General features: G+C 37.9%; 2 protein-coding genes and 1 long non-coding RNA gene across 3 annotated transcripts; 1 reads left to right on the top strand and 2 right to left on the bottom strand.

The window, feature by feature from the left end:
- The first annotated feature begins 63,307 nt into the window (after window positions 1-63,307).
- On the top strand, window positions 63,308-83,788 carry POU1F1 (POU class 1 homeobox 1). The gene is made up of 6 exons (XM_051819177.3): window positions 63,308-63,562; window positions 66,734-66,805; window positions 76,320-76,544; window positions 78,906-79,070; window positions 79,776-79,836; window positions 80,940-83,788. The coding sequence occupies exons 1-6, from the start codon at window positions 63,421-63,423 to the stop codon at window positions 81,148-81,150; spliced, it is 876 nt and encodes a 291-aa protein (XP_051675137.1). The 5' UTR covers window positions 63,308-63,420; the 3' UTR covers window positions 81,151-83,788.
- Window positions 80,104-81,032, bottom strand: LOC149126961 (uncharacterized). Its single transcript, XR_016232383.1, has 2 exons — window positions 80,935-81,032; window positions 80,104-80,317 (listed from the first exon to the last, which is right to left on the bottom strand). It is a non-coding gene; the product is annotated as an uncharacterized LOC149126961 (long non-coding RNA).
- An 833-nt stretch (window positions 83,789-84,621) lies between the features above and the next one.
- Window positions 84,622-117,479, bottom strand: CHMP2B (charged multivesicular body protein 2B). Its single transcript, XM_008267100.5, has 6 exons — window positions 117,247-117,479; window positions 99,896-99,987; window positions 95,868-96,062; window positions 91,573-91,675; window positions 86,509-86,615; window positions 84,622-86,315 (listed from the first exon to the last, which is right to left on the bottom strand). The coding sequence occupies exons 1-6, from the start codon at window positions 117,278-117,280 to the stop codon at window positions 86,205-86,207; spliced, it is 642 nt and encodes a 213-aa protein (XP_008265322.1). The 5' UTR covers window positions 117,281-117,479; the 3' UTR covers window positions 84,622-86,204.
- Window positions 117,480-144,179: the final 26,700 nt, after the last annotated feature.

The raw sequence follows: 144,179 nt of genomic DNA, 5'->3' as shown, positions 1-144,179 counted from the left end.
CTCTTGGAAACAGTACCATCTCTTCCTTTGTGGTTAGACCCTAATGGGAAGGTGGCATCAATGTTCTAACATAAGTACTCCACTGTGTTATCTCAGCATCCTTAAATGGTCATTCCTTTATCACACAGGTATGTCATTAATTACTTGCCTTGCTTTATCATTTTTGTAAAAAATTGAAGGAATCCCTCTTCTTCCTACTAAACACTGACTGGCATAACTAAACAATACATACTGCTAGATTTGAGTCCACATTTTTTTCATGGTATTCAAATTATTTGAGTCTAAATTCATCATCTCCTTTCCCAGTATATTAAAAAACTCGTCCCTTTCCCTTTCAATGAGAAAAATTCCTCCACACGTCCTTTATAAGCATAGTTTACCTCCTCTTCTTTTCTTAATTACTAATTTCTTCAGCTTAACTTTTTAATTAATTATATTGTTCATGACCACAGTAGATTCTAACAGAACCTTCTTTGAAAAAGCCCTCCATTGACTCTAAATTCCTATCCAGGAATTGCTCTATGTGCTCTATTTTCTTTCTTAGTAAATCTAACCAAAATGTTATCAAAACTTACTCTGTTTACTTCTTTACCTTCTAGATTATTTCACAATAACTGTTAAAGCTGTCGTCAAGTTGGATCAACCTTTCTGAAACCCAGTGGGCTCTTTTCTGTCCCCATTTCAATTGTCTGAATAGTGGTCGTTGATAGATAGCCTGTGTCTCCTCCCTGAAAACTCTAGACTGTCTTAGACTCTAAGAGTCCACACTCTTTTGAGTTTCTTACTTGTTTGTTTACTTGCTTATTTCAATTTCTCTGTCTCTGTTGCTGGATCTGTCTCCTCCATTTAACCTCAAAGTTCAGGGTTTTTTATTTCAGAGATCTTGTTTGCACAACCATTGCACTAGGTCTAAAATGATAATGGATCTTCAGGAACTATGTTCATGATACTTATTATGGTCAAGGAGTTCATAAGTGGTTTAAAATGTTTAAAGATGTTTTTATGACATATTGTCATTGTGTCTGACTTGTATCTCAGGAGACAACACAGAGAAGCTGAATAATTTCCCCAAGTCCAGCAAAGTATGCAGCCAGAATTTAAAAGGTAATGTTTGGCTTCAGAATCTGTGTTTTTAATCACAGTGATGCACTTCTTTCCAGCTGTCCCATGGCCCACACCTGCAAAGTACATTTTAACTCTTGTCATTGCTAAGGAGCAAAACCACGCTGAGGTCTTTAGGAAGGAAGAAAGAAGACATAACTTCTAGGGAGACAGAATGACAATCAGAATATCCCTAATTAATGGGATGATGCTACAGAGTGCAAAGAAAAGTTGGGGATTGTTATTAAAATGTCTGGATCCAGCCATTTGACAAATGTAGGCTTCACAATAGAAAAACCAACCACTAACTCCTCCAGCAAGCTAGCTAAGTATTATAGTTAGGCAGGAATCAAATAGAGCATCTCTTTTAATTATTAAAAGAACTTGGCATAAATATGCTACGTGGCAATATCCCTATTTTATAGCCTCATCTTATAAGAGCCACAGGGATGAAAGGACACATGCATACTGTTAAACTAATCTGAAAGGAGGGTGGGACCAAGACCTCTGTTGTCTGGCTCGTGCTTAAATGATCTTCCCATTACATCTTCTAGACTTTCCTCTGATTCCTCATTGGAATTTTGGAATAAGCCAAGAAATAAAGCTGTGTGTTTTAGAACAACTAAATATATATGAAAAAGCAATGACAAGTATCAAGCAATAAAGGAATTTATATCTGTGATCATTCTATTAGGGAGGTGAGAGGTTAACCTCAGTATCCTTAGAGTTTGAGAGATACTCTTTGATAAAATTTTCAGAGATATTCTATATTCATGCATGGTCGATTGGAATATTTTAAACTAGGATACTGGTGAGCACTACCAAAGATATTTCTACAATTATAAAAATGTGTGTGGGGCCAATTCATTTACATATGCTTTAATTTGTCATAAGAGAGAGTTGCAACAGAGACCTTAAAGTGGAACTATTAGATGTGCTAGAACCCAAGTTAAAAATCAAGTTTTGAGCAAGAATCTAAGGATATATTTGGACATAGGGTGCATTTTGAAACCAGATAAATTTTAGCAACATATATTGCCAAAGTTCAGCTTTTATATTGACATATATTGTAGAAGTTAAAAAATAAGGCTTATAATAATATCGTTTTGTGTGTAAATAGGTACAAAAATTGATTAGACTTGAGTTATACATGCATAGATTGTCATTTAATTAATGATCTTTATTATTATTATCATTATCATATTTCTTGGAAAATAACAAGGGAATTGCTGGTGCTTGACAAGAATAATTTATCAAAAAATTGTTATGCAACAGAGTTTTCAGAATTAATAACCTATGGTATTTAAAAGTGTAATGGAAAGCATATTTCAAATATTACATAATTCTCACAATTGGGTTTGAGAAGCACCCTGCAATCAATCATATTAATATGTACAGTGTATGAGAAAGGAAGACTTTAAATACTCCAGTATCAGATAAAGTCAAGCTTCATCAAAAAATAAGTTCAGGTCAGATCAGGTTTTTGGTTTAATGAGCTTTGAAATTTCAAAGGTGTATGTAAGACTATGTGTACTGAGAATTATTATGACTAACAGTGACATCTAGTGACTAACACATTGATCTGCACATACAAAAAATATTTGATAATATCTGTAATGCTGTTGACATTTAAATTTCATCAAGCAATTAATCAAGTATTTTGTGTCTGGAAATACAAATATATATAAGAAATTCATCCTACAAAGAAGAATTATTATCCTACAAAGATGAGAGTATTATCAGCTCAATATCAGTGTGATGTGATAAGGCAGAGGAAAGGCCCTTGGCTGAATATTTGCTTCACCAAGACATTTTCGAAAGGAAGACATCTGAATAGAATTTTGAAAGTGACATGGGTGAAGAAAAGAAATAAGATTGTTTCTGTGAAGGAAATGCCTAGAGGAGAGCAATAACAGAAATCCAAACTGATAGACATAATGAGTTAAGATGGCTCTAAATATGCCAAGCCAAGGGAAATGATTCATGATTCACAAAAAGTCATCCTGAATGTCAAAGACAAAGCATATTTGTTTATTTCTAATAGTTAGTTCTCTGTCTGACTTAATTTTATGGCCCATTTTCATGAATCAGTATAGATAATAAAATTAAATTCATACATCAAGTTCCATATATATAAAATAATCCCATATTTTTCAGAATAGAAAACTACCATTTATAAGCAATAAAATAATAATAGAATATTATTTTAATAATTATTTTCAACTAATAATAAAATATTTAATATATGACAAAGTTGTAGGATATAAAATCATTGCACAGTGGCTAGCATTGTGATACAGTAGGTTAAGCTTCCACCTGTGACACAAGAATCTCAAATGGATGCCAATTCAAGTTCTGGCTGTTCCGCTTCTGATCCTTCTCACTGATAATACACTTAGGAAATCAGTAGAACATGGCTCAAAATGGAGTTAAAGGCTTCAGACTTCAGAGAGAGATTTTCTCTGGCAAGCACGCACACACAAGAGCACGCACACATGCACTTGCTCTCCCTCTGGCTCCCTCCCTTTCTCTCTGGAACTCTGCTAAAAAATAAATAAGTCTTTTTATAAAACCAACAAACAGAAGTCAATAGCATTCTTATACACCAGCAATGCTCTGAGAAAGAATTTATAACAACAGCTACAAAAGAATTTAAATACTTTGAGATAAATTTAATCAAAGATGTGAAAGGCAATGAAAATTATAAAACATTAATGAAAGAAATAGAAGAAGACATAGAAAATGGAAAACATCTTCCATCTTCATGGACTGTAGGAATTAGTATCATCAAAGTGTCCATGAAACCCAAAGCAATTTACAGATTCACTGCAACCCCAATCCAAATACAAATGATATTCTTCAGAGATTTAAAAGAAAAAATCCAAAAATTCATATGGAAACACAGAAACCCTGAACAGCCAAAGTAATCATAAGCAATAAAAACAAAGCCAGAGGAATCACAATACCAGATTTCAAGACATACTACAGGGATGTTATAATAAAAATAAATCCTGGTACTTGCACAAAAATAGGAAGTAGACCCAGGAAACAGAATAAAAAACCCAGAAATTAATCCACACAGCTGAAACTAGCTAATCTTTGACAAATGAGTTAAAAATCACTCGTTGGAAAAAGGACAGTCTCTTCAACAAATGGTGTTGGGAAAATTGTATTTCCACATGCAGAAATTTGAAACAAGACCCCTACTTTATAACTCATACAAAAATCAACTCACAATAGATCATCTAAACCTAAGGCCACAAATCATCAAATTGCCAGAAGAAATTATAGGGGAAGCACTGCAGGACATTAGCCTAAAAACAATTACTGAATAAGACCGCAGAAGCACAGACAATAAAGGAAAAAATAGACACATGGGATTACATCAAGCCAAGAAGCTTCTGCTCAGCAAAGACAACTAACAAGGTGAAGAGGCAACCAACAGAATGGGAGAAACTATTTCCAAACTATGCATATGGTAAAGGATTGATATGCAGGTTGTATAAAGACCTCAAGTAATTCAACAACAACAAAACAAACAATTCAGTAAAGAAACAGACAAAGGGCATGAAACGGAATTTTTCAAAGGATGAAATACAAATTGCCAACAAACGTGAAAAAATGTTCAATATTACTAGTCATCAGGGAAATACAAATAAAACCCACAATGCGGTGCCCAGACTTGTGATGTAGTAGGTTAAGCCTCTGCCTACAACGCCAGCATCCTATAGGGCTCCGGTTCATGTCCTGGCTGCTCCTCTTCAGATCTAGCTCTCTGTTGATGGCCCTGAAAAGCAGTGAAGTATCGCCCAAGTGCTTGGGCCCCAGTACCTGCAGAAGTGACCCAGAAGAAACTCCTGGCTTTGGATTGGCCCATTTGCAGCAATTGCAGCCATTTGGGGAGTGAACCAGGGGATGGAAAACTTTTCTTCCAGTCCCTCCATCTCTCTGTCTGTAACCCTGCCTCAAATAAGTAAATAAAATCTTTAAAAAAATGCAGTTTTACTTCACACTAGTTATAATAGCTGTCATTCAAAAATCAAAAAATAACCAGTGCTGGAGAGGATATGGAGAAAAAATGCTCTAATATACAGTTTGTGGGAGTGTAAACTGGTACAACCATTATGGAAGACAGTATGGCACTTCTTTAGTAACTAAAAATAGAACTACTACACAGCTCAGCTATCCCACTCCTGGGAATATATCTAAAGGAAATGAAATCAGCATATGAGTTACCTACATGCCTATGTTTATAGCAGCTCAATTCACAATAGCTAAGATATGGATTTACACTAGATATCTATCAACTAATCACTAGTTGAAGAAAATATGGTATATACATGATATTAACTATAAAAATGAGTGAAATCCTAAAATTTGCAACAAAATGGATGAGACTAGACATCATTATGCTAAGAGAAATAAACCAGACCCCAAAAGAAAAATATCACATTTTATCTTATTTGTTTTAGTTAATATAGAGAGGCCAAACACTGTGTGTATGTCATATCTTTGGTATATAGTTATAAAGGTTGCCTCACTAAATCATACCATGTAAATGGTAATATACTTTTATCTCACAGATTAAAAAAAGAAATGGAAAATGAAGGGAATAGTGAGGACTCTTGGGGGACTAGTAATTTTTGGTCCTAATTTAGTTTGGATATGAGCATATTAAGATGATAAAAACTCGTTGATCTATACATTTATGTGCACTTCTTGGCATATATACTGTATTTTAGTAAAATGTTAAAAATAATAAAAAAAGGTTGTTGACAAAATTGGCAAATATAAAAAGAAAAATATGATAATCTATTTCTGGCCTGACTACAAATCTCACATGTGCTTCTCACAAAGGGTGAAAACAATGAAAATGAAAAGATTTTTTAAATAAATCTTACACAAAAATTACAAATACATTAACTGATTTTGCTCATGTTGATTACTGAGAAGAATTAGCATAAAGATATTCTAGAGAAAGAAGAGAAAGTAAAGAAGTGAGAAGACTGGGAAGGAAGGAAGCAAAGGGAGGGGTAGCAAGACATCAAACTGAAAATGACAAAAATTTAGTGAAAATGCAGGGGTACATCTCAAATATATTTTACTCTTACTTCTGTCATATTCAAGTTTAAATATATACTCTTTGAATAATGACTTCTATTTTGCTACCACGCTTTCTCCATTTTCTGCCAGCTAAAATTCTTGTGATGCATCAAGAACTATTTTAAGAAAAGACAGCTTTCAAACTGGTGTCCCTTCCATATTCCTCTTCCACTTAAATCACTTCTCAAAATTATTGTAATCTGTTATTTAGACTTTAAGGGCTTGGGAATGAGCCTTCAGGAGTATCCACAGTAAAGGAAGAAAGATGGATGGAGAAGCCAGGGTACTGGCCTCCACACACACTAAAGGAAGCCAAAGATTAATAAGTGATCCAGGAAACGAAACATGCTGTAAGTATGTGGCACCAGGCATGTCATGCACCTTGGATAAGGAAACGTCACTAAGTTCTACAGAATGGTGAAGATTGGAACAGACCTGAAGTGAGATGGGACATGTCCTTTAACCCTCACTATATTTCTTTGGTAGAGGTCTTCTTACCTTTCCATATCCTACTCTAGTAATATATTTATAGATATGTCCCAAGGAGACTGAAATTTTCATGAAAAAGTCCACCTGTGGTTTACCTTTTTTCCTAGGTGAATGGCATAGGACAACAGTATGTATTTCATTATTTGAATTTATATTAACTTCTAATGACTTTTATTGCTTTGTCCAGACACACACTCACACCTTGCCTCATTAGCTGACTCTTAGTCCTCAGATATCTGAATAGGGTTGGTCAAGATAAAGCTAATACACAGGACTCTGCAGCACAACTCAGAAGCTTCAGCAACCTAGCTCAGATCTCCCTTCCCTTCCTTGTTTTGTTATTCCCTATCCTGATGTTTTTGCAACCCATCACTGAGGCTGTGTGGCTCATTGTACGTACAGTAGAATGTCAAAGACTATTTTAGTCAGATCTGTCACTATTCATTTTAGATCAAGATGTAGGTACTGGACCCAGCAGTGAAGACACAGCTTGTGTCATTTGAATTTCACATCAGAGCACCTGGATTCAAACCCTGGCTTGGCTCCCAACTCCAGCATGCTGCTAATGTGTACCCCGAGAGGTAGCAGTGATGCTTCAAGTATTTGTGTCTCTTCTGTCCATGTGGGAGACCTAGATTGAATTCCCAGCTCATGATTCACTTTGACTTGGCAGACATTTGAAGAGTAAACCAGTGGATGGAAGATATCTATCAATCTATCTATCTATCCATTTATTTCTATTTGTATCTCTTTCTCCATCTTCAAAATAAATGAAAGTTTTTAATGATAATTATTTTTAACATGATTGAATTTGTGAAACTCAAAACCACTAGCTTAGCGAATAACTTACGACCTTATCTATGCTTCTTTTTAATTTTCATCCATCTTTAACAGGTTGTAATACTAAGTTGACTCTTCCAAATATGAGATAATTCTCTATAATAAGTTCAGTTGGGAAAAGTGTATATATAAGTTAGCTAAAAACCTGATGAAGAAAGTAAAATATTCTAAATATATTTTATTAATTGTTGAAGAAATAGAGCATAGTTTTTCAAAGCCACGAGTTAAACAGAAGAAAGAACAAAGCAAGGATATTAAAGTCTGAGAGGCCAGCAAGGGAGTCACATTACAATTTGAAGTAAATGTTTCTTTTCCAGTTCCTTGGGTTTGCAATTTCTATGGAGCAATAGAGACTTCATGGATCACCACAGATCTGTTCCTTCTTAAATGTTCTACAACAACAAATATCAAGTATCTTCCCTATAGATGCCAAGGTTTTCTTTTTTTGCCTTCACAAATGAGCTTCAGTGGAGGTACTGATTAATAAAAGTTGAATTCTCTGAGATTTTGACTTCGTTTTTTGATCCTCTTGATGAAAAGTGGGGAATGACTCATTCCCCGGTCAGCTTCTCTTGCATCAATAATATTCAGCAACACGTTGTTCTCTTGCCTCTTGGGCCATGGGCTCCTGATGCCTTTTCACTTCCTCTGCTTTCCTTTCTGCCAGGTTTCTGTATAACAATAGCTTGCCACTTGACTCTATGTTCTCTGCCAAGTAGCAATCATATATCTTGCACCTCCTCTTCTCATTTTGTGTGGATTGTTCCCTTTTTCCCACAATTTTAGCCACTTTATATTGATTTGCATTGACTTTTCTATTTGTTTTTTTTTACAGGTATTATCGTTTGTTTTTATGCATGCGAGATTATAACCAAGCTTACCTTTCATCAGTTTTGTGAGATGCTACTCAGTGATTCAACAAATCTTCTGTGACATCCTTAATATGGTTTTTATAATTCAAGACATCTTCTCCTATCTTCAAAATGTGTTTTTTTCTGGGATTTCATTTTAGACCCTTTGAATTTGGTTTTCACACCTTTTGTCACTGCTTAATGTTTTTAATTTGCATCTGAGTCTTAATCAATGTTGGGTCTGGCATTGTGGCATGGCAAGTTAAACAGCCTCTTGGGACACCTGCACCCCATATCAAAATGCCTGGTTTGTGTCTCAGCTACTTAGCATGGTCCAGCTTCCTGCTAATGGGCCTAGGAGGTAGTATACTCTGTTACCTATGTAGGAGAAATGGATAGACTCCTGGCTCCTGGCTGTTGCAGATGTTTGGGGAGTGAGCTACCGGATGGAAGATCTCTCTCTCTCTCTCTCTCTCTCTCCCCCCCCATCTGCCTTTCAAATAAATAAATATTTTTTAAAAAAATAGTTATTAGAGGGCCAATACTGTGGTACAATGGGTTAAGTCACAGCTTGTGACACAGATATCGCATATCAGAGCATCAGTTCAGGTCCCAGCAGCTCTGATTCTGATACAGCTTCCTGCTAATGTTCCTGGGACTGCGGCAAAGGGTGCCTCAATTTAGCCCCTGTCACCCATGTCGGAGACTCCAATGGAAATCCCAATTTTTGGCTTCAGCCTGGCCCAGCCTTGCCTGCGATGGGCCTTTGAGGAGTGAATCAGCAAACGAAGATCTATTTCCCACTCTCTCTGTCACTCAGCCTTTCAAATAAATAAGTAAATCTTTATATAAAATCAATATTAAAAACTGTATACATTCAATAATCATGCCTGAATTTTTGTCTTTTTCTGCCAGTTTTTTACATCATAAAGTACGTACTCATGTAAAAAAAAAAACCATAGTCTTCTTTTCTCCAATGGAAGATATGTTGGTTATGTTTGTTTCATGATATCATAAAAAGTTGTCAAGAATTACTCAATCAGTGGAAACCAGATGGTTTATCTGCTGGTAAATATATAACACAAACCCAAATTTTTTAGATTATGAAAGTAAAAAATTTATTAAAATAAATATTTACCCATGCCACTAACTTTCATGAAAATCTTGTAAGGAAATAAATGTCCTTCCTTTTATCTCTCCAGTTCCACCTTCCAAAATAACATCTGATGAGGCTACATCCTTCTATACTTTCTGTTCTACTTATACAGATATAGCAATATAGTTATCAGTATGTATATTTATTTCTATACATATATATGCATCTGTACACAAATATGTATATATTTCCTGTTACTTATCAATGTGTAATGTTTTATCATTTAAAATTAGTGTATTTCATGTCATATAATTCCTTAAAAAGACATAAAGCATTGATGGCAACTGATAATTACTTCCAGTTTTTGCTGATACAACTAATACTGAAGTGAAATCAATATATATACATACATATATTTCCTATGCCTCTGTATGTGCATATATGTCCATATATATTCATTTTCTATTATTTATGTAGTATAGATAATTACAAAAAGACTTGTGCCATGACTTACATATATTTTTCTGCTTTATATATTTATTTCCAGTATGTGCTGATTTTAAAAATAAATTAGTGCAACTTTGTTATGTTTTTACCTTCCAGTTCAGTTTCTCATTCTCTAAGCTCTTCAAATCACAAAAAGAATTCTCAAGACTGGCGCTGTGGTACAGCATTTTAAACCACTGCCTGCAATGCTGGCAACACATATGGGCTCCTGTTCGAGTCCTGGATGTTCTACTTCTGGTCCAGCTCACTGCTGAAGTGCCTGGGAAAGCAGTGGAAGATGGCCCAAGTGCTTGGGCCCTGCACCTGCGTGGGAGACCTGGAGGAAGCTCTTGGGTCCTGGCTGTTGCAGTCAGTTGGGGAGTGAACTAGCAGGTAGAAGCAAGCTGGCTCTCTCTCTCTCTCTCTCTCTAACTCTGCCCTTCAATTAAATGAATTAAAAAATCTGAAAAAAATAAGAATTCCATGCAACAAAGTCCCCATGTTAACTTGTATTAACTACTGTCTTCTTGAAATAATTTTAATATCATGCTGTATATGATTGATTTTTAAGCAATTGGCTTGACACAAAGCCTGAATATTAAAATCTATTTGGCTCCTTCTCACCTTCTATTATTGTTAACATATTGTCATCAACGAAGGCCACAGGTAGCCTCACCCTGTAAGTTGCTATGCTCTCCTTTTTTCATGTTTTTCCTCCAGTTTTACTCTCTGGTTATATATTCACTCAAGAATGAATTGCCAGTCAGTCAAGGATGACACGAACAGGCCTGTTTGTTTCATTTCTTTCACTTTTCCACACAAAGACTATAGTCACCCTTGGCAGCCTGTCTTCATATTGGATCAACCATTTAGTCAAGAAGTCATTTGTAAAATGAGAGTCATAATTAAACATTTCGTTTTACCTGCAATGGCTTTCATTACACTGGGCGTTTGGCCAAATCACCTCGTGACCTTGGGCTTTGGCAGTAATAGGAAGATAATGTGTGGAACAGGATCAGAATGCAGCTAGTCCTCAGCACCCTTGAAAATTCAGACATAAACCTCTCAAATGAAGCGTAATATTCTGTTAAAAAAGATAACCATTCAAAACTGAACACAATTCAGGTCATATGTTATGTATGTTAAATATTGTTACACACTTTTTACTTCTTTTTATTATATAAATGTGATTTCTCCAAAAATTTCTACCATCTTTGATTTTTAATCTTATAAACAAAAAATGTTTTTAATGGATCCAGTTCAATAAAACGTTAGTCCCAGTGCTTTTTAAAATAAAATCTATATGTGTTTTTATTTTTAACTAGCTTGACTCACAAGAAGTTGCAAAAACAGTACAGAGAGTCCATGTACCATTCACTTAGCTTCCCTTTATAAAACGTCTTTTACAAAGACAAATTCTCCCTGTGATAACATGTTACATAACCGTAGTACATTATCAAAATGAGAAAATTGAATTTCATGTTTCTTTTCCTCTCTCTCCCTCCTTTTAGAGTAGTCCTGTGAGTTGCTGTAATGTGTGGAGATTTGTGTAACAGGACAGTCATCATCACAAAGACTCCCTTTTGTTACCTATCATAGTCACAACCTAACTTCTGTCTGTCACTGATCTGTTCATCACTATACTTTTGTCAGTTCAAGACATTATATAAGTGAAATTACATAATATGCAATATTTTTAAAATTGAAATATAATTCAAATACCTATGTTTAAACTATCTAAAGTGTACAAGTCGATGTCTTTTCAGTATGTTCACAAAGTTGCTTGAGAGAAATGTGAATTCATTTTCCAGGTTCTCATTTTTTGAACAGATTTATTTATTCATCTGAAAGACAGTTGTAGAGAAAAAGAGAGGGAGAGAGAATGAATCTTCCATCCACTGGCTTACTCCCCAAATGGCCACAGCAGCCAGGGCTGGGCCAGGTTGAAGCCAGAAGCCTCGAACTTCATCCAGATCTCCCACATGAGTGGCAGGGACCACTTGGGCCATCTCTGCTGCTCTCCCAGGCACATTGGCAGAGAGCTGCATCAGGAGTAGAACAGCAGGGACCAAAACTGGTATTCATATGGGATGCCAGCATTGCAGGCGATGGCTTAACCCACTGCACCACAATGCCAACACCTAAGTTCACATTTTCGTTCTCTGAGTTACGATTTTTTTTTCTTTTTGTACATGCACCATTTTGCCTAACACTGATAGATGGCAGCACCTCCTTTGGCAAGAATATACATAAGGTTTTTCAATTTTCCTCAAATGTGATTATTTTGCCACCCAACATTTACCACTTGGAGTACATTACTATCACTTTACTCAAAAGCACAAAAAATTTGAACTTCAGATTTTTACCTAAACATTAACTGTCTTAAAATAATGGTGGGAGCTATCAACTCAAGGCCAAATTGAGAATCAAGTTTATTTTGAGAAAGATAAAACAAAATGCATAACAAATAGCCATTCCTCTAATTTTATAAGCTTTGTATGTATATAATTTCAAGTTATATTCCAAGATTTTATAAGCTTTGTATTAACATAATTGCAAAGTTATATTTCAAGACTATTCATTTGTAATTCTCTGAAAACGACTTTCAAAAATGGCAAATGTAAACAGTCATGTAAGAAGACATGTCTGCCTCGTCTTCCAAAATGTCTTTATTTCTGTCTGATCCAACACATGCTGTTTGATCTTGCTGTATCACAAATTTTTGACTTTTCTAATGTTCACATTCTATAATTTTATAACAGAATCCATTGAAGAGGTTCAGTTCAGACTTTAAAGCCCGTAAAAATGAGTGTTCTTCTAAAGAAGTAGGAATCTCCCTTTTTATAAAAAAGTTTTTATTTATTTATTTGAGAGGCCAAGAAAGAGAGGGAGACAAAGCTCCCATCTGCTGTTTAATTCAAACCAAGTCTCCCTTGTGGATGACAGTTAAGACAGCCCCACTGTTTCCCTGTGCCTGCATTAGCAGAGGCTGGAGTCACAGGAGCGGAGCTGGGTATCAGATCCATGCACCCTGATGTGACACAGTTTCCTTTATTGCTAGGCCAAATACTCATTTCCAGATGCTTTCCTTAATCAGTCAGACATTGAATTAAAATTCACCCATTGCACTTTCTTTTTTCTTGGTCTACCAGGAAACTCAAAATCAAATTTATCCTAGTTTCATGGAAATTTTTATTGTCTTTCAATTGTTTTAATTTTTTATTTTATGACAATAATTTTCTCTACAGTTATATTTTACTCTAAGCCACTTCTAATCTTCTGGAACTTAGATGTATTGTAAATATGAAGGGTCTTCAAAAGTTCGTAGAAAATGGGTATGTTTAGGGGCCGGCGCCATGGCTCACTTGGTTAATCCTCCACCTGAGGCACTGGCATCCCATATGGGCACTGCGTTCTAGTCCCGGTTGCTCCTCTTCCAGTCCAGCTATATGTTCTGGCTTAGGGGTGAACCAACGGAAGGAAGACCTTTCTCTCTGTCTCTCTCTCTCTCACTGTCTAATTCTATTTGTCAAAGAAAGAAAGAAAGAAAGAAAGAAAGAAAGAAAAACATTTTTTTAAAAAAAGAAATAAAATGGGTATATTTAAAAAGCTGCACAGATTACAATTTACTTTTTGGCAATAAAATACACTTATCTCTTATTCCATTTCTCCATAAGCTTGTTTTTTTTTTTTTTTAAAGATTTATTTTATTTATTTGAAAGACAGAGTTACAGAGAGAGGCAGAGACAGAGAGAGAGGTCTTCCATCTGCTGGTTCACTCCCCAGATGGCCACCAAAGCCAGGAGCCAGGAGCTTCTTCCAGGTCTCCCACGTAGGTGCAGGGCCCAAGGGCTTGGGTCATCTTCTACTGCTTTCCCAGGCCACAGCAGAGAGCTGGATCGGAAGAGGAGCAGCCAGGACTAGAATCGGCACCCATATGGGATGCTGGCGCTTCAGGCCAGGGCTTTAACCTGCTGTGCCACAGCGCCGGCCCCTCTCCATAAACTTGTTTAAGTACTGTTGTATGTATAAAAAAGTTTTACTTTGATCACCAAACTGTAATTTATTTGGTTTTTAAATTTTTTCTTGCATATTTACTTACATTTTTAAAAATGAAAATTGTTTTGTTTGATTATAAAAGTTCTGTATCTTTAGTATTAGGAGTCTGGTTAATGAAAAGAATACTCAAAGAAAATTAAGGTTATTCATCATCCTTTTTGTGAACTGTTTGGTTGTGAGAAATATAAACCTACTCGAACAAACTAAAGCCAGAAGTGGTACTGACAGAACAGATACAGACATTTCCCTAAAATCTGCAGCAGGAAAAGGCAGATGAAACTTAGGTGTCAGCATTATTTCATATTTCTATACATCTGTTCTTGCTGTTTAGTATGCTATAAACATACACAGTAGAAAATGACTGATCCAGTCCTAGTTTCTCTGTGGATTTCTGTTACAAATTCCTGAGGATAGTGGATTTATTGGCTTAACCTGGGTCAGAGACCTACACATCTTATATCTAAGGCCATCCTCTTCAATAACAGCTGTGACTAATGAGCAGTTTTCAAAGAACAGGATATGAGGAAGCAGAGGGAAATGTGTGAATTACTATCCAAAGATGATTTCAACCTCCATCTCTTACTAATAGATTGCTAGTTATATTGTAAACTTCTTTTGACATTTTTAGGATGATTTTTACAAATGCACGTGGTGCTTGCAATCTGAACCCTATAATTTCCACTTAAATCTAACACCCACATTTTCTTTTCTTATCATTAAAAACATCTCAAAAACACAGTTTAAACAACATAGTTTTATTTTTTTCTCCACATTATTAACAAGAGCCTTTATTAACAGATTTCTTTCAGTGATTATTTTCAGACTATTGGCTTAGGTACATAATTAAATTTTTTTCCACTGAAATATCAACATTTTCTCCTTTATCACTAATTCATTCAAACTGAAAAGAACAATCATTGTAAGTGAAAATTACTGAAATGAGATTCATACATTTTGACTTATTTGTAAGTTTAATATTTCCATCAGTTCTCTTAATCTGTATGTTAATCATGTCATCAAAGGTAAGCATTTTACTAGCTGTTTCTTTGAATAAATAAAGATAAAATTACTGTCCTGCCTTTCTTGCACTGTTAACAGTATCAAATTAACTTAATTTTAATGAATAACTCTTCAGAAGTCTGAAGTATTATCCATCAGTAAAAATAATTTTTACAGTATCAATTCCTCACTAGTCAAAATGACTAAAATTCTCAATGGTATTACAAATTCAACCAAACAACTCAACCAAATTATTAGAAAACCAACCAAATAACTTTTTTGGATACAATTTGAATTTCTGAGAGCACATTGGTTTTTATTTTGCATCACATTGAGAATGTCAAAGACAACATAAGGACACACTTGTTTCATTTGGTTCCCTATCCCCATCTCCACGGTCCTCTCATGGCACACTCAGCCATCTGTACATCCCCTCAGGAAAATATTTGGCCACATTTTTATCAAATTTCCTTTCTGAACTCACTCAGAGAGACTGGGACAGAAAGACAATTGCTCCACAGTCTTTCGGAGCCCAAGCCATGTAGATTTCTATTGATGCATAACAAATTATCACAAATATGATGGCTTAAAGCAACATGAATTTATTATAGTTCCATACATCATATCCCACAATGGGTTTTCTGCTTAGAGTCTCACAAAATTGAAATCAAAGTGTTCATTTACTGAACTCTCTTCTGGAAGCCAGAGAAGAATCAGCCTCTGAGCTCATTCAGGCTGTTGGTAGAATTGAGTTTCATGCAGCTGTAGCACTGTGGTTTTAATCCCTGGGTGTCTGTGAGCTGAGAGATCTCATTCAGCTACATAGGCTCATTTTTGGCGTGCTCCATTATGAAAACCAAGACAGGCAAGTTGAATCTTCTTTGGATAACTTCAAATTCCTCTTTTGCTGTCTAAAAAGGTACAAAACTGTTTTCCAGAGGATACATGTGTTTGATTGGATCTACTTTCAGGAATTGAGCCACACAATATAGCATAATCATATATATACAGTAATCATATATATCATATATCATACTCAGCTTCCAGAGATTATTAGGACATTGGAATCTTGACTGCCATTGTTAGAGTTCTGCCAATCAAAAATTGCTACTCAATCGTCCCTGAACCTTTTATCAGCAACTGCTTTATTTCTTAGTGATTTGAAGTATATAATAATAACAGAATAGGTTTAATTTCAGAATTATTCACTCCATTATACATTTCTTTTGCTTTTTGATGTATTTTATATCTTGAATAAACATATAAGCATACGTTCCTAGTACAATATATACAAAAGAAATTCCGTTTCCAGGTATTTATATTTTCTAAGTTATGTTGTATATGCTTACATATATATACTAGATAATTTTAAATTTATTTTTGATCTTACAAGATAATAACTACATTGTTTGGAATTGTATTGAATTATTATTGTATTGTGGCAAGCTTTATATCCAATCTGGGGGCATAATAAAAGTAAATACTTATGTAATTATAGGAAACTTTTTAACATTTTTCATATTTTATTCTTAAAAATATGTAGTGGATACTGTATTCATAAATTAGAAGAACACTTTGTCCCCAGAAAGCTAGAAATTATCATGTAAGTTCTGTTTTTGGTTCAAAGGCATCAAGTTTCTATACTCGGCTCCCCACCCAGGAGACAGCTGCTGAGACATCAGCCCACGCCAGCGAAGAGTACTTTGTTGCCCTATGTCAGCAGGAAATAGCTCTAAAGACAGATCATTGTCCCTCTACCCCTCCTGGACTTTTTGAGCTAATGTAGTCCCATGCAACTGCTGCTTTATAAAAAACAAAAGGGGAGAATGTTAGTAAAATGGTGCAGTCTTATCTATGGTAAGATCTACACCCTGACCCTATCCTAGGCTCTAGTCCCCACCGCCATTGCTGGAAACCAGGTGGCCACATGGCCTAACCACCCATGTCAGCCCAACCCCCATCCTAATGGGATTCGCTGCTCCTACTTCCCTGCCCACCCCCCACCCTGGCAAAGTTTTAAAAGGACCTATTCCTAAACATGTGGCTCTCTTTCTTTCCATCTCCTGATCTCTGTCTCTTTCTCTCTCTCTGTTTCTTGAGCTCTTTCTTATACTCTCCTTCTCCCTCTTTTCCTTCTTAGCCCCTTCCCTCCGGTCTGTTAGGGTTCCCCCAATAAACCCTTTCCCTTACTCCGGTAAAAAAAAAAAAGAAAGAAAAAAAAGCATCAAGTTTCTTTAACATTAAAAATAATAACAGAATTATTTTATAGAAGGCAAATTTTGAAAGTGATGCTACATTTGGCTGGCGGCGTGGCTCAATGGGCTAATTCTCCACCTGTGGCGCCAGCACACGGGGTTCTAGTCCCGGTCGAGGCACCGGATTCTGTCCTGGTTGCCCCTCTTCCAGGCCAGCTCTCTGTTGTGGCCTGGGAGTGCAGTGGAAGATGGCCCAAGTCCTAGGGCCCTGCACCCGCATGGGAGACCAGGAGAAGCACCTAGCTCCTGGCTTCGGATCAGCATGGTGCGCTGGCCGCAGCGTGCCGGCCGCGGCGGCCATTGGAGGGTGAACCAAAGGAAAGGAAGACCTTTCTCTCTGTCTCTCTCTCTCACTGTCCACTCTGCCTGTCAAAAAAAAAAAAAAAAAAAAAAAGAAAGAAAATGATACTACATTTCATCATGGAAAATGTGAGAATTCTTTTTAAATGCTAATATAATTTTAACTAGAATCTTCTACACTCATCTCTAAGATCTTCTATAATTAAGCCACAAGATTTAAAACATATAGATAGTATTTAGGGATAGTTAAATCCAATAATAGAACATAAAACAGAATTTAGAAATAAATAAAGGCCTAACACAGTTTGGTAAACCACAAAGAAGTCCTTTTAATCAGTAGGTAAAATTTCTATTATTTAATAAACAACTTTCTAAACCCAGGAGTCATTTGAAATATTTAATGAGTCAAGTTGTATCCCTACTGCATACCTTGCATCCTAGGAAATTATAAATTAACTCATTCATTTATTTATTCAATGCATTTTTAAGTACTTCCTCCTTGAACAGAAGCTATTCTAGATACTCAGCATATAGCAGCAAGAATATAAAGCTAAAACCATAAAATAGCATAAAACATTTTAGATCTTGTTGCTGTGGATTCGTTCTGAGAGGGGGAGCACGGGGCAGGCCAGAGGAATGGAGTCACGACACAGACACCCAGAGTTGGGTGAAAGCGGGCTAGAGGCAAGCAGCTCGCAGACTTGTTTATTTCAGTTGGTACAGCAGCTTATATAGCTGAGGCAGCCAATCCAGTCAAGGGGAAGTTTATGCCCTAACAAATCACTGCCTGTTGCCAGGCAGGCTCCTTTGCCAGGTGGGTTCCAAAGCCATTCCTGAGTAATTGATGCTCGTTTGCCAGCAGCCATCCTGGCATGGCCTTCTCATTCCACCACATTATCTTACACTTCAAGATGAAAGAAACAACTTTCTCAAGCCAACAAGAATCCAAAAGCAGAGGCAAACATTGTGGCACAACAGGTTTAGCTAGGCTTGGGATGCTCACATCCAATATAAGAGTGCCTGACATCAAGTCCTGCTTCCCATCCTCATCCAGCTTCCTTCTAATGCACACCCTGGGAGGCAGCAGATGGTGGCTCATGTACCTGAGTCCTTGTTACCCATATCAAGATGCAAATGGAGTTCTGGCTCTCGGTTTGGCCTGGCCCAGAATTGGCTGTTACTGGCATTCGAAGAGTGAACCAGCAGATGGAAGATCTCTCTATCTCTCTCTTTCTATGTCTCTCTGCCTTTCAAATAAATAAAAGTAAATAAAGAAACCTTAAAAGAAATCTAAAAGCAAAAATTAAAAAAGTAAATAAATATGCATTTGTACAAATGTTTATAATTGCTACTAAAATATGAAACCACAAGGATATCAGAAACATAAATTAAACAATAGAATAATAAAAAGCATACCAGCATTTATGACAAAGTAGACATTCCCTGAACAGAAAAAGAGAATGTGTGAGTGAATATGAACACTAACAACAACAACAAAAATAAACTTCACAAAAACACATTGAAGATCATTTTTGTTCCTATTTAAATTAATGCAAATTTTAAAGATGTTATGATATTTCTCATGTGTCATATTGGCAAAGATAAAAAATGTATTGATTCGCTCTCTTGCTGCTATAACAAAGTGCCACAAGCTGAGTTGCTCAGGATCACACACATTTATCATTTTACTCATCTGGAAAGAAGTTTGAAAGGGTTTCGTGGGGCTACAGTCACAGTGCTTGCAGGCGTGTGTTCCTTCTGAAGTCTCCAGGAGAGAACTTCCTTGCTTGCTTTCTCAGCTGCTTTAGGCTACTGCAGTGCCCAGGCAGAAACCACATCAGTCCAGAATCTGCTTTGCTCGTCTCACTTCCTTGTCTGCCTCTTTCACATTTGAAAACCCTTGTGATTACACTGAACTCACCTAGATAACCCAGGAAAATCTCTCATCGCAAGATCCTTCCATTGATCACACCTGCAAAATGACTTCTGCAATGTAAGGTAACAAATTCACAGATTCTGAGGTTTAGGACATGGGCATCTTTGGGGCGCCATTATGCCTGTTACACTAACCCCCAGAAGTGGCAAGGTTGTGAGGAAACAGATGAAACTGATGCAGTTTCTTCCTTCCTTCTTTCTTTCCTTCCTTCCTTCCTTTCTTTTTTTTTTTTTTTTTTAATCAAAGTTACAGAGAGAGAGAGATTTTCCATCTGCAAGCTCACTCCCCAAATGCCCACAGTGGTGGGCCTGGGCTAGACTAAAGCCAGGGGCCAGGAGCTTCATTAGGACCTCCCACACAGGTATAGGGATCAAGCACTTGAGCCATCCTCTGCTGCTTTACCATGCATGTTAACAGGTTGCTGGATTGGAAGTGGAGCAGCCAGGACAGGAATTGGCACCCATATGGAAGCTGGTGCTGCAGACTACAGCTTAGTTTGCTGTGCCACAGTGCTGGCCCAGTATAATTTTTAATAGGTCTATTTCACAGCTTTCACAATAATTTCTCACATACTGCTTTACCCAGTGGTAACCTCCTAGTGGTAAATCATACATTTATACTTTAGAAAGTATTCAAAATAAAAGTATAAGGAAGTTTAGTGTAGCACTGTCTGTGATAGCAAAAACTTGAAATAAATAAATATTCATTAATCAAGGATGCAATCAATAAGCTATGATGCACCCATAAAATAGTTTTTAAATGATTACAGAGAGACAGAGGTGGAGAAAGAGAGACAGAGAGAAATCGATCTTCCATTCCCCAAATTGCTGCAACAGCCAGGTCTGCATCAGGCTGAAGCCAGAAGCCGGAGCTTCATCCAGGTCTCCCATGTGGGTGATAGGGTCCCAAACACTTGGGCCATCTTGTGCTACTTTTCCCAGGCCGTGAGAAGAAAACTGGATAGGAAGCAGAGCAGCCGGACTCCAATCAACTCTCAAATTGGATGCCAGCATCACATATGGTGGCTTTACGTACTACACCACAACACTAGCTAATATTCGGTTCTAATATAGAAAATATTTAAGAAAGAGACACAATTTCATATTTTATTTTTTAAAGCTTTTATTTAATGAATGCAAATTTCATAGGTACAACTTTAGGAATATAGCGGTTCTTCCCCCCATACCCACCTTCCCACCGCCACTCCTGTCTTATCTCCTATTCCCTCTCCCATCCCATTTTTCACTAAAATTCATTTTTAATTAACTTCATATATGGAAGACCAACTCGATACTAAGTAAAGATTTCAACAGTTTGCATGCCACCCCCGTACACACACACAACGTATGAAGTACTGTTTGCGAAAAAGTTTTGCAGTTAATTCTCATAGTACAACTCATTAAAGACAGAGGTCCTACATGGGAAGTAAGTGCACAGTGACTTCTCATTAATTTAACAACTAACACTCTTATTTATGACATCAGTGATCACCTGAGGCACTTTCCTTGAGATGCCAGGGCTATGGAAGCCTTTTGTGACCACAAACTCTCTCAGTATTTAGACAAGGCCATAAGCAAAGTGGAAGTTCTTTCCTCCATTCAGAGAAAAGTACATCCTTCTTTGATGGCCCCTTCTTTCCACTGGGGTCTCATGCATAGAGATCATTAACATAGAATATTTTTTGCCACAGTATCTTGGCTTTCCATGCCTGAAATGCTCTCATGGGCTTTTTAGACAGATCCAAATGCCTGAAGGGCTGATTCTGCAGTCAGAGTATTACTTAAAGTGACACAATTTCATATTTTAAGAAAGACGCAGGGGCTGGCGCAGCAGGTTAAAGCCCTGTCCTAAAGCGTCAGCATCCCATATGGGTGCCAGTTCTAGTTCCGGTTGCTCTGCTGTGGCTTGAGATAGCAGTATAAGATGGCCCAAGTCCTTGGGCCCCTGCACCTGCATGGAAGACCTGGAGGAAGCTCCTGGCTTCTGGCTTCGGGTTGGCACAGCTCCAGCCATTGCAGCCATCTGGAGAGTGAACCAGTGGATGGAAGACCTCTCTCTTTGTCTCTACCTCTCTCTGTAACTCTTTCAAATAATAAAATAAATCTTTTTTAAAAAAAGAAAGATACAAAAATACTTGTGTTGTGAATGGTAACTGGATTACTTTGGTTCCTTTTTGCCAATGGAGTAACGAGTTATACTTCAGAGAGATGAAAGAAAGGACAATGAAGCAAAAGATTATTGAAATACATTCCAAGGAAGACTGGGCTAGTAGAAAGCACATGGGCACCAAGAACTTTCCCAGGCAGGAATGGGCCAGTTAGGAGAAAACATGCCGGCCTTTCTTCCTAGTTTGGGACTTCTATCCTTAAGGTAAGGTTATTTGGCTGGGATGCTCATGATTGACATTTGTGATTAACCTCTGGGAGTTGCGTAACTGTGGAGTCTCTGTGCATGTGTGTATAAATCACACTTTTCTAGTTGGGCTTGAAGGCTGAATGCCACACACAGTCTGCCCAACACAGGAAGTTGGGCAGCATTCTGGGGGCCTGTAACACTTGGTTCGTTAGTGAAACCAGCAGGGGATTAGGCTCAGGGCTGGTAGAGTTGCAGAGAGACAGACAGAGACAGAGAGAGAGAGGTTTTCCATCTGTCGGTTCACTCCCCAAATGGCCGTAACGGCAAGAGCTGGGCTGATCCAAATCAGGAGACAGGTGCTTCTTCAGGTTCTCCCACATGTGTGCAGGGACCCAAGCACTTTGGGCATCTTCCACTACTTTCCCAGGATTGGAACTATAGCAGCCGGAACTCGAAGCAGCGTCCATATAGGATGCTGGAGCTGCAGCCAGAGTGCTGGTCCCCTGTAAAATTATTTAGATTGTTTTGCGGTTTCACAACAAATTCTTAAAGAGGTAAACCTTAGGTAACAGTTATTTAAAAAAAAATATCACAGAAGCATCAAATAAAAAGCAAACCTTCTGGTAGTAACATAATTTCATTGACTGAATTGCATTCTCCAGGTATTTAAAATGCTTTCTGTTTTTGTGAATAGTAATAACGTGCAGGGGTTGAGATATTGTAATTAACTCTTCTCATTTACACCCAGCTTAATTCCTCATCTACTTCCACAAACCCCAAGAGCCTACTTAGGAATTTTCCTCTTGGCTCAGAATGTAAGACTTATCCCAATGTTAAGAAAAAGGCACAGTTTCTCATTCTCCCCAGGAAAGGTGAGATTTTAAGGCGTAGCTTCTGTGAAGCTGGATTAAACTCCTCCGAGAAACTCAGGCTCGTGATGGTGAGTTTGTGCTTTTACCTGTGAGTACAACAGTTAGCTGCTTGCTGTCCCTTAGAGTCAACCATTTGACAGAGAGTAATTTTTTTTCTCTTTTTCCTCAATTTCCTGTTGAGTCCGAGAAAAAATACATTTACACATGAGTGTGGGCTTTCCCACATTGTAAAATACCTGTTATGAGTGGGCAGTGGGCCAAAGTGTTAGGGAGGGGAGAGAGAGAGCATCTATGTAGCACCTCCAGGGATGTTCCGTAGTGAAAGAGATAGCTCTTCTTGGTTGTCTGCTTTTTTCATGAGATGCGGGGGAGGGGGGGTCCTCTACGTGTGTGAAGCCACATGGGAACTTTATGATACCTCCACAAGTTCCACAGGTAGCTTAATAGCCATGCTTTCATGATATGCCTCCTTAGGTCCCAGATGGAGCAGGTGCACCTTGGGAAAGGAGGTGTTTTGATCAGTGAGTAGAGGGATAGCATTACATTAAGCAGCTTGCAGAAATTCCAGTTCACTCAAATCTAAAGTGGCTATCTAGTTAGACCACATAACTTCCCTGTGATATGCTATTTGAAGAGATACATCAGATTCCATACGTCCATGATGCATAGCTTGTGTAGCCAAGTGCTGAGAGACTCCCATTAACATTGCGAGATTTCTCCTCCTCCCCACACCACACGCTCTCAATCTCCCACACTCCTCATCCACTGCAATGCAATCTTCAATCCCTTCTCTGTTTTCTTCTTTCCTTAGCAACTATTATTTTCAAACATAACATATTATGTGCTATTTATTTCACTTGTAATATATTATTTCATCCCCAGTCTATAAAATCAAAGCCCTGTTAAAATTTTTGACAAATTTATTCATTGATGAACATGTTTCAACTAGTATTTGGACTAGTTTAAGTTATTTACATTCAGAAAATATTTTGAATTAGATAAAATGTGACACTAAATATAATCATGCACAAAACAGAAACTGAAATCAAGTGGCCAAAGGGCTTAACTTTTTTTTCCAGAAAATATTAGAAGTCAATGCTGTCAGAGGATTGTAATTAAAATATTCTATATTAATGCATGCTAGTGCTTGAATTTAAAGCATAAATCAGTTTGTATTTCATTAACCTTGTAGAGGCACTAATTGCAAATTTCTTTTAGTTTAAGTAGCATTCCTTATTATAAGTCAAAGGTCAATATGTCTACTTCTTGACTATTTAAGGTTAAAAAGATCTAATAGATAACTGACAGCAGTAAGGAAGCAATATTGCAAATTTTGTGATACTTGAAGTCTTGTTTTGACTTATTCAGAAATCATCATTTTTATCCAATTGATTTAATAATACTTAAGATCAATTACACTTTCTTTGACAGATGTATTCCCCTGTTTTAGTTTCCATGGCTGTTTCATGCACTGGCTACATAACAAAAATAGAGGTAACAATGATCCTGAGTTCACATCTAACACTAAAAAAGCAGTCAAATAAAGTATTTAAACATGAAGAAGAGATTCTGATTTTTCTCCTGGTTTTGAGCTAGCAGTCCAAATCAAGGAGCCATTGGGATGGTTTTGGTGAGATCTCTCTTCCAGCTTGATGATGGCAGTCATCTGTTATTGACACCACCCAGTCTGTGGTATTTTGTTCTATCAGACAGAGCAGACTTACACAAAGCTAAGGCAGGATGTATTAATGACAGTACATACTATTCAATGAACATCTATTATTTGCTGATGTGTGCATTGCTTTGCGTATAGACTCCTTAATTCTCAAAACCCTCTGCATTGTAAATTTTATTCTCAATGTGAGAAAATACAGAAACAGAAAGATTTAATATTTTAATCAAATCACATCACTCATAAATAATAGAACTTCAAACTGATTTCTATATACCCATAGAGGTTCTAGAACTGACTTATCTAAAATCTTAAGAGCTGTTCCCAAAAGAGCATTCTTGAAATATATCTTGGTTGGAACATTCACAACACAGAAATTGACAAACACTAAAAACTAGGATGTTTTTGTTTACAGAAAGCTGGTTGTTAAACATACGCTGGCAATACATTTTCCCTTCCAAAAATGAAAAGAAAATACTTGAAATAACAGGTTAAAATTATATTATAGAAAGTTTTTTTCAGGGGCAAACGCTGTGGCCCAGGAGGTTAACACCCTGGCCTGAAGCGCCAGCATTCCATATGGGTGCCAGTTCAAGACCCAGCTGCTCCACTTCCTGTCCAGCTCTCTGCTATGGCCCAGGAAAGTAGTAGAAGATGGCCCAAGTCCTTGGGCCCCTGTACCCACATGGGAGACCAGGAAGAAGCTCCTGGCTCCTGGCTTCAGATCTTTGGATCAGCACAGCTCCGGCCATTGCGGCCATCTGGGGAATGAACCATCGGATGGAAAACCTCTCTCTCTCTCTCTCTCCCCCTACCTCTCCTCTTCCTGTGTAACTCTTTCAAATAAATAAATAAATCTTTAAAAAAGAAAGTTTTTTTCAGGATTTTATTTATTTTATTTGAGAGCTGGAGTTAGAGAGAAGGAGAGAGAACAGAGAAAGGTCTTCCATCTGCTGGTTCACTCCCTAGATGGTCACAAGAGTCAGAGCTGGACCGATCAGAAGCCAGGAGCCAGGATCTCCTTCTGGGTCTCCCACATGGTTGCAAGGACCCAAGCACTTGGGCCATCTGGTTCCCCAGGCCATTAGCAGAGAACTGGATCAGAAGAGGAGCAGCAGGGACACGAACTGGTGCCCATATGGGATGCCAGCAGCATAGGTTAAGCTTAGCTTACTATGCCACAGTGCCAATCCCACTATAGCAAATTAAAATGTTGCTTAAACATTAGTTTCCTTGCAAAATATTATAGAATTGTACAGAAGATTATAGCAAAAAAAGTATTTTTCTCATTATTAAATAAGAAAAATGAGTAATGACTCATAGTCTCAGCCAAAACAAATGAACAAGCAATAGCAACAAAAAGTCACGCCATTGTAGACTTTTCCTATTTTAACGGCTTTTTATAAACTTTGTTACTCAAATTGAGTTATTGCCTTTGTATTGCATTCTGGAGAAATGTTATGAGCACAAATGGCTGGCAAAGCAACAAATAGTACTATAGGGACATCAGATATTCCTAAAACATTGTCACACTGGATGTTAAATGCAAATTTTATGAATGTTCAAGGCAGTTGAATGATCCAAGAATTGATGGAGAAAACAGATGGCAATAACTGCATATTAGAGATTTCTATACATTGTATTATAAACAGTCTTGTAAAATATGCTACAGTCTGGGCAGATATGAACAATGAATTAATGGTAGCTGAAGGAAACTATGGATCTTGGCTGAATCTCAAGACTTTCAGGAGGAACTGGCATAGTAGTGCAGTAGGTTAAGTCTCATATTCCTTATCTGAATGCAGGTTAGAATCCGGATGACCCTAGTTCTGATCCAGCATCCAACTACTGCATCCTGGGAGGCAGCAGAAGACGGCTCAAGTGCTTGGGTTCCTGACACCCACATGGGAGACCCAGATGGCATTCTCATTCTGGTTTCTGGCTTAGGCCTGGCTGAGCCCTGGATGTTGGGGCATTTAGGGCGTATACCAGTGAATGAAAGATTCTCTCTCTCTCTCTCTCTCTCTCTCTCTCCCCCACCGTGTGTGCGTGTGTCTTTCAAGTAGTTGATAGTAAAGAAATATTTTTTAAAAACGTTTCTGAGGATTTGATGAGAATAAAACGTCAACAGGCTTCTACCCATCTCAAAGAGACCTACACTCTACAGACAAGGTATTTTGAGAATCACAACCACTTTGAATGAACATCATCTTCCTATAATGTAATGTTATGTGATTTAAAAAGTCTATATACGATCATAAGTTGCATTGAATTTGATTTTCTCCTCAGGGAAACAAGCTGAATTTAGTTCAATGTTGCTTTATTGTGTGATTAATTATCCTGGTGTGTCTACATTATCTGCATGGCGCTTCATTGAAACATATACCCAAATAAAATAATGACATTCATATAAATACAAAGATATTCCATTCTCATATGTTAATAGTGTAAATTATATTAGTCACTTATTTTGGTTATGTTTCATAGACAAAAATAAATTATAATTGTTATACTAATAGAGAAATCTCATACAGAAATAACTGTCCTATAATACTTCAACAATAATTATCTTAAAATAATATTTTATGAAAATATTTGTATAATTTTAAATCTCATAATTCATAAAACCCATTTGAATATTTAGAATGTTATATAACCAATAATTATATCTTATAAAAAAACATAAACAGCATATATACAATTGAACAGAAATCAGATTTATCTCAAAATATTTCTATGAAACACTGAACAACAACAGAAGATGAGGCAATATGCAACAAACTTAGGGGTAAAAAATGAATGCCAAATCAGATGAACCGATTTCAAAAAGTTCACTAAAAGATGAAATAGGGAAAAAATGCCTTTTTTGGTGAAATTTTCAAATCCATGCATGGTTTTTCATGATGTGCATTATTCCATGAACTTTTTGAAGACCCACTATATAGTATCTAGCCATGACACTGCATGATGCAAAGATAGAGATCATTTCAATGATTAAGTGCAAAAGAGGTCATAAAAATAGTGAGAAATAGGGGCCAGCACTGTGGTGTAGCGGGTTAAAGCCCTGGCCTGCTGTGCTGGCATCCCATATGGACACCGGTTCTAGTCTCGGCTGCTTCTCTTCCGATCTCTGCTGAGGCCTGAGATAGCAGTGGAAGATGGCCCAAATCCTTGGGCCCCTGCACCCATGTGGGAGACCCAGAGGAGGCTTCTGGCTCTGTAACTCTGTCTTTCAAATAAAGAAACTAAATCTTTAAAAAAAATACTGAGAAATAGATAAAATAAAAATTAAGGATCTATTATCCAGGTTGTTGTTATCAAGAAGGATGGCCTTTGTTCATTAAACTTAATAAACAAGCAGATTCAAACAAACTCATTGTAAATTTATAGGCAAAGTTGAAATTTTTAAAAAAGATAAAATGGAATTAAAATTAAATCCTAGGTTAAACTTATGAAATTATATAAAGATATGGGAGTATTGGAGATACTATTATTCTAAAAAGTAACACAGAAAAACTATATTCCTGATATTTCTTAATCACCAAAAATGATTGTCTTGGGGCCGGCGCTGTGGCTTAGTGGGTAAAGCCACCGCCTGCAGTGCTGGCATCCCATATAGGTACTGGTTCGAGTACCAGCTACTCCACTTACTATCCAGCTCTCTGCTATGTCCTGGGAAAGCAGTAGAAGTTGGACCAAGTGCTTGGGTCCCTGCACCCATGTGGGAGACCTAGAAGAAACTCCTGACTCTGGCTTCGAATCGGCCCAGCTCCAGCCATTGCAGCCATCTGGGGAGTGAAGCAGTGGATGGAATATCTCTCTCTCTCTCTTTCTCTCTCTCTGCCTCTGCCTCGTTGTAACTCTGCCTTTCATATAAATAAATTTTTAAAAATTGTTTTATATTTACATAAGAAATGAGAACATAAAATTTTAAAGCTTTTTAATGAATAATTGAGAAATTTTGACAGCAGAAAATGGCTCCTACAATTTATAATTCAAAATAATCTTATATACAGAAAATAAGGTGCATAAAAATATTTTTTAAAAGATTTGATTGGGGCCAGCAATGTGGCATAGTGGGTAAATCCACTGGCTGCAGTGCCAGCAACACTTATGGGCTCCAGTTCAAGTCCCAGCTGCTCCTCTTCCAATCCAGCTCTCTGCTATGGCCTGGGAAAGTAGTAGAGAGGAAGATCCAAGTTCTTGGGCCCCTGCACCCATGTAGGAGACCGAGAAGAAGCTCCTGGCTCCTGGCTCCTGGCTCCAGATCAGTGCATCTCCAGCTATTGCGGCCATCTGGAGAGTGAACCAGCGGATGGAAGAACTCTCTCTGTTTCTCTCTCTCTTTCTCTGCTTCTGCCTCTCTGTAACTCTGCATTTCAAATACATACATAAGTCATTTAAAAAATTTATTTATTTGAAAGGTAGAGTTACACACAGAGAGGTCTTCCATCCACTAGTTCACTCCACAACTGGTCCCAATGGCCTGAGCTAGGCCAATCTGAAGCCAGGAGTCAAAAGCCAGGAGCCAGGATGTTCTTGCAGATCTCCCATATGGGTGCAGGGGCCCAAGCACTTGGACCATCTTCCACTGTTTTCCCAGGCCATTACCAGAGTGTTGGATCAGAAGAGGAGAAACAAGGACACGAACTAGAGTCCATATAGGATGCCAGTGCCGCAGGCGGAGGCTTGGCCTACTGTGCCAATCCCACATAAGATTATTTTTAATAGTAGAAACTCGGAATCAACCTAAATGGCCATCAACGGAAGACTGGATAAAGAAATTATGGGATATGTACTCTATAGAATACTATACAGAAGTAAAAAAAAATGAAATCCAGTCATTGGCAACAAAATGGAGGAATCTGGAAAACACGTTGAGTGAAATAAGCCAGTCCCAAAGGGACAAATATCATATGATCTCCCTGATCTGTGACAACTAACTGAGCGCCTAAAAGGAAACCTGTAGAAGTGAAATGGACACTATGAGAAACAATGACTTGATCAGCCCTTGTCCTGACTGTCGAGGAACAATTTACTATTTTATTCCTTTTAGTATTTTTTGTTCTACTTAATACCATTGATTGAACTCTTTAATTAACACACAATTATTCTTAGGCATTTAAATTTAACTGAAAAGTGATCCCTGTTAAATATAAGAGTATGAATAAGAGAGGGAGGAGATGTATAGTTTGACACATGCTCAATTGGACTTACCCCTAAAGGTAGCGCCTGGCTCCTGGCTTCTGATCAGCGCAGCGCGCCAGCTACAGCGGCCATATGGGGAGGCGAACCAATGGAAGGAAGACCTTTCTCTCTGTCTCTCTCTCTCACTGTCTAACTCTGCCTGTCAAAAAAAAAAATTGTTTTTAATGATTACTTTGTATTTGAGAAGTCTTCCTTCAAAAAGTATAGCATATTGAAGAGTTCAACCAATGGTATAGAGTAGAACAAAAAAATACTAAAAGGAATAAAGTACTAAGTTGTCCCTCGACAGTCAGGACAAGAGCTGATCAAGTCATTGTTTCTCATAGTGTCCATTTCACTTCAACTCTTCAATTAACACACAATTATTCTTAGGTGTTTAAATTTAACTGAAAAGTGATCACTGTTAAATATAAGAGTGGGAATAAGAGAGGGAAGAGATCTACAGTTCCGCACATGCTCAATCGGACTTACCCCTAATGGGAGAGTTAGAAACGTGCCAGGGGATTCCAATTCAATGCCATCAAGGTGGCATGTACCAATGCCATCTCACTAGCCAAAGTGATCAGTTTCAGTTCATAATTGATCATAATGATAGGATTAAGTGTCAAAGGGATCACATAAACAAGACTAGAGTCTGCTACTACTACCGATAGAGTTAAAAAGGAGAGAACCCTCCAACATGGGAAGGCACTCTGGCCTCAGAATCAGCCCTTAATGTATTCAGATCTGGCTAAAAAGGCTAAAAGGCCCATGAGAGTATCTCAGGCATGGAAAGCAGAGACACTGTGGAAAAAAAAATGACCTAAATGAAAGATCTTTGAGTGAGATCCGAGAGGAAAGAATGGGCCATCAAAGAAGGAGGTTCCTCTCTTTGAAGGGAGAAGAGAACTTCCACTTTGACTGTGGAAACAAATTTTTAACTCCATGGAAACAGTAACATAAATGTATTAACCCATAATATAGTTTAACAAGTAGCCATTAAAATAATGATTAGAAATAATTCATAATACTGTGTGGAAATGCTTATACATTTGAATGAGTAGTCCACATATAAGTAATCTGCATGTGTGAAGACATACATTCACATTGCACATAAAATACATACAAATTTACTAAACTCTGTAAAATGTATGTTGAAATAAATAGACCAAAACTGTTTCTATTTGTATAATGGTGTGGATTTCTACATAATGTTTCTTTAGCAGATGTATGCACATGCACACACACACAAAATCATATGGAGCTGATTCTTGTAATTCATGATAATTATGTTCTGTAAAATTGCCTCAAACCCTGAATTAGTAAATGCAGCTATTTCTTCTCAAATACAAGATCGGGTTCCTACAATTCCTCATCACAATATTTTCATCAACCAATTAATACATAACTCTGTTTATGTGTTTCTGCTTAAAGATACTTTATTTAAGATGTACTTCTTACAACTGCTATGTGCAGTATTTCTGTATATTATAAGTCTAGCTATATAGGTTTAATGCTTTCTTGAGTCTATTTGATGATAAATTTCTTCAGCTTTCACCCTCACAATGTCTCTTATTTTTTTAATTGACTGTGAATTCACAAATTTACTATAGGTAATTACTACAGCATTTTTTGGAGCAGCCTGCACAAGTCAAGGAATTTCCTTTTCCTGTATATGATGTATATTGGATTCATTAACAATGAGTTCAAAGCTAAGACATACCTATAAGTCATGCCTGATCAAAACTTATCTAGCACATGTATTTTCTTTCTCCTGCATAAAATACAACACATTCCTTCTGGGCTTAGGAACTTTGGGAAGAACTTTGACCCTATAGTCAGGAGTGATCTGTAGCAAAAACTCACCAGAAGACTGTGGGGGGAGGAGTGGGACTCAGTTGACTGTAAATAGTGTGATTCTTTACAATATGAAATAAAGCAAGAAGGCAAAGTTTCACCTTGACTGACCTAAGGAAAATTGGCAGCTACCACAAACAGGTTTTTCTCTCCAAAAAGACCAATATCCCTACAATGCCACTCATACCTTATAGATTATATCTGTTACAAGAACTTGTTAATTCAACATCATTTTTTTTTTTTTGACAGGCAGAGTGGATAGTGTGAGAGAGAGAGAGACAAAGAGAAAAGTCTTCCTTTTTGCTGTTGGTTCACCCTCCAATGGCCACCGCGGCCAGCGCACCGCGCTGATCCGAAGGCAGGAGCCAGGTGCTTCTCCTGGTCTCCCATGGGGTGCAGGACCCAAGGACTTGGGCCATCCTCCACTGCACTCCTGGGCCATAGCAGAGAGCTGGCCTGGAAGAGGGGCAACCAGGACAGAATCCGGTGCCCCAACCAGGACTAGAACCTGTGTGCCGGCGCCACAAGGCGGAGGATCAGCCTATTGAGCCACGGTGCGGGCCTCAACATCATTTCTAATGAGTATAAATTTCAAATAGTGAAAAGAGATTATGGAACATAAGAATGTTGTGAAATTTTATGTGGCATAAACAGAAAGATCCAGAGTTGGCACGGAAAGATCTTTAGGATATAAAATACCAGGTGTTATTATTTTCAGTACGTGGAGAAGCTAGAACAGCATCACTACACATTGGAATCACCAGAGTTACCTGCTAAGCCCACCCTTCCCCCAAAATACTTATGATTTAATTAGTTTAGAAAGAGATCCATACATCTGAGTTTAAATGTTCCTTTAGTCATTCTGTGTAAGAGTAAACTAATTATACTTTCTATGTAATAAGTGTGCTTTACCTTGAGCCGGCGCCGTGGCTCAATAGGCTAATCCTCCACCTTGCGGCGCCGGCACACCGGGTTCTAGTCCCGGTTGGGGCGCCGGATTCTGTCCCGGTTGCCCCTCTTCCAGGCCAGCTCTCTGCTATGGCCAGGGAGTGCAGTGGAGGATGGCCCAGGTGCTTGGGCCCTGCACCCCATGGGAGACCAGGAAAAGCACCTGGATCCTGGCTCCTGCCATCGGATCAGTGCGGTGCGCCGGCTGCAGCGGCAGCCATTGGAGGGTGAACCAACGGCAAAGGAAGACCTTTCTCTCTCTGTCTCTCTCTCTCACTGTCTACTCTGCCTGTCAAAAATAAAAAAAAAAAAAAAAAAAAAAATAAGTGTGCTTTACCATCAAAGTTCCCATGTATACTAATATGAGTTTGAGTATAATGTTTTATTTAGTGTTAAACCTGGCATTTTAAAAAAATTCAAGTCTTGGGACTTTACACTGACAAAGGAAGATGTGTTACATGAAGGATCTCAATGCTTCTTTCTTTAGCTTTAAAAAAAATCAGCCAATTAGACTAGCAATTTAAGTTATGAAAAGAGCAATTATGTTCAAAGGCTGGTATAATAATTTTCAAATCAGTGGTGAAAAAACTAGAAACAAGGATAAATCAATAATCCATAACAGGCAAAAAAGGAGAAAAGCAGAAATAGCAGTATTTTCAAATACAGGAAGATGATAGAGATGATCCCAAATATGACCTTAATAACCATAAAAAACGACAATTAAAAGATGAAATCAGATTTGGGCATCTGGTCAAGAGTTTAGGACACTCACATCCCATATCAAACTATCTGGGCTCAAGTTCTGGTTCATTCTCAATTCCAATTTCCTGATAATGCACAACCTGAGAGGCAGCAGTGATGGCTCAAGTGGTTGAGACACTGCCACATGTACAGGAGACCTGGATTGAATTCCCAGTTGCTGTCTTCAGCCCCGTTTAGTCTCAGTATTCTGGACATTTAGGGAAGAAATCAGTGAGGGCTCTCTGTGTATCTGTCTCTGTCTCTATGCCTTTCAAAAATAAAAAAATTAAAAAAAAAATAAAAAAAAAAAAACCTACATGAAAGATCTCCGTGAGTGAGATCCCAGTGAAAAGAACAGGTCATCAAAGAAGGAGGTACCTTTCTCTGAAGGGAGGAGAGAACTTCCACTTTGACCATGGCCTTGTCTAAATATGATCAGAGTCGGTGAACTCAGGGGGTTTCCATAGCCTTGACAACTCATGACAAGAGCCTAGGGTGATTACTCATGCCATAAACAAGAGTGTCAATTTGTTAAGTCAATAACGGGAGTCACTGTGCACTTACTCCTCATGTAGGTCTTTGTCCTTAGTGTGCTGTACATTGAGATTTAATGCTAGAACTAGTACTCAAACAGTATTTTTCACTTTATGTTTCTGTGTGCGAGCAAACTGTTGAAATCTTTACTTAATGTATGCTAAACTGATCTTCTGTCTATAAAGAGAATCGAAAATGAATCTTGATGTGAATGGAAGGGGAGAGGGAGTGGGAAAGGGGAGGGTTGCGGGTGGGAGGGACGGTATGGGGGGGGAGCCATTGTAATCCATAAGCTGTACTTTGGAAATTTATATTCATTAAATAAAAGTTAAAAAAACTAGAAAAATGATTAAGTCAGAGTGACTTAAAGAATGCTACAATTATATATCAATTACTAGAGATACACCAGAAATGCAAGCCAGGGAAAATTTTAGTCATTCTCTCCTTCTTTCACTTATTCAAGAATTTGTAATTGAATTCCTACAATGAACTGGGCAATATCTTACATTCTAACAGTGTAGACATAAGCTAAAACCTTGTCTTCTTCTAGTTTCTGTTCTTGGTATGTGCGAATGAGGTCATCGAGACCAACAGACAAAACAGAAGAACAAAATTTGTAGCATCTTAGGAGGGATAAGTGCTGTGCAAAAAATAAAGATATCTAAAAATGTGGAGACAGTCCAATGTCGAATAGAATGATGAGGGCAACATGACTGAGAAACTGAAATTTGAGTAATGACTGAACAGCCGGTTTCAGCAGCCTGGATCTCCAGAGAAAGGGCATTGCAGACAGAAATTGTCCCTCCTGGGAACTTGTCTGGATGTTTAAGGGCTAATGAGGAAACCTGAGTGGGTTAAAGAGAGGTAGAGGAGGTGAGGGCAAGAAGGTCATGGGCAGGTTAGGAAGAATTAGAAATTTGAAGGACTTCAACTTTAGAAATTAAAAGTCACTGAAGGGTTATGAATAGTGGATGGGCCTGGTTGTCAGTTTTCAGTAGTTGCAGGTAAGAATGAGTGAAGGAAGGATTTTGACTTCAATCTGTTCATGGCCTTGGCTACGGATTCAGTGAAGTAATGATCAAGGAAGCAGGGAGTGAATTTGAAGAGGATTGGAGAGGAGGAATTAGAGTGAGTTTACCCAATGCTTAGTTCTATTGTAAAGGAAAGGGGGAAAATAGGCTAATAGCAGAAGGTTAAGAAATGTAAAGACTTTTTTTTCTCATCAATTCTCATGTTAATGTGACATTAATACAAGACAACTGACTCAGTGCAGTTCAGAGATAAAATTCTAAGAGTACAATGATATTTTCCTTCCTTACTCACTCTATCCTTCCCAATTTCTTGTGATGCCTTAAGATTTGTTTTGATTGTTTAAAATTGTTTTGGCTAATTGGGGCCTTTTATGATTCCACATGAATTTTAAAATTATATTTTCTAGATCTTTGAAGAATGTCCTTGGCATCAAATCTGTAAATTGCTTTGGGTAGTATAGACATTTTGATAGTATTAATTTTTCCAATCCACAAACATGAAAGAATTTTCCATTTTTAATGTCTTCTTCTATTTCTTTCATTAATGTTTTGTAGTTTTCATTGAGATCTTTCATATCCATAGTTAGATTAATTCCAAGATACTTAAATTTTTTGTAGTTATTGTGAATGAGACTGCTTTTATACTTCTCATTCAGAACATTGTTGGTGTATAGGAATACTATTAATTTTTGTGAGTCCATTTCTTATTCTCCAACTTTGCCAAATTCTATTATGCCTTTCAATAATCTCTTAGTGGTGTCTTTTGGTTCCTCTATATGCAGCTTCATGTCATCTGCAAGCAGGGATAATTTGGCTTCCTCTTTTCACATTTGTATCTCTGATTTTTCTTACCTAATGGCTCTGACTTGACCTTCCTGTACTATTTTAAATAATAACAGTGAGACTGGGTTTCTTTGTCTGGTTCCAGATCTTAGTGGAAATGCTTCCAACTTTCCCCCATTCAATATGATGATGGCTTTGAGTATGTCATCTATTTCATTGACCATGTTGAGGTGTTTCCAATTTTTTAAGGTTTAGATAAGTAAACATTTGCTTTCTGATTAGGAAAATATCTGGCACAGAAATATTTCTGATGACTTGGAGAGGACAAATTGTTTGTCAGTACAGGTTAGATGTACTATAAGGTTAATGAGGCTTAAGCTCCAGGAACTCTTACTTTCACAGTGCTCTTTAGACAGAGTGATATTGTCATATGCTTTCTTTAAACTTTCAAAGGCCAGGTATTTAAAACTTTAAGTTATCTTTTCTGAGAGGTGGAGAGACAGACAGATAGATGGAGACAGAGACCAAAAAAAACAGATTTCCCAACTGCTGGTTCATTTTCCAAATTCCTGCAACAGTCAGAGATGAGACAGGTCAGGAACTCAATCTGGGTCACATGGGTGTCCCCCAACATGGGTGGCAGGGACCCAACCATTTGCACCACTGCATGGTATTTGGAACATATAATTATAAGTTGAACATTCCATCAATTTCAGCTTCCCATCATCCAGAGTCCCCTCATGTTAGTTGATGTCAGAATGGCCACAGGCATTTTGGGGATTATACTAAAAGAAAATGCTGTTGGGCATATATTTGATTTTGGCTTAGAAAGGTATGTATTACTTCTACATGATCTGGTATAGAATGGCATCAAGAAACTCTGTCTCCTTTTCTAGCACAGTGTTGACTCACCTGGTATCCTGCATGAATGTCCAGGATCAGGAGCCACAATTTAATACACAAGTAACCTACAATGCCTAGAACCAAATTGTTTTAGCAGCGGGTGAGTAAGTTTACAATATGTGGAATCAGAAACTAGAGTTTGAAGAAATTCTTCAGATTATCATATGTGCAATATCAGAAGTTGAAAGTATGCTTTTCACTGATAATTAGTCACAGCAGTACTTCCCTGTCTGGGATATACAAGATAGTGAAGTATGTAAAATTATAATCATAGTATATAATGAAATAATTGTTCATTTATTAACTCAGTAGAAATTATTTCTGACATTGCAAAGCCAAATTGCTCCAGCATTTTCTAACCATCAAAAATCAATACAGTCAGACCTCTGTATCCATGATTTTTCACATCCATGGATTCAACCAACCAGGAATAAAATACATTCACAAGAAAAACTATGGCTGTGTTGAGCATATACAGACTATTTTTCTTGTCATTATTCCCTGAACAATACAATGACACTTTTTACAGAGCGTTTACATTGTATTGAATATTATAAATAGTCAACAGATAATTTAAAAATATACAGGAGGGTACAAGTATTTGGCCTAGTGGTTAAGATGCTCATGTCCCATGTCAAAGTATGAGGGTTTAATGCCCTGCTCCAGCTGCTGATTCCAGCAAGGCCAATGTGCACTGTAAGAGGGAGCAGTGAGGGCTTAAGGAATTGGATTCCCACCACCCACCTGGGAAATGTGAATTGTGTTCCTGGCTCCCAGCTTTGGCTTTGGCCCTGCCCTAGCTGTTGCAGGCAACTGGGGAATAAATCATTAGGTAAGTGCTCTCTTTCTCCATATTTTAATAGATAAATAAGCAAAACAATTTTAAATACATAGGAGGTTATTTCAGTTACTGGAATTGTAGAGGGTATAGCACACAGACAAATATGTAGGGAAGTGGGTAGAAGAGGTGGTAGAGAGCTCCTAATAGTTCCCTGATCACTTATGGTTTTTTCAATTTCTGTAATAGTTAACCAAGAATGCAATAAAAAGGAGATGTTGGAAGTTTTATGAGTGAGGAAATGGCATGAAATCATTGTCAAACAGAAAGAGAGAATGAATAGATGGGGAAGTAGTTGATTCTTGAGCATCATTTACAACCCATTTGAAGCTATTTGAAGCTGGCAGTAATAAATGTGAAGTGGAACCACTCAGCCTAATCCTGTAATTTCTTTCTGTGACTGAGGATACACAGGACAGGTGGAAGACAGGCTTTATTTGTGCGATTTCATCAAACTGTGAGAGAAAGGTTGGATGACTGCAGTATACAAAAGACTAATCAGAACACTTGATGAGAACGTTCAATTGGTTAAGAAGGGAAGTGAGAACACAAAAACTCACATAGCAATCAAAAGTGCTCACCTTGATGGATTATAGGTCCTTGTGAAGTTGGAATAAGAATAAATTTGTGTTAACAAACATCTAATAGGCTTTTGTTTTAGATGGAGATTTTTCAGATGGAGATAAAGGAGATGGTACCATTATTAGTGATTAGATGGGCTAATATATGCCTTTGATAGCTGAGGTCTTATAGAGGGAAAAGCAAGGAACTGAGTGGCCAATATCCTGGTGTCAGTTTTCAAGTGGATGCATTAATAATAATTTTGGCATGAGTAATAGAGTAAAATGCAGTAATCAACCACAAGTCCATATAGTTAGAAAATGGGCATAACAAATTTTTCTATTTATGATGGCAACAAGAGGCAGAATAGATGGTGGAGTCAATGAAATTATTATCAAAGCTACAGAGATTTAGAGAGGTAGTAGATAATAGCCTTAAAGCTGAAATCAGGAATGAAGGGAAAGCCTTCCTACCATTTAGCCTGATGGTACTTGAGCTAAGGAAAACTTCTCCATTATGGACGAAGGATTGTTCCCATGAGAACAACGAAAAGTGAAAGTGAAAGCCACCAAAAGGAAGTAAAACTGGGTAGCAGAGAAAAATTAAACAAATCACTGATACTACACATATTAACTCAGCCAAACCCCACTAAGGCAAATAAACAATGATGTTTAAACTTTCTGACGATATATTCCTCTATTTCTATTACGATTTGTTCCACACAGTATTTGAAATTAGGGCCAAGTTGCATAATTCTCATCTCCTGTCACCAAGAGGACCTACTTGGAAATTTCAAAAAAGTTGCAGTTACCCTTGACTTGAGGAGGATGGAAGATTTTTGTTTCCTGGGTATTCATAATTTAATTCACAGCCAATCACTGGGTTCAAGAGTGGTGACCAATTTTATAAGGCAAACTTGAATGGCTTTTCCTCCTTCTCTGTCTCTTGTTGATGCTTCCTAGAGGTATTTTCAAATAAACTACTTGTCTGCAAGCTTTTTTTCTGCTTTTTGAGCAAACCAAGTTGAACATGTGATTGTAATATTTGTGGCCAGTTTCTACATGCGTGTGTGTGTGTATGTGTGTGTGAGGGCAGACACAAATGGGTCTTATACTAGGTCTTATATTAGTTCTTATTGTGATAGTTTATGCTTTATTTGTGTGAGTTAATGGACTTCAAACACTCTTTTAAGAGACTCACACAGTAATCATATGATGTCAAATGAATATTTAAGACAATTTGATTAAATCTATTTAATGGATTTATAAAATCAAGATACTGAGCACAAAGCCAGGTGATGGTGGTTCCTTTCTGTGCAAAAGACCTGCCACCCTCCCAGACACTGTACATTTTACAATAATTCTCATCATCTTTGAAGGCAAACAGCAAGATTCTAGGCTTCCTTAGGCATTCACTAGAGCCCTAGAGATAAGCAGGCCAGGCTTTGGGTCCCGGAGAACTGGAGCAGTGTTGTGCAGGGCTTCGGAAAGCCTGAGGAGTCCTGTGTGCTCCTCCGGTGGCCCCGAGGCACTCTGTTGAGTTCAGTTCAGAGTTCCCATACCGCATACCCACTTCAGGCATTCGTAACCTTTTCTTAGCTTCTTGAAAGCCTAGGGCTTCTAATCCTCTGGGGCAATGCATATCCAACTTCAATAGCACCTTGCTGCCTGATTTCTCTCACAGCCTGGATATTCTCTTTATTCACCTCAGTCTCTATTGCAAAACAGCCCAGCACAAAAATTATAAATCCTGGTTCTACATCAGAGAGAGAAGAAACTACGAACAGAATTTTATTTCTTATTAATTCACAATAGCAAAGCAGCGAACAAGGTGGGGGAGGAGATGGAATTCATAATCAGTCAATTGACATGTTACCAAGTAATGAACATTTTACCCTTTTGTAAAATGTTTGATTAGCAGAGATTACTATAAGTGTAACACTAAAATAAAGTTATAAAAAAGCACTGTTTGATATACACTAATGAATTAAAATCTTAAAAATATTCAGAGATTAATAAATACATGAACTTGCCTTTATTATTTTAAGCATTATTTTGGAAAGAATGTTCTTATTTAATAATAGCTAAAAAAAGACCACTAGTATATTTTTCCATCTGCTGCTTTTAGATAATGATATTTTATAATCCTTCTAAATTATTTTATCAACAAGCAAGTAGAAGCAGCCAAATAGTTCTCACTGGAAACAGAAATTATTGTTTCATTATATCATCATCCACTGAGAAGAGTCACCTGAGCACTTCACAACCAGGGTGTCCTCATTATCTGTAAAAGCCAAGCATAATCTTAATGCTTCAGTGATGCTGAAAGAATTTCCCCCTAAATATCTATTCTGATAACCAGCCAGGAGTGTAATGCACACAGAACTAAGGCACAATCTTCAGAGACAGACTTAGGAAGATTGATCTCTCTAAGTCTTAATACTTAGCAGTTAACCTTGGCCACAAAAGTTACATTAGTATCATCCACTACTGACTAATACTATGATGTTGGATAGTAAGTATCAGGTACGTTATGCTCCTTCTAAATCATGAAGTTCATCCTACATGCACAAAGTTAAGTCTACAATAATAACAGCTGAAAACCCTTTTCCTTCATTCTACATTAAACTAGCAATGTTTTTGTGACTCCTCAAGGATGTGTTCATCTGACCAAGTTGTAATTAGAAGACTCACAAAGTTTAAGGGTCTCAGAGTTGCTTCAGTCCGTATCTGCCGAGAGGGTATATAACTAATCTTGATCTTCTTCCTTTGAAGTTTAGTGCTCTATTCAATTACCTACTGACTCTTCCTTCATTGGGGATTCAAATTCCAAATATACAGATTGAATTTCCATCTTTCTCCCCGTTCCTTTGTCTATGATGTTTCCTATCTCATTGAGTTCCTCTATCACCTTCCCAACTGTCCTAGCAAGAAACCAAGAAACTCAGTGCCATTCTCTGCTTCCTCAACTTCTGTTTGTTCAGCAAATTGCTTTCCTCCATCTATTCTAACTTCATGCTGTCACTCAATTTTTATTGAGAATCTAGAATGTGCTTCCCAGACTGTAATACCTATATGAATCACCTGTGGCCCTATTATTAAACAGTAGTGACTAATTCAGTCATTCTGGAGTGGGACTGGAATTCTGTGATTTTAATAAGCTCTGAGGTGATGATAATACCCGTAGTACATAAGCCACACCATGAGGAGGAAGTCACTTGAGAACCTCTAGCAGCCAGGGATAACCCAATGTTCCTTTGACCCAAAGTTCCTATCCTCAAGTAGCTGACATTTTGAAGTCATCAAAAGAAGTACATGAAGAAATAGAATAAATAAGTAGTATTAAGGATTAAGAAGGGACAGTTGAGTTGTTTTATGGGATGACCAGGGTAGGCCTTTCGTAAGGGGACATTTGAGTTGATACGCTTAAAAGGGAGGGACTGAGTCATTTGGAAGCACAGGAAAGGGGATCCCAGGTGGAGGTTGTCTGTCTACTTCCCTGCAACTGTAACATCTAATTTTGGAGCACTGCTGAGGGCCTCCTTCACATTGCGCTTGTCCCTGATACTTTGCAATACCTCTTAAAATAAGCAAAGCAGAAGCAAGTAAAACTGCTCAATACTTCCATTCACGACAAAACAGCTTCTATCATGTAGAAGCAGTTTTTACTATCTTTAAGTATTTATTTTTATTTATTTGAAAGCCAGAACAAGAAGGAAAGAGAGAGAGAGAATGATCTTTGCTGGCTCACTCCCCAAATACCTGCAACAGCTGAGGCTGGGCCACATGGAAGCCAGAAGTTGGAAACTCCATTTGGGTCTCCTGTGTGCTTGGCAGTGTCTCAAGTACTGGAGCCATTATCTGCTGCCTCCCAGGCTCCATATTGGCAGAAAGCTGTGATGGTACCAGAAGCCAGGCCCTCTGATGTGGGGTGTGACCATCTTAATCACTTAGCCACTTACCCCTCATGTGTCTTTATCATATTGCTTTTCCTCTTAATTTTTGACATAATTTAATATTTGAAAAAATTGAAAATTTTCACTCCAATAATAATCCATTATACAATTTTACTAACCTCTTAAATGATCTTAAAAATTGTGGCCCTGAAATTAAATCATATCGATTAAGTTGAAAATAACATACGTTGTATCTTGCACTTTCCCTTATTAGCAAACTTTTTACATTGAGCATTACACTTGATATGCTGAGATAAGATTTCATTATGCTAGGTATTTAAAAACTTGGTCAAAATGTGTAATAAGCTGTATGACGTTATTTTAATTATGTGTCACTGAATTAAAAGGTATTTTCAAAGGAAGAGAATATAATTATTACATATATCAGTTTTAATAGCCATCATGCAGTCATTAATTCTCTATAAAACATTTTAGTAATTATCCTTTATAAATACAAATTATATAAATTATGAATTAGATCAAGAAGCATCTAAAATCTCAAGAATGTGTTAAAAATTTCATAGTAAAATAAACTACATGTACTCATGTCAAAATCATTCAAGCTAGTCCCCTTCACTGGGAAGTTCTATCCTAGTTTTGCCAAACACATGAATCCTACTGCTTATTAAAATGCTAATTCTCTACATTTTCAGTGGTTCTTCATAATACAGCCTATAAATGTAGTACTCTACCCAGTGATCTCTCATAGCCTGGAATTCATAGAGCACTTACGCACTGTATCTCCTCTTTGGAATTTACCTTACATTGGTTTACATTGTTGGTTAGCTTTTTTTGAAGGTATCATTTCTCCACAGACAATAAGCTTCTGCAGTTGAGGAACTAAGTCTTATAATTGTACCCTATGCGCCTCACATGTTGTCTAAGTAAGATTGTAGGAAGTCAGAAGAATTCAGTATTGATTAAGGAATTTTGAGGCTTCATTAACTTATTTGTATAATGATTGGTAGGGAGAAATAAAAAACATAATTTTGTTCATGCAACTGTCTTGTAATGGGGGGGCAGATAAGTCAAATTTGTGTTTTAAAGCTGGATTGGCAAATTGTTTTTATAAAAAGGTAAATACCAAATATTTCAGATTTTGTAGTGCATATTCAGCTGTCCCAATGTAAAAGCAACCATAGCCAATATACAAATCATCATAACTATGTTGCAGTAGAAATTTATTTATCACAGCTGGTGGTGAACCAGAAATGGTCGTCCAAAAAGTTTTTTCTAGTGTTTTGCTTTAGAGTGTTGACCAGGAAATATTTAACTTGAAACATATATTTAATTTCACATGTACTTATGAATATCAAGTAAATAAACCAATATGTACTCAACAGAATTTATTTTATCACAAACTGTCTGATAGTCAACAAATTTTATGCTTGTAAACAAGTTCAAAGTAGGGCTCGATATTAAAAATGTTGAAGATACAATGCAGTTCAATATAACCTTCTCTATAAAAATGCTCCATCTATGATTTCAGTCATAAAATTATTTAGATAAAACTATCTATGGTTGTTGGATTTTCCTTGAGAATGAAAAAATCATCATTTATGAATGATTCACATTCTGTTCTAAACAATTTCATCATGGGGTCTAATTTTGTATTAATAAATATGTTTGTGAATCTGCTTATCAAATGCCACCTTCAGGATTACTGTAAGCACTGAGTTAACTTTCACCATTATCTGCCTTCATCCTCTCCATTCCAGAAACATACTCAGTGTGCTTTCTGGTTGTTTCCTTTTTGTGTGATTTTGATTTTCTGAGGAAACAATTAATATTCCTTTCATCATCTCTGTAAAATTCAAAATATAACCCATAAATCCAGTTTGATTTTTTATTTGCAAGCATTATTAAGGGAAAGTAGTAAAACTAGACTTGTTTTTAAGTCTAGTTTTCTGGCAATAATCCATACTCCCAGCTAAATTTGAAAAGTATATTTTGTTGTCCCTTCTCTACATATGTGATGGCGCCACCTGCTGGTGCATATACAGCAAATATCAGCATCGTGAAAAAAGCAAACTAGAGCAGTTTGGACATAACACAAAGTAGGTTGTTACACAATATAGTGACTATAGATAGTGATAGTGTACTGTACATCTTTCTTTAAAAAACTATAATGGATATTTTGTGTTTTCACCATAAGGAAATGTTAAATGTCTGAGGGGCTAGCTATATTTTCTCAGATTGGATGTTAACATACACATGTATCAGCACATCACATGGACATATGATGGACATATGGACAATTTTTACATGTCACTTAAATTAAAAAGCATATTTTGAGGATCCAAAATATTAATGTTGAATATTAGTCACATTTCATAGAGTTATTCTACCTAATATGAATTTTCTTTTTTAAAACCTCATTTTAAAATACAGTGAAATCACTCATCTAGAATTCATACTGAAGTTTCTTGTAATAGTAAAATTTTCTCCTGTACCTCTTTGCAAAAGTGGTTTGTGTAATTTAATTGGCATATTTTTTAAAATCAATGGAAGAGACATTTGTAAAATTTGTTTACAAAAGTTTATCATTTTGTTCACCAAATTTTTCCTTCTATTACTGTGTTATCAACTACTGTTACTTCTCTTTTTAAAAATTATTGTGTCTCATTTACCCACACTTACAGATGGCCCTAAAATTTACTCTATATCTTCTTAAAGAGCTTGATTTCTTTCTAACCAAAGGAGTTAAGCTTCATGGTTTTAAACATCCCATGAAATTATTCATTTCATTTTCAAATGTAATCCTTTTGACTTTATCTCTAAATATTAATGGAAGAGGGTGTCGATGTTCTTTCTCCAGGCTGTGCTTTCAGTAAATGGGATAATGTAGCGTTAAATGGACACTTAGAAGCAACAGGCATGCCTACGAAACACACTTCTGCCAAGATCTGCATCTTCCAGATGCAGTGGATAAGGCTAGGGAGGAGGTGGAAACAGGCAGGATTCCTACTTATCTCAAAGATGTGATTAGTAAGAAAATGTAATAAAAGTCCTTTTTCTAGAGCAAAGTACATATGGCAAGATTTTTAAAAGATTATATAATAATGATATTGTTTGTTTTGGATGACTGTAACTAATTCAAAAAACTCCTGCTCCCCTTTACATACTATATTATGTGTTTGAATGAATTCAGATTTGCATTTTTAGGAATCAATATTCTAAAATGGTAATATAATTAGACTACTGTCCTGGTGGTCATGAAGGTAGGTGGGGAAGCAGTCGTACCTGCTTTAAGCAGCTTCAACCCTCTCTGAAACTTTTCTAGTTCGGTCTAAGTTGGACTGCATGATTTCTTTTTTTTTTTTTTTTAAAAAAAGATTGATTGATTGATTGATTGATTTGAAAAGCAGAAATACAGAGAGAGAGGGTGGAATAGAGAGAGAAAAAGATCTTCCATTCGTGCATTCACTCCCCAGTGGCTGCAACAGCTGGAGCTGGGTCAGGCTGAAGCCAAGAGCCAGAAGCTTCTTCAAGGTCTCCCACATGAGTGCTGGGACCCAAGCACTTGGGCCATCCTTCACTGCTTTATCAGGCACATTAGCAGGGAACTGGATCAGAAGTAGAGAAGCCAAGACTCAAACTGAACCCATAGGGGATGCCAGTACTACAGGCAGAGGCATAACCCACTGCACCATAGCTCCAGCCCCATACTACGTGATTTCTAGGTTAAATTTAATTTTCATTTAAAAAATTATTTCTCTTCTGAGAAAAATATTTCGAAGAACTGGTATTTGATTTCATTGATTGTAATATCACTGAGTGAACTTGCCAAAGCATTTGATGAACATATATATCATATTTTACACAAGATACACATGTATTGTAGGGATGAAGCTCTTCAACTCCTAGGACTTCTGTAACACTGACTATTCTTCCCCATCTCCAATGATCATTCATTTCTATCTATTTTTGTATGTTTAACTTTATTGTATGGATGATGTCATCTAGGACATGTCCCATTATTTCCCTTTTGTGTTGCCCATGATCACCCCTTTACCTCCCAATTCAGATTCATCACATTTGCAAAGTTATGGTACCTCCTCCATGCTTTTCCTACATTCTAGGAAGCCATTCTCCTCCTAATCTTAATTGTTGTTTAAAAGCTTCCCATGAATTCTCCTCAAATAAGACAGACCCTTTAAAAAGTTCCCCATAAATGGAATCAAATTTGAGAACAGGGCAATTGGATTATTTATACTAACTGCTATGACGTGAAGTGAATAATTTGTTCACCTAAGACTGAATTCACTTTGTAAAGACAATAAAGCCAGATGACAAAACAGAGAACCCATTAAAGCCTCTTGAAATGTCACTTTCTTCTTTTTCCCCCCTTTCCTTTGTTTTGCTTTCCAGTTGAAGGAAATTCAGTGAATCCAATACCTAGATTAATATCTACATTCACCAAGAAATGGAAATCTCTATTTGATGGGGATTGATAATTACATTTATTGAATTTTCACATCTATATTTTCATAATTATATTAAAAATTACAGTTTTGAAGAATAGTGGCTTTTTATAAAGTTTAGAAACTATCACCATGATCCAAAAGAATACTTGTCTTAAAATCTCTGTGAAATCTTTCATCTTGCTTTATTTATTTGCCTCTATATAATGAAATTCTGCCTATGGCAACAAATATTATGGTTTTTTTTGTTTTTTATTTTGACAGGAAGAGTGGACAGTGAGAGAGAGAGACAGAGAGAAAGGTCTTCCTTTGCCGTTGGTTCACCCTCCAATGGCTGCCGCAGCCAGCGGGCTGCGGCCGGCGCACCGCGCTGATCCGATGGCAGGAGCCAGGTGCTTCTCCTGGTCTCCCATGGGGTGCAGGACCCAAGCACCTGGGCCATCCTCCGCTGCACTCCCTGGCCACAGCAGAGAGCTGGCCTGGAAGAGTGGCAACCGGGACAGAATCCGGCGCCCCAACCGGGACTAGAACCTGGTGTGCCGGCGCCCAAGGTGGAGGATTAGCCTAGTGAGCCACGGCGCCGGCCAACAAATATTATGTTAAAATATTGTCTTAAACAGCTGTGTAATATTCTTCACATAAAAATACAGGTTGAATATCACTTATCAAAACTGTGCGGCACCAGAAGTGTTTCTTATTTGGATCCTTTTTCTTTTAGGATTTTGGAATATTTGCATATTCATAAAAAGACATCTTGTGGATGAGACCCAAGTGTAAATACAATTTACATTTCACACACAACACAGCCTGAAAGAAGCTGTGTACAGTATTTTTAGCACAGCTGTATTTTAACTGCAACCCATCCACTTTGGTGTCTAGTCAGTGCTCAAAAAGTTTTGGATTTTGGGCTTTTGACCTTGGATTTTTAAATGAGGGATGGTCAAAATGCCCTATCAGTTATCTGGATTTTAAGTGTTTATATTTCTTACCAATAAAATTAATGATTCTATGGAGAAACTTGCACACAGAAATAATTGTTGACATCATATGATAAATTCCTAGAGGCCGAAAGACTACATTAACATTTTGAGTTTCTCACACATAATTGATGATGATGCCAAATTGATCTACAGAATTATTGTACAAATTTATATTTCTACATCTACAGTCATGGTCATGAAAATATGTTTTTTTAAATATTTATCTATTTTCAAGACAAAAATCTCCCATCTTTATCTGCTGGTTCACTCTTCAAATGTCTGTGACATCCAGGACACTGACAGGTCAAATCTGGGAGCCAGGAACTCAATCCAGGTCTTCACAAAGGTAGCAGGAATCCAATTACTCCAGCCATTACCACTGCCTTCCGGGGTCTGGCCTGGCAGGAAGCTGGAGTCAGGAATCAAAGCAGTGTGTCAAACCCAGGTATTCTGATATAGGATACAGGCTTCTTAGCCAGCATCCTAATTGCTAGGCTAAATACCTGCCCCATGAAAATACCTTTTAAAATTTACTATATTTTTATTCTTTCTATCTTACTATATAATCAATCACATCTTATTTTAGTTTGCATTCCTTTGACTATTCCTTTGAAAATCGCTCATGCTGTTTAATGACTGTTTGCATGCATGGTGAGTATTTCATTCATTGTTGTTATTTCCAGGGCCTAAAGCCATGCCTGACTATTAGTAGGAAATCAGTGCACTTCAATGTTACAAGACTTACTTTACAACTTGATTTTAATTTTGATTGTGCCATAATTCAATTGTATTTAAAAGCTCAGATACCCACAAACTCAGTACCAGATTTAATGGTTGCTGACTTTAAGCATTAAATTTTCTATTTTTCTTCATTTTAAATAAATAAAGCTTTAGAATTACACCTGAACTAGTATTCCTTATCCATCTACACTGCCCTGAACACCAGCTGTAGCCACTATCTGAAGTTTGACAGGTCTGTCTTTCTTTTTAATTTGTCTACATATAAAAAGATGGTAAACAATATAAGACATTATCTTCAGGACTTTAAAATTTTATATAATAAATGTCATATTATATTTCTCCCTTTATAATTTTCTCAACCTAGCAGTATGCTTTTGAGATTTAGCTATGTTTATAATTCATTTTAAAGGCATCAAATTACTCTAGTAAATAGAGTTTTCACTTTCTATTTATTATAGACAATGCTGGAATCAACATATTTTATACACAAAGGTGTGCCAAAGATCTTCTTAATATTATACTTAAAGTAATTTGGGAGTCATAAGTTATACTTAACTTTGATTTTACTAAGTGGTAACTGCTTTCCAAAGTAATTTTAATAATTTACATGTAACTCAAAGCAGTAATTACACCTTTGAGTTGTTCTTTCACAACTTCCTGACAGCCAGTATTTCCAGATGTTTGAAAAAAAACCATGAGAATGAAATGGTACCTTATGAGCTAATTTTCATTTCACTCTGTTCCGGTGAAGATGAACATCATTTTACATGTGCATTGTCCATTAGGATGCTTTCTTCTGTGGCCTACTTAGTCCTCTCTTGTCTTTCTGGGCTTTAAATACAAATGCATTTTGAATTTCAATGACTTCCATTTTTATGGCTTTTTTCTTCTCTATATTTTAGGTTTGATTTCCTCTTCTTTTGCTACTTTCTTACCCAAAAGCTTAAGCCTAAATTTTTCCTTCTTTTCCATGAGTATTTAAGGCTATAAATGTCCCTAAAAGCATAGCGTTAGCTTCATCTCCCAAACTTTCATATGTTTTGCTTATATTATCAGTTTGAAATAGTTTCGTTTTCTAAGATTTATTTATTTTGCTTGAAAGAATTACAGAGAGAAGGAGAGTCAGAGAGAGAAAGAGAGAGAGAGAGAGAGAGGTCTTCTACCCGCTGGTTCACTCCCCAATTGGCCGCAATGGCTGTAACTGCACCAATCTGAAGCCAGGAGCTAGGAGTTTCTTCCAGGTCTCCCACACAGGTGCAGGGACCCAAGGGCTTGAACTATCTTCTACTGCTTCCCCATGCCATAGCAGAGAGCTGGGTAGGAAGTGGAGTAGCCGGGACTCGAGCCGATGCCCGTTTGAGATGCCGGTACTGCAGGCAGCAGCCTCACCTGCTACAACTCAGTGCCTGCCCCTGAAATAGTTTCTAATCTCTGCTCTGATTGCCTTACAAATACATTGCTTGAACTATAAAATATTTGAGGATTTTATAAATTTTTCTTTTTGTTGATTGGTAATATTCTATTTCATTCCAAGAGCATATATTTTTATATTTTCATCTTTTAATTTTAGTATGATGTATCTTGGCCCATCATGTGTTCTATTCTGGTCAAATGAACAACTTTCCACATACATTTCACAGAACTGTGCATTCCATTCTTCTGTTGGAATTACTGTATTCTATAAATGTCAATTAACTCATGGTGTCTGAGAAGGCAGCTCTAATCGTCTATATGCTCATTCATTTTTCTTTATCTTTTAGTCTACTTGCTCTATCAATTAAGAAGAGGTGTTAAATTACCCAAATAGAGCTGTGATTTTATAAAGATTTTTTTTAAATTCTCTCAGTATTTTTACATAGATAATGAAATTTTGCCGTTAGGTATATACACATTAATGATCAGGGTTACTTCATGATAAATTAGTCTATAGTACTCTTTTGAAGGTATTTGCATTTACTTTCAGTTTTTAGTTAAAGTAAATGTGGGGGCCAGTGCTGTGGCATGGTGGATATAGCCACCGCCTGCAGTGCCGGCGTCCCATATGGGATGTTTTTTAAGATTTATTTATTTCATTTGAAAATCAGAAGGAGAGAGAGAGACACAGAGAGAGAGCTATCTCCCATCCACTGGTTCACTTCCCAGATGGCCACATCAGCCAGGGCTGGGTCAGGCTAAAGCCAGGAGCCTGGAGCTTCATCCTGTTCTCCCACATGGGTGCAGGGGCCCAAGCACTTGGGCCATCTTCCCCTGATTTTTCCAGGCCATTAATAGGGAGCTAGATCAGAAATGGCACAGCCAGGACATGAACTGGACCTTTTCTTCTTCTTCTTTTTTTTTTTTTTAATTCTTTAGATTCTCTTGATTTTCTTCCATCTGAGAATGTTTTAATATTTTCACTGGACATGGAATTCTGGATTTGGGTTTGCAGGGTTTTTTTCTTTTAGCAATTGAAAAACTGTTCTGTTTCTTCTTCTGTCCTTCAGTGTTCTGATGAGAAATTTGCAGCCCTTCAAATTGCTTGTCTTCTAAGTGTAAGCTATTACTTTCTGGTATTGCTATAAAGACTTTTTTTTTTTTTTTTTGGACAGGCAGAGTGGACAGTGAAAGAGAGACAGAGAGAAAGGTCTTCCTTTGCCGCTGGTTCACCCTCCAATGGCCGCCGCGGCTGGCGCGCTGCGGCCGGCGCACCGCACTGATCCGATGGCACTATTTTTATCTTTCATAAATCTGATTATAGCATGTCTCGGTATAGATTTCTCTGGGTTCATTCTGTGTGGGCTTGCTTGGATCTGCTGAATTAGGGAAATTTTCAGACAGCATTTCTTGAAATACTCCTTCAGTGGCTGGCGCTGCGGCTTGTTTGGCTAATCCTCTGCCTGCGGCGCCAGCACACCGGGTTCTAGTCCCAGTCGGGGCGCCGGAGTCTGTCCCGGTTGCCCCTCTTCCAGGCCATCTCTCTGCTGTGGCCCAGGAGTGCAGTAGAGGATGGCCCAAGTGCTTGGGTCCTGCACCTGCACGGGAGACCAGGGGAAGCACGTGGCTCCTGGCTTCAGATCAGCGCGATGCGCCAGCCACAGTGGCCATTGGAGGGTGAACCAACGGCAAAAGGAAGATCTTTCTCTCTGTCTCCCTCTCTCACTGTCTACTCTGCCTGTCAAAAAGAAAAGAAAAAAAGAAATACTCCTTCAGCTTCATCTTTCTCAAATCCTTGCACACAAAATGGCATAAAATTTAGATCTTTTTCCCACTCTCGCAAGTTGCTGAGATTTTATTCTTTTTGTTTGTTTGTTTTGTTTTGTTTTACATTCTATTTTCTCTGTTTCTTACAATGATTCATTTCTGTTGTTCTACTTTCAAGTGCGCAATTCATTCTTCTGTCAATTCTCCTACTGAGTGTGTCTATTGAGATTTTGTATTTCAATTCTTCCCAAAGACCTTTTCCATTTCTAAAATACTCACTTGGTTCTTTTTTTCTCTTTTTATGTTTTGATATTCTCCATTTTTCAATTGTTTTTAGAACTTGTATAACTGTCACTTGCAGTATTTTTATTATGGTTATTTAAAAACCATTGTCAGATCATCTCAACATCTCTGTTATCTCTGGGAACAACTCTAGATAGTCCTCTTTAACTCAAGCTGAAATTTGTATTCCCTCATGTGCATGGAATCAAAATGTTGCATCAAAATAAGTTTATCTTTCTATAAAAAAAAGGTTGATTTATTTATATGTTTGCAAGGCAGAATTACAAAGAGAGGGGAAAACAGAGAGATCTTCTACCTGCTCCTTCACTACCCAAATGGCCACAACAGCCAGGATTGGTCCAGGCCAAAACCAGAAGCAAGGAGCTTTGTCTGGGTCTCCCACATGGGTGCAGGGCCCATCTTCTGCTGCTTTCCAAGGTGCATTAGCAGGAAGCTGGACAAAAGCATGGTAGACAGGACTTGAACAAGCACCCATATGGGGTTCCAGCATCACAGGTGGCTCAACCCACTGTACCACAAAACCGGCTCCCTAAACTTATCTCTTAATTTCATTTTCTGTGAACTTTTTGAAGTCCTCTCATATTTACTTTTCTTTATTTTCAGTATTTGGAGAATTTCTTGTTTCTCTTTTTCTTATTTTTGTTTTGCTGTTTCTTTATTTTCTGATCTCAGCTGTAAATTAAAAAATTCATACAACATTTCTATTTGTGGCAGAAAGCTTTCTAGGTTATATGCTTGCAATTTTTCCAATGCTAAAAGTATTAGTGGGTTTAGGGTATTTTAATATATTTTTTATTTGTATAAATAACCAAATCTGTATTTTTCCTAGGAGAATACTTATTTTTTTTGAAAATCAATTTTCATCATGAGGCCAGATAACCAAGTATAAATTGTCACACATATTTTATAATGGGAACTTTATGTGCATTTATTTAATCAATGGTGAGAAGTGAATCTTTTATTGTAAAATGATTTCCAAAAGTAAGCTAAGTGTCACAATATCATTTATTATTAATAATAATTTATTATTATTTTTTCTACTAATTTTAAATAATTCAAATACTGAAGTATTACAATAAGACTTGTATAAATGATTTTAAATTATTAGTAGAATTTAATTATTATAAATACAGAATATTAAACACCACTTTACTTGTAAAAAATCAATTAGAATATTTTTAGGTTAAAATCATGCCTTCTCCATCTTATGTTTCAAAGTATGACAAGTGACCTTTAATGGGCTCTGGGCATTGATTTGAATATGTTGATGAAATCATTTGGCCTGCAAGATATTTGATAGAAAAATGAAACCTTAAGCTACAAACTGTGTTTGAACAGATGATGTTTTTCTGCCTAGTGCATTATAATCATTAAACAGAAATATGTGCTGAAAGTTCAGATATGAATAAAAATGAAATGGATTTTCTGAGTGCTTACATGTTAATCTCCATTTGGTCATCATTTCTCAATACCGTTATGATTTGTTCTTTGTTCTTCAATATAAAAGAAGCAATTAAAATATTACAGAACCCCCATGAACTCTGAAGAACTTTTGTTCTCATTACTAGTCATTTTTAAAGTGGAATTTAGTGGTTAGTTTTACAAACTTGCGTAATTAGCTAATTCTAGGAACTTGTTCTACCTCTTCTATTTTCACCATTCTCTTCCTAATTGTTTTCCTGAGTTTATGCATACCAAGTACAAACAGAGCAGACACTAAGCAAAATAATTTTGAAAGATAAGAACAAGCTCCTATTTCCATAATATTTTACTTTGTGAGTCCCTCTCTCAATCACAACGAACTGAGACATACAGCCAGTATAATTTCTGTCACGTATATCACATGTGAAACGTGAACAGCATTCCCACCTGTGTGAGCACTGTGTGCCTGTTCCTACATATCATGGCACTAGATTCTCCATGGGTCTTTGAGATCCATGTTATATGAACAACTCTCTCTAGTCTATTTCCGTTTTCTCAGATCCCTTTATCTTCTCTACTTCCCTCAGAAGTGCTATTCCTTTCCATTTCTCCAATGTATTTAACATCTGGAAAATATTTACAGTTAAAGTAAGACAATTAAGGAACAGGCCTACTTCATTGTGTATTAACTGCTCAACACATGAGCTTATTAAGAGAGAAAGTATTTTACAAAACAATTGTCATGTGTTTTTTATATTTTGTAAATAACAATATCTAATAATACAACATTTTCAAATTCTGAATCATTAACTCAAGTTTTCATTAAAAGATATATTAAATTTTGGTAAAACCTATGATATATATTTAAATGATCTTATCTCATACAGTAAACAAATTAGATGGCTCTAGTCATATTCAATTTTGTATTTCACTATATGACTACAAAAACTCACTTATAGTGTTCATTATCCATAGTATCCTGTGCATTACATTGCCAGGGATTTTATTTTTTATGCACTCAATTTTATTGTCAGCAAACTTCTGCAGGTCAGTTAATTGTCTTTGAATGATTATTTGTTATCCTTTAAAATTCAGTATTCAGCTAACCTAGTTTTCAAAAATTCCATCAAAGCGTTTTATTTACACTCAATGAATTCTCTGAGAACCGTGGGAAGAACAGCCCTAGTCACAGAGATAGCTCCTCTCTGCGATGCACAACATTTTTTTAACTTGCAGAATCAATCTAGTATAAAGCAGGTGTCTCAGTGAAAGAAATTCTAATTTTATTTAGCCTTTACTGAAGCCTTCAGTAATTCAATGTCCAGGTTTCTGTCAAGATTAATGCAATTATATTTATTTTATTTAGAGCCCTAAGGTCTAGTCAGCAATAAATTTTATATATAATACACATATAACACATATATACATATGCACACATAAATATATATATATGTATATATATATTCATTACTACTATCTGGAGCATTAGGAACTAGTCCTCCATAAATTATCTTGATTTGTTCTCTCCATTCTCCTCTGCCATAGATGAACACATTCCACTCACTCAGTGTTTTTACACAAAGAATTTAACTTGTTTTACCTCCACCAGGCTTCTTTTATACGGAAAAATTCTAATACTAAACAAAATATGCAGAAATTAGGATTTTTAAATTAAATATAAATCAGTATATTTGGGTATTTATGTGATGATAAGATACATAAAAGGAACGTATTATTTTTCAACAAAAGAATCATAAATGATAAATTTGTTTGTTGGTAATTCACATGCCAAATGCTGTTGCAAAAATACAGGAGCATATTACTTGGAGAACAGCAAAATTACGTTAGTTTATATAACATTTGATAGAATAACATGTGTTTCAAAGCACCTTGCAGAATGGATCACAAAGTAGTTGTTCAACAAGCACAGATTGAATTTCATTTTGAATTTAGAAATTTCTTATTGCGAAAAAATAATTTTTTCCAATAATTGGACACTAAACTGTTTTGCACATCTGCAAGCCAGGTATGGCCTTTAACATAATTCTTAAATGTTGTCCCTCTTTCACTGGAATTTTTAGTACATTTTCTATATTTCCATTTATTTCTCCCACATCCATGACTCATATGTTAAAATGTAGCCACATCTCTTCTCCTTAGTGATCCATCACAATATGAATTTATGAAAATTGACATCATTAAATATTCAGTTCCTCAACAGAAGGAATAGAAATTTATAAGAACTTCATCTGACATAACATACCTGTGTGTTAAGTAGCAAAAAGAAAATAGCACAAATTTTACTTTAACAAGATACTAAAACAAATAAAAACAATAATAAACCGAAGTGGCATAGATAATTTATTTTGGATAGTCTTAAGCAGAATGTGATCTAAACCTGTCTTCTGAAAGCCTTCTAATTCTTCATCATCGTCCTGGATAAGCCTAGCTTGCCTTCACTTTGATGAAATGCTTTTATCGAACATTGTGAACTATACGGAAATGTCTTAGTGTCCCCTCAACTTCAACAATTCTTATAGGTGGCTGACTTTTTTTTTTAGTTTACATGGTCTGTGTCTTTTCAAAAATGAAACAAAACACTGGGCAATCCCAAATAATGAAAGGTATCCTTTAATCTCCGTCGGAGGAAATGAAGCAGCCTTTTTCTTGCCACTTTGCACCCTTTCCCTTGTCTCCTTTCTGCAACCCCTGCATAAGATTACCTTGTGTCATGAACTAAGCCATCGCCAGATGATTATAATTGAATAATCTCATTGCAGTAACCAAGAAAACACTCTACTTCTTTCATCTTTAGAAATACCTAGATGAAAAATATAAAAGAGGCAGATCTCGGCACAATATCAATTAGTTTGCTGTGTTCTGCATTTATTCTTTTACACCATATGATATCCTTGTGTCACTCAAGAAGACTACTACGGAGATAATCGTGTTCCTTTTTTTTTTATTTTAGCATCGTGAGTTTAAGGAATGAACATCTTTTCTTTGAAGCTCAACAGCAAACACATCTCTTGAGAACAATTTATAAACTCTAGAATGTACCTCTGTGCATCACCTATTAATGAAACAGAGTAAATAGGTTTTCCAACTAAATTAACTCAGACACAGCAGTGTATTGTTTGAACAATACTGGATCTATTTAGGTGTATGAGACAAATGACAAATCTATAAGCTACACTGCAACCGGTATATGGCCCTTATGGGCAAGCATCATTTCTAAGTCAATGTCTCACCTTGACGTTTATTTTCCATAAGTTATAAGCTTACCCTTTAAACAGCATTAAGAGCACATTCATCTTCCACAAGGTTGCAAGCCATTGACATTATCTCTTCCTTGGGCAATAAAGAAACTTGATTTCTGAATATGAAAGAATTTAAGCAAGAACGAACTGCATAATGTGCACATTCATTGCTGCTTTCACAATCAATACAGAGTCAAACATGGCAGGCATGACAGATATGTGCTTTAAATAGTGTCTGCCGCCAATGTGACAGAGTCCCTTTTCAAGCCATATGGCTGTATAATCGTTTCCTTTAAAAACTGCTTTGAGTAAAATATATCATCTTTTCAAAGTTGTGAGTTGTGGGAATACTACATTTTATTGCCACTTAGGCTAACTGAATAAATTAATTTAGATTCATGTTCACTTTCTCATCCCAATGGGAATTCCTTACATTAATTCCTCTTCTTCATTCTGTTCATATATATATGAAAAATTATCTATAAAATGTGCACAACTTATAATTAGTTCAAAGTGATTTGAATTGCAGGTTGGTGGAAAAAATAATTATTAACATCAATTGTACACATTATTGAATGTGATTTAATTATTCAGCAGTGCCAGTCTAGTGCCCTGCAAGAAATAATGCCTGTATAATTTCTGTAGTATAGGAGGGTATTACAATACAGGATTATATAGAGAAATGGATTCCAAAAAGATAGAATGCTACATCTTCTAAGAGTAAGCTTTTTTCCATATTTTTTTATCTGAATCTATGCAACAAACAGAAAGTCTACATATAAAGATACAGATTTGGCCGACGCCACGGCTCACTTGGCTAATCCTCCACCTGCAGCGCCTGCACTCTGGGTTCTAGTCCCGGTTGGGGCGCCAGTTCTGTCCCAGTTGCTCCTCTTCCAGGCCAGCTCTCTGCTGTGGCCTGGGGAAGGCAGTGGAGGATGGCACAAGTGCGTGGGCCCTGTACCCGCATGGGAGACCAGGAGGAAGTGCCTGGCTCCTGCCTTCGGATCAGCGCAGCACACCGGCAGTGGCGGCCATTTGAGGGGTGAACAACGGAAGGAAGACCTTTCTCTCTGTCTCTCTCTCTCACTGTCTAATTCTGCCTGTAAAAAAAAAAAAAAAAAAAAAAAAAAAAAAAAAGAATTTACAAGGAGGTCTTCAAAAAGTTTGTGGAAATGTGTGTTATGAAAAATACACACAAATTTAAAAAAAATTTGCACCAAAATAAACATCTTTTTATTCTATTTTCCATGAACATTTTGAAGTCAGTTAGATAATATCAGAATTAATGTAATTTTCTGTACATAATAAAAATCAAGAGTATGTAACTTGCTCAGACTTTCAGCTGACCTGGATTTCTGCACTAACTCCACTATTTACTAAATTACTTTTGATATGAATTTAACGTATGCCTCAGTTTCCCAGGCTATAAAATAATGCCGACCTCACCAAATCAATGTAGGATCAGCAATTATACTTCCAGCCGTCACTCTCTACCACAACCAGCTACTGTGTCTCTGGCTCTCTGAGCTCCAGCCACAGGAGAAGGAGGGTAAATAAGGAGGTCTCCATACGATGGTTCTTACGAAATAGACCATTGGCAAATCCACCAGTGGTAAAGCTCCCATGAAGCTACTGGCTACAAAAGCCCTTTACAAAAGCGTGCCCTCTACTGGAGAGGTGAAAAAAGCTCACTGCAACAGGCCTGGTACTGGGGCACTCCTTAAAATCCGGCATTTTCAGAAGTCCACTGAACTTTTGGTTCACAAACTTCTCTTACAGCGTCTGGTACGAGATTGCTCAGGACTTCAAGCCAGATGCTGTCACAGGGCACCTATATGTTCTTTTGCAGAAGGCAAGTGAAGCCTATCTAGTTGGCCTTTCTGAAGACTCCAACCTGTATGCTCTCCATGCCAAACATGTAACAGCTATGTCCACACACATTCAGCTGGCCCACCACATATGTGGAAAAAGTGCTTAAGAATCCACTATGATGGGAAACATTTCATTCTGAAATTTTTTTTCTTTCCTTCCTATTACTGCTAGTTCTGAACATAAGATTTTTATTCCTCATGGGATCAAAAGGCCCTAAGTATATAAATGTGAGTGAAAAAATAGGGACCAGAAAAAGGCATTGGCAGTTTTTCCATTTTTATTTGTGTGTGGATTTTTAATATAAATGTGGAGACATAAAGCATTAAGGCAAGTCAAAATGTTTCAGAGAACACGTTTCAGCATTTCAACTTTATAATCATTATAAATAAATGTTATATTTTTCTGGACAATGCCAGTATCTGCATTTTTTTTAAAAAGTAAATTTCTTATTTCAAAAAAGGAGGATCAATTAATACATATAAAGCATGTCATCTAAGCATGTCATTCTATAGCTTTGTATATTAATAGTTGCTAACACTTGCTGAAAGCTGACTGACTGCTAAGCACAGTTCTAAATGAAGTGAGTATTAGCATTATCTCCATTTTAAAGATACAATAGTCTGAAACAGTGAAAGATGAAATTACTTGCCTGTCATTACATATTAAAGTATGAGATTTGGTTTTAAACCTAGAGAGTATATGCTGAACATTCTAAGTTGGTTTTGAAGTAATACAGAAATGTAGAAAAACTAGAAAGCACAAATATAAGAAAGGAAAAAACCTTTAATGTTAATAATAATAATATTTCTTAGTAAGTTTTTTTCTGGAATTTTATATATTTTTTCAAAATGTGATCATTCTGGGGTAGGCATTTTGTGTGGTGGTTAAGACAACACTTTGGGTGTCTACATTTTATTTCTAATGCCTGGTTTGAGTCCTGGCTCCATATCCAATTTCAGCCTCCTGCTACTGAGCATCCTGATATGTACCAGGTAACGGCCCAAGTACTTTGGTTCTTCCACCCACGTGGGAGACCTGAATTGAGTTATGGACTCCTGGCTTCAGCCTGGCACAGCCCAGCTGTTTCAGGGGCATTTGGAGAGTGAACCACAAAAATGGGAACTCTCTGGTCTCTGCCTCTCTCTGTCTCTGTCCATCTCTTTCTTTCTCCTCCAAACAACCTTTAAAATAATAAACAGCTAAAATGTGGTCATTTTCCCAAGTTCAGTGTGTTAAAAATAATTGTGAAGAGGTTGTGCAGTGAATTAATCAAGTTAACAAATATTCCTGACCAAGACTTTTCTTTCGTGTATTCTGTTTTGTCACCTTGAGTAGATTTTTCTTCTTATTTGTCTAATAGTTTTCAAACTGAGCTAGAGTTTTCATTATTATTTAAGCAATTACAAATGAGCTTGAGAAACAAAATAAATATGACTGCATAAAATGTCAAGAGTATTTTTAAGGCTCCAAAATTACAAAAGTAAAATAAACAAACATTGGATAAAAGAATTTTAAAATTAAGAATTAAGAAGTACACAAAAGGCCAGTGCCGTGGCTCACTAGGCTAATTCTCCACCTTGCGACGCCTGCACATCAGGTTCTAGTCCCGGTTGGGGCACCGGATTCTGTCCCGGTTGCCACTCTTCCAGTCCAGCTCTCTGCTGTGGCCAGGGAGTGCAGCGGAGGATGGCCCAAGTCCTTGGGGCCTGCACCCTATGGGAGACCAGGAGAAGCACCTGGCTCCTGGCTTCTGATCAGCGCGGTGCGCCGGCCGCAGCCCCCCGGCTGCAGCAGCCATTGGAGGGTGAACCAACAGCAAAAGGAAGACCTTTCTCTCTGTCTCTCTCTCTCTCTCACTGTCCACTCTGCCTGTAGGAAAAAAAAAAAAAAAAAAAAAAGATCAAATGCTTAGCTCTTCCATAAAATGGTATGTGTATCTAGATCCAACATAAATTCTTATAAGATTCATTTATTTAGGGGCCGGTGCTGTGGCGTAGCAAGTAAAGCCACTGCCTGCAGCATCAAAACCCGGCTCCTCCACTTCCTATCCAGCTCTCTGCTATGGCCTGGGAAAGCAGTAGAAGATGGCCCAAGTCCTTGGGCCCCTGCACCCACATGGGAGACCGGGAAGAAGTGCCTGGCTCCTGGCTTTGGATCGGCGCAGCTCCGACCTTTGCAGCCATCTGGGGAGTAAACCAGTGGATAGAAGACTCTCTCTCTCTCTCTCTGCCTCTCTCTTTCTCTCTGTGTAACTCTGACCTGCAAGTAAATAAATAAATCTGAAAAAAAAGAGATTCACTTATTTATTTGAGAGGTAGAGTTGCAGACAGATAGAGGGAGAGATAGAGAGAAAGGTCTGCCTGGATGGCATTTAAAAAGAGACAAAATATAGAATCAGGTGACAAAATGATAAACATAAATAGATAATACATATATGAAAAGATAGCATATTACCAATGAAAAATGCATATTAAAACAATAAAATGAATTGTCCTACCAATCAATAAAGTCCAAGTATTTAGACCTTATCAGTGACTCAGTGACATTGAGAACACAAGAAAATTGTTAATTTTACAGTAATGGCGCTGGTCTAAGGTGATAAACATCTTTAAGGAGTCTAAAGTTGACAATTTATCCCTCATTGTCTACAAATGCCTGACTGCATCTAGGGCAAATCCATCCATTCACAAGCTTGGATCACCAGAAGCCAGGTTCGTGTCTCTGGAGCATACTAACAGCCTGAGCAGATAAGAATGCTTCTCTCATATATGTAGCCAGAAAAGCTATAAGGTCATTTCTTTGCCTGTTCTAAGGTTTAAGGTACAATGTGGAGATTCAGGAAGTGACCACACAGAGTCAGCCCTGGGGTCATCTGTAGAAGGGGAGAAACAGAAAGCAGCAAGCAGAGCCAGATGGGAGTGCCAAATGGCTTGCCATTTCCTGTTCATCTCTCTGTGGCCTGACTTTGTTTTCTGTGACCTCAAGAAACTCCTGTGAATCCCAACAGTAAGCAATTCATTTTGCTCAACTTGTTCCTAATATTTGAGACTGAAGTCACAATAGAACCGACTCTTTGGAAAAACAAATTAGTCATGTTTTCAAGAAGTTCCAAAGCTTGTCAGGGGTGAGCCCTGGGGTACGGAGGGTAAAGCTGCTTCTTCGAATGCTTTCCTCTCACATTCGAGCCCCAGCTCAACCTCAGCTTCTCTGTTTCCTGTTAAGGTTCCTGCTACTGTGCTCGTGAAGGCCGTGGGAGATGCATCAAATACTTGGGCATTTGCCACCAGCGTGGGAGAACCACATGGCGTTCCTGTCTCCTGGCTCCAGCCTGGCCCAGCCAAAGCTGTTGCTACCATTTGTGGGGGTACATCAGCAGACACAAGATCTCTCTCTCTCTCTCTCTTTCTCTCCTACTGTCACTCTACTTTTAAATAAATAAATAAATAAAAGTCTTAAAAATTTCTCATAGTTAAACTCAGTAAATCCACTCCTGAGAATCTAACCTAAAGGAGGGTATTCAAAATAATCCTACGGGGGCAAGTATTTGATCTAGCAGTTTGGATGCCACTTCCCAGAAATTGAATGCATGGATTTGATTCCCGATTCTGGCTCCCAGTTCTGGCTTCCTGCTAACACAGACCTGAGAGGCATCAGGTGATGGCCCAAGAGATGGGGTCCCTTCTATCCAGGGGGGAGATCTAGACTGAGTTCCTGTTATGGGCTTAGAGAATGAATCAGCACATGTGTTCTCTCCCCCTATTTGTCGGTCTTCTGTCTCTGTCTTTCTGTTTCTCAAATAAATATACAGCAACATTTTTTAAATCTTTCAGATATATGATAAAAAGGCATTATGAAGAAATACTTGAGGCAAAAATGTCAATTGCTTTATTCATTAAAGTGAAAAGGAGAAAGTAAAGCAAACAATCAAGAAATGGTTACATTTTGGTTGTTCATATAACAACCATTAAAATTGCTTACAGAAAGCTATTATCAAATTGGTAAATGGACAGTTGATATTAGTAAGCAAGAAGACTGTCATAAAAGCATATATTTCCTGGATTTACCTCATTTTAATAATAATATTCTGGGGGCCAGTGCTCTGGCTTAGCGGGTAAAGCCGCAACCTGCAGTGCCATCATCCCATATGGGTGCCAGTTCAAGTCCTGGTTGCTCCTCTTCCCATCTTCTCTGCTTTGGCCTGGGAAAGCAGCAGAACATGGCCCAAGTGCTAGAGACCAGGAAGAAGCTCTTGACTCCTGGCTTCAGATTGGCTCAGCTCTGGCCATTGAGGCCATTTGGGGAGTGAACCAGCGGATGGAAGACTTTCTCTCTTTCTCTTTCTCTCTCTCTCTCTCTCTCTCTCTCGCTCTCTGCCTCTCTGTAGCTGACTTTCAAATAAAATAAAATAAATCTTTAAAAATATAATAATAATATTCTGGATTCATTTTTAAAGTATTTTATTAAATAAATCAATGTCTGCAATTTTATAATAGAAAAGTTTAGTATTGTTTATAGTACTCTTTCATTTCCTATCTTTTTTTAAGTTTCATTTATTTATTTATAAGTCAGAATTACAGAGAGAGAGGGAGAGACAGACAGAGAGATCTTCTATCCACCAATTCACTCCCCAGTTGGCTGCAATGGATTTGGCTGGGCCAGGCCAAAGCTGGAAGCCAGGAGCTTCTTCCGGGTCTCCCACATTGGTGCAGGAGCCCAAGGACATGGGCCATCTTCTGTTGCTTTTCCCATTAGCAAGGAGCTGGATCAGAAGTGGAGCAGCCCCCAAAGTAGCTGCTTTTACTTCCTACGCCACAATGCCAGTCCCTTCTGCTGCTTTTTTTTTTTTTTTTGAAAGTCAAAGTTACAGAAAAAGAGAGAGATACAGAGATAAGTATGTGAGTCTTAATTACTTTGGAATAATGCTTCTCTCAATGTAAAGTTAGATGTTCAGTTCTTTTTTTAATTATGAGGTATGAATCTCTCACTTCATGTTTCTCTGTAGATTCAATGGGAATTTACCAAAAAAAAAATCTCATATTTATAAACTTGTGATTGTATTAGTAGCAAAAAGACATCTATCATTTTTCAATTCGTTGTGCCATTGTTTATTTAAGGGAGTTTTTTGGAAACTCTTCTTTTCTCTCTTAAAAGTCTGAATTAATGAAGTTGTCAAGTCAAGTTTCAGATTTCTTCTTTCTCAACCTGTACCCCAGAACTGGCTTCCTTCTTGGGCATGGATTATGTTTGGGTAAGAAAGGAGGACGGTCCAGATTGATACAGCAATACTCCTGGGAAAAGACTATTAACATGTATAAAGGGATTTCCTTGCAGTATAAATTCTAGCACACGCCCTCCTGGTGCCCCAGAGCCTTCCTGATGTATATATGCAAGGAGTGAGAATTGAAGCGGCCCTTTGAGACAGTAATACAATAACACGGACTAGGGAGCAGCGGTTCTTCTTCTTTTTCTACTTTCTTTTGGGAATGAGTTGCCAATCTTTTGCTTCAGCTGATACCTTTATACCTCTGAATTCTGACGCTCCTGCAACTCTGCCTCTGATAATGCATCACAGCGCCGCTGAGTGTCTACCAGTCTCCAACCACACCACCAATGTGATGTCCACAGGTACTAACTACAATGTCAGTTTGCAAATGGCTAGACCTAAGTATTTCAGAACGGATGCTTTGTTTTACTTTCCCCTTCAATTTAATATGTTAAATATGAAGAATATTTTAAAAAGCCAAAATGTCTAAGATTGTTTAAAGAAATATTAATAAGTGCAATCATTTAAATTATTCTTGGCTTTATTATAATAAAGATGTTTTCTACCTAAGAAAACAATGAACTTGAATATTTTAATATGAAAGCACTGTGATGGAAATGGTTATGAAATAAGGAACAAAACAAACGTTCTAAAGCAGCTTAATGTTTAAAAGTCATTATGTTTTTATATTAAAGATTGATTTGATTTTTCAGACATTTCCGATGCATAAAAGGAGCTATTATATTATAATAAAAAACTGCATAATAATTTCCAATACCAATAACAGAGTTCAAAGAATAAAATAATTAACTTTTAATGGTCTTAGACTTTAATATATCATAAAACTTACAGTTCAAATCTAGAAGTAATATAACATAGGGAGTCCATAAACAGTTGATTTTTTCACATTATTATATTCTTTGAATTGTATCTATGAACTATATTAAATATGTTAAAAACTAAGAAAAATTGACTTCTAAAGCGATTTCCACCTCCAATCAAGTTTTAATATTTGTCCTTAGTAACTTTATTGAATAAAAAATAAACTTGAAAATTCAAGCACATTGTCTCAACACATCAACCAGATATATATATTTTGCTAGTAAATCAACTCCTTATCTGAGATGTAGCAAGCAGTGATTTATTTATTTATTTATTATTAAATCTTGAACTGAGTAAATTTCTTCCATTAAGTAGCAGCATGATATTCATTTTCCATTTGTTTTAAATGTACTTTTCATTTAGAAATGAAATGAACTGTTTCATATTTAGAAATCAAAACTTGAATCGATACAGTTATATTCTAATTTAAAGAATTTATGCTTGGTCTTTTATTATAACTAGGCAGTTTCCAAAAATATATTTAAATTTAACATCAAGTTTTAGCTGAGATTTTTAAAAATCTAGAGATGAGATAGTTGGGCTTTGGTAAAATCATTAATGAGATTTTTTTCCCACCTATCAAAAATTATCATAATTTAATTAAAAAAACAATACTGTAAGTAACTTCAAAGCACGCTGTTTGGAAAATATAATAAAGTGCTTCGTTCACGAAAAATATATGCTATAAATAAATCTAAACCTTGACCACACAGCTAATTATGTATTCACATAATAGATCTCTCTGTCTCTAGGTTGGGAATAAGGAGAATCATGTATTATTTCTTTAACCTACTGTGGTGAAGAGCATTTGACCAACATGAAAATAAAATTTAGAATTTAAGTAATGATGTTAAAAATGATCTAATTTTAGGCTCATAATTCTATTTATTTTTAAAAAGTAAATGTATATATATTTAGTAACTTTGCCGTCCTTTACCCAACTTCTTAAAATCAGAGAAACAAAATTATTTAAAACTAAGAAGTAAAAAAAAGAATAAAAAAGTCCCAAAATATTTTGACATAATAATGTTCAAATTAAAATTATATACATCAAATTATCTAAGAAGTATAAATTCTAACAAGAGCACTTTCGTACTTGTTTTGTCCATGTTTATTTGTGTAACTTTAGAATATATAGTAAAATGTTTACATGTAATCATGTTGTCAAATGAAATTAGTTGTTTCTACATGCCAGTTGTAAAATGAAAGCATGCAGATATTTTAAAAAGTGAAGGTGTTCCTTTGTTTAGAACAAATATTGTACTTTTATTATTATTATTTTAGAGAGAGACAGAGAAGAAAGGTCTTCTTTCCATTGGTTCACCCCCCCAAATGGCGGCTACGGCCGGCGCACTGCGCTGATCTGAAGCCAGGAGCCAGGTGCTTCCTCCTGGTCTCCCATGTGGGTGCAGGGCCCAAGCATTTGGCCCGTCCTCCACTGCCTTCCCTGGGCCACAGCACAGAGCTGGAATGGAAGAGGAGCAACCAGAACAGAACCAACGTCTCAACCGGGACTAGAATCCAGGGTGCCGGCGCCACAGGCAAAGGGTTAGCCTAGTGAGCCGCAGCGCCGGCCAAGTATTGTGCTTTCTTCATGAAGATGTCACACATTTTTATCACAAGGTTATTTTTCAATATTCTCAAAGTAACTTCATTCTATATATTACCTCATATTTACTCACTAAAGTATAGTTATATTTCCATATACACCATATTCAAGATGTAAAGGAAAGCTGAGAAAATAAAATACATAAGGAAACATTGACTAGTGGTTTTATTGTCAGTAGTACATTTTTTTGTCATCTTGGTGGAAGTTTAGCAATTCAAGTTTACTTTCATAATACACATTGATTCCATGAAATCTATAAGTACTTATGAGTAAGGTGATATATATATCTACTAGGTTCAGTCATTATGAAACCTAGTCACTGAACAGTCAATTAACTTCTTTTTTGGCCGGCTTTATCATTAGAGTGGTTGAATGGATTATGGGCATGAAACATCAACATCATCAATATCAGCATATTATGCATCTGTTACAGGTTTTTCATAACACCCTGAATGAAGTAGGAGTTTTATGATTATATCCAACATGAAGCTAGTTACTCCACCATTTCCTCATTGACAGAAGAAGTTTGTTAAGAGGATGAGTAAAAGTAAAAATTAATCACATCAATTTCTGTGTTTTCTTCCAGAGAAATACCACTTTATAATACCATGGTACACAGGAGTTTTAAGACTATTCTTCTAGTCAGTTGTTGCGATGTCTGTGTTGTGTGGGACTTACATGGGTTATGTAAATTCCAAAAAAACAAAGTAAGAACTGGCCAGTCATCCCTTTTTTGTGGGGCCCTTAGCTGTAGCACAGGACGTGGGATAATTAATGGAGGTTATTCTTCTCTTTGATGACCTCATTACCTGAAACAAACTTTGATGCCTAATTTTAACCTATTCATCAGAGAACCTCCAGCAAATGAGAAAAAAAGTGTTTTGCATAATCTTAAGAATGGCATAAATGTCTATTTTTGAAATTAAGTGAATGTGTCTTGAATCCTCATACATTTTCTTACCAGTCCCATCTATTTTGTCTTTGATCCAAACTCCTAAATGTTTGCACACACATTTGTTGGTGATGATGTTGGAAAACACAGCAACGGGACTTCATTATTCTGTACCTTCCTGTCATTATGGAAACCAGCCGTCAACCTATGGAGTGATGGCAGGTAAGCCAAATTGTCCTTATACATGACATTGATTTGCAGAGACTCTTTTTTTCTTTTCTTTTTTTTTTTTTTTTTTTTTTTTGACAGGCAGAGTGGACAGTGAGAGAGAGAGACAGAGAGAAAGGTCTTCCTTTTTGCCGTTGGTTCACCCTCCAATGGCCGCCGCGGCCAGCGCACTGCGGCCGGCGCACCGCGCTGATCCGATGGCAGGAGCCAGGAGCCAGGTGCTTTTCCTGGTCTCCCATGGGGTGCAGGGCCCAAGCACCTGGGCCATCCTCCACTGCACTCCCTGGCCACAGCAGAGGGCTGGCCTGGAAGAGGGGCAACCAGGACAGAATCCGGCGCCCCGACCGGGACTAGAACCCGGTGTGCCGGCGCCGCTAGGCGAAGGATTAGCCTAGTGAGCCGCGGCGCCGGCCTGCAGAGACTCTTTGCTGGATTTCCTGGGCCCGAGCGAATAGTGACCAGATGTGATGAGAGATCTGATCACTTAGCCATGGAAATCACTGGGAAAACAACCACTTATTGAGATGTTCCCTGATTTGTGATGTCTGCTGAGATCACAGTTATATCTAATTGTCCTGTTTTACATCCTGAACTCTTGTTTCTTATATCCTACGTTCGCTTTGTGTAAGTTTTGTTTGAATTCACTGTAGTCAAATTCTGGGCTGTCCCGTGTTAATGATATTACAGGATTGCCTTCAGTAATAATACAGTAGTTACTAGTTTTATGGGGCTATTTAAATTTAATGTAGATTAAAATAACATAAAATGTGAAATTCGGCTCCTCAATTGCACTAGCACTATTGCAAGTGCTCAGTACCCTCATGTGGCTGGCTAGTTGCTAACGTATGAAAACAACACTGCAGAATACTCCCTTCATCACTATTTCTATAGGATATTTGGTCCATAAAGATAAACAAGACACTGAATGAAGGCTAAGAGTGATGTTCAGGGACTTTAGCAATAGCTGTTCCAGGCTGTGGCAGTCCCTTCTGAATTGCGTCTGAGTCTTAACTGAGACTGCAATAATTGAAATTATACACTTTTCTCTTCTGGCTAAGGAAAGTATCACTACACCATCTATAGCCATTTATTTACTGATGCTTATAAGAATGCATTGAAAGCATGGTTTTTAAAGAATGGGAACATCTGGCCAATGAAGTTCACTCATCTCAAAATTCATTGCTTAATTTCACAGAATGGCCAGATAAGTGATTTTAATGATTTAATGAACTATTTAGTTGTGCTATACATAGACTTTGTACTTGTTGCTCTGTTTATAAAGGAGATTTTTGATCTATATTTATTTCTTCAGCAGAAGAACTCATCAGTAACAATAAATTACGATGATATGATAAAATGTACATATGTCTGTGTGTGTGTTGTGTGTTGTATGTGTGTGTATGTATCTGTGTGATACTGAGAAAGAAATATTGGATAAACGAATCAGATGTTAGGAAAATCTTTTCTAACTTATTTCTATTTTGTTATCCAGGTTAGCAATAAAACACAAACACACATAATACAAACACACATACACACAAACATACACAAGGATTTATGCTTTTAATTTTGAAATAAAATGCAACAAATAATTTAGTTCACCAATCTTTTTTTTTTTCAGATTTATTTATTTGTTTGAAAGGTAGAGTTAGAGGCTGAGACGGAGAGAGGGAGATCTTTCATCTGCTCGTTCACTCCCCATATGGTTGCAATAGTCGGGGCTGGTCCGGGCTTGAGCTGGTCTCAGACAGGAGGAATCCAGGAGCCAGGAACTTCTTTCCAGGTCTGCCAGGTGGGTGGCAGAGGCCCAAGCCCTTGGGCCATCTTCCGCTGCCTTTGCAGGCACATTAACAGAGAGTTGGATTAGAAATGGAGCAACCAGGACAGGAGCCAGCACTCGTATGAGATGCTGGCATTGCAGGCAGCGGTATCACCCACTATATCACAATGCTGGGCCCTAGTTCACCAACTTGTGATGCCTCAAAGTTTCTTAGTTGGACACTAAATAAGATACTAAAATTTTAAAATAAAAATAATATCCCATGAAAATGTTGGCTTCCCTAACATTCTATCAAGCAGCATTTTGAGTAAGCTAGTGTCCTCACATTTATGATAAAACGAAGGCTAATGTTCCTAAAGATTGCTATGAATCCTGATGTTTTTATTTATCAATTAAGAAACAAGGAATGCTACCTTTTTTCTTCCTCTTTGAAACTTGATCACCTAGGATCCATATACTTGATAAAGTGTACTTAGTAAAATGTATGCATTAGCTACTGGAGGTACAAGTGGATGCTTCCTGTAGCCTTGGAACATTTTGATTATGCAGACAAGAAATGACAAGCTCATGGCCAAGTGCTCTTGTCTCCTGGAGGAAAGGCCTCGCAGTTCAGTCACAGGAGTCCCAGGAACAAGGATGCTTCTTCAGCTTTTTCTCTAACCAAGCAGGGTCTGACCCTCTAACAACTGCCCTTAGAACAGAAATGAAATCAGTCACCCAATAGCTACCACTACCTTCTCCCTCAAACAACTTAAGAGGGTTTTGTGCTAGCAGCTTGCTTCCCACTAAATCGAAGTGGGCTGTGGCTCGCCTATGAGTTTGGCATCAGGCTCAGACGTCAAGCAAACTTCCCGCTCTGGAGACTACAGCCAACGGGCCTGTTGGGCACATTGAGTGTCAATAGGCAGCTCAGGTTTTGCTGATAAAACTACCCTCAGTGAATTTGCTTTGCATTTTCCTCTTCCTCATCACAGTTAAAGGAAAGGTTCCTAGAAAAGGCTCTTAAAAGTATTCAAAACCTGGCTTAGTGACAAGATTTAGAGGTTCCACTGTAGAATTAAATATATTTTTTCATTAAAAGAAAGGCCATGCCAGTACAAGATTGCAATTGACTATTTTTAAGAAGGATATTATGAAAAGGTGATATGCTTTATAATTTGCCAACATGGCTATAGTTGACATATATTCAGTATTAGCATTTACTTAATGCAAGATTAAATCTTAGAGAATCTGAACTCTCCTGCCTTCATCCCCAGAGAAGCTGCACAAATTGAGTTATAAATACAGGAATTCAGAAATACGAGAGATCTAGTAGGAAATACACAATAGAAACCTAGTGATGTCATTTTAATGTTCTGAGAAATCAAAAAGTGTTAATCAACTCAATTGCTTCCACAAAATCCAAAGCCACAGAAGTGCCTTGCCAACAACAAAGACAGGTTCAGTGTCACATATTTACATGAAAAGGAATCCACAGAGGACTGTACTTCAAAGGTGTGAAATTATTTTATTTTAATATGGCTATTTTATTACCCATATTTTGTTGCATTAGTCTGAGCATTTTATTAAGTTAATAGCCCACAGAAAGGAAAGAACTAGAGCTAGAATTCTGTCAGGTTGGTAGAACTTTTAGAAACACTGAATGAAAGCATCTCATGGAACAGGTGCAGCTAAACAAAAGAAAATGACTAATTGGGAGCAATAAATTAGCCACCCCATTAACGCATTTCTAACCTTGCTCAAGTCACTTTAACGCCTCTGAATTTCAATCTTTTCTTGTCTACATTGTGGTGGGTGCAAGAACTCTATGACAATTGAGTTGCAGTAATTTTTTTTTTTTTTTGACAGGCAGAGAGAGAGAAACAGAGAGAAAGGTCTTCCTTTTCCGTTGGTTAACCCCCCCAGTGGCTGCTGCAGCTGGCACACCGCGCTGATCCGAAGGCAGAAGCCAGGTGCTTCTCCTGGTCTCCCATGTGGGTGCAGGGCCCAAGGACTTGGGCCATCCTCCACTGCACTCCCGGGCCACAGCAGAGAGCTGGCCTGGAAGAGGGGGAACCGAGACAGAATCCGGTGCCCCGACTGGGACTAGAACCCGGTGTGCTGGCACCGCAGGCAGAGGATTAGCCTAGTGAGCCACAGCGCTGGCCGAGTTGCAGTAAATTTGTATCAACTCAATCTGCTTTCTCTTTTGATCTTGACAGATATAGTGGCAGCTAAATTCCTGCTTCTGTTTCTTCATTCCTAAGAAGTTAGATAATTCAACAGTTATAGAAAAAAATAATAGAGAACAGAGACTTTTTTTTTTTTTTTGACAGGCAGAGTGGACAGTGAGAGAGGGAGACTGAGAGAAAGGTCTTCCTTTGCCGTTGGTTCACCCTCCAATGGCCGCCGCGGCCGGCGCATCGCGCTGATCCAATGGCAGAAGCCAGGTGCTTCTCCTGGTCTCCCATGGGGTGCAGGGCCCAAGCACTTGGGCCATCCTCCACTGCGCTCCCTGGGCCATCCTACACTGCACTCCCTGGCCACAGCAGAGAGCTGGCCTGGAAGAGGGGCAACTGGGACAGAATCCGGAACCCCGACCGGGACTAGAACCCGGTGTGCCGGCGCCGCAAGGCAGAGGATTAGCCTAGTGAGCCGCGGTGCTGGTGAGAACAGAGACTTTCAAATGCTATTCAAAACCTTTTCTAGGCCAACACAAAAGGAAAAAGTTTCAAAATTCACTAAATTCTGATTAGTGGATATTTGAAATCTTTCTTGTTCTCCAGTTTCTAAAACAGAGTGAAATTTAGGAAAAGCGCCCAAAGAGTTCTTCACTTTCCCACTGCCTGGTGGAAACTGAGCAACAAATGTGGCAGTCTTAGGCCAGCCATAGTTAACACGATGTAACTGCCACACCAGGAGGTGGTGGCAGAGTCCTGGTTTAAAAAATACTGATCTAAGAGGAAAGAAGAAGAAAGGAAACACTATTATTTGGGAATTAATCAAGATGGCAAACAGCTGCTTTATTTAATAAGTAGATAATAAGAGCAAAGACTGAATCTGCTCTCTTCACCTGGGCTCACACAAATGGCAGCAGACCTCAGCGTGACCGCCGACCTGGAGAAAGCGTCTACCCAGCATTCCATCTTCCTCCCCCCCCACCCCCTTCAGCTTCCTTCCTCCAGTTCTCCCTCTTTCTCGCCCTACTTCCCTCCTCCCTCCTTTCTGTTCTCCCTTCCTTGTTTGCTTACTTTATTTTGTTTAATGTTCTTTCACCCTAAATTGTTCTTTTGTAGAAGTTCTAACAGAAGCAGTAATTCTGAAGATCTTTGGTCTCTGAACAGAAGCCATCATTCAATAGCAGTTATTTTCAACTTGTCTACCTTTTTCTGTAAAGAACAAGACAGGAAATGCCTCAAGCTTTCTAGTCTCTGTTACTATAGCAGAAAAATAGTCATAAGTAATAAATGAACAAATAGGCATGGCTGTGTTCCAGTTAATTATTTACAAAAGCAGGCAGCGGGGGCTGGCACCGTGGTGCAGGTTAAGCCTCCACCTGCAGCACTGGCATCCCCTGTGGGCGCCGGTTCGAGTACCAGCTGCTTCACTTTCGATCCAGCTCTCTGCTAATGACTGAGAAACTAGTGAAGGATTGGCCCAAGTGCTTGGGCCCCTGCACTTACAAAGGAGACCCCGAGGAGGGTCCTGGCTCTTGACTCTTTGCTTCGGATAGGTCGGCCCAGCTCTGGCCGTTGTGGCCATTTGGGAAGTGAATCAGCAGATGGAAGACCTCTCCTCTGTCTGTAACTCTGCCTCTCAACTAAATAAACAAATCTTTAAAAAAAAAAAAAAAGCAAGGAGTGGATCCTTTTTGTACTTGGACAGGACATACCAACACACAAAAGGGAAAGAGCGCTGTGGAAATCTATGATTTGCTTCAAGTTGTTGTGTTTCAAGTGTGTTGTGCATATAAAAAGGAGAGAGAAATGGAAACGTCAGTGTTCCTGTGCATGTCAACATCAGGGGGTACATTTTATGCTGTCCCTTTGCCTCCTCTGTTGTCGTAAAGCTTCCACCCTGTATCCTGATGTCAGCTAGCGAGATGCCACAGAGATCAATTTGCCCCATTCCACGGTACATTGACTTAGCAGCGCCTTGCAAGGCAAGCCCTGTCTCTGTCCCCCTTTGCTATAAATGATTTACCATTTGTTCTCTTTCTACCTCCACCACACAAAAATGCACAGAGAGCAGTTCCGACAGGCCGTGGCACATGTGTCTGCATGTGAAAATGGACTTGTGACTGTACAGAGTGTGCAGACACTTCCACACTATTAAGCATGCACTTGTCTAGATCTAATGACAACTTTGCTCGGGCAATGTTTTGGAAAATCTTTGGAAGACTTCTGCTGCACTTGACTCGCCCCTTTTAGAAAAAGTCTTTTTTTTTTTTTTTTTTGACTCTTTTTAGTTTGTAGAAACACAGACTTTAAAACAACAGGAGAAATACCTTGCCACTTATACCATAGCATCTTTTCTCCATACTCTCTCAAATACAAGATTGAAACAGAAATTTGTTTGGCTGTGCTTGTAACTACCTAGTGAATTTCTGTGCAAAATCAGTTCCATGAAAACTGACACCTGCAGATAATTGTGGATGCTGTCATACAAGAGAAAATAGAAGTATGTGAGGCTCAGATTTTCCTTCTTGGCTGGAGGTCAAATGTTAGAGCATTCTATTTCTTGTCCACTTTTAATGAACTCCCTTCTAATTTATTTTTTATGTATCCACTTTTCCAAAGGAGTTATAATGTATAAAATACCTCTAAGCTTTCTTGATCTAGGGATGGCATGTGTCTAATATTCTCTGAACTAATTATAAATGTTTTGTCTTAAGGCATTTGCTTAATGCAGCTCAATGTGTTCAACTGCAGGGAAAAAAACTTTAAAGGAAAGTCATTTAATTTACCTGAGTACATCTTGCCTGCCAAATGAATTGGGTAATTATTTTTATGTGGTTAATTGCAACATTTATTGGAATTCAATTCTTCTTTGAACTGTATAACTAATCTGTCTTGGAATCAGAGGAAAGTTAAATAATTTCTTTTTACTTAAATTTCTTAAATTATAAGTTTGGGGAAACACACACACACACATATATATCCTTCTTAACTTGTTTTTACATATCTATCTATAAGGATAAAGAATGCAGCAAGTGTTAAGTGAGTAAAAAATATTTCATAGAAGATTTATAGTATTCATGATTATGATTAACAAGAGGAACAGAAAGTAATGATTAATAGTACTAAAATATTCAGAAATTAAATTTATGTAAAATCTACAACTCCATATGAGTCTCCCACATGGATAATAGTGGACAAAGCACTTGGAACATCTTATGGCGCTTTCCCAGGCGCGTTATTGGGAGTTGGCTTGGATGCGAAGCAGCCCAGACTCAAACTGGTGCTCATATGGGATGCCAGCGTCACACGCAACAGCTTCACTCACTTTGACAAGGTGCACACCCTGATACAATCAGGCTCTTTATGGCTTTTCTGTGATCTAATCAGCACACTTTACACCATAGCACAAAATGGAATGTTGTCATTTGCAGAAGTAAAACTGGATGATTTGGGTTTGTAAAATAACATAGACTTTTCAAGGCAAAATAGTGTGTTCCAAATTTTTTTCCCACTTTTAAGCAGCCATGCACTTTTCTTTGATCCTTCACTTGTATGTTTACTTTTCTTCAGAAAAATGATGTTCTGTTGGATTGCGGTGTACTTTATAATCACATATTCTCATGTAAATAATATAAACCAACAATTTGCTGACTTAACATGGTTCTTTGCTCATTATATATTGATATATTAATACAAGATTTATATATTCTGGTGAAATACATTATTACTCATGTCTTTGAATTATGAATGTATTTATGCAAAAATAATAGGCAGCATAAACTCCTGATGTGATTTTTAGTAAGTTTCTAAGAATAAGTATTGCATATATTCTGTAGCAATTGATTTTTAAATATTTATTTAAACTCATAAGAACAGTGATTAATTACTCTACATTTTTATATCCAAATGTCTTGATTATGCATGTTATTTAATATAAATTTAATTGAAAATTTTTTTAAGATTTATTTATTTGTTTGAAAGACAGTTACAGAGAGGGAGGTAGATACAGAGCCAGAGGTCTTCCATTCACTGGTTCACTCCATAAATGGCCACTACGGCCAGAGCTGAGCTCATCCAAAACCAGGAGCTTCTTCCAGGTCTGCCCCGTGGTTCAAGGGTCCAAGGACTAGTTTGGAAGTGGAACAGCCAGGACTTGAGCTGGTGCCCATATGGGATGATAGCACTGCAGGCTGGGGCTTTAATCCACTGTGCTACAGCATCAGCCTTTCAATTGAAATCTACCAATAAAACCTGTAATATAGTGAGGAAAAAAAGTGGAACAAAATTTGGCCCATGTACCATACTCTCAGCTATGCTCCAAACTAGGATAGACTCTTCTCTCCTAATGAGGAATAAAATCTGAAAACATTTTTTTAAATTTCATAGTATTTTATCTTTTTTGTGATCTGTCATTTCACCCGCTCAGTAGGGCTCATACATCATCACTGTCGGATAATTACCCATCATATCTGGGACTGCAATGTTCCTTGTCACTTATTTTTGCTTCTCCTTAAAAAATAATGTAGATGTGACTTCACTATATATTTTTCAAGAAATTTTGTAACTCTCATTTTACTAGTACACTTAATAATAAGAACTTTTTTATTGACTCCCCAAATCTATTTAACCACATTAGTGTATTTTATGTTTTCATAACTCTTTATACCTGTCTTGTTACATTTGAAGACACAGATATTTCTCACAGAAATTAAGCATTCAGCAGTAAAACAGTGGGACGTTTTAATACTGTAAAATCAATTTCTCAATCACAGGAGAACTCCTCAGTGCTAGTCTTAGCACCTTGAGTATAACAAACATCACAGATAACTTGTTCAATGAATTAACAAACCAGAGCTCAACACAGGCATTCTGCTTCTGGTGGAGCCTCAGAAAGTTATGTTTTAAGAAAGAAAAAAATGAAGGTAAACTGGTAAGCTGACATTTTTTTTTTTTTTTTTGACAGGCAGGCAGAGTGGACAGTAAGAGAGAGAGACAGAGAGAAAGGTCTTCTTTTTCCATTGGTTCACGCCCCAATGGCCGCTGCGGCCAGCGCACCGCACTGCGCTGATCTGAAGCCAGGAGCCAGGTGCTTCTCCTGGTCTCCCATGGGGTGCAGGGCCCAAGCACTTGGGCCATCCTCCACTGTTCTCCCGGGCCACAGCAGTGAGCTGGACTGGAAGAGGAGCAACTGGGACTAGAACCCGGTGCCCCGACTGGGACTAGAACCTGGTGTGCTGGCGCTGCAGGCGGAGGATTAGCTATTGAGCCGTGGCACCGGCTGAAAACTGCCATTTTTAGAAGTTGCTTGTTTTACTTCAGTCAGGGCAATCTCCTGCTTCTTTCCTTTCACATTAGCTTTGATTTTGCTCCTCTGGAGAAGGTGGAACATTAGCGCCATTTCTACTAAGCTGCTCTGACTCCTACTTTGGAAGACTGAAAGTTAAGGTAACCTTTAACCACTGAGGCTGGTGATAGCAGAGTAATGGGCTCTAGCAAGGAAAACCCTGGCTTTGCATAGAAATTAGAGATATTAACAAATGGCCCTTTCCTTTTCCTTGTTCACTCCCAGGTAGTTTAACCCCTTGTCTTTATAAGTTTCCTGACCACACCTTGAGTCACGGATTCCCTCCCTTACATCAGCCACTCCTGGCGGAGGACCCCACAGCTGCTGATTTCAAGCAAGAACTCAGGCGGAAAAGCAAACTGGCGGAAGAGCCAATAGACATGGATTCTCCAGAAATCCGCGAACTTGAAAAGTTTGCCAATGAATTTAAAGTGAGAAGGATTAAGTTGGGTATGTTTTTTTTTTTTTTTTTAAGATTTATTTAATTATTTGAAACAGTTACAGAGAGAAGTAGAGACAGAGAGAGAGGTCTTCCATCTGCTGGTTCACTCCCCAAATGACCACAATGGCTGGAGCTGAGCCGATCCAAAGCCAGGAGCCAGGAGCTTCTTCTGGGTCTCCCATGTGGGTACAGAGGCCCAAGCACTTGGGCCATCCTCTGCTGCTTTCCCAGGCACATTGGCAGGAAGCTGGATTGGTAGTGGCCCAGTCGGGACTTGAACTGGTGGCCATATGGGATGCCAGCGCTGCAGGCCAGGGCTTTAACCCGCTGTCCGCCCCGAGTATGTGTTTTTTAAAGCAATGGGTCAAATGACGGGGTCTGCAAATCTTTACTCTTCCTACTGTTCAGTCTCTTCTACACTGTTTAGAAGTTTAAACAGTCATTCTACATTTTCAGTGTGGACTTTTTATAAAAAGCCTACAAAAACCGCTATTTCCTTGTATATTCTTGGCCCCAGTACATAGATTTCAAAATTAATAGTATTCTTTTCCAACTTAGCCTCTCAAAATTAGTTTTGGAGTGCCCTTTTAGTCCACATTTTCTTTGTATAGATAATGCATTCATTTGATACCAAACCGTGAAGGGTATAGGGACTTGAAGACAGTCTGTTTTTCCTGTTTATCAACGTTATTAATGTCTTGTACATCTTCCCAGATATAGCTCATACATATATAAGCAAATATTCATACTTTTTTCACGCCAGTATTTGTTGGAGACTTTTCGTTATTAATTTGCTTAGAGCTCCTTTCCTTTTATGGATCTGTCAAATTCCACTTTACAAATACACTGCAATTTACTTAACCAGTCCTCTACTGCTAGGAATGTTTAGAATATTTTGCTGTTAAAATCAATGCCACGGTGATTAGCCTTAAAACTGTCATTTTGTATCTATATAAATAAATGTTTAGAAAAAATGTTAGAAGCAACCCTAGGCAAAAAAGAAAAAATGCCATATGAAATAGAACTTGTATTGTAATTTTGATGGATACTGTCAAATTGGACTCTAGCAGTTGTACCAAATTTATTACTATGAGGAGTGCCTCTTTTGCCATCCTCAGAATGTAAGCTCCAAGAAGGCATAAGGTTTTTGGTTTTTGTATTTTCTTTTGCTTTCTCCTTAATGGTATATCTCCAGCACTGGGAACAGAGGCTGTAATATTGAATAAACAATGGAGGAAGGAAAAAATATGCTATTGATTTAATATTTGCAAATCAGATAGGTCAAAGTAGCATCTCATTGTAGATTCATTCTAAATTTCTCTTATTATGTGTAGAATGAAGTGTTTTCTTTCTTATGTTTTGCTGTCACTTGTATGCATTCTTTGTGAACTACCTAAGGAGAATCTATGCTCATTTTCTATTGAAAAATGTTTTAATATAAAATAATAATTAAGTTCAGTTAACATCCATAAAGTAGTACATTTTTTAAAAATGGATTGAAAAAGTAATTCAAACCTCTGCATTTGTGGAATGAACCACAGGTAATTTTAAAATAATATTTATCAATGGGCATCGCATGTAATCATTTTGTACAAATAGGTATGTAGCCTTGGGCAATGAAATAATATGTGGTTGCCACTTTCAATATAAACACAATAGAGGCACCTTTTTTTAACAATTATTTTCAGATTTATACTTATAGTTCTGTGAATGTTTCAAGTTATATGGTGATGGTTTATTTCAGCTGTATTTTTTAAAAAGTTTGGAACAACCAACAAGGATATTTTGCCTGGAGATAGAAACATTACCAAACAATATAATAAATAAATATGCTCAGAGATATGCATAAAACATATGATCACAGCCTGGTAATAAACATGTTTTTAGAGGCAGTAAGCATCATTATTAATTTTACTTGACACTCTTCAGCAATCTAGTTGAATTTTTCACTCTTACAATGGAAATAAAAATATTTATATCACCATAGATTTTATGGATTTTGGTTAGTATGTTAAAAATTTTAAGCATATATCAGATGTTTAAAATTGTTTAAAAATACAAGAACTTTTAAGTGTCTTGCAAAGTGTTTATGACCTACCTATCCAACTTGTCTAAATACTATGAATGGCTGATGTCCCTATCTGAATTTTTTGACTTCCAGGGGAAAAACAATTTACTAACTAGAGGGAATATTTGTTGAAGCACTGTACAGTCTTACCCTGATCCTTATTAAATAATGTAAGTCTCCAAAAATAAATAAGAACCAGAATTTAAAAATTTGCAAAGAATGCTGCCAGATTTGTGTAAGCATGGGCCAAAATGAATGCTCCGGAATAGCTGGCGCTAACGGTCTCAATGTCCTTCCACAGGATACACCCAGACGAATGTCGGGGAAGCACTGGCAGCTGTGCACGGCTCTGAATTCAGTCAGACCACTATCTGCCGATTTGAGAACTTGCAGCTCAGCTTTAAAAATGCCTGCAAACTAAAAGCAATATTATCCAAATGGCTGGAGGAAGCTGAGCAAGTCGGAGGTATAAAAGCTTTGTCTCTGAAAACTGCCCGATGTTTTAACCTAACAATAGGAGCTCCAACTGGTAGAATTAATGATAAAGCGAAAGGTGGGAGAGCACTCTCCTTTTCTTTGGAGATAAAAACTAAATATCTTGCTATATAATAGTGCAAAAGGTGGGGAAGGCAAGTGTCAAAATGTTTACTGAGAACAAGTAGGTAAGGAAAGCTCTCTAGATAAAGAGGCATCTGCAGGAAGAGGTGTAACACATTTTTAACATGTGCAGATTTTTTGCCTCTACTATACTGAAGTAAATGTACATAATCATTTTTTCAAGCTAATATTAATGAATGCAGAGCCTTGTACGCACTTGACATTCAAGAAAACAGATGAGCAATTTAAGGCTATCAAGTTATCTGCTCATACTAATGTCAAGACTGGAAAAACAGCAAGGTTTGCAAGTATTCACATGAAGTGTTTTAACAAAGGTGAGGAGAGGATATCATTTGAAAGAAATTATCTTTTCAAGGATAATACTTATCTCTACATTAACATCTCCTTTAGCATCTGTAATATAAAATGACATAGACTGTAAAACATTCAAGTCAAGAATGCGTGGAAGTTTTATTTTGCATTTTTTATAAAGAAAATTTGAACCCCAAGTCTGATAGGAGGTTAACAAAATCTACGTGGTGTTTGTAATTATCCTTCTTTTCCCATTGCACAGCTTTATACAATGAAAAAGTGGGAGCAAATGAAAGGAAAAGGAAACGGAGGACGACCATAAGGTATTCTTTTGAGATACTAAAATCACTAGAGGAAGAAAAAGATAGCTTACAAATGGAATCAGCACCTGATTGTACTGTAGTGCAGCATAAACACACAAATGGAAGATGAGGAATCAACTGAAGATCTAAGATAACATTATTAAACTTTAAAAACAATATAAATGGAGAACCAGTAATTTTTACAATTTGGTGGGAAAGTACGTATTGTTTGATTCAAGAACCCTTTTGCCCCAATAGTTTTTGATAAAAATAGAAACAAAACAATCATTTTTTTTTTTAAGATTTTTTATTTATTTATTTGAGATGTAGAGTTAGACAGTGAGAGGCCTAGAGAGAGAGAGAGAGAGAGGGAGGTCTTCCTTCCGTTGGTTCACTCCCCAATGGCCACACGGTGCTTCTTCATGGTCTCCCATGCTGGTGCAGGGGCCCAAGGACTTGGGTCATCTTCTACTGCCTTCCCAGGCCACAGCAGAGAGCTGGACTAGAAGAGGAGCAGCTAGAACTAGAACCACCCATATGCGAGGCCAGCACAGCAGGCGGAGGATTAACCTACTGCACCATGGTGTTGGCCCTCAAACAATCATTTCTGAGAGTGTGATCACTTCTGCTGTTTTACCTTATTAAAAAGAACAAAACTAGTAATCAGTATTTCATTCTCAAAGTCTCTTAAAGTCTTGCATTTCACTACGGAAAGATTGTTGATATTTTCTGCAGTTTCTGTGAGGCACCACAGGAAAAGACAGGTTTTGTTTGGGTTGTTTACTTGTTAGCTAGACATCTCACTAACTGTTGAGTAACCGAAATGATTTGGGGGAGCACATTTAGAAATGCCTATGGAAATATTCGTTCCTTTTCAAGAACGTGGTGCCCTCTTGTGGCATAAAGTGGGATAAACACAGAAAGTAACCTGACTGGCATAAGAAACATCGAAATGTTTAGCAAATCGTGTTTGTCTTTGCTTGATGAGCTTCGAAAATATTTCTTTAAGTCTCCTTTTTTGTTAGTATTTACAAAATTGAATCTAAGTAGTTTCAATCTGCCAAAAAGAAAAAAAAAACACTAAAAACAACCTAATCTCACCCTCTGTCCCCATCCTACCCCAGCATTGCAGCTAAAGACGCTCTGGAGAGACACTTCGGAGAGCAGAACAAGCCTTCCTCTCAAGAAATCACGCGGATGGCTGAAGAACTGAACCTAGAGAAAGAAGTAGTAAGAGTTTGGTTTTGCAACCGAAGGCAGAGAGAAAAGCGGGTAAAAACAAGTCTGAATCAAAGTTTATTTTCTATTTCTAAGGAGCATCTTGAATGCAGATAAGATTGTCTGGTTAGTAGTAGCCATTCCTCCCCCCATACACCACCACCCACCCATTTTTTTCCTTCCTTTCTTTCCCCAGAAAAAACAGAAATTACTTGGTTAACTTAAAAACTCATTTCATACAAAGAACTTTTTGCAGATTTTCTTCCTCTATTTTAAAAACATCATCCAACAATTTGTATTGTTATCTTCTTTAAAATAATTATTCTCAGAAGTCACGTGGTACATTGTAAGCCAAAGAAGCTAACAGGAATAAAACGAGTCTCTGCTCACAGACAAGGTTATGAGGCCACATAAGGTTCTTTTCACTTAAAAGTTCCTTTTTGGAGCCTCTTCATTAGCATGTTAGCCTCATGGCGAGTGATGTCACATATTTAAAGACTACCTAATTATAAAATAAGCTAGCCAATATTCCACTTAACAACTCTGATAGTTTGAACTGAAAGTTTTGAACTTGAGGGCCAATATAGGTTCCTTAGAATTTTATTATGACATTAAGAACCTCTATCATAATTGACACCTTTGAAGCAAATATTTAGAGCATAGGGCCCAAAGAAGTGTTTCACAGCAATTTGTTTATTATTTTTTAAATCTTTCCAAACATTAGCTTTTTGCTGTTGAGCCACAGCAAATGTACTTTATGGATTCTTGCATCCTGAACTGTTAACACCAGGGCAGGGCAGACCCCTGGTGTGTCTGCTGTTACTTCTCCAGGTTTGCCAAAGTGTTGGCTCACAGTAGGCGTGCAGTCTTTGTTAAATGAATGAATGAGTGGAATGCTAACAATGACTACAGATACACAGGCTGCACCTACTTAATTTAAAAATGTAGTTTTGAAATCTCAACTAGAAAATCATCTTAACTCCTGTAAAAAAAGACTAACTTTTGGCATCACCAGAATCTCATTTATTAAGAAAAATGTGGGGGCTGGCGCTGTGGCTCACTTAGTTAATCCTCCGCCTGCGGCGCCGGCATCCCAATGGGTGCCGGGTTCTAGTCCCAGTTGCTCCTCTTCCAATCCAGCTCTCTGCTGTGGCCTGTGAAAGCAGTGGAGGATGGCCCAAGTGCTTGGGCTCCTGCACCCACATGGGAGACCAGGAAGAAGCACCTGGCTCCTGATCAGCGCAGCGCCGGCCATAGCGGCCATTTGGGGAGTGAACCAGTGGAAGGAAGATCTTTCTCTCTGTCTCTGACTGTCTAGAACTCTGTCAAATAAATAAAAAATATTTATTAAAAAAATAAAAATGCTTGATATGTTGAGCTTTTCAGTTCTGGCAACTGTATCTCAAAGACCATATTTATTTAATTTGTAACACTGCACTTTGAATCTCACAAGAGCAAACTCCAATGTGATATAAACCTAGCTCAATGATATTTTTTCTTTTTGCATTTTGAATGTAAATCTGCTGGCAATATTTATGTAATTTGTTTTGTGTAACAAAAATGGAAACTATTAGGCCAAATTTTGCTTTAGAATGCTATGCTTACTAAATATACTGTCACTCTCTTACTTTTCCTAAGGATCTCACATTATCCAGGTCAAAATCTACATAGATGATGTATTCACATGACACCCCTACATAGTCACCATCAACTGAATGGCTAGAATTTTTATATATTACTAACCAAAAAGATTTTTAACACTCACTGTACCCCATTAAAGGTACAAGTATTTCATGTTAATCCAAAGTTTTAAATAAGTTAAAAAACTTAAAAGTTTGGATAAAAGATAGTTTTCAGTGGCTTGATGATCTAAGCTTAGCATACCTTCCGCAACAAAAAGATGTGAAGATATTATACAAGAATAAATTGCAAATTACCCAACTATGCTGGTGTTTAGGTTTCTCCTCTGGATAACTTAATAATTCTTCATCTACCTAAAGCACACATTAATTGAGGGAGGTATTCTTCAGTTTGCAAAAGGTTCACTGTATACATACATTCATTCACACATACAAGCATTTAGGTAAAATTGAATATATTCTTTCAATTTGAAAATTACAAATAGAAGCAGATTGTAATATAATAAATCTAGATTTGCATTTTGGAATCTGCCAGCAAAGTTTAATCTGACAGGCTTATGTAACAAAGTGTGTATATATGTTTAAAGTTCATTTAAAATATAGTTTAGATCATAATCAGATGTTCATCCACAAGGTCATTTGCTTTCTTTGGGGGGAGCCACTTTCTCAACCTAAATGGATTTTCGAATGAATACTTAGCACAGAAATAACAATTCTTTATTTATTCACATTAGTTGTAAATGTACTGGTGTTTCCTATTAACTCATTTGTATTGAGTTTTAAGACTGTTTTCTATTGATATATTTTATTTGATATATCAAATAAAAAGTATATATATATATACTTTTAAAACAATAGAAAATGGTGAATATGATTTAGAATCCTAAACTGCACTTAAGCAAAGAATAGATGTGATTTACTGCATAGTATTGCTCTGTTTACTTTTGGGAATAAATGTCAAAGGCCGATTTAGTCTTATAGTTGTCCCATTGTGTGTGCTTATGAACTCTTCAGTGGCTAAGTCTTCAGGAATGCAATAGACTTCTACATTGAAATGGAACACCTAATTATCATTTTTACCAACTGACTCATTAAATTTTACTTAATAAAGCTGATTACAAACTCTTTCATATAACTGCCTTTCAGTCTCTAATGGTGGAAAGGATTTGTTTAGTCAAAGAAGCAGGATAGGCAAGGTATGAATATAGGTGTGTGTGGTCTGTTTTAAGTTCTTGACAAAGGGAGGTGACGATTACCTGAAATTAGTCTTGCCCAAAATCAATGCAAGCAGCACTGCAAGGAACTAAATTAGAAAAATGTTTTTAAATCCCCTTGTAGACTCAGTTTCTACAGAGAGGAAACTGGAAAGTAAATCTGAAATAAGTGTTATGCCATTGAAATATTTCTAGAATTGAAAACTTGGGATTTAATGAGTTAAGCTCAATCCCTAAGCATTCTAATTTCTTATTCTTTAAGAGTCTAAAAGGAACTTTTATTTCAGCAAAGGATAGAGTAATATTACAGATTTATGGTAATTGTGAAAACTGTCACATTTTATAAATGTAGTCATATCAGAATGACTCCATGCTCTTCAGGGTCCAAAAGCCTTCTGTGATAGCCATATTTGAATGAAATAAAAACAATCCCTAACATTTTATTGGTTCCAACATAAAAATATGTAGTCAATGGAAATTCCAGGAAAGGAATCATCAGATGAATTTAATGTAAAACCATTACTTACTTACTCCATTCACAAACATCAGTCTGGTAGCAACTGCTAATTTACAATAATATATTTTTTGTTTGCTTATTGTATGTAACAGAATTATCTAATTTTCCTCTCAAGAAAATAACCTAAATCATTCTTTTGAAAAATTACCAAAATGTATAACTCTAATTTCAGCAGTAGCCAGAAACAGATTAATAAAGGCGAGGGGGGAAAAAAGGATAACAGTAATAAATCTTTATTGGGATTTTTTTAACAAAATAATTTTTAAAATCAAAATCCCCCATATGTAAACAAGAAAGTAAAGTTAGATGGGTATTATTACATATACTCAAGCATCAAAACATGTTCTGGATTAACATTCCATAAGCCAGTAAAATGTTTTGACCCATCTACTATTCAGGGAAACTGTGTAGTACTTAAAATTGCTAATAATCAAACCTAATCTTTGAACATTGCAAAATGGGCTAGATTCAAAATGCACAGCGTAGCTTTTATTCCTCCCACCAATCTATGTGACACGTGAATACTAATCCTAAAATGTACTTTTTCTTCTGTTAACATTAAGCCCAAAATGTACATCACCCCAAATTAACAAGATTACACAAATCTGATCTCATTCAGAGGTTTTTTTTTAGTGAAATGTGTCAGAACTCATATATTACAGCATCATTTCCAAAACTAACCCAATTCAAAATTCTATTTCTAACCTGGTACTCCCATTTTCTCTCATACATACACTAAATATTACAGCAACTTTACCTTAAAAATACAGCTAATACAATAATGCACATTTAGGCAGTAATTTCTGACAAAGTTGTGGTTTATTTACAAAAAAAGGGTAATTTTTATTTTAAAAATTTAAGTCAAGTTATTGTCACAGTAGCAAGTACTTAATAGAGAATAATGGCTTGAATTTAGAGGGATCAATATATACATTAGTATGTTCAAAATTTAATGGACATTAAATTGCAATTCATATGGAGAAAATCTCAGTTCTTGGAAGACAGAACAAAATCTACCATTTTATTACTATAAAGTGTCACTAATTCAGTGTCTTTTTTTTTTTGGCCAATTATATTCAATTCACTTTTGTAAGCTTTACAAAAGAGAGCCTGGATAAGTCTTGTAAGAGGCCTCAATTTTAAAGTGTAGTCTTTTCTGCCAGTTAAAAATTTAAAGATGTGCACAATATGCTTGTGCTATTTAAGGCAGGTGCCAAGCACATCTTGAAATGCAATAAACCTACCAACTACAATGTTCTCCCAAAGGAAAAGAAAAGGAAAGGAAAGCTCGTAACAGTTTTGCTTAAGACAGATGTTTAAATAGCATCCTTCTTTTAGATCCCTTAGAAATAATTTGGCAAATGGACTGCCCATGGTCAAAACACGTAATTGTTTACAAAAGACAAGCAACAGATACAGAATTAACAATAAATTTTTAATAATTTACATGTCTCTTTAAGTTAGTGCTTATTGGCATTTAATGAGTTTTTTTATTCAATGTAAAAAGATTTAGAACAGAACCTGACACTAAATAATGAAGATACTTTCTGTATGCCATGCAGAAAAGAAGCCAACTTTTTCTACATCATCACGCCTAAGTGGCTGTAATTAAAATCCAAAATGTTCCCACTTTGCATCATTGTCATTCTTTGGCAAAAAATTCAATATAGCCATGGTTAGCAAACTGTTCACTCATGGTCTTCATTTTTGGAAAATAAAGTGTTTTGGAAAAGGAATCTGGACTGTGCCTGGTTGATACCTAATACTTTTCCATAAGCAAAAATACTACAATGTTTTTGACTAATCTACTCCTAAAGCTTTCAGTTGCCGTTCAATCTCTTCATCGGAGATTGTAGCCTTTGAAGTAGAGGCAGATGGTAAGCTTCTGGCAGCTGATGGAGCTTTGGCCATCTACATTAAAGAAAGGAAAAGAGAATAAAAAATATTTTATTAATTGTATGAGCCAGAATTAAACCTTTGCAAAAAGCTTTCATTTATTTCTGAATCAAAGATAAAAACATACAAGTAACTGCAAGCACAATTTAAACAAACTAAGGGAAAAAACTAGTCGGGACTATCTCCAACTGAGGAAAGACATTCATACCTTCCCAGAGATTTCAATTCCAATTTCATCAAGAACTTGATTCACAATATCCTGGCTTTCTTCTTCATCATCAGAGCCATCAAAGATGTCATCAAGTGTGTCATTGACTGGGGGGGGGGGTAGAAAAAATCAGTTATTTTCAAACAGATTTCACGTTGGATTTTACATTTTAGAAGGCAGCCCATCTATTTTGTATACATTTTACATATTATAGAAGACAAATGTAGGTTAATCAACAAACTGCAAAAGTCATTTTCAAGTGTCAATGAAGTAAATTAATGAACATATTTTTGAAACACTAAATCTGAAAGAATGTTCATTTCAACACAAATTATCCTATAATAAAACAAATCTACACTCTATCTTTAAAAGATTAAAACTAGGTGATATCCATAGCTACAGGCTTAAGGGTTTTAAATGTGATTTCACCAACTATATCCACTGAGCTGTTAAACCTAACCAAGGGGGCCAGTGCTGTGGCATAGTGAGCTAAGCCTCCGCCTACAGCACCAGCATCCCAAATGGGCATTGGTTCATGTCCCTGCTGCTCCTCGTCTGATCCAGCTCTCTGCAATGGCCTGAGAAAGCAGCGGAAAATGGCCCAAGTGCTTGGGTCCCTGCACCCACATGGGAGACTCCAAAGAAGCTCCTGGGCCCTAGCTCTGGATCATCCCAGTTCCAGCCATTGTGGTCATTTGAGGAGTGAGCCAGCAGACAGAAGACTTTTCTCTCTGTCTCTCCCTCTCTCTGTCTGTATTCTGCCTCTCAAATAAATAAATGAAGACCTTAAATCATTTATACTTCAATAGTAAAGAAAAAAAAAATCTGACTGTGGTAATGGAAAACTAAATGATGAGCCGGCGCCACGGCTCACTAGGCTAATCCTCAGCCTTGCGGCGCTGGCACACTGGGTTCTAGTCCCGGCTCTCTGCTGTGGCCCGGGAGTGCAGTGGAGGATGGCCCTGGTGCTTGGGCCCTGCACCCCATGGGAGACCAGGAGAAGCACCTGGCTCCTGCCTTCGGATCAGCGCAGTGTGCCGGCCACAGTGCGCCGGCCGCGGCAGCTATTGGAGGGTGAACCAATGGCAAAAGGAAGACCTTTCTCTCTGTCTCTCTCTCTCTCTCTCTCAATGTCCACTCTTCCTGTCCAAAACAAAACAAAACAAAACAAAAAACACCTAAATGATCACAAAGCTTCAGAGGGAAGACATCATACCTAAATAGCAGGAAGTAGCAAGTGAAGTAGTCCTGGAAGGATGCATGGGATTTACTCAAAAAGATAGAGGGCCCAGCAGGAGCAAAGACATGGTGAGGCAATAGGGACACATGCAAGGCAGAGCAAATTCTTCTGTTAGGTTATTTAAAGTGCATGAAAGGAAAATGTCTAAGAGGGAAAAAATTAAAGCGACTAGCCCATATTCGTATCTCCCCTGATAACTGGAGGATGACAGACAAGAAACCTAGGCTGATCTCCTTGTAACCATGTTGAAAATGGGGGTCCCGATAACAGGATAATACTTGCTAGGAAAACAGTCCTTGGCTATGCACTCAGTCAGCAGGATGTTTGGTACCCTGATTTCAGTCACTATAGTAACAAACCTACAGTCTATAAGCTAATGAGCCACGACTCCCTGGAAAATGTCACATAAGGTAAGTGACTGGCTGGGGTATACACTGGAGATGTTTCATAACCTAAACATTCCCTTCAACATAAAATGATAGGCAAACCTCATGAGAAACATTATTTTTCTGAGTCAGGATCTTGTGTCTGAGATGGGAAGGAAAAATGTGGAGGATTATTTAGGATATCCAAGTCCTCTCTCTCTGCTTTGTGCTTCTTAATTGCCTATATTCTTCACATTAATAATAAAACTTGATATTAAGATCTTTGATTTGTATAAGCATGACTTGACAGATTTTTCACTTTAGTTCCATAGTATAAAGTGAATCTGGAACAGACTAAACAGCTTATGGATACAAAAATGAACATCATTTCTAAAGAAATAAACTCAAAATAGAATCTGAAATTCCAGTTAGTACCAAAATACCCATATAACTTTAAGGGAATGTCACTTTAAATCGCTGGGGCTCAGTATTTTCAATGGCAAAATAAAGGGACTTAACCAGAAAATTTTTTTTTTTTATTTATGATTTGTAAATTCACTTTGTAGTCAGTAGGAAGCCACAGAAACAATCTATCAACATGTTCAGAGGTAAGCTTTTGGAAAAATAACTTAGCAGAATGCTATTTGGATGGTAAAGTGACATAAGGCAGGTGGGAAATCCATGTTAGAGTTTATAAGTATCTGAATTAGTAAGTGTTATAGTAAAAAAATCAAAGAAGGGGAGAGATGAGAAAGACCAGAAAGTTATAATCACAGATCCACACAGAGAAGATTGCTTTCAGAAAAATATGCAATAAAACTAATCAAAGATATAACAATGTCTCAAAAATCTTGTTTCTAAAACTTGGATATGAATAAAAAAATAAACTGGAGCTACACAGCAAAATATACATTCTAAGCAGGGGCAAGTGTTTGGCCTAGGAGTTAAGATGCTAATATCATCCACTGCAGTACGTTGTATTCACTACCCAGCAGCAGATCCTGACTCCAGCTTCCTGCTGGCCCAAGGAGGCAGTGATGGCTTATGTAATCGGATTCCTTCTATACATATGGAAGAATTGTGTTCCTGGCTGTTGCCTTCCTTCAGTCTCACCTCAGCCTGACCATTGTGGGCAACTGGAGAACAGGCCAGGCAACTGGAGCTCTCTGTCTCTCTCCCTCTGTCTCTCTGCTTCTTGAATAAAGTCAAATAAATAATTATTTTAATAAATTCTAATTGGAAAAAGATATACCTGTTTATACCTTGAATTTATTTTTGGATAAAAATGTGTTAATGTACTTTCCTAGGTTACTGAAAATATGAGTAACCATAAAAAAAAGCTTGCAAAGCAAATGAGAACAATTGTGACAGATGTGATCAATACAGATTGAGGGCTTACTGATTCTTTCCATCAGGGCTTAATGGAAAAATTAATTCCTGTTATCAGACTCACTGATACTTGTGCTATCACTGGAAATCACACAAACATATTAGATACTATGATCATTATATAAATAGCAATTTTCTCAGTCATTAAAAATCTATTGACAATGTTTTGAAGACCTGGAAAAAAATTGTGACTTTCAATGTAGAGGCTTGAAGTAAAATCTACAGAACTATGCAATTTTCAAAGGTAAACATATAGTAAGAAAAACATACTTTGAAATAGAACACCAGAACAATAGTGAGTTCTGTAATCTTGATAATCTAATTTGTAATATTTTTACATTGCATGCCATTAAACTAAAATGCCAACAAATAAGCTTACACAAACTGGCGTATTCCCCCATAGCTGAACAAAACTAGAAAAAAAAATATATATATATTTTGTTTTGACAGGCAGAGTGGACAGTGAGAGGGAGAGACAGAGAGAAAGGTCTTCCTTTTCCATTAGTTCATCCCTCAGTGGCCGCTGCGGCTGGCATGGGAGGCAGGTGCTTCTTCTGGTCTCCTGTGCGGGTGCAGGGCCCAAGCACTTGGGCCATCCTCCACTGCACTCCCAAGCCACAGCAGAGAGCTGGACTGGAAAAGGAGGAACCGGGACAGAACCCGGTGCCCCGACTGGGACTAGAACCTGGGGTGCTGGCACCACAGGCGGAGGATTAGCCTAGTAAACTGCGGTGCTGGCTGAAAATATATTGTCAAAACAACAATGCAAGCTTTTAACATGTAAGCACTGATTCAATTTTGACCAGAGTTTTGCTCTTAGTGAAAAAAACTGGCATAGTCTTTTGGGGAAGAATTTGTATTATGAACCAATAGTCTTATTAAGCTTAAGTAAAAGTCTAAAGAGATTTTAAACATTTAGACAAAGAAAACACATAAGCATATTTTTCCAAAGTATCAAGTACACTGAAAATTTTAAACTAATATTATTGACCAACACAAAGTGCATGATTAATTTAGGTATACTGATGTTACAAGATTTTAAAGCCATTTTTTAAAAAAAAGACTTCAGAGAAGATGCTTGTTATACTATTATATTTTTGAAAAATAGGATAAGATTCATAACTATAGAGGTAGCATTTATGAAAGCACTCTTAAAAAATAATGGAAAAACAAAGTAAATAAATATACATCATCAGAAGTGATGAAATCAGAATAGATCTTTTTATGGGTTCTGTATCTTTGTATTCTCCATATTTCCACCCAAAAATGTAATTATTTCATATTTTTTTAAAGATTTATTTATTTATTTAAAGGTCAGAGCTACACAGAGAGAAAGAGGGCGGCGGGGGGGCCTTCCATCCATTGGTTCACTACCAATTGACCGCAACGACCAGAGCCGCGCCAATCTGAAGCCAGAGCCTCCTCTGGGTCTCCCACGCGGGTGCAGGGGCCCAAGAATTTGGGCCATCCTCCACTGCTTTCTCAGGCCACAGCAGAGAGCTAGATTGGAAATGGAGCAGCCAGGTCTTGAACCGGTGCCCAAATGGGATGCCGGTGCTTCATGCCAGGGCTTTAACCCGCTGAGCCACAGCGCTGGCCCCAATAATTACTTTATATTTAAAAGAACAAAATTAACATTAAATGTATTCTGTTGAGGGGAAAAAAAAAAAAGAGTTCCAATATCTCTATCTTCAGTACAAAATATCTTCTGAAGAAGGAGTCCCTGCTACACTGAAACTATCTAATTTATATTAGGAAGAGCTATTTTATTCACAAGTTGGTTTTGGTACATGAATTTATAAAACTGTGAGGCCAATATCTAACAGAAATATGCCATAATATATATTTTCTTTCTCAGTTAAACAATGATAGAATTTTAAGCCTCACACATTACCAACCTGAAAATGTACTGAGGCTTTGATATAAATGTCTATCCACAAGGTTGCTCATATCATTTGTTGCTTAATCAATTGTGTCTTCATCAATGAGAATACGAGCATGCTAGAAAATCAACTTGGTTAATACAGAGATGAGAAAATTGTGAATTTCATTATGACTTATTAAACTTACTCATTTCTTCAGTCATTTCCATTTTCATGTTTTCCTTCTGGAAATTCTGCATTGTTTGTAATGTCTTTTGTGGATCCATCTTCTTGTTAACTGCCTGCATTGTCTTTAAATATATGAAAAAATTCACATTAGCTGCATAATTATGAAAATTTTACTATGGGGCAAGTTCAAAGGAAACATATCAAATATATACAAGCTTTTAGAAAATACACATCCTGTTACAATCAAATGAAAATTGCTAAGTGTTCTAGAAAAAATGAAATACTCATTTGGAAACCATCTGCTTAACATCTACATAATGAAGAACAATGTGAAAAACCTCATCTGAACAGTAGCACAAAAATCACACAATAGAAAACATCATCAACATAAAATTTATTGCTATTCAAATGGGAAAACTAAATTGACCTGTTATGTGGCAAGTAAATAATATCTAAATTTAAAATAATTTTATATTTAATTTTTAATTTGCATTAAAATTTTTAAACAAAAGAATCAGTGTATATGGCACATATTTATCTGATTTATTAACACATTTTAAACATTATTTAAAATAAAAAGTTTTTCAAAAATACATGAAAAGAACTCTCTCACAGTATATGATTACAACTTATTTTATTTAAAAAAGAATAATGCCATCTACTATGAACATAATTGATTTATATACAAACCATAATATATACATATCGTGTGTATGCATGTATGTATATATTATATAGTTAATTCAGTATATTAAAATACATAGTAAATACTAAAACATGTTGGTTTCAGGTTTCTCAATCTGCATGCATTGGTTTGCTGCAGCCAAGCCAACCTTTCCAGGGACACAACACTCTGCCCATACCACAAAATCTGCCTTTGAAACCTCACATCTATGGAACTATGCTTAACAAGGCTGTCTCATTTTGCATCACTGCCCCCTAGGTGAACTAGTCTTTTATTTCCTTCCATGTGTTATACTCTCTCCTGCAACTGGATCTTTATATATTTTAGTCCCTCACCTAGAATGTTTCCTCTACTTGTTTTCACCATCAATAATGTAGATTTCTACTTACACGTCTCTTTCTTAGGGAAGTAGTTTCTGATACCCTAGATCAGAACAGTCTCATTAAATCTTATTCACTAGACTACTGATGTAACTTATGTTACTTTAATATCCTTGTTATTGGTAATTCTAATAACAATAGTAATCATGATGATAATGATAATAAAAGAGTACCTAATATCCATATAATATCACCGTGTGCCAGGCACTATTCTAAGCACTTTATGTGAAATTATATTATATGATATTGAAACTGGACAAAAACTTTACGTACTAGGTATTACCATTTTCCTTATGTTACAAATGGTAAACAAAGGAATAAAAAGACTGAATAACTTGTTCAAAGTCACACGGCTACTAAATGAAGTGAGATTTGAACCAAAGTAGTCTTGTCCAAGAGTTTATATTCCTAACCACTGCAAAAACTACCTCTCAAATAGCATGTTTCTTAAGTAAACTATAAACTCCATGAAGGTTAAGCCCTTGCCTGGCTTTGCTCTCCATTTCATCTGTATCACTTGTTACAGTTCCTACTAAAGGACCTAAATAAATAGTTGCTGAGATAACATGCTCCCAACCAATTTAAATGAGAATTTCAATGCAGGGCCACAGGAAGCATCTTTCCCTAGCCCTTGACTTTCAGTAAACTGCAAATGAGTAATGTTCTTCAATGCTACGTCTCTGAAAAATTATGTGATCTTCATATGTGATCTTTTCCCCCAATCAGACATATTCAGTTCTATCTGTAAAACCAAAAAAGGAAAACAAAAGTTTTTGGCTTCAACTATGTATTTTTCATTCTAAAATCACTAAAATCCATCATGAGTAATTAACAGAGAAAACAAACTTTTTAATGTTTTTTAAGGTTTATATAATGCGAAAAGAAAGATAAGAAAGACAAAAATACACACAGGCAAGCAGATAGAATTCCCAGCCACTAATTCTCTCCCCAGACTGAACTCAATCCAGGTCTCCCATAGGATTGGTAGGAATCCAACTACTCCACCATCATTTGCTACACTGGCAGGAATCTGGAATTGGGAGCTGGAGCTGGGAATCAAACCTAGATACTCTGATGGGGAGCAAGGTATCTTATTTGGTATCTCAACTGCTAGGCCAAATGCTCATCTCTCTCTCTCTCTCTTTCTCTCTCTCTCTGTCTCTTAATATTGGTTCCTGGGTGGCAGGAACCAATTTTTATGAGCCATCACCATTGTCTCCCAGGTTCCCCACCATCAGGAAGCTTGAGTCAGGAACTGGGGCTGGGTATCAAACCCAGGTATGTTAATTCGATTCATGGATGTCTTACTCAGCATCTTCAACATGAGGCCAAGGACCTATCCCTATTTTATGTATATGACATAATGTGTCACTGTGTTTTCTGTACCTTGTTAAGATGGATGCATTCTACTTTCATATGTCTATAGTACAAAAGTCAATTAGAGTTGATCCTCATTATTTGTGAATTTGCCCACCTGCTAAATTTATTTGCACTCTCAATTCAGTATCTTTAAGGCTTGTCAGTGGACAGGCAAGGAGCAACAAAAATCCAAGTCACCCAACATGCCTGTTTCTAGCTGAGGTCAAACAAGACAACACTCCGCATTTTTATCTCAGCTTTCATATTGTAACCAAGTGTTCTTTTCACGATCTTTCACGATCTATTTAGTGTCACATTTTTCCCCTCACTTTTGTGCTTTTTATTGCTGAGTCTGCTGCTTAAAATGGTTCTCAAGTATAGTTTGCATGTGTCACATGTTATTCCTAAGTGAAAGCCGGCCATGATGTGCCTTATGGAGCAAAGACATGAAGTACGATACGTTTCATTGCGGTTGATATAGTGCTGTTGGTTGTGAGCAAAATGTTAATGAATCAGGAATATATATTAAAAATGTTTTCAAACAGAAAAAAGGTTAGAAATAGGCTGGTTGATGAAAATGAGACCAAAGGCTCATAGGAACATAACTGTATTACCTCTAGAAGCAATGGTTCAATAATCAGAATTTCAGGGTTTGTAACTTCACAGAACATAACTACCATGAAAACAAGAATCAAATACATACAAAATTTATCCTATAAAGCCTGTATTTTCCTCTACAGTTTTTCCTATTGTTTTTAATTTCCATAATCCCCCTTCCATACATCTAACACCTAGTAATATTTTTAAGACTTTGGTCTTCTGCAAAGTCTTTTGAATTATTGGATTCAAAGATCTGTGAGCTCAATGAAGTTTAGCCCAGACTGATGTACAATGGGGTAGTTTCCTACTCTGGTATATCTTAAGCTCCACCCAAATGAACTGTAATATCTATAAAACAATGCCTTTGTCTTAAATCTCTTTGGATTATTCATAGTATTTTATATACAATAAATCACTCATTATGTATTAAATGTTCAAAATGTTTAAAAGACTCAGTCTTTAAATACAATAATTATATGAAAATTACACATAAGTACAGTAAGTTAAACATAAGTTCCTGAGAAAACATTAACTGATAAATCCTTTTGACCATATGCCTGTGTCCTGACACATTCATAAAAATGATCGAAAGTGGGGGCTGGCATTGTGGCATAGTGGGTAAAGCTGCTGTCTGAAATGCTGGCATCCCATGTGGGCACCAGTTCAAGTCCTGGTTGCTCCCATTTCCTACTCAGTTCCCTGCTAATGTGCCTGGGAAAACAGCAAAGAATGGCCCAAGTACTTGGACCTGAGCCACCCACATGAAAGACCCGGAAGAAGCTTTTGGCTCCTTGCTTCAGACCAACCCAACTTTGGTTGTTGAAGCCATTTGGATAGAAGCCAGAGGATGGAAGCATGCGCTCGCTCGCTCTCTCTCTCTCTCTCTCTCTCTGTAACTCTGCCTTTCAAATAAATAAATCTTTAAAAAAATGAATCAAGAAGAAATTATTACTGGAACAAAATTAGAACTTACAAATTAATCAAAGAAGCAGCTCAACAATCTTCTGACAATTTAAGGGAATAATACAAATCCTGTTCAAATCAATTTAGTAAAAACTTAAAAGCTGTATGTGACTTTGGGAAACAGAATTTCCAAAACCAAGAAATTTTACATTAAATCTTCAAAAAAATCAAAAATTATTTGAATTATCTAGTACTATAACTATTATACTAAAAATTATACAGATTCTGAACCACACTTAGGAGGTATTTTTAAATCTGATTCAAATATAGATATTTAAGTATCTTAGATAAAATCATAAATTTATGAATACAAAGGCCGCCACTTACTTTTGCTGTGGTAGACATCGCACCAGCCATCTTCATCTGAGAATTCATCACTTTTGTTTGTGTGGACATAGAAGTGACTTTTGAACTTACAGCAAAAGTTCTTGTTTTCTGTTTCCGTAGATGTACAAGCTGTTTGGCTAAAACCCTACAAGCATCTTTATTACCGATCTTGGCCATTTTCTTAATTTCTAATTCCTAAAAAGAGAAAATAGAAATAAGAGAGTAAAATCACTGATGACTACTCCTCAAGAGTTTACAGATGAATAGATCTAACATCCATAATAGGCTCTTTCTCCCTGACCGCAAAGAGTAATTTGAGAAGACAATTTATTATATTTCGGAGAAAACTACTATCTTTATGCCCAATATAAACCAAGTCTAAAAGACAGTACTCCTATAAAATCCAGAAGAAAGTTAAAATAAAAATTCATTCAAAAGTAAGTAGTGAAAAAAGAAACAAAGAGTTGGTAGTACAAGGCAAAAAAAGGTAGAAGATTTAAAGCTAATATAGATAATTACATCAAATGAAATGGTTCATCTTCTAACTCCATTAAAAGCAAACTTTCAGATCAGATATGAAAGAATGCCCGGTTATGTACTACCTCAACAAATCGACTTTCAGTATTATAAACAAAGCTAGGTAAAAGAATGGAAAGTATTATTATATAAATGTTAACCAAAAGCTGCAAATCTGGAGTGGCTATATTAATATAAAGTCAAATGAACTTGAGAATAAGAAATATTATCAGAAATAAAAAAGGACATTTCACAACAATAAAGGAATCACTATATAATGAAATCAGGACAATCCTCAATGTGTGTGTATGCACCTAGTAACAATGTTCAAATGAGATACAAAGAAAGCAAAGGAAGGGAACTAAATAAATAAGAAAGCTGGAAGTTAGGAAAGGAAAACTAGTACAAAAAACTAAAAACTGAACATTTTCTCCTTAAGGTCAGTAAATGATAGGTATTTGCTATCATCACTTCTAGTCAATATTGTTCAGGAATTTCTAGGCAATGTAAAAAAAGTAAGAAAAATAAATTTTTCTTAAAGATAGACTCATTTATTTGAAAGACACAGTGAGAGAGAGAAGAAGAGAAACAGACAGAGAGATGTTTCATAATGTTGATTAACTCCTCAAGTGTCCACAGCAGCCAGGTCTGGGCCACGCTGAAGCCAGGAGCCTAGAACTCCACACAGATCTCCCGTGAGGGTGGCAGGGACCCAAGTACTGGGGCCATCATCTGCTGCCTCCCCAAGCTCGTCAGCAAAAAGCTGGATCGGAAGAGGAGTAGTCAGGTCTCAAATCAGCACTCTACATGGCACGCAAGCATACCAAGAATGGGTTTAACCCACTACACCAAAATGTGTATCCCAAAGAAATTTTTCAAGATTGGAAAGGAAGATACTAAGATTTATTTACTCATGATGACATGATCATCTATGTAGAAATCTCACAGAATCCACAAAAAAAGCTACAGGAATAAATGAGTTCAGGAAGGTTACAAAATTAAAGATGAAAATACAAAAAAGTAATACCTCTCTATACAAGCGCAAAAAAAATCAAAATCACTCTTAAAATACCATTTATCATCAAAAAATATAAAATGTGTAGGAATGAATCTGATAAAAGAAGTGTAAGACCTGTGTAGTTATAAGTACAAAGAACTGCTGAGAAAAACTAAAGACAATCTAAATAAACGGAGAGATAGAAAGTGTTTATGGATTTGAAGACATAATACTAATCTCCCAATTAGAACCTGACCTTTTTATTAGAAACTGACAATTTATTCAAAGGGAACAGAAAACATCTATAGCCAAGCTAATTATGAAAAAGGTAGTACAAAGTCAAAGCATTAATATTACCTAACTTGAAGACTTACTTTAAAACTATAATAAACAGCTTGATGTTGGCTTAAGAACAAACAAGTCAGTGGAAGAGCACATAGTCGGCCAGCGCCACGGCTCACTAGGCTAATCCTCTGCCTGTGGCACCAGCACTCCGGGTTCTAGTCCCGGTTGGGACGCCGGATTCTGTTCCAGTTGCCACTCTTCCAGTCCAGCTCTCTTCAGTGGCTCGGGAGGGCAGTGGAGGATGGCCCAAGTGCTTGGGCCCTGCACCCGCATGGGAGACCAGGAGGAAGCACCTGGCTCCTGGCTTTGGCTCGGTGCAGCACGTTGGCTGTAGAGGCCAGTTTGGGGGTGAAACAACGGAAGGAATACCTTTCTCTCTGTCTCTCTTTCTCACTGTCTAACTCTGCCTGTCAAAGAAAAAAACACACACACACACACACACACACATAGTCCAGAATGAAAAAACTGACTTTTCTCAAAGACAACAAGGGAAAGGTGTGAGCAACAAATTTTGTTGGCACTACTAAATTTCCTTATGTAAAAAGTGAACTTCTAACTTCTTAACTTACACCATACTGAAACTTAATTCAATGTGGTTTAGTTTTACAAGTAAGAACTAAAACTTTAATACTTCTAAGGGGCAAAAAAAAATAAGAGAAAGCACTAGTCACTTCAGATTAGACAGATTTCTTTACAGAAGAAAAGAATACTATATTGTATCATAAAAACAAAGAAAAACCTTTTGTTCCTCAAAAGACACTTAAGAAAATGAAAGACAAGACAAGGAATTTGGAGATAATATTTGTGAAAAACATAAACTTAAGAAAGCATTAATATTTAGAGTATATAAGAAACCATTACAACTGAATAAGTTGGTGGAAAAAATAAGTAAAATATTTGAAAAGATGCTTTAGCAGAGAAGATATGCAAACTGCAAACAATTAATTGAAAATGTGCTCAGTATCACTAGTGATGGGGATACATGGTTTAAAACAACCATCTACCATAAACCCACTGGAATAGCTAAAATTAAAGACTGTCAATATGTAGAACCAGTGCTGCTGGTGCGAGGGGGAAACATTAGAGCCACTTTGGAAGTTGTTCAGCACTTTCTCATATAGTTAAACACACATTTACCCCATGATCCAGCAATCTCACTCTTAGAAATATACCCAAGAAAAATAAAAATGTATGCTCACAGAACAACTTTATTGAAATGTTTATAATAGTATTGTTTAAAATAAAAAAGATCTGAAACAACCCAAGTGCCCATTGCTTAGAAAATGGACAAACTGTGAAACATCCACACAATGGAATAACACTTACCAATAAAAATTAATATTGATGCATATAAAAATGTTGATTAACCTAAAAACAATTACACTAAGGAAAAGAAATCATGTTTTTAAAAGTTCATATGATACAACTCCACTCAATATTCTACAAATATAAACTAACCTACAGAGACATCAGTATTTGCCTCACTGGGCAGAAGGTAGACAAGAAGGGGTGGGTAGAAGGCATCCCAAAGGGCATAAGGATATCTTTGGGGATGATGGAAACACTCATTTGACTGTGGTAATGGTTTCATGATTTAACATGTATGCCAAAACATATCAAATCACACACTTGAATTAGGTAGTCTGTTGCTTGCCAATTATGCCTCACCAAAGCTTTTTAAGATTTGAGACAACATACATCTAAAAACATAGCATAAAGAATATTTAAAGACAGGCTAATAAAATAAAAAAGCATATTTGCTGTCACAGACACTATCTTTAAATATGAAGCAAGACACCTAAAGAGTTAATGTAATTATTTTTTGCAACCCTCTCTGTTTCCCATGACTATTTTAGCTTTTCTGTTAACTAAGAAGACAACGGTTTTGTTTTATACAATATTTCTTTGTAGGCATTTATGATGTACACAGCTGAAGAATAATTTGGTTCCATAATCAGTAGAATACACACAAAGAATCTCAATAAAAGTCAGCAGAATGACACTATAAACAAAGGTAAGCAGAAAACACAGGAAGGCATTAAATGCCATGTTTTAGTCAAGTAAATTACTTACCACCTGCTATGTGCCTTTTTGCTAGTTAGCTAATTATTCCAACACTAATTTCCAAATTTGTTTGAAAAGTTAAACTGAAATTTAATGTTCTACTTACCAGCTGTTTTTCTTGTTTCTCTAAAGCTGCTCGATCTCTGATTATAGCTCTCTGTGTACCTCGTAATTCTCGATTCTGCTCCTTTATTACATCTAAGAGAACCACAAAAGAAACCGAAATTTATGAGTTGTAAAATTTTAAATATGCTTTAAAATATTAGACTCAAAGCTCACAATTTCAAAAACAAGAAACACTGACTTAGCAGATGTTAAACTTTTCTCTCTCAATTTAACTCACTAAAAAAGTGTTAAACATTAAAACTTGTAGAAGATAAATGTAAACATGCTATAGTCTAAGGTTTAACCAAAAATAATAAAACATTCCTTAGAGAATTGATTAGTATAATCAATTAATTAGTAATAATAAATAATGTTTTATATGGCACATCTCCCTCTCTCTCTCAGATGGGTCATATATTTATTAAATCTTTTTTTTTATTCACAGTAAGTAAAAGTATAAACCTTTCAATGAGGCAGATCTGGGTCTGAATCCCTTTCACCATTTGATTATTATGCAATTATACATATCACATCTTGGAAAAGTTAATAAAAACACCTAAGACATTTTATTCATAAAGGATGGTTTTTAATGAGTAATTAACATCTGCAATGTCCCCTAAGTCTCCATTCAATTTTACGTTTTTTCTAATTTATCTCAACTCATCAGGTTTCTGTAGTATTATCTTTTGAAGAACTGAAGTAGTACCCTAAGTCTGATAGTCTATAATTCAGGTCAGTTTTACTAAACAGTGATTTCATCAAAAGTTCACAGATATTAATGTTAATCAGTACCAATACTGATCTTTTACTGTCAGAGACTTTTCTCAGTGCTTTACATATATTAAATAATTTAATGCTCAGAATAATGCTATGGAGTTGATTTTTCTACTATTTTATACACAAGAAGATTGAGTGTTAGCAAGGCTAAAAAACTTGCTCTAGGTCACACTGGTGGCAAGCAGTACCCAAATTTGGATCTAAGCACTCTGCCTTCTGAATCAGTAACATTCACCACTGTACTAAATTTTTTTTAAATAATGAAGTATATTAAAAACAACAGAAATGACAGTATCTTCATCAAATGATCCTGTGACAACTGGATAGCCACATGAAAAGCAATAAAAATTGGAACCCTACCTCCCAGAGAATAGAAAAATTAGCTCAAAGAAAAAGCAATATCTCAAATATAAGAGCTAAAATCACAATTTTTTAAAATGATTTATTTTATTTATTTTTGAAAGGCAGAGTTAAAGAAGATTTAGAGAGAGTAGCTTCATCAGGGTCTCCCATGTGGGTACAGAGAACCAAGCACTTGGGCCATCTTCGGCTGCTTTTCCCAGGCCATTAGCAGAAAGCTAGATCAGAAACTGAATCTGAAGTACAGGAGCTGGAACTTGAACTTGAGCTCAGAAGAGATGCCAGCATTGCAGGAAGTCACTTAACCTGCTATACCAGAAGGCTAGCTCCAGTAAGCTTCCCCCTCCCTCTTTTTTAAAGTAAGGGAAACCTGTCATTGTTAAATGACTTTTATTTTTTATTCTTTTAAAGATTTATTTATTTATTTTAAAGGCAGAGACAGAAAAGACAGAGGTAGAGAGAAAGAGACCTTCCATCCACTGGTTCACTGCCCAAATGGTCACAAAGGCCAGGGCAGGGCCAGGCAGAAGTCAGAAGCCAGGAGCTACATCTGGGTTTCCCTTGTGGATGCAGGGGCCCAACCACTTGGGCCATCTGCTGCTTTCCCAGACACATTACGAGGGAGCTGGATCAGAAGTGAAGCAGCCAGGAATCAAACCAGCACCCAAATGGGATGGCAGCACTGCAAGCGGCAGCTTCACCTGCTACACCACAGTGCTGGCCCTCCTGATAAACTTCTAACGTGGGACCAGCGCTGTGGCATAGCAGGTAAAGCTGCTATGGCATTCCATATGGATTCCAGTTCAAGTCCTAACTGCTCCACTTCCAATCCAGCTCTCTGCTATGGCCTGGGAAAACAGTAGAAGATGGCCCAAGTGTTTGGGCCCCTGCACCCACATGGGAGACCCAGAAGAAGCTCCTGGTTCCTGGCTCCTGGCTTCAGATCTGAGCATCTCTGGTCATTGCGGCCAACTGCGGAATGAACCAGCAGATGGAAGACCTCTTCCTCCCTCTCTCCCTCTCTCTCTCTTCTCCTCCTCCTCTCTCTCTGTGTAACTCTGGCTTTCAAATAAATAAATAAATCTTTTAAAATAAATAAATAAACTTCTAAAGTAGAATACACAGGAGTAAATTTTCATGACCTAGGATTTAGTAATGAATTCTTAGACATGACACTAAAAATATAATCAACAAAAGAGAAAAAACATAAATTGGAATTCATGGAAATTAGAAACATTAATTTTTAATTGGACATTATCAAGTGAGACAATCTACAGAATCGGATAAAATGCTGCAAATTACATATCTGATGACTCTGGTATTCACAAATATAAAGAATTCTTATAAATCAAGAACAAAAGACAAACTACCCCATTTCAAAAATGTCAAAGAGCTTGATTAGACAAGTCTCCAAAGAAACATAAGATGCCCAATAAAAACATGAAAACGATGCTCAACATCATTGGTCATTAGGGAAATAATCTACAACTTCATATCCATTAGAATGCCTGTAATTTTAAATAATTAGAAAGGAACAAGTATTGATGAAGATGCAGACTGAAACCCTTGTACATTGCTATCAGAATGTAAAATGGCATCAAGGCTACCACTGTGGCATAGTGGCTTAAGGTGCTTCACCTGTAAAGCCAACATTCCATATAAGCACAGGTCAACTCCTGGCTACTCCACTTTCAACCCAGCTTCCTGGAAAAACAACACATGATGGCCCAAGTACTTGGGTCTCTGCCACCTGGATGGAGTTTTAGGTTCCTAGCTTTAGCATGTCCCAACCTCAGCTGTAGTAGCCATTTGGGGAATGAATCAGTGGATGGAAATCTCTCTCTCTCTGTCTCCCTCTCTCTCTCTATCACTCTGCCTCTCAAATAAATCTTTATTTGAAAAGCAGAGTGACAAAGAGGCAGAGGAAGAGAGGGAGAGAGAGGTCTTCCGTCTGCTGTTTCACTCCCCAAATGGCCACAATGGCTGCAGCTTGGCCAACCCAAAGCCAGAAGCCAGGAGCCAGGAGCGTCCTCCGGGTCTCCCACACGGATACAGGGATCCAAGCTCTTGGGCCATCTTCCACTGCTTTCCTAGGCCATGGCAGAGAGCTGGATCAGAACTGGAGCAGCCAGGACTTGAACCAGAGCCAGGTGGGATGCCTGCACTGCAGGTGGCAGCTTTACCCATTATGCCACAGTGCCGGCCCCTAAATAAATCTTTAAAAAGAAAGAAAAAAAATGTAAAATGGTTCGGCCACCATGGATAATAAATTGCTGATTCCTCAACCAGTTAAACACAAAACTACCATTGGACGCGATTCCACTTACAGATATTTATCCTCAAGAGCTGAAGTAGGCACTCACGCACAAATACTTCTTTATGAATGTTCATAACATTATTTACATTAGCTGATCTAAAGCACCATGAACAGATGAACATATAAACAAATTGTGGTCTATACTTGAAATGAAATATTATTCAGCTATCAAAACAACTGACATTACAGGCTGGCGCCTTGGCTCGATAGGCTAATCCTCCACCTTGCTGCGCCGGCACACCGGGTTCTAGTCCTGGTCGTGGTGCCAGATTCTGTCCCAGTTGCCCCTCTTCCAGGCCAGCTCTCTGCTGTGGCCAGGGAGTGCAGTGGAGGATGGCCCAAGTGCTTGGGCCCTGTACCCGCATGGGAGACCAGGAGAAGCACCTGGCTCCTGGCTTTGGATCAGCGCGATGCACCAGCAGCGGCAGCCATTGGAGGGTGAACCAACGGCAAAAGGAAGACCTTTCTCTCTGTCTCTCTCTCTCTCACTGTCCACTCTGCCTGTCCAAAAAAAAAAAAAAAAAAAAAAAAAACCAATTGACATTACAACAGATAAATCTCAAAAACATTATGTAAAGTGAATAAAAGCAAGATTCTAATGTCACAATTTATGATTTTACTTAAATGAAATATTCAGAATAGGTGATATAAATGGAAAGCAGATTGGTGGTAAGGTAGTTGCCAGTTGATAGAGAGAGGAGAATGTGAGTCACTGCTTAATTGGTTTTAGGTTTCATTTTGAAGTAATGAAAATGTTTTGGAACTAGATATAGGCAGTGGTTATCTGCCACTATGAATGTACTGAGTGCCACTGCACTGTTCCCTTTGAGATAATATTACATAATGTTCACCACATAACATTGGAGCAAGTGCCCATTATCCTTTTTAGGATAATTGTTAATACTACATAGTTAGAAGAGTTATAAATGGATCAACAGTTGCTATAATTATACTGTAAAAAAAATACTAATAAACTACAAGGAATTTCTAAACAAAAGTTACAATAAGATACCAAAGCTCCCATAGCATACATGTACGACACCAATTTTCCTTCCTTTGCTTACTTTGTTTCTCAATTAGGCTATATTATTGGCCACTTAGTGCTCAGGACTTACAGGGACATATCCTACAGGTTGTTTAAATATAGGACAGGGTACCATGGCACTTCTATATGCAAATGAAGAAAGTAGGGACTTTCTTTCCTAATACATTTCTTTCAAAGTGGTAATACTGGATAGAAGACATATTTCATTTAAAAGACAGAGAGGTAGCCAGCACTGTGGCATATCAGGTAAAGCCACTGCCTGCAGTACCTACATCCCATATGGGTGCCAGTTCCAGTCCCGGCTGTTCAACTTCTGATGTCTGGGAAAGCAGTGGAAGATGGCCCAAGTCCCTGTGCCCCTGCACCTGTATGGGAGACCTGGAAGAAGCTCCTGGCTCCTGGCTTTGGATAGGCGTAGCTCTGGCCATCTGGGAGTGAACCAGCGGATGGAAGACATCTCTCTGCCTCTCTATAATTCTGCCTTTCAAATAAAATAAATAAATCTTTAAAAAATAAAATAAAAAAATAAAAGACAGGGAGTAGATATTCTGTACACAAATATATTTGGGAAATGTCTAAATTGGGGGTAAAAAGTCTTTGCCTCAAGACAAAGAAAATGTTTTATTAATCAATGTTTTGTCAACCCTTAGAGGTGGAATATATTACAGATTATTTCCCAAATTTATTAAGTGAAGAATCCTTTCTAAGCAGCATCTATTAACATTTCTTAGATACTAGTGTTCCATGGCGCAGGTTGGGATTCTATTGTAAAACAATGTTATGCATTAGTTTTCTAGGGCTGCCACAACAAGATATCACAAACTGGGTGCTAAAACAATAGAAATTAATTCTCTCACAGGTCTAAAGGCCAGAAGTTCACAATCAAGGTGCCACCTGCAGGTTTGGTTTCTTTGGAGGCTTCTCTCTTTGGCTCGCAAATAACCACCTTGTCTACTATGTTTTCAGATGTGTACCCTTTCTTTCTGTCTCCTGCTCTACTTATAATTCGATCAGGGCTCCATTCTTTTGAATTCATTTAACTTGATTATGCCCAGTTTAAATATGTAGTCAAATTAGAGGTCAGAGGTGCATCATCAGAAATTTGGGAGCAAATAATTCATCTTTTATCACAGAACACCTATACATCTATAGACAGGTCTCAAACAAAGAAGGCTCTCATTTCTCCTATCCTAAAAAGCAATCATCAGTGTCTTCACCCTCAAAACTAAAAAACAAAAAAACAAACAAAAAAACCCTCTATTTTCTTCTTTTAGATTTGCTCACCATCTTGCCAAAGAAAAATGAGTTGGTATGAAAATACCTACCCACTACTATCACAGAAAATGACTCTAAATTTAAAATTATGAATTACAAATGCACAACTGGAGTATAATGCCTTTGAGTACTAAGAAGTCCCCTAAATTCAACTTGTATAAAATGGCAGTATCAGCTAGTGATAATGGTTGTCTACAGCTTCAGCTCAAAGAAGCCACTTTATAAATGTCTTCACCTGCTTTCTGTTAGTCTAACTCAATGCCTGACACCGAGGCAAGAAATAGAGGAAAGTTTTTTATTTAGCTCATAGTTCTGGAAGCTGAGAAACACAACAGCATGGTGCCAGCACCTGCTTAGCTTCTGGTGAGGCCCAGGTGCTGCTTCAACTCATAGTGAGAAGTGGAAGGGTAAGCAGATGTCTCCAAAAGAGGGAAAACACAAGGGACAGCCTCACTCTAAACCCACTTGCTCTCTTGCTTCAGTTCCTCAGAAATAAGAACTTACTCCTTGAATTCATTTATGAGATAAAGGCATCAATCCCTTTTACAGATCTAATCAGCTCTGAAAGGTCCCATCTTCCAAACACAAAAATGATCAAATTTCAACATGCATTTTAGAAGAAAAAAAAAAAAAACCTGTGAATACATATACATAGCAATAAGTTAAATTTTTTCCAGATAATTAAAAGAAATGCAAAGCAATTGGTAATAACCCAAATTCTATTATTACACATATTTTTCCATGACTAGGGTAGTATAATTAAAAATATAAATTTGGTCTTTGCCCTGGATTCCTGGCACAAAGGGACTAAAAGGTTTCCAATTTCCTGAATAATAGGAATGTGTTTTGTTATTTATAACAAGTTAAGGGGCTGGCGCTGTGGCACAGCGGGTTAATGCCCTGGCCTAAAGCTCCAGCATCCCATATAGGAACCGGTTCGAGACCCGGCTGCCCCACTTCCAATCCAGCTCTCTGCTATGGCCTGGGAGAGCAGTAGATGGCCCAAGTTTTTGGGCCCCTGCACCTGTGTGGGAGACCTGGAGGCTCCTGGCTTTGGATTGGCACAGCTCCGGCCTTTGCGGCCATCTGGGGGGTGAACCAGCGGATGGAAGACCTCTCTCTCTCTCTCTCTCTCTTTCTCTCTCTCTGCCTCGCAAATAAATAAATAAATCTTTAAAAAAAAAGTTATATGTGAATAAGGTGAATTGGGGAAGGGGGGAGTGTTGAAAGCTTCAGGATGAAGCTAGCCAACAAAAGAACCAAATACCTCATTAGAAGGTGGGACTTCATGCCATACTCTATCTCCAGACCTCACAGGAATACGGGTGCTGAACAATGGGTTACAAGCTTCTTAGCAAAGAGATACTGAGAGTTTCCTAACGGGTGAACAGACAGATGTGCTGAGAAGGTAGCACAGTCAGAGAGTGTGGGAACGCTGTTCCCCTCCCACAACACTCCCACTGCTCTATGCATCTTTTCCATTTGGCTGCTCCTGAACCACATCCTTTAAAAGGAACCAGTAATAGTATATAAAGTATTTTCCTGAGTTCTGAGAGTTGTTCCAGAAAATTATTAACTCTGAAGAAAGAGTTGTAGTAACACCCGATGAGTCAGAAGTACAAGTGGCAATCTGGCACTTGGGAGTGGCATCTGAAATGGGGGCAGTCCTGTGGGACTCAATTCTTCACCTGTACCATCTGCTCTAACCCCAGAAAATTAGTGTTAGAATTAAACTGAATTTTCAGATAGCCAACTGGTGTCCAAGAATCTGAGTTGAGACAGCATACAGCCATCTTTGTTGCAAAACAAAAATTATGACATATGGCTTAAAACAAAAACATGTAACTTAACAAAATTAGCTTGGTTTCACTTTTTAAATTTTTATATCATTATGTGTAGCCTGTCATTGTATATCATAAAAGGAAAAATAAAGAAAATTAACTGCTGCATATTCCATAGCCTCATAGTTGTTAATAGACCTATTAATATTTAAACAGTTCTAAGCTATAAACTCAGAGTGGCTAATCTTATGCACTAAAACATAATCATAACACTTTAAAACATATTATCATAAGTAGAAAAAGATAGTAAAAGATCTTTTCACATAAGACAAATAGGAATATCCTATAAAATAAAAAAGACTCTTTAATTTGTCTTTAAGAATTCCTTTAAATCAAATTTCATGAGTTAGTCTTCCAGATAAGTAAAAAAGAATAAATGAGAATGGTTCTGAAACACTTTTAATGTTTTTTCAACCAAATTTATTTTTCATCAGATTTTTTTTTTAGTAGGACTGATTCTGTCCCAAGATCATAAACTCCTTAAGAGTACAGACTACATATATTTATTTATTTGCCTGCTTGTCTTCTCACCTTATTTCAGTGATAAATGCTATCCCAACATATCCTACCTAGTAGTAACTTACGAGTTACATATACACATAGAGAAAGAGAGAGAAATGCAAAAGGATTTGTCTAATAGGCATCTTTAAGATACTCCTTAAATGTATAATAAGTCTATTGCTTATCAATAAAGATGGTTGATAATTTAACAATTGTAAAATGTGAACAACAATAAAATGGATATTTTCTACAAATGGAAACATACAGCACTAGCTTTTTTCCTTAAATTTTTTTGCTCTCTTATTTTCAATCTGAGTCAAGACAATGATAAATGCATATGGGGTACTGCTGACATCTAGAAGAAACACAGCATGTGGCTCCTGCCTATCCTCTGCTTCCTTCTTATTTTTTATTTATTTATTTTTTTTGACAGGCAGAGTGGACAGTGAGAGAGAGAGAGACAGAGAGAAAGGTCTTCCTTTTGCCGTTGATTCACCCTCCAATGGCCGCCGCAACCGGCGCGCTGCAGCCGGCGCACTATGCCGATCCGATGGCAGGAGCCAGGTGCTTCTCCTGGTCTCCCATGGGGTGCAGGGTCCAAGTATTTGGGCCATCCTCCACTGCACTCCCTGGCCACAGCAGAGAGCTGGCCTGGAAGAGGGGCAACCGGGACAGAATCCGGCGCCCCGGTCGGGACTAGAACCCGGTGTGCCGGCGCCCCAAGGCGGAGGATTAGCCTAGTGAGCCGCGGCGCTGGTCTGTCTCTTCCTCTTTGTAATGCTGAGGTTCAAATAAATAAATACATTTATTTTAAAAAAGGAAAAAAGTCAAAAAAATAAAAATGAAACAAAAAGGGTCTCTGTAATAGTCTGGATGTTAAATGTGCCCCAAAGGCCCATATGTTAAATATCTGGACCTCAGGTGGCACCACTGGGAGGTAGTAAAAGCTTCAGGAGGTGGGGTTCAATGGGAGGTCCACAGATCATTGTTAGCATGACCTTGAAAGGTAGCTCTTGTGTGGGTAGTTCTTGTGGTAGATCTTGTGTGACTTCTGAGTTTTCACAACATGGTTGTCATAAAATTCTGAGTGTAGCCCAACCCACTCTGCTTCTCAGCTCACCATGGCATCCTCTGTACACGCTCCACCACCATCCCAGGGCCTTCACCAGAGCCTGCATCATCTCCTTTGGCCTTTCAGCTTCCAAAACTTTGAGTTGCATAAACTTTTCTTGCTTTTACAGCTAGCTTTTCTCAGTTATTTTGTTGTAGTAATGAAAAGCTGACAACACAGTACCCCATATGGTTCAACATAGCTCACTACATTTTTCTACTGGAATTTGAAACCAAAACCCAACTTGAATTATGATTGTCCTCTCTGCAACTTCCAGGGAAAAAAGCAAAAAGTAATTATTAACCATAAATATGGAAATTTGTTAATCTTTGAGGAGCACTACTTGTCTTTTCTGGGGGGAAAGCACAGGGCCTGTCTCAAGTTTGCACAGCTGTACAGGCTTACTGCTGATTATTGGCATAGATCACATCACCCAGTAAGATTCAACAAGACCAATAGACAGCATCCAATGTATCATGTACATACTCTGTTACGTGTAGACAGTGAGTTTGGCTATATGGTAAGTACCATCTTCTTACACTGATGAGAGAAAAATTTGTTCAAAAATGCTGCAAATTCAAAGGTACAGTGTAAGAAAAAAACACTTAAAGCTCAGTACCCAGACATCACCAGTTCTAGGAACCAGATTTACTTGAGGGAAGGAATGAAAATGACAGTGGGAAAAAATAATCGGAATATGACAGGCAAATAAAATTTATTTCTCAGGTCCAGCGCCATGGCGCAGTAGGTTAACCCTCCACCTGCGGCACCGGCATCCCATATGGGCACGGGGTTCTAGTCCCGGCTACTCCTCTTCCAATCCAGCTCTCTGCTGAGGTCTGGGAAAGCGGTAGAAGATGGCCCAAATCCTTGGGCCCCTGCACCCTCATGGGAGACCAGGAAGAAGTGCCTGGTTCCTGGCTTCAGATCAGCGCACCTCCGGCTGTTGCAGCCTTTTGGGGAGTGAACCAACAGAAGGAACACCTTTCTCTGTCTCTCCTTCTCACTGTCTGTAACTCTACCTCTCAAATAAATAAAAATCTTTAAAAAAAAATTTAGTTCCGAAGCCAGGAGCCAGGTGCTTCTCCTGGTCTCCCATGCGGGTGCAGGGCCCAAGCACTTGGGCCATCCTCCACTGCTCTCCCAGGCCACAGCAGAGAGCTGGCCTGGAAGAGGGGCAACTGGGACAGAATCCGGCGCCCCGACCGGGAGGGTGAACCAATGGCAAAAAGGAAGACCTTTCTCTTTGTCTCTCTCTCTCACTGTCCACTCTGCCTGTCCAAAAAAAAAAAAAAAATTATTTCTCAGGTTTTGAAAATGGTGTATCAGAAACACAGAGAAAAATATTATCATTTTAATTAACCAGTTTTAATACATGGTAAAGATATATATATAGAGAGAGAGAGAGCGCGAGCTATGGGAAGAAGAAAGGACAATAGATCATGTCAACAGCTTTACATACAGCCAAGAGCGTCCCTCAATTTAAGAAAGAGGTTGGGGCCAGTGTTGTGGCATACTGAGTAAAGCTACTACCTGCAACGCTGGCATCCCATATGGGAGCCAGTTCAAGTCCCTGATGCTCCATTTCTGATCCAGCTTCCTGATAATGCACCTGGAAAGGCAGAAGAAGATGGCCCAAGTGTGTGGGCCACTGTATTCCTGTGGGAAACCTGGAAAAAGCTCCTGGCTCCTGGCTTCGGCCTGGCCTAGCCCTGGTCATTGCAGCCATCTGGGGAGTGAACTAACAAATGGAAGACCCCTTCTCTCTCACTTTCTCTCTTTCTCCAACTCTGCATTAAAAAATAAATAAATTAAATAAAATAAAGAATGAAGTTAAACTCAGAAAACTCAGCAGGACTTGTCTGGAAGGAACAGGCAGAATACTTCAAGAAAATAGAATCAAATCCATGGCAGCATAAGCAATAGCAAAGACACACTTTGATGTTTTTTCTCCTGCCAGTCAGTCACAATAGTCACTAAAACCCAGAGGAGTTCATTCAAATGTATTATTATTAAAGTATACATGCTTTCAAGAGTTCAAGGAAGGTTCTGAGATGAAATGTGGCAGCAGATCTTTGATCTTCAAAGACAAAGGCTTTGGCAACATGATCAATCACAGCTTCAATTCAGAAAACAGTCAAAGGGTATTTTTACCTTAGAGAAATGAGGAAATGAGAGGAAAAGATACCCTAGAAGAAAAGTATCATAGACTTGGGGCCAGCGCTGTGGCGCAGCGGGTTAAAGCCCTGGCCTGAAGTGCCGGTTCTAGTCCCAGCTGTTCCTCTTCCGATCCAGCTCTCTGCTATGGCCTGGGAAAGCAGTGGAAGATGGCCCAACTCCTTGAGCCCCTGAACCTACATGGGAGACCTGGAAGAAGCTCCTGGCTCCTGGCTTCGGATCGGTGCAGCTCCGGCCATTGCAGCCATCTGGGGAGTGAACCAGCGGATCAAGACCTCTCTGTCTCTACCTCTCTGTGTAACTCTTTCAAATAAATAAAATAAATCTTTAAGAAAAAATAAAGAAAGAAAAGTACCATAGACCTGCCTTGGTGTCATGCCTGGGTTGTAGAAGTACAGAGGGAAAAAATGTTCCTCAAGAAATATCTGTTCCGAAAAACAGAACTATACTGTTATCCTGAATCCCACATTCCATTAGTTTTCTTTGGTGCACCAACAATGTAGGAGTCAAAAAGAAACAAAAAATGTGAGTTTTAAAACATGCAGAAAACTGAGCACTAAGCGGATCTACAGCATCCTAGAAAAGATCTGGCTACTCTTAGATACCACCCACCTACTCCAGAGGGGAATAAGAAGGCAAGCCTCACAGCTGTTCTTCATCCCCTCAGGGACATGGCTCAGTGCAAGTGATGGTCGTGTGGATCCACCGCATCTTGCTGATACTCTGCCTGAGTCTTCGCTGACCAAAACTCTGCTCGCCACTCCACTCGATCCAACTCGCCTGGACATCCCAACCACTGCTGCAGCTGACATCAGATCTGGACCAGACTTCTCATGGGTGACTTCTCCAACCCTTCATCATCGAGCCTACTGCCTAGAGCGCCAGATATCCCATGACCAATGTCCGTAAGTGACTGTTCTGAGAAACGTTTCTCCAGTGTGGTAACGGAGACTTTGCACTCTGGATTTTGAACTTTGACTTTTTTGTGACCATGATACAAACCTTGAGAATGCAGCATTCATATTACACCCTCAGCCATGAGTGTTTAGATTGATTGTGCTTTTTATGCTTTATACTTATTACTATTGCTGGATATTTTTAGAGATTGTCTTACTCCTAGATGTGTGTTATCACCTGTGGACATATTGATATATTGAATGGTACTGAACTGAATATATGTATTGAATGGTATTGAATAATAAATTATGTTGAAAAGACTATCACGATTCAGTGTGATTCTTCCCCATGCTCCAATATGTCACATTAGCCTTGTCGAGCTGCGTAACAAGTGATGCTCGTGACAAGAGGGATATTAATATCCCTCTAATAGCCCACTAAAGACTCTGAAACTTTGCGAACATACTATGTAGAAAAGACTTAGTATAAGCATAATTCAACTTTGGAAGTGTGGGGGAAAGTTCTATTTTGATTCCAGGTAACACAAGTGAGAAAGCAGATTGATTCTAGGTAAGACAAGTACACATGCTAAAAACTGGAACACAAGGAGTTGAGATACTTAACAAAATTTGCAGTCCCATCAAAGAAGATTCCCTGGAGCAGGAAAATAAACTGAGATAATTCAAGTAAGTAAGAGAAAAGGAAAAAAAAAAAAAAAAAAAACAGAATTCCAGGCACTAGGGCACTAGGGCATCATAAGTAAAAAATATTCCAGGGTAAGAAAAAGTACATACTGGCAAGGGCCAGATCAAAGACAGTCATACATCCATTATTAACAAGTTCCCACTTGACTCTGTTGGTATCAGAGTTTCAATATTGCTGCCTCCCAGGGTCTCCAACTGCAGGAAGCTTAAATCAGGAGCCAAAGCTGAGCATCAAATCTAGGCAATCCAGTATGGCACATGGGCATCTTAACCAATATTATAAATGCTAGGCTAAATGCTTGCCCCTAAAAGTCACTTTTGATCTAAGCAAGATCTCACATCAGATGGAACGCACCCTACTACAGAGTGGAGGGCATTTAAGACGCAAAGAAACAGAAATAGGACACATCACTACTTTTTCAAGAGGTTTCAGAATTAGAACAAAAAGAGATTGGACCATGCTTCCTAAAAAATGTTGGGGTTGGTGCTGGTGCTGTGGCACAGTGGGCTAAGCCATGGCCTGCAGCGCTAGCACCCCATATGGGTGCCAGTTTAAGTCCGTTTAAGTCCTGGCAATTCCACATCCCATCCAGTTCCCTGTTAATTCACCTGAGAAAGCAACAGAGAATGGCAGGTCCTTGGACCCCTGCACCCCTGTGGGAGATCCAGAGAAACTCCTGGCTCCTGGCTTCAGCCTGGCCATCCTGATCATTGCAGCCATTCGAGGAGTGAATCAGAAGATGGAAGATTCTCTCTCTCTCTCTTTCTCTCTGTCTCTCTGTCTCTTTTGCTCTCTCTAACAATGCCTTTCAAATAAATAAATAAATAAGTCTTTTAAAAAAAAATTGGAGCCCAGGGACAGTCAGGAACAGGAAATTTATTTCCAGTTCTTACAGCATTAGAAATTGGGGTTTGAATCCTAATCCTGAGAGGAGTATGATTCTCTCACTGTCTAACTCTGCCTGTCCAAAAAAAAAAAAAAAAAAAAAAATCAAAGGTAACAGTTTCAAGATACACATCAAAAGTTGAGAATTTCATGCACTTAACAAGAAAACCAAACTGCGCACTAGGATCAGTCACTAACAATCATAACACTCAAACAGTAGTATCAAATACTTAAGAGCTGTACAATCTTGAACAAGCTACTTAGTCCTTTGTCTCTTAATTTCCTCATCTATAAAATGGGGATAATAACAGTAGTTATCTCATAGGCGATGGGAATGAAATAACATACTGTATGCAAAATGTCTAACAGAGTGTTAGCTTAGCATAGGGCCTCAAATTTGTCTTCACTTATAAAAGACAAAAATTAGTGTTTTAAAGAACTTCATCACTATTTTTTTAAGATTTGTTTGTTTATTTGAAAGCCAGAGCTACAGAGAAAGAAGGAGAGAAAGAGAAAGAGATCGTTCATCTGCTGACTCACTCCCCTAATGGCCTCAACGGCCAGGGCTGGACCAATCCAAAGCCAAGATCCAGGAGCATCTTCTGGGTCTCGCAGGTGACTGCAGGGGCCCAAGTAGTTGGGCCATCCTCCGCTGCTTTCCTATGCACATTAGCAGGGAACTGGATCAGACGTGGTGGCAGCTGGGACGCGAACCCCCCAACCAGCGCCCATATGGGATGGGCCAAAATGCAAACAGAGGCTTAACTTCCTACACCCCAGTGCCAGCCCCAAAGCAGTTCATTTTTTAAGAGACCGGTTTAGTTATGCATTGATGACAACTCCTCATGGCATCCTGATTTTCAGGTTCACACTTAGCTTCAACAAATGTGTCACTGCTACTCCACATTGTTTGTGGGTGAGGGGTGAGAGGTGGGAGTGGAGAAACTGTAGATTAACACATTACACTGTATATATGTATGTAGCCTAAAAGTCAGTAAAAGGAAAACCAGTACTCAATATTGTAATCTCAAATCCAAGAGTCTGTTCACTGGTATTGAGATACACCTCTCATTAATTTCTGGAATAAAGTATATACTGTAGAGACTTGTTCATCTTTGTGTCAAAAATGAATTAAACATAACTGTGAATAGTAATAAGTGCTGTAATGTTGTCTCCCTTTTTAATTTACATGTACAGTAGTCTTTAATGATATAGTATATAATTCTTCCAGCCAATCCAAAGAGACAAAAAGATTCTATTATTCGCCAGATCTACAAGCAGTTACATATTTCTGGTGTAATCATATATCAGAATTTCATTATAGCTGGAACAGATAAAAAAATCAGCATACAGTAAAAGATCTTATGATCAATAGTCAACACGTCCAAGGATCTGAGAGAAATGCATAAAAATACATTAAATTTCATAATATATGGCCTCATTACTGCTAAGAAGAATGCTGTCACTTTTTAAACAAAACAAAAATCCTTCCTTTTAATAAAACAAGGAGTAAAAGCATCAGTGAAGCTCTACATCAAAATAATGAAAACACAGATCTATAATTAGGAGGTGGTTATGATTGTAATTGACAATGTAATTTAAGAAACCAGCAAGCAGGCAGGTTGGCTAGTGGTCGTAATGTACACGCTAGCCAAATTTACATTCAGAAACATCACACACAGATCTTCAATTCAGTGGCATAGTTCCTAGCAAACATTCTCAGGACTTTTTCCTCATTGATTAATGTATTAAGCAAAACCAGTATTTCTTGGGGGGATTAACTCAACTGCAAATGAGTATACAGTTGAACATCCTCACTGCACATCCTCTTGTCTCTTGCTGGTTCTTTACACTTCAATATGTATAGCAGTCACTAGATTACCAAAAGCACCAGTAAGCACAGAACTAAGATTTATGTCTTTGGAAATATTGATCAGATACTAAGCAATGACCACTGGGATGTTCAGTTTCAATGTTAAAAAAGATTAAATTGAGTTTATAATAACACAGTAAAGGAGATGAAATCATTTTTCCCCTGTTCAGTAAATTCTCACAGATAAAACTCAATAAAAAAAATCTCACTATGTAAAACTAAAGGAGGAAGAATTTTATAGTACTTTGGAAGTACTATAAATGAACTGCAGATCACAACATTGGTACTCAAAAAACAAAGTGTCAAAGATTAAACAGCATTCTCAGGAAAAACACTCACAAAACCCATTTCACGGAACTGCATCACATCCTATACTAAGTTGGCAGCTCAATTAATAAAAAGTCAGGAAACCAAAAAATTTTTTGTTTGCAAACAGACTATGCAAAACTGCATTAGACTGTGTGATACATTAGGGTGGAAAGGCATGTGCCAAAGTGGAAGGTAAAGTGGCTGGGCAAACACCGTGTCTTTGTTATCCTCCCCAAAATAATTCTCCTAGCATTGGAAGAGTCCACACAAAGGAATGAAGGAGTTACCCCCGGGTCTGAACTGAACACCCTGTCTGTACCAATCACAGTCTAGCTACCACTAGCTCCTTTTGTGGCTGAGACAGACTCTTACAAAGAAGCGATTCTTTTCCTGAACCAGCAACTACCTAGAACCTAGAGTAACACGATTTTTAAATAACTTGAATCAATTTATCTTTCTGGTACCAGAGAAGAAAAATATCAAGTCAGTGTTACGTAAATAAACACTACAGGCACTGCATGTGAGCACCACAAAACTCAATTCCGGCGCATTTGCTTTTTCCCTCTAACACGACATTGAGCTGAACGTCTGAAAACATGCAGGTATCACTAACATTTAAACTTGTGTGCCGATAACAGATATGACATCTTTCACTTTCTAGTTAGCAAAAGATAATCAGAGGGAAAGAAATCCATTATGGAAATTAACTCCAGGCACTTCCCTGGGGTTTCCTTTTACTTTTCTACAGGAGTGGATCAGGCACCACGTAATTCACAGCTCTTCTGAGGGAGGTGTTTCTAACTGGGCCAAGCGGTGCAGCCCCAAGTTCCTCTGGTAACTGGAATCCATCTTCCTACCTCCATCCCCACCCCCACCCAAACGCACAGGTTTCCGGTGTGGAAGCCTTCAGGTAGTACATCTCCAAACTGAAGGTGAAATAAATCAAGCAGACAGTGCCAACAAGAAATCCACTAAATCGCCAAGTGTAATACACTCATGCGCCAGCGACATCCGCCGGCTCCAGGAAACACTCGGGATACTACTAAGGAAAACGCGAGGTTGGAGGAGAGTCGGCAGGAAACCAGGCTGCCCAGGTGAGGCTGCAGTGGGCAGGGTCGCCAGAGATGGGGAAGCAGAGAAGTGACGCAGCGAGGGCGGTCACCTGTGGGGCTACTTGATCCAGCCCCGCCCCCCCGGGGAAATGCAACCAGAATCGCCTCCCGGAGCCCCCGAAAGGACACGGGGCCGAGGAGACGCAGAGCCCGGCCTGGAACTCACCATCCACGGTTTTCTTCTTGAAGAGGGACGCCATGGTCAGGGACCGCGCCCCGGCGGCCCGGCTCGGCCCGGTCCGGCCTGCTGCTGAGAAATGGACAGGAGGGACCAGAGAGACCCTCGGAGGGTCCTGGGTGGCGGGGCGGACAAACAGGCGGAAGAGCGCAGGGTCGCCAAGCAGGACCAGCGGAGGGCGTGTATCCCCGCAGCTCCCGCAGCCGCGTCGCCCGGAGCTCAGGTGACCGGGAACTAAGACACTTTTTGGAGAAGTCACTTCTAGGCGGCGCCTGCGCGCCCTGCGGCCTGCGCCTGCGCACTGCGGCGCTGAAGCCGCGCCGCTGCCCTCACTTCAGCGGCTGCGGATTCCTGCAGCTAACCGGGTGGCTTCCTGGCGCGACCGGGGCTTAAGGGGGTAGGACAGCGCTGGAGACGGCCGGGGACTACAGGGTGCGGGTTCCGTACTGATTGCGGCCAGGGATGAGCCTCGCTTAGTGTCCTGCCCCCGGGTAGGAGAGAGTGGAGAAGCTTAAAATGAGTGGCCATCCCAGCACCCTGGGACAGGTGTGAGTCGTCTCTAACAAGCCTGGATCCTCTCTGTGTTGACTGATGGCGACCCCGTTGCTGTCCATCCCACGCGAATAAGAGCAGAGTCGTGTGGGAATGCCGAGTTAGCGCCCTGTGGTGGGTTGTTCCCGGGGTTCACGCCTTTGGCGCACCGACTAGCTCAGGGAGGTTTCTGGCGCCCACTTGGCGCAGACTGCGGGACCCGCGGTGTTCACCTGCCCGGCTGGGCTCCGACGACCAGCTGTGAGGCTCCGGGGTGTGGAGCTCAGGGTCTGGGTCGGCGCGGGCGGAAAGGAAATGGGAGCAGGTGTCTTAACACAACATTTTTTGTTTAATGCTGGAAACATGAAAAAATATGTATCGGTACATGTTTGTATACCAGTGTCAGTGCTCCTTAACTCTATTCATGGCTGCCTTGTGAACCTATTTGAACCCGTGCAGCTGCATGATGGTCTTTGATGTACAAAAAAGCCTCCACATAAGGATAAAGGTAAAGCATAATGTTAGTCCTTGCATGTATAAGATTAAATATGGAAAATATTGATATTTGTATATAAATATATTGTACAAAATATATATTTATGTAACATTAATATATGGTGTATATTACATAAAATATAGTTATGTAAATGGCAAAATATGTACATTTATACACAGAGATATGTTTATTATTTCAGTGTTGAGAATCTTGACTTTGCTTTCCTCAGAATCTGCTACTTTAAGCACCACTGCTTTCTGCAGGATAAAAACAGTTTATTTTTCATAACTGATTTCTGTTATGGAAAACACAAATGGCAATGTCAATATTATAAGTCACTTATGCATTTATGAGTCATGTCTCAAGAATTTCAATGGGGGGCTGTCCCCATTTTTTTTCCCTTTAGAAGCTATCAAAGCCCTCCTGGCCCCTGTAATATCTACTGTTGCTAAAATGTGGCAGAGCCTGTTCAAGAACATGTTGTCATAATGACATAGTATTAGGCAAGATGAAATCATCTTGCTCCTTCTCCAGTTAGTCTGTTTCTTGTAGGAGGTGAAGTGAGGAAACAATAAGAGGAAATTGTAAAGAAGACTTCGTCTTTGTACCCACGGCCTAGGCTTCTCCTTAAGTAAGCTCTATGGCAAAAAGGCAGTTTGCCCAGGCTGCCTGTTGTTAATAAATGGCACAGAGCTTGTGCTTGAACCCGAGAGAGGCTATAAGCAGCTATGAGGGTGGTAATGGTGCTCCTCCCTGCTGCAGTCACCCTTGTTTTATTACTCCCACACAGTCCCCCCTACTGACCCAATTGTAACAGTTGGGAAAATGCCAAAATACTTAGCAGCAACCATATGGAAGACCCTCCAAAAGTGCACAGCAGGAGGCAAAGAGGAAGCTCCTTCATTACAATAAAGATAAAACAGAAATATGGACAATTTAAACTCAGCACTCTAGTAGCTTGATTATCCCACACTTGGAAGCAGATTGATACTCGACTGATAGACATTAGTCTAGCTGGCTCCCATCCTGAGTAGATGGTGCTCACTTTGTACCCATACATGTTTTGTCTATCACACCTTGCTTAAAGGGAGTAATACACTTTTTAGATATAGCTGAGATTCAGGACACTGAGAATGATCTATTACCTCTCTGTTCTATATACTGCTTCTGACTGCACACTCTGCAAATGCATTAGCAATTTTGACAATAGTGTTCTTTGAATGACATCAGACTTTTAGTTCAGTAAGGCTTTTGGCCTTTTTAACATGAATTTCTACTTAATCCTTTCTACCCTATACTTGATTAGTAGGCAATTTTAATGCAAATACAGAACTTTTTCGCACATAATCTAAAAATACCCACGCAGCCATCTTTGTATTGATACATACACTTTTGAGACATGACAACTTTCTAGGAATCCAGTCATCAAGGTTCGACTGAATTTTTTTTTTTTTTTTTTTTTGACAGGCAGAGTGGACAGTGAGAGAGAGAGACAGAGAGAAAGGTCTTCCTCTTGCCGTTGGTTCACCCTCCAATGGCTGCCGCGGCCGGCGCACTGCGGCCGGCGCCCCACACTGATTCGATGGCAGGAGCCAGGTGCTTCTCCTGGTCTCCCATGCGGGTGCGGGGCCCAAGCACTTGGGCCATCCTCCACTGCACTCCCGGGCCACAGCAGAGAGCTGGCCTGGAAGAGGGGCAACCGGGACAGAATCTGACACCGCAACTGGGACTAGAACCTGGTGTGCCGGCGCCGCAGGTGGAGGATTAGCCTAGTGAGCCACGGCGCCGGCCGAATTTTCATTTTTAAGATGATTCTGTAACTTTTTGTGTTATCTTTAATAAGACAAAGCAATTCTATGAAGGAATGAAATACTTCTGTTATAGTCATGTTCTTTCAATTATAAAGATAAAAGTGAATTGAGTTTGACATCATTCTTGAAATAATATTCACAGTATTTGATCAATATTTTCTAATTATTTCAAACATAATTTATTCAACTATTTAAAACTGCTTTCTGAAATATTTTGTAACCTAATTACTTCTTAGAAAACTGGAATATTTGCCATTGTTCAGTCTTTAGGTATCTTAGGTTCTAATTTGGACCAGTGCCTCTTCTGTTCTCTTGGCTCTTGTAGATAGAACTTATCACACTGGAGAATACTGACAATGGACACAGACTGTTGATAACCAATTCAGCAAGTTTCTGGTTGTTAGACCTGGGGCAAGCCGTTGAAGCTCTCCATGTTTGCAACATCACATGGATGTTAAAGATTCACATTAGCTTTACCCTGGTATAGCCACTGGAAGGACTGTATGAGTTAATACTTACATATATGCCTAATACATAACTGCTATAACGGAATACCACAAACTACCACATTTGTAAGCAATAGAAGTTGATTTCTCATGGTTGTAGAGCCTGGGAAGTCCGAATCGAAAAGACTTGCAGATTGTTTGGTGAGGGCAGCTCTCTACTACCAAAATGGTACCTCGTTCCTGCAGCTTCCAGAAGGGAGGACAAGAGTACAAAAAAGAGGGAGACAGCTCCCTCATGCCCCTTTTACAAGGCCACTAATACACTGAGGTTCTGCCCTCATGGCTGAGTTACTTCCCAAATTCCACCCCTTTAATACTATCACATCTGTGGGGCCAGCGCCGTGGCACACCAGGTTTATCCTCCACTGCAGCGCCGGCATCCCATATGGGCGCCGGTTCTAGTCCCAGTTGCTCCTCTTCCAGTCCAGCTCTCTGCTGTGGCCGGGAGGGCAGTGGAGGATGGCCCAAGTGCTTGGGCCCTGCACCCGCATGGGAGACTGGGAGGAAGCACCTGGCTCCTGGCTTCAGATCCCCGCAGCTCCAGCCGGTGTGGCCATTTGGGAAGTGAACCAACAAAAGGAAGATCTTTCTCTCTGTCTCTCTCTCTCTCTCTCTCACTGTCTGTAACTCTACCTGTCAAATAAATAAATAAAATCTTTTTTTTTTTTTTTTTTGACAGGCAGAGTGGACTCTCACTAGAGAGAGAGAGAGACAGAGAGAAGAGAGAAAGGTCTTCCTTTTGCCGTTGGTTCACCCTCCAATGGCCGCCGCAGCCAGCGCGCAGCAGCCGGCGCACTGCACTGATCCAAAGCCAGGAGCCAGGTGCTTCTCCTGGTCTCCCATGGGGTGCAGGGCCCAAGCACCTGGACCATCCTCCACTGCACTCCCGGGCCACAGCAGAGAGCTGGCCTGGAAAAGGGGCAACTGGGACAGAATCCGGTGCCCCGACCAGGACTAGAACCCGGTGTGCTGGTGCCACAAGGCGGAGGATTAGGCTAGTGAGCCACGGCACCGGCTGAATAAAATCTTAAAAAAATACTATCACATCTGTGATTTAGTTTCAGCATATACTTTTGGGGGGGACACATTCAGACCATGGTGCATAATAAGCATTCCAAAAATATAGCTCTCTGTTTTATTGTTTCCAGCTTTCTTACCCTTTGTGTTTTTGTTTTTGTTTTTCTGGAGAGTTATTGCCTCCCTGTGAAATGCATTCATCTATAATACAAAAAAAGGTAAGTTGAAGATTTCTACTTTCGAGTTTCTAATACTGGTTACCTTTATTCTATCAACCACCTCCTCCCCCAAATTAGATTTTCCCCTTAATTAAAAAAAGTATATTTTCCTTACCCTTGGATATTTTCTTTATAGGAGTTGTTTTGTTATAAGAATGTGTGGATAACATTGTTTTTATTATATATATAATAAATATGTATTTATTATATATAATATATATAATACAATATATTGTATTATATATTGTACCTTCCTTTCCTATAAAGCGGCTGAGACCCAATTATTTGAGCCATTGCCACTGTCTGTAGGGTGTTCACTGCCAGCCTAAGTCAGGAGCTGGAGCCAGGTAGCAAATCCATGTTCTCAGATGTGGGATGCAGACATCATAAGTGATAAGCAAAATGCTCATTCCAAGGAGAGAGTCTTATACTTTAAAATGATAATTCTTTTGTCTTAGGTCCCTAAGACAAATTTAAAATGCTGTAGAATTAGTGCATTATTCTTCATTTTGCTTATGAATAGGCTATATATACTGTAACATTAAATATAAAGCAGGCTATTCTGAAAGGTAGCAAGCAAAGTAGCAAAATGGCTTCCAGTATGTCCAGATTTGGACCTATGTGAAACTAGGAATGAAAAAGGGGGGAGGCACACTAAATACTTACATGAGCTAAGACAGAATGACAGAATTACCTAGTAACTTTGAACTAGGCTCTCTAGATTTACGCTATTTGAAGACAGATAAGGTAGGCTGCCTTTCACATATATGGAAATTTATTTTCTTTTTAAAATTATTTTATTTATTTGAAAGGCAGAGTTACACAGAGAAGGAGAGACAGAGAGACAGAGAGAAAGAGAGAGAGAGAGAGAGAGAGAGATCTTCACTCCTCAAAAGACTGAAGTGGCCAGTGCTGAGCCAGACTGAGTCCAGGGGCCAAAAACTCCACCAGGGCCAACCACATGGGCAGTCGGGGTCAAATCACAGGGGCTACTTTTGGCTGCCTTCCTAGGTACGTCAGCAGAGAACTGGAATGGAAGTGGAGCATCTGGGACGCTGCTCTGATAAAGGATGCCTGTGTCCCAGGCCGCAGCTTAACCCATGGCACAACAATGCCAGCCCCAGATATATGGAAATTTGAATCAAGTGTTTCAAGTCAGTATAAAAGTATTAAAGAGATGTTATGTCACTTTTCATTTAAAAGCATTGACAGACAATTAAAAGGCTATTACTGTATTAATTTCCCACTAAATGTGAATGCATACATATTTATATTCCAGTGGGAACATTATCGAAGAGTCTGATAAGACAATCTCTTTGAACCCAAGGTGATTAATAATTGGAGCAGAAAAGACTAACGCTAACTTACTTTGGGAGGTAAAGCCTCCCAAAAGCTATGCAGTTAGTAATGTGTTTAGCCAAAACATGTGAGAACAGACTCCGTTATTGTGTCCATACATCACAGCCAATAAGGCCTGCTCTATCTATTCCCTTGTTACGGTGAGTAGTAGAGATGAGACTCAGGCCAGGACAGTGAAGAGTGTGAACCTGTCTAAGGTTGCTATTTCCAACAGTCACTCACAGTGGAATACAAGACTACATTTTAGAGAAGGATTATCCAAAAGGAAATCTTATTGTACCTTTTTTTCCTGTCTCCCATGCCTTCTTAGTACCCCCAAATTACACTTTAATGACCTTCTCTGAACTCCAAATTCAGAACAAGTAGGCAGTATTAATCTTGCCTGGCCGGCTATCCTCAAATAAGATTATGGCCAACACATGTAGAATATTTTGTATATTTCAAAGAAAATAATGCCTTCAGCCATTTACCATGTTTTATTATATAAATCTCAATATTTGAATTTTTCCCATAATTTCTATATCCGTACTTAGTTCCAGATATTCATCTTATTCCTCTCTTTGTCACATCCTACTTTCAAAAATACGTGCCATAAAGAAAGAGTCAGACTATTTAGACACTTAGTCAATGAGAAGCTAAATGAGCACCCTAAATGTGTGTGGCTGCACATCATTGGTTTTATAGTCTAAAAGACTTCATGTGTTATTTGGTATATGTAACAACATGATCCTTGAAAAATAAACTAAACTTTGCCCTGAATTCCTCTCAGTGTTAATAGGAGTTGCACATGAGTAAATCAAAACAGAATTTGTGCCCCCTGGCACAACAGAGCATATGTATATATTTGCTCTTCAATTCAGTAAGGACTCCAGAGTACAGAACTACTGCCATACACAATAGAAATGAACTTAACTATGAGGGTAATGGATTTGGTTCTTCCATAAAATGAAGCTGCAATAGCTATCTCACTTTATATTTTAAATGAATAGAAATTAGGACAGGCTCTGGATGTTAAATGTCGGTAAATTAGTAAGTATGAATAATTTACTAAAACCATGGCATTGTATTTTCTGTACAAATAAGAGAGACTTTTATTAACAATACCTATTTCAAGCTACATTTGAGTGGTCTTCTTTCACTGTTTTATTCAGTCATGTAACAAATCCTCACAGAGCACCTGCTATATGAGGTTAAAGGTGTACTGCCGGGTCATCCCTCTAAGGGATCTAAAAATGAACTAGACATGGATTCTGTTCCAAAAAAAATAAAAAGTCCATTAAATTTATTGGAGGTAGATCAGCATTTATATGATGCAAGGTATGTACACAAACATACAACTTGGCATCACTAACAAAATTAATTAAATATATGAGCCTAGATTTTGTTTTTAAATCTTTCTGATAATTGGGATATAATTAATGTATTTTTAAATATATCCTGATTTTAAAAAGATGTCTCTTATTCAGTTTGTTTTTCTTATATGCAAAGAAGTAGTTCAGATGCTCAAAGATGCCTAATTTCACATGAAAATTTTAAGCAATTAAATATAAGAAATAAATAAATCTGAACTGACTGATAGACACAACAGTAATGTAGGTAATATGTGAATGTACAGGTATATTCACACTCTGGGAGAATACTGTATCATTTTTGGGAGTTCAGTGGGGCCAGTTCTGTGATATAGCTGATTAGGCTGCCACCTGCAGTGCCAATATCCCATATGGGTGCTAGTTCGAGTGCTGATGGCTCCACTTCCGATCCAGCTCCCTGCTAATCACATGGAAAGGCAGCAGAGATGGCCCAAGTTCTTGGTCCCCTGCACCTACATGGGAGGCCCAGGGGAAGCTCCTGGCTTCAGATTGGCACAGCTCTGGCTGTTGCAGCCATCTGGAGAGTGAACCAGTGGATGGAAGATCTCTCTCTCACTCTCTCTCTCACTCTGGTTTCAAATAAATAAATTTTAAAAAATTAAAATTGCTTTATCTTCACACATTGTAAGAAAAATTAAAATCTGAATATTACTTTTATATTATAAAATTGTAAGATAATCACTCATAATAATTTTGATTTGTTCCCATCTTGTTAATACATGTTTATACTCAACTGTAGGATTGCTCTTTGCATAAGACTATCTTAAAGGGCTGGCCGGCGCCGTGGCTCACTAGGCTAATCCTCCACCCGGCACACCGGGTTCTAGTCCCGGTCGGGGCGCCAGATTCTGTCCCGGTTGCCCCTCTTTCAGGCCAGCTCTCTGCTGTGGCCCGGGAGTGCAGTGGAGGATGGCCCAAGTGCTTGGGTCCTGCACCCCATGGGAGACCAGGAGAAGCACCTGGCTCCTGCCATCAGATCAGCGCAGTGCGCCGGCCGCAGCGTGCCAGCCGTGGCGGCCATTGGAGGGTGAACCAACGGCAAAGGAAGACCTTTCTCTCTGTCTCTCTCTCACTATCCACTCTGCCTGTCAAAAAAAAAAAAAAAAAAAAAAAAAAAAGGGCTATTATGATGATGCAACAAATAATCAAATCTAGGGATGGCCTATTCTATTTATGGTATAAAGATGTATAAAGAAGTATTAACAAAGGTTCTCTACCAAATTAAGAATAATCTATTTTGAATAACACCAACTAACCACAAAAGCAACATAACTTGTACTAAGAGGATTAAACTTATAGTTCAGAGTAGCAAGTTAAATTTTCATGTCAAACAGACTCTATGGATTAAAACAGTTTTTATGGCAACAATTGCTTCATCTGGATATGTGGAGAGTTTGGGGTACAGTTTTGAGTTCAGTTGGAACAGGATAACGATTTATAAGGGAGGCTGTTCATTGCCCTTACCTCTCTTAAATGTCTTTATTTGATTTTCTAATAGAGGGAAGCTGTTTTAAGTGTCCTCTTACTGCCAAGTAACCACAGACATGACATAAAGCACCCAAAGTTATTTTGAAGTCATGGAGGTCAAAAGTATAGACTTGGTCTCATTTAGTTAAAGTTACAGTTTCAACAGGAATGTGGTCGTTTAGTGACCAATCTGTTTCTGCTCTTTGCAACTCCCAGAGGCCTTCTGGAATTCTACGTTCTATGACACTTTCTTCCATCTTCAAAGGCAATAGCATAACTATGTCTTCAAATCTCTTTTTGACTCGACTCTCCTGCCATTCCTCTTCATCCAAGGACCATTGTGATTATACTGGTCCCACTTAGAAATTCTAAGACAGTCTCCTTATTTGAGAGTCACTGATCAGCAACCTTAATTCCTTCTTATCATAAAAAATAACACACAAGGTCCAGGGATTAGTCCATGTACATCTTTGAGTGACACCATTATGCCGACCACACATGAGACTAAATTTTAAATAAAATAAGAATTCATTGACCCTGTATAATATGCCTGGGGCTTAGCCAGTTGCAGATTGCTTTCCCAATGGTGCCTAATATTTCTCATAAAGGATGCTGTCAACCTTAGTGACATGACTATGTTATTCTTTGCTACTCTGTGTATCATTGTTCAATGTGTCCAAAATACTAACCTATCAGACTTCGTTTGACAAAGGTACCAAGCCTGACAATTTTCCAGTAAAGGAAATAAAAGTCTTTTGAACAAATCCCGACATGGAATTTTTTATTGAAACAGAATTGATTTAATGCTTTGTTCCAAATTCTGCCATATGGATATAGTGCATTGATGTTAAATAGATGTTTTACATAATTAGCGTTGAATTTTGAACTCAAGCCACATTTGTTGTACTAGCCATCAACATATGTTAAACATTTAAATAACTGCTTTCATTTCTCTTTTCTGTTTTTAAATTATTTGGTAAAAATTATTTGTGAGAGAGAAAGAGATGCAAATGCTGGCAACAGCCGTGGTTGGGTCAGGCAAAAGCTCAGAGCCAAGAACTCTATTTGAGTGTCCCATATGTGTGACAAGGACCCATCTACTTGAGCCATCAACTGTTGCCTCCCAGCATGCACATTTGCAGGAAGCTGAATGGGAATCAGAGCCAGGATTGAAACACAAGTATTCTAGGATGGGATGAGGGCACCCCAAGTGGCATCTTAATCACTGCATCAAATCCCTGCCCCTGTTTTTCTTTCTCCATATATGTCTGACATATAAGGGCTAAATGAATATTTGTTATATGAAGTTAAAATTATTCAATCAACTTTTGGCTTATAATTATCAGTAACTTCAAAAATGCATTCTTGCATAACACCACCCAGTTTTTATTATAAGAAAAAAAAACTAGACAGAAGAAGCAAAATTTCCAATAATTATCTTCAGCCATTCATTTGTGAATGGACTTATGCCAGAATTTCAGAGGTTAAAGTGATGTTAAAAGTCATCTATCATGGTGCTTGCACTGTGGCATAGTGGATAAAGCTTCTTCCTGCAGTGCTGGCATCCCATATGGGCACCAGTTCAAGTCCTGGATGCTCCACTTCCAATACAGCTCCCTGCTAATGTGCCTGGGAAAGCAGTGGAGGATGTCCCAAGTACCTTGCCCCTGTACCCACATGGGAGACCCAGAAGAAGCTCCTGGCTCTTTCCTTCAGATGGGCTCAGCTCTGGACGTTGTGGCCACTTGAGGAATGAATGAGGACCTCTCTCTCTCTGTCCCTACCTCTCTCTGTAACTCTGTCTTTCATATAAATAAAATAAATCTTTTTTTAAAAAAAAAAAAAAGTCATTTATTATTGGCCCTTCAGTTTACAAATAGTTCTGTCAGGACCCATTATAAAAAATTGACACATGTGAGCATTGAAGAGCAGATCTACAACTAGAAGTCCAGATGATCCAGTTGTCAGGAAATGCTTGTCCAGGAACATGGTTCTTTTTATTTGAGAGGCAGAGTTACAGACAGTGAGAGGGAGAGACAGAAAGGTCTTCCTTCCGTTGGTTCACTCCTCAATGGCCACAATGTCCAGAGCTGCGCTGATGCTAAGCCAGGAGCCAGGAGCTTCTTCCTGGTCTCCCATGTGGGTGCAGGGGCCCAAGGACTTGGGCCATCTTCTACTGCTTTCCCAGGCCATAGCAGAGAGCTGGATTGGAAGAGGGGCAGCCAGGACTCAAACTGGTGCCCATATGAGATGCCAGCGCTGCAGGTGGAGGATTAACCTACTGTGCCACGGCACCGGCATGGTTTTGTCTTAACAAATAAGCAGAGAATAAAGAGACTATCTGGAAGACAATCCCTCAGAAATCTGCAGCTGCTACTCCTACATTTGGATATTTTGACATATGAAGAAATGACCAGATGCTTCCACCACTTTTAATAGCAGGATGTAATTCACATAGTTCATTGAGATTGATTGTATGAATATCAGAGACAAACACTTTGGACAAACTTCTTCTCATTCTGACAGGTACATTTGGGCTAAGAATTTTTTCTTCAGGAAATATTTTCTTCCATTCAATGTGCAGATTTAGAAGTGAATCCGTTGATATTTTTAGTGAAGATATCCTAATTCTAATGAAGACAGAAAGTTATTTTTGTCTGAAGCATAATTGGGCAGAGATGGTATAAGTTTCTAAAAGGAGTAAAGCAAAACTGGGATTGATATTATGAAGTCTTATATAAAGTCATAAACAAATTAGAGGGAGATGAAAGCAATCATTATAGATACACATTACCACATCATCTCTGATTTCTAAGCCTTTCAAAACCATTCTTTTGCCGTCCAACCCAGTCTACGATCATGCTGGTTGGAGCTGTAAGGCATGGGTTGGGAGAAAATATTAGTATTTCTGTGGGACACAATCTACATTGAAGGGGCAATAATAAGAAACATTAAAAGGCAAACCTTTGACAATTAAAATTATGGAGAGATTAAATACCTTCTGGGATATGGCTTTAAAATGAAAAATGAATTGCAAGAGATTTCATATCAGAAGAACACATATTGACCAGGAAGACTTTCCCAACATAGAATTAGAAATGTTGGTCAGATAAAAAGTTAAATGAATACAAGCACTGTTATGGCTATTTCATTCATTTTAGGAATTTCTGAGATTACAAGGTAGGACATATTCTTTCCTATAAGTTTCACATAATCCATTATGTAGAAAAGCAGAACTAAGCCCAGGGTGGTGCTAGCAAGGGAGGGTTGGGGACTCTCTCCTTAAGGGTCATAAATATAGTTTCCCATCTGCCTGAAACTGTTTAGGTGGAACATGCCTGAAGTCAGGGGCTGAATCAGATGATCTCTGGGGGTCTCTTCCAGCCTTTTGAGTCTTTGAGAGAAATTTCTAATCAGCATGTTAATGAGTACTTTAAATTTATATTCTGGTTTCCTTGAAGATAATTACCAGACACACTAAGTAGAGAACAGCATTTCCTCCTGCCTATTTAAAAGAAAAAAAGAAGAGAGAGAGCGAGAGGGAGAGAAAAAGAGGATGTGAGTTCTGCTTAAAAAGAAAAAGATAATAGAAGGTGACCCACTTGATGTCAGTGAAAGCAATTAGCTGGGACGGTGGTATGTATGCTTCAGTACTTTGGTAACGTCTGCTAAGTCCAAGGCTACTGGACCTGTTCTCGTTCTTATGATGTCTTGCTGTGTGACTCAGGGCAAGTCACTTGCCCTTGGCTTCCTCATCTGAAAACACAAGAGCCCAGCAGTTGTGCTCGATTACCTGGCTAATTTCAAGCTATAGGAACTGAATGAAGAAAGGGATTTCACTTGGGGCTTTGACATCACTGTCACGATGACAGATGGGAATCACATGGATGACGTTGGCCCCTATGCTTCATTAACTGACGGAAAAAGTCTGAATGACAATGGGTGGTAAATGAAACTTTGAAAACCCTTAAGAATCATAATTTTAGATACTCTGTAGGTGACAACCATGGCAAAGTTTATTTTGGTTTTTGCATTCTGAAAAATCATTTGTGACATTATCCTGTGTGCTCAGTTAACTTAGTTATTCCAGAATTGGTCCTGCAAGTATACAGACAGGGAAAAACACATACTCAGTGAAGACAGTAAGTTTTTTCCCAGGACTTAGTTGTTAATAAGGAAGAAACCCTTTATAAATATTAGAAATAAGATCAAAAGTGTTATCAGCACAAATTTTTTCTCCTTCTGGCCTTCCTTTCTTTACTAGTAGCAAAATAAGTTTAATTTGAGTTGTCCTGTTTCTTGGAACAAACTGATTTACCCCGGGTGACTGAGCTGACAGGTTTTCAAACCTGGCACATAGGTTAAATGCTTAGCTGCATGTTGCTTTAAACAACACACTTTTTTTCTACAAAAGAACACTGTCTTAATAAATATGGTATATATGAGAAATCAAACAAGAAAGGTATTAAATTTAGGTATAACACAGAAGACAATGTGTTCTAAAATTATATTTTAGACACCATTAACAGAAGAAAAATAAAAGATGATATAAGAGTGAATTGACATGATGTTTGTGACTGAGCTTGGGAAACAAATATCTTTATAGAGCATTTCAATATTTTTATATTTGTCATGTTCCCATTAAAGTGAAAGACTCAAACGTATAGAAAAAATGTAGTTGGTACTTGTATTTGAGATGGAAATTATATGCAGCCTTTTGTTCATGGACATTAAAAAGAAGGCAGAGATATCATAGAAAATACTGTTCTACATGAGGTTCAGGGAATCATAAATTCTGGTTTCAACTCTGCTTTCCAGCTTTTAAATGGCATTATACCTTCGCCTCACCATCTGTACAGTATGGATAATCATATTTTGCCAATTCACAGGTGAGTGATAAAGAATAGACAATGAAAAATTACTGAATATACAACCATACTCAGAGCCAAAACAATAAGGAGAACAAATGGTTAAGAGACAGGGAACAAACAGATTGAACTTTCTAATGACATGCTATGAGAATCACGTTTAAGCTGAAACAGAAACATTTTCCAACAATATTTACCTATCAGAATGTTCCTGTGGTTTAGATCTGTCCACAATCCAAACTCTGTGCAACAGCCAAAGAGAAAAATATGTCCCGCTCTTAATGTGTGTTTGGCATGTTATATGAGGGATCAGCTAATGATAACTTCTCTGATTTTATGTTGTATTTAATATTGAATTATACCTTTAATTAAAGGATTGAGCAGTGCACTGTATATGAAGGGCAAGGTCTAGGGTAACTGTAAGTGGTATGAAAAACTCCTCTTTTTCTACAGGTACTGAAATTTATTAACATGGCATAAGTAAAATAACCAGCAAACATTTGTGTCTCTTTTATAATTTCAGATTCTAAGGATACCAAATCTATCTGCCCAATTTGGGTAAGATGTCTACCATGGATATTCATGTATATTTACAGTAGTAAATTCAAATTACAAATATGGCTCCTTTAAACAATTTTCTGGGACTTAGCATCCACTTCTGCTTTTATAATGGGATATTCCCAGATATGGGAAAATCACTGTGAATCAAGAAATCCCCTGGTTGATGACTTCTAAAAGCTAACAAATGGTAGTAATCCTTTGGCATACAAGAAAGAGCTAAGCTAGCATGTTCATTTTCTTCTCTTTATGCTTGAGAAAACATTTCTACCATCTACTGCCTGATAAATAACTTCATCTTAACCCCTTTACCCTCCATGGAAGAAAATCATTTTGGAAATTCAGAGTTAGAAAGTTATGTGTTTCCAAATTCCTTCCTTTGTATGATGTTCTGGGAGATTTCTCTCTTAATATTACATCTTTCTTTTACTAACCTCCCTTAATTTTTTTCTTCTGTAAAATTTGAGCTTCTTATAAGAAAAACAACACAAATAAGTATTTGATGGGCCCTGATCAGCGTTAGGAAATTCAGAAGGAAAGAGAATTTCAAGGATGGGTAGTCAAAACTGTTAGGTTGATGCATAGTGGATGAAAAGTATAAAGCAGAGAAAGGCCATTTTGTTTTGTGATTATCATTGGTGACCTTCAGAAATGCATTTTCATTTGTGTAGGGGCAGAAGGTCAAATACATTGAGCTAAGGAGTAAAGAACATTGAGAAAGGAAGTGGAGGCAGCAAGTATAGAACACACTTCAAATTTTTGAGACTGAAATGAACAGAATTAAATTGTTTACAAGTCACTTGAAATAAAAGTTCACCATTATACCTTATGACTTCTGATGATATACTAACTCCAGGAACACTTTTGGAAGATCCAAACGTGTGCATAGCTTATGAAGAAAAGTAAGAAACTTTTTTTTTTTTTTTTTTTGACAGGCAGAGTTGGACAGTAAGAGAGAGAGACAGAGAGAAAGGTCTTCCTTCTGTTGTTCACCCCCGCAAAAATGGCTGCCACAGCCGGCACACTGCGCTGATCTGAAGCCAAGAGCCAGGTGCTTCCTCCTGGTCTCCCAGGCGGGTGCAGGGCCCAAGCACTTGGGCCATTCTCCACTGCCCTCCTGGGCCACAGCAGAGAGCTGGACTGGAAGAAGAGCAACAAGGACAGAATCCAGCGCCCCAACCGGGACTAGAACCCAGGGTACCTGCACCACAGGCAGAGGATTACCCAAGTGAGCCACAGCACCAGCCAGTAAGAAACTTTCTTAGCCTCTTGTCCATACCTCATTTTAGTGCATGTACATCAGTTTTGAATGGATGCTCTTTTATCATTCATTATTTTTCTCTTTCTCATCCTTCTATTTTCCCTTTCCTCGCAGGATCAAGGTAAGCAGAATACCTTTCTGTGCAGGCAATAGATACTGTTGTTTTGAGCTTTTATCCTGTCCTCAATTTGAAATGCTTTAGAGCATCTGGATTCATTTGAATATAATCTTTAAAAGGTAGGGGCCGTTGCTGTGGTGCGGCTGGTAAAGCTCTGGCCTGAAGTGCCAGCATACCATTGGGCGCCGGTTCTAGTACCGGCTGCTCCTCTTCCAATACAGCTCTCTGCTATGGCCTGGGAAAGCAGTAGAAGATGGCGCAAGTCCTTGGGCCCCTGCACCCGTGTGGGAGACCCGGAAGAAGCTCCTGGCTCCTGGCTTCTGATTGGCGCAGCTCCAGCCATTGTGGCCATCTGGGGAGTGAACCAGCAGATGAAAGACCTCTCTCTTTCTCTGTCTCTACCTCTCTCTCTAACTCTGTCTTTCAAATAAATAAAATAAATCTTTAAAAAAAAATCTTTAAAAGGTAAACAACTCTTTATTAACAATGATTGCCTTAAAGGAAGTGAATGAAGAAACAAGAAATGTGTACTTCCCATGGGCATACTTATAGCAACATGAAAAGTCCCAGTGGAGATGTAGTGATGAAAATGGAAGACTTATTATTTAGCCAACTAATCTGAGACCCCTACATCGCAGTCACCTGACAAGCTTATCTGTATACAGTTTTGTCAAAGAGAAAATGAGCTTAATCTTGGAAACAGAAAAACATACCTCTGCTTCTAAGGTGTAAGCATAAGAAAAGGGTCAAGATGAGCATTGTGGTAAAGTGGCCAGGTGAGTACATCAGTAGCTCACTTATAAACCTCAATTCCCCATAGTGTAGAGAGCAAAGTCACCTGAGAGAGAAGTTAACTGGTGGAATTGTGAGCTGAGAAAAAATAGTTTTATAATGATCTTTGTGCTGAATTCCCTAGGAATCAACAATATTTTGTTGTTTATGAGGCACATTTTTTCCTAACATTTTAATAGCTGATGGCAACTTAAATCACTGCTGACTAAATTTTGATATATTTGCTACTTTCAGCATATGTGGGAACTTCATCATGGCTATTCATATTGTCACTTAACTTGAGCTATGTGCATTGTTGAAAATGTCATCAAAGAGATTACTCTGTGATTCAGCTCTGAAATAATAAGTTATTTTGTACTCAGAAGAGCATGGCAAAAGCAGTGGGGTATGAATTTGCTATTAATGAAGCAAATATTCATCAGAAGAGGAATGAATACAATTCCATAATTTCTTGCAAAAACAACTAAAGCTTTAATGGGATCCACTCATAAAAGATATTCACATATCTATTACTGAGATGTTCGTTACAAGATTGGCTATCAGAAACCAAGCGTTGTAGCTGAAATGAAGGAAAATTGCAACAGAATAAATTAATGAACTTTCAAAGTAATAAAAAGCTGGTGTGACTAATTCAATTGTAGCACAAGATTATCAAACTTCCCGTTAAATGAATAGTAGCATTTTTACTCTCAGCAACATTTGATTCAATTGAGGAAATGATAAATACAAGTTTAGTCAAACAGGACAAACTGATGAATATTAAGGGTACTAAAATGATGAAGATCATGATTGTGGATGTAGGAAGGCAAAGTCATCATGTGTAGTTATACATGATTGCTAATGGCAAAACATTTCTTCCATGTTGAATTTCGAGAGATACTTCAGCAGAGTATTTCTCTCAAAATATTACTCTGTATTTGCATGAATTCGCCTAGGTGCACACACTTGTAAACACAAATGGATGGGTAATAGAGCAGATGGACTGGCTGTGTGTTATATAAAAAAGACACCTAGGATCACTTCTTAGCAAGTGTCAATATTTAATTTTCTAGAGTCTTTTTGCTTTTTATTTATTAACCTTCTTGGTGAAGTAGTAAGCCTTTTACTGAAATGTAAATTTAAAATATGTTATCTCAAAAACTAAAAAAAAATGAAGGGAGGGAGGGAGGGATGAGGAGGGACGGGGAAGGGAGGGGGAGGGAGGAAAGGAGGGATGGAGAAAAGTAATATTATGTACTTAGAATTGTATCTTTAAGCCATATTGAATCTGTTAAAACAAACTAATTAAAATTAAAATAGTAAAAAGAAGAAAATCAGTTGGATTAGAAAAAAATATTTTATTTTTTCATTTGGTTCATGGATATGCATCAGCTCTGTTTGCAAATGAGCTCACTGAAACCAATACAGTTCTTTATTTGTTTTTCTATTTAGTTATTTGAGAAGCAAAAAGATAAAACAGAGAGAGAGGGAGGAGAGAGAAAGAGAGAGAGACCTCTCACCCACTGACTTATTCTCCAAATGCCTCCAATGCCTGAGGATAAACTGGAACCTAAACTGGGAGTAGAGAATACCTGGTCTCCCTCTTGGATGGTCGGGACCCAAGTACTTAAGCCATCACTGCTACCTCCCAAGGTCTACATTGGCAAGAAGCTGGAGTCAGGAACTGGAGCTGGGCATTGAAGCTACATACTGTGATGCAGAAAGAGGCTTCTAAATTACTTGACTAAAAATACCTCCTTCCCAACAGTTTAGAGTCAACTAAACTTTTAAGGACCATGTAAGAAAGGGCATCAGTTCTAATTGATAGGAAACTATCTGTTGACATCTTCTGATAAGATTGACAAACTGCCAGGTTTCAAAACCTGCAGATTTGGGGTCAAATCTAGATGAAAAATTTGAAGAAAATAGTGGAGTTATAAAACATAACTGCATCATCAGAAGATAGAAGTACAAAGTATGCTAAGCATTGAGAAAACGTTCATTAGTGAGTGAGTCAAAAGAGATCTGAAAGAGTGGGACTCTGAATGTAGCACACTATAGGAATTCCATAACCAATTGAAATTGAGATTTGGAAAGTGATGTAATCTTCCCAGGGTGATACAGGTTGCCTATCAGAGGTGTAATCAAAGAGTTCATGGAAATATAAACTATGGTTTCACATGATTTCAATTCTTCTGCACAAAAATGAACATATTTTAATTCCATTTTTCTGCAAGTTTTTTAAAGTTCTCTTGTGTTTTCCTTTGTATGCATCAGATGACATTTAAAATTTAACACATCTAAATCAATCTAAAAGAGTTCTTCCTGTCAGTATTTTATTTATTATTTCTTTGAAAAGGAGAGAAACAGACATCTCATCTACAAGCCCACCACCCAAAAGCTTGCAATAGCTGAGGCTGGGTCAGGTCAAAGGTAAGATCCAGAAACTCATTCTGGGTCTTCCATGTGGGTGGCAGTATTTGAACTGTCACCTGCTGCCTCCCAGTGATTAGTGGGAAGTTGGAATCAGGAGTGAGCCCACACTGGAACCCAGGCAATCTGTTATGGAATGCAAGCATCCCAAGCTGCAGCTTAACTGCTGTTCCAAACTCCTGCCCCAAAGGAACTCTTTTAATAGCTATAAAATTTTTTTTAAAAGGCTTTAGGAGAATAGTTTAATTGGCAGCCTTTTTTTTTTTCTTTTCAGTAAGATATAATATCATGTTACTTCTGAGAATTAATGGCATCTTGGATTAAATGAAATATCTTAAAAAGAATTTTTATATTTTTATTTGTCCCATTTTTTTTCACTCGGAATAAATCACCCATTTGTCACCTTTCTTTTTATTCACTCCCAATATTATGCAATGCGTAATAGGTAGAAGATTTGTTCCATCACTTCTACTAAAAAATAGGAATGCAAAGGTTAGTGACTCACAGTCTGGCCCTAGGTGTGTTTACAGTATTTTGGGGGAGGAAAGTAGAAGGAACTACTTACAATACAAGATAATAAGTACTGTAGTAAAAGTATACATGAAATAGTACTATTGAATTGTGTGCAAGGTATTCTGCCAGGGAGAGTTGTAGGAAACTTAACAGAAGAGCGATTAGAAATTGAATCATTAATAAGATTAGACATAATAAAAGAACATATCTAGGGTGAGGGAACAACATAGAGACAAAGATCCAATGGTGATGATGTGCTCTAGAATATTCAAAAAATAGTGTGAGAATCAGAAGACAGAAACACAAGTGGCAGAAGAACTTGGAGGAGTAACCTAGAACCAAAGAATATCTTATTTTCAATGATGAGGCAATGATTGTTGTGAGAAACACTATACAGTTTCCCCTGTATTTAAAATGCCTTATTTATTTTATTTCTTATTTTGGTAAAATACATAAGATATATCATTTATAAATGTGCAGTTCAATAGCATTAAGTACATTTGTGTTGTTTGTTTTCTAAGAAGACAATTTTGTGGAAATAAACTTGGAGTACAATGCCACTATATAAAGCATGAATATTTCAGTGGAGTTATGTCAAGTCCAAACTTAGAGCTGGAGAATAGTAGGTACAGACAATTAGGATGAAATTTTCAGAAGGAGGCTGATTTGAGGGGAATACCAATGAGTTCTGCTGTAGACATGTTATGCTTGATATGTACATGAAACATCTACATGAAGCCCTTCAGTGCACACCAGAAAATACAGATTGGCATTCAGGGAAGTTGTCGAAATGGACTCTCTTAAATAACATGCAAGAAAGTAAAAAAAAAAAAAAAAAGGAAACTGGAACCTTGATGAGACCCAGCATGTACAAGTTCTCTGGGAATAAGGAGTCAAAGAACAAAGAAAGATGGCATTACAATAGTTAATGGCTCTGAGGGTATAGCAGAAAGATGAAAAGGGGAGAGAATTCAGAAAAAGCTGAAATTGCCAATATAGTGATTTCAGCACAGAGGTTCTAGACAGGGCAGGGTTATTTATCAAATTGTCAGTTGAGGTTAAAGTGTGGGGAGCAATCCGGACTAGACTAAGTTACTCGAATTAGGACTTATTCTATGCATCTGCTCTCCCACAATATGGCGCTGGGAGAGAAGTAAACAGCTTCTGCACAGCTGCCTCCAGTTCAACCAATTAACTGTAGGACTTGCTCCTGATTGGAGAGCAGCGTACTCGGCGTGTGGGCAGCCGAGTTGGGATTGGCGGAGGAGGACTATAAAGGAGGAGAGAGACGGCATGCACCAGGAACATCTATGGGGAACATCTAAGGGAACCCGTGCAGCCCCCGAGAAAGCCGGCCGGCGGTGTGCTGCTCCCCTGCGGAAGTGGGGAATGCGGCCAGGGGGAACTGCCCTTCCACGGAGGTGGAAGGGATAGTAGCCAACCCGGGAAGAACCAGCAGCAAACCCGGGGAGGGCCGAGCAGACGAAAGAACAGCGCAGGGTCCTGTGTCGTTCCTCCACGAAGAGGGGGAGCGACAGTTAAAGAAGGAACGCAATGTGGAGAAGAAAACCAAGGAATACAAACTAGAAGGTGGTTGGTTGTGAGAATATCATAACTTCATCTTTGAAGCTTTCAGAGAGGCACTCCCAAGAGATGGCTAATAGGAGTTGCTCCATCTTGAGTTTTGCTAACGAAGGAGGAATAAGAAATCCCCCAAATAAAGTCATAGCTGGTAGGGCCGGTGCTGAGGCTTAGTAGGCTAAGCCTTGGTCTGCAGCATCGGCATCCTGTATGGGCCCCAGTTCATGTCCTAGGTGCTCCTCTTCTGTTCCAACTCTCTGCTAATGGCCTAGGAAAGCAGTGGAAGATAGTGCAAGTGGTTGGGCTCCTGTACCCACATGGGAGTCCTAGAAGAAGCTCCTGGCTTGTGGCTTCGGATGCCCCAGCTGTTGGGACCATTTGGGGAGTGAACCAGCAGATGGAAGACCTCTGATTATCTCTCCCTCTCTTGTCTATAGCTCTGCCTTTCAAATAAATAAAATCTTAAAAAAGAAGTCATAGCTGGTAAATAGGGGTTTTAAATCTGAAATTTTACTTGTTATAAACATTCTAGCATATCATTTGATAGTGTTTTGATAGAGAAAAATGATTATCAAGAATGCAGTTACTCCTAAGACACAAATATTCTAAGCCTAAATTTTGATTTCATGAAAATTAAATCCTTTCTTGGACAGATAGCAGTTTCTCTCAGTTCTGGAGTGTGAGTGTTGCTGCTACTCTGGTTGTAGGAAACTGCACTTGCCTCCAGGTCAAGTCTTGAATCCTTGAAAACATCTCTATTACTCTTCCTCAAGCCTTGATTATTCTATTCATGATCAGTCACTGATGACTGGCAAACATTTTTCAGACTTTCTTTCACATTTTTGTGTTTATTACTAAGATAATACTTAAGAATTTCCCTAGTATCAATTTACATAATGTTCTCCATCAGCATTTGCATGACATTGTTCATTTTTCTACAGTCGTCTTGCCCTCTGCCTTTAATTGCCATATTTTTAAAAGGCTCGTTTTAGTAAAAAAGATACCTATAGTTGGAATGTAAGCAAGTATCTAAGGATACTATCACTATATTATATAAAGTTCTGGGTAATGAGGCGTTGTGTTCATATTTCTGTTTTAAACCAAAAATATACAAAACTACTTGAAAACTGAATCTATATATAATCAGATAACTGTATTCATTGGTTTTCTTAAGGCATACTGACTGTATGGCAACTAATATGTAACAACATGAATCTTTACCATACTTTCTCATCCAGTTTAAATGTTGGTTATTAGAAAATCTTCCCCAATTTCTCCAGGCGCAGTTAATTATTTCCTTGCCGTGATCATATAGAACTCTGCTCCTGTGTGTCATTTATCATATACCATATTGTGTTGTGCAATCTGTCTACAGATCTGAACCTTTCTTTAGACTTTGACTTATTTGAGGGTTAAGGCTATCTTACTTATCTGTAGTGCAAAAGCAATAAACGTGACTCATAACAGATTCCTAGTAATACACTTTTTTGTTACATTATGAAACACAGAGAGAGACACACAGATCCTAAATGTGAAACTTGATGAATCACAAAGTGTGTCCAACTTTGGCAGTGAAATGACCGTTTAGAATCATTCACTTCTCATCCTAAGGCACCCTGCCCCCTTCTGACCCTCAGAGTCATGAACTTTCCCATGCCCAAAAGTAATCTAATCAAGACAGTTAACCATAGATCAAATTTGCAGTAATGTATCAAAAACTACTTTACATATGTTTTGGATTCTGAGTAATTTTGAGTAAAAGCTTTTGTACCTTTATTGTTTTCATATGAATAAAACACAAATTGATGATAATTTCAAAACTTAACATAATGCAAAATCAATTATACCAATAAACATCAAGAAATTTTAATACCTAACTTGAACACACAATAAAGATGTGTGTGATATATTAAGAGTAACAGACAATAATTTCTCTTACTGTTCTAGGAACATAGGAACAGATCTTTTTCTTTCTTACGTCAACCAACATGCAATTTCTAAACTAGAAGTGTAATGGTTGTTATGGACTGAATGTTGTATTCATTAAAATTCATTTGTTGAAACCGTAGCCCTTAATGTATTAGTATATAGATTTGAAGCCTTTGGGAGGCAATTAGGGTTAGACAGCTTCATCATAGAACGGTTCTCATACTTGGATTGAAGCCCTTTCAAGAAGATATACCATATAGCTCTCTTCACTATTACCTCCTGCTCACAAGAAAAGGCCCACATAAATATACAGTAAGAAGGGAATTATCCACATGTCAGGCAGAGTCCACAATGGTTCATGACCATAGCACACTGATCTTGGACTTCCAGCCCCAGACACAGGAGAAAATAAAATTTCTTTTGTTTAGTTCACCCCGTCTATGATATCTTGTTATGGCAGACTAAGCAGACTGACAATGGTAGTTAGCACTTTATATGAAATTCAGACCATAAGTTTTTCATATACTTGTCATAACATTGATTTCAATTTGTTAGAATGTATATAGGAAATATATGAGAAGCTTACTTCAATCTCACCAAAGATAGTATGCATATTACTTTCTTAAATTTTGCCACTGAGAGCCTGGTGATAGCTTCCAATTGTTAACGGGGTAATTATAATATTGTAAAATTTAGATTAAATCTTTTGCTTAGAACAGTGGTTCTTCAAGAAGATGATTTTGCCCCCGAGGGGACATTTTTGGTTGTCACAACTAACGGCATGTGTGAGGTGAAGTAGGAACACAAATGAAATCTACCAAGAAGAAGCCAAACAGCCTACAAAATGTTGGATGATGCACTAGGAAGCCTTTCTCAACAGAGAGCTACACAGCCCTGGCTTTCCTTAGTACTGCTGCTGAAAACACTCTGACAAAGGAATTTCTGCAGAAAAATAGATTCTACCTTGTGTTAACTTGTTATGTCCTAATACTATTTGTTGAATTTTGTGATGCTTAATCCTTAAACGATGTTGAATGACATGCGCATGCAATTTTTTATACCTTTGGCTTCAAGAGATGAATATCAATTTAAGGGAAATTAAACTTGAAATACCTGGAGAAACTCAGAGACTGAAATGCTCAAACACCACTTCCGGTCTTGTAAGAGGAAGAGACTGTCTTGGTTTAAATGTGCTTTGGGCTATACTCTATATCAGGCACATATCATTACGGATATTCTGAGTCAAGAAGATGCATTCTCCATCCCTTACTAAAGCAGTTGTATTTTATTTCTTAAGCTATGATACCACAGTCTAAATTAAATTTTGATCTCTTGCCTGTGAAAATTAACAATATGGGAAAAGATTTTTTTTTTCAACAAAAAGGTACCAGACAGCTCACTTCCTAAAACATGAGTCATGGAATATTCCTGTACTTAACTGTTTTGCTTGACTTCTAGAAAATGGTTCCACAAAAACTGCTATTTTTTTTATATGACTTTGCCAAAGGTAAAATTCCAGCCAGTGGTGCCACGTTAGTAGTAAAATACTGCTGTTTACCTCATCATGATTTATAATAAGGCATGCATATTAGTGAAGAAGGAGGGGAGGACAGAGGCAATATGAGAGCAGCAGAGGAGACGGATTACACAGGGGCTGTATATATTATCACCCCAAGTCAGTAGGGAAGGCTGCTAAATGCTCTTACAATTGTAATAGCCTATCTCATGTTAATTCTAGCCCGGAGCTTTTTGACACTTCTTGTTCAGAGATAATGGGGACAAAACTGCTCTGCATTTTTTTTTCTGGTTGAACAGCAGATTTTTTTTCCCAAGGACGTCAAATAAATTAACCAGTCTTTGCAAACAGCTACACAAAAGCCTTTTGCTTTGTAGGAATTCCCAGTAATAACATGCAAGAGTTATTACCCTTGATACTGAGTGGATTTTTTAATGGCTAGCAATAATCGTTTTGATTGAATATTGGCTTATAATAGGCTTGTAAAGGAATTTAAGCACCCTTAACTGCCTTCAACCTTAGTTTCACACGCCTAAGGAAATCCTCAAAACAATAGATCTTGAAGTCATTAACATGGAAATATTTTATAAAAATGAAAGTTAATACCTATTGACCTCAAAAATGAAGCCAATTAAAATTGACTGCTTATAATAACTTTTAATAATTCAATATATTATTGATCTTTCTTGGCAAATTGCAATTTAGTGTTCTTAAACACTCAAATCTCTCCTATATAGACATTAAATAATTTTTATATAAATCAAGTGGGATTTTATGTACTCAATCCTGAGTGTAAATATTCCAGACTTATTCAACTAGTCAGGAAAAAAATCAATGTTTATTAAAAAAAAACCTGATATTATTTGAAATATTGGAAAACAAGATTATTTTGTTTGATATTTATGTCTCCTTAGTGAGAATGCTTATAGGCTATACTATGGTTTACAAGACGTTGTGAATAAAAAGCACATACTCCAGAGGCTAATCTACTGAAAAATATGTGAAGTGATTCCACTATGAGGATACAGAATCCACTAACGCCTAGCTTCCACAGCATGAATGGGCTGCAAGAGAAGCGAGTTTGGGGCTAGATTGGACTCTGAAGAATTATGAAAAATGATTTCTTACTTGTTGTTTTATCACTTCCTATCTGTTAGTGCAGGATAGTATCAGTAATTGAAAAATCCTGGAGACCCTGGAGTCTTACTACCCAAAGGAGACCATAGCACAGGACTGTGGGAAAGGTGGTTATAAATTGAAAGATCTGCAACTGCCACTCTGCAGACTTTGTAGCTATTGCTGGTAAAAATGATGAACCACCCTAGATTGCCAAGAATTTTCATTATTACAATTTTTAGGTCACTATAAAAAGCACTTGTAGACTACTCTCACTATTTTCCTATGTATATTTTAATATTTCCTTATTTTCATGGTTCCTGATCTTGATTCTATTCTTTATGTATAATACTGAAATGCTTACTATGTCTTTACAGCATGGAAAGAGACTGGTGTCTACTTGCACATTCCCAATATCACTAGTACATTAAGTTAATTAGGGCAAGAAACCATATAATAGACCTTCATTTACTAGTTACTGCATTACTAAGGAGATGCCTGCATATTCTTGAACATTTACACAGATCCGTTGATTGAAACAATGCTAAAATACAAACTGATTAAAAACCAGTCAGTCATGATTTTAGGGCATTTTTTTGTTTTTATGTACAAAAATTATAGTGATGACCCACAATCAACAAACTGTGTATACTGAATCACATACATGTTCAAATTATCATATTGAATACGTTGAGTGACCAATATATTAAACCCAATATGGGTTCTGTTATTTCCATTCCTGATTACAAAGGCACATTTGAAGATTGATTCTTGGGCTAATGGTCAGAAATATCACCTTAAAACTTAACCAATGATGTAGGAAAACAAAACAAAACAAAAGCCCAACACATGGTTTTAAGCTAATTAATATCATATGCCAAGCAGGCACTTAAACATAACAGTAAATGTCTGTCCACAGCATTCATATTAATGAGTGATTATCTGTTTTCTTCCTCACCAGCTTTGCTTCCCTACTCCTCTTCAGTGGCTTTTCCCTGACACTCTTTAACTATCTTGTGACTTCAAGCCTCCCTTCTCCCCACCGCATACCCCCTTCAATGATGTCTCAGATCAGACACTTTGCTGACACCTGCACTAATAGCAGGGTAGATTATCTACTGCTCTTAATTATCTTTCCCACAGCTCATCTCCATTAGCTTAGATAATTGACTGTATGTATAACAGTCATAGTAGAACAACGTGCTATAGAAAAAAAATGAAGGATAGAAAAAATAAATCTTTTGTTAGTATAAATTTAGCTGTTTGGATGTCAGACATTGTACAGCATCTGGAATCTTGGGGGAAGCATGTTTTGCTTTGGATGGGAAAGTTATTGAGAATTCACAATGAGATTTTACAAAGGATAGGAGGAAGTACAATATACATTTTTCACTGAAAAATTATTCAAAAATAAAAGAATTTCAATGAGGGAAAGTTATTCCTTCATGAATGAAGCAGCAAATAAGAACTGTTGAAGAACAA

This window comes from Oryctolagus cuniculus, chromosome 4, assembly GCF_051225735.1.
Source record: "Oryctolagus cuniculus isolate XC-2025 breed Fujian yellow rabbit chromosome 4, ASM5122573v1, whole genome shotgun sequence".
In the NCBI taxonomy this organism is placed as follows: Eukaryota; Metazoa; Chordata; class Mammalia; order Lagomorpha; family Leporidae; genus Oryctolagus; species Oryctolagus cuniculus.
This window is presented reverse-complemented; position numbering and strand designations above follow the sequence as displayed.

Coding starts and splice junctions, on each gene's coding strand:
- CHMP2B (XM_008267100.5), bottom strand. CDS start 117,280: ATGGCGTCCCTCTTCAAGAAGAAAACCGTGGATG. Junction 86,616..91,572: donor GGAAATGACTGAAGAAATGA/GTAAGTTTAATA, acceptor CCCCCCCCCCAG/TCAATGACACACTTGATGAC. Junction 86,316..86,508: donor GAATTGAAATCTCTGGGAAG/GTATGAATGTCT, acceptor TCTTTAATGTAG/ATGGCCAAAGCTCCATCAGC.
- POU1F1 (XM_051819177.3), top strand. CDS start 63,421: ATGAGTTGCCAATCTTTTGCTTCAGCTGATACCTTTATACCTCTGAAT. Junction 63,563..66,733: donor CACCAATGTGATGTCCACAG/GTACTAACTACA, acceptor TGGAAAACACAG/CAACGGGACTTCATTATTCT. Junction 76,545..78,905: donor AGTGAGAAGGATTAAGTTGG/GTATGTTTTTTT, acceptor GTCCTTCCACAG/GATACACCCAGACGAATGTC.